The following is a 116,553-nucleotide window of genomic DNA, read 5'->3' on the forward strand; positions in this document are numbered from 1 at the left end:
TGGTATTGTAGGTGGCGACAGTCAGGCTTGTCAAGCTGGAATTTCCTGCCCCATGCTCTGTAGTCTGGTTCCAGGATACCTAAAAGATCATCCAAAGACCCCAAAGGGCAAGTTTGTTCCTCTGGCACAATAGAAGTCTCAATAATAAGAGTAAAGCTTATCTGTGCGGTAGACGGACCCTTCCCCAAGGGTGGCCCGAGACAGTGGAATGACCTCTCCCAGGAATTAAGGACCACCCCAAACCTTACCGCCCTTCATTCCACATGTAAGGTGCGTTTCTTTGACTTTGCCTTCTCCAGTATAAACACATAGGGGTATATTTATTCAATTAAAAAAAAAACAACCTACCAATACAAGACAGTCCACTGCACACACTTCTCCCTCTGGGGAGCGCATAAAAGCAAACAACACAGGACCAATGTGTACTAATGTTGCTTAACATACTACCGGAGGGTGCTCAGATACACTGCACTGATAACTCAAGTAAGACCCTATAGAGAATGGAATAGAACCTGGACCTTGCTGACGGTGAGTGCTTAGAATTGTTCGTAGACAGCTTGGGAATAAAAACCTTTCTCCATAGGACTGCTTATTAAACAACAGGAAATGCGTGTTTTCCCCAGTCAGTTCCAAGGCACCTAAAAGATTCCCTTAGATAGTGTGTGTCCATAAACATAAATGACCAGTTTTATGCTGTGAGCTTTTCAGAGCAGAGACTGCATCTTACTATATGTATGTACAGCACCTAGCGCACTGGGGTCTTGACCTTAGTGAGGGCAGTAAACACTAGTATAAAACAAATCATAGTATAGAAATACTATTAGCCAGCTCTCTATGAAGATTTTACTTCTGTCTGTACTTGAATGGTCATAGTATTAAATCGTGAACATAAAAACGGAGAACAAAATATTTGCATGTATTTCATTTTCATACAATACGGTTGTAAGTTTTCTCCTTAGCTCTCAGAGCCCACACTCCAAAATGTACTAATTGTTGGAACTTGGAACAGACTAAATTATTTAGAATAATTTTTGGAGGTGATATGTAAGCACTGCTTGTTAGTTTGGAGTCCGATATTGATCTTAGTTATAGCTGCGAAAACTCAGAGCAACTCACCTTAACTTCACTGTGAGGGTCATTAATCGCGGAAACAATTTACTTCGGGATATGATGGATTCCCTCAATGACTTATTTAAATCAAGAGTCTTTCAAAAAAAATGTGCCCTAGCTCGACTACAAGATATGGGCTTGATGCAGACATTATGGGGTGAAATCTGTGTCCTGTGTGATGCAGGAGATCAGACTAGATAACAATAAGGGCCCCTTCCAGCCTTAAAATATATGAATCTATAGATTTGTTCTAGATTTTCACAGATGTAAATGAGACTGAAAGCTGGTGCTTCGTTTAGGGTCTGTTCAAGAAGCTTGCTTGCTGTAATCCTAGCAGTTCCAAATATATGGGAAATTCATCAGGCTAAGGCTCAGCTCCTTAACCGGTGTAAATCAGCACACTCAATTGACTTCAACAGAGCGATGCTGACTGATCCCAGGTGAGGATCTGGCCCTACATTGAGAGAGTAGCTGACACAGGTTAGAACACTGGGAGTGGAATGTAGTAGTTTAAAGCGTTTTTTGTAAGGATGTTGTAGACTTGGAGACCTAAACTAGGTAAAGGGTCCTATATTCTGGAAATTCTACTGACTTCAGTGAAGTCACTCCAGATTTACAACTGTATAAATGAGAGCAGAATTTAGACTTCTCTAAATGGGGAAATTATCCAGAATAGCTCCCCCTTTTATTCCAGAATAAGAGTGGCCACATGGGGAGCTATTCTGGAGTAGCTATTGTGCTTTAAATTCACTTAATGTGCTTAATCGGAAATAACTTTCAGGTCATAGACAAGCCCTTAATTTCTCCTTTGCACACACAAACAATAGATAGACAGACACATATGCTGACTGCACACCATTTGAAAATGTCCTCTTTAAAATGTCTGAAGCTGGACACCAAAAATCGAGGTACTCAAACTCACGTGTCACTCTTGACAATCTTGGCCATGTTAAAAGAATTTTTTTTCCCATATACCAAGGCAGTAGAAGTCCCATTGACTTCAATGGCACTAGGATTTGTCTGTCTTTATTATTATTTATATTACTATAGTGCCCTGGAGCCGTAGTCATAGACCAAAACCCCGTTGTGCTAGATGCTGTACAGACACAGAACAAAAAGATATCTGCCCCAAGGACCTTACAATCCGTCTCGTAGACTGTAAGTTCTCCAGGGCAGGGATTGTGTGGATTTCTGTGCTATAAAACGCTGAACATATTGTTATTATTACAACTGAGGTTGGGGCTTCGTTGTGCTAGGGGCTGTACATACACACAGTAAGGGACAACCGGTGCCCTGAAAAGCTTGGAGCCTAAGCAGACAAGACAAACAAAGAGTGAGAAAGGAAGCATTATGGCCTCCGTTTTACAGGTGGGAAATTGAGGCCTCAAGAGATTAAGTGACTTGCCCAAGGTCACCCAGGAAGTGGCAGAGTCACAAACTGAACCCAGATCTCCAGAACATAGTCCAATGGGTAAAGACAAGACACTTCTTCCTGCCTGTTAGCTTTAAATTACATCACTTTCATAACAATAGTAATCTTTTAAGTCTTTGTTTGTCTTTTAGAGAAATACTCAAATCCCATTCCCATGACATACTTGCTTCCATTGTGTCGTAGAGTGAAATGAATTTTTAAAAGGCCACGCATCCTACAGTGCGAGGAGTTTGTCCAGCTCCCCATAGATCAGCTGAGTGACTAACATCTGGTGCCTTTTCTTGATATGATCATAAAACAGTCATCACCTTTGCAGACAGGAAGACCTGTTCGGCCAAGTCACCTCTTTCAAATTACAGAGCAGTATCGAGTCACCTTTGCTACATTTTACATGGGCACAACTGCGGCCTGAAATCAGTGGTAAACTTGGCTCAGGCTACAGTCCTGTTGTCTTTACTTGAGTCTGCAGCATACTCAGTGCAGATGGACGTCTGCAGATCACGTTTAATTTTGTCATTAAAGAAGTTACCTAGATGTTTCTGCCTTTTATCATATGCCCATATTTTGTTGCCTGGATCGTCACAGGCATTCATGAAGAGCCTAAGAATTAAAGGCCATAATTCTTCCTAGTATATAGTTCTGTGAGTGTGTCCCCTTTGGGTGAGGGGGAGGAGCCTTGTTCCCAAGCTCTGATATCCTCCTAATGTCTCCTGGTGCAATTCCTCCTCTCCTAGGGCCTGAGCCTGTGAGGTGTGAACCTACCTTGCAGGATCGGGCCTCCAGGACATAATGTAGGTGGATTATTGTAGTCACAGATCCATCAGCCTCATCTCTGGTCCATCACTTCTCTATCCCAGAACTCCTCCCAAGACTGCAGTGCCAGGAGCCCCGAGGAGCTGTAGTAACATGCAGGGGTGCAAACATTCTATATACTGTAGGGTTTGGTGAAACTTTTCCACTGACATTTTTTCCCCCGTGATGGAAAGCTGGGTTTTTGAACATTTTCATGGAAGGCATCTGCTTTCTTAGATTTTTTTTTTTTGTAAGCTGACAACTGTAAACCCAAACAGTTTTCAGTTTTCAGCCAAAAGTTGTTGGCTTTCAAGTAGACCATTAGCATTTGTTTGCGTGTCTGTTCTTTTTACAAAAAGTCTCAATTTTCTGCTGGAATAAAACACCATTTTCTGACCAGCTCTAGTGTTGCATCTGCTGGTCCTATCTTCCTAAACACAGCAGACCCACCCCAGCTCTGCGGTAAGTAGGGGTCAGACTGCTGCATGGGGAGCACCCTGATGAAATTTCTGCCATTGCCTCATTCTCTCATTAACACCATGCAACCATCCCATCTTCCCTCACATTCCATCTCAGAAAAGGCGGGTGATGTAAGGTTTCTAGGGCTTTCATTTTCTACATATTTGTACAGTGCCTAATGCCAGAAGATGCTTACCTGTTAACCGTTAGGCACTACTCCAATATAAACATTTAATAACTAGTTGGATTTGTATTAACTCTCTTCCTCGGGATTGTGGTTTTGTTCTGAATTTGTACAACACTTAGCAGAATGGGGTCACGGTCCATGTCTGGGACTCCTAGGTGCTAGGATAATACAATAAAATAATAAATAAATAAATAATTCTGCAGCCAAAACAGCTACCGACAGCCCAGCCTGGATTGACTAAATTGTTTATGTGAAGCCGATGGAAATGAATCAGGTCAACCACTTAATTATAATGTTGTATGTAATCTAATTATGTAGGAAAGAAAACAAAGATCCTGTATGTGAACAAAAGCAGTGAGCACACCCGGTGGTGTATGTATCCACATTTATATTACATCTATATCTATATATCTTCCAAAACTAGTCTCAGCCAGAGATTATGCAAAGTCTCCATTGGGGGCAGCATTAGTACAGGATGGATGTGGGTAAATTCCACCAGGTAAAAATGTGTATGAAAGATCTGCTGAACCAGGGTTCTAAGCTCCCTGGCACTAAGGCACTAAGAATCCAGCAGGATCCAGCTCATAACTTCTGCATTATCTGTTCACGTAATCTTTATTCATTTCTCCAAGTGGCAACCCCACTCCAGGGTTGAAGGATCATGCATTTTAATGCTGGAGGTAAAAATACTCAGGTTTCCAGCTGCTATCTAAATGTACTTGGAGACACATTCAGATTCAAAAACGTCTATTTAAGCCCACTAGCTAATCAGCCATGTTACTAATAATGCGTTAAAGGTGGGAATTTCAAAAGTGCCTGCATGATTTAGGAGCACAAGTCCCATTGAAAAATTTATTGAAGTTGGTTTTTCAATGTCAGTGCTGTTTGTTACCTTTTGTAGCTCCCTTATCTTGGGCAGTGACACTAGGCTAGTCTATTTCACTTTTGCTTCTGGTCAGTTTTACTGCCCAGTTCTCATGAATTAGCACAAGGCTGCACTATTCAAGTGGCAGATTCTTGCCAGGATAACTATTTGAATACAAACAAAAAGCGGTTTTCATTGACGTTTTATAAAAGACTGAAAATATTTCTGTTCATATTAGGTTTGCAATGAAAACAATCAAAATGTTAGGCCTAAAACACCATAGAGTGTCTCTTTAACAGAGTCCCACATGCAAAGCAGGGGCTCATTTTTATCAGTCATAGGACCAATTTCCCCGTATAAAAACATACTGGGGTATTTTAGTTATGGCCTCAAAATACACAAGTTGACAACAGTGTGTCCTGTAGAATTCTGTAGGATTTTAAATTGTTAGGTGTCACCTTTACGAGTACTTATTGTCCACATTGTGGTCTTATACCCGTAAACCCTTAGGCACTAATCCTGCACCATCAAGGCGGGCTGGGCAACTGCTGCACCTAGTGAAGGTAATGTGTTTCCACACAGGGGTTCTGTAGTGCACCGTGGGGGCCTTATGTTCAGGCCTAGAGCACCCTATTGCGAGAAATCCCATTGACGCTAATGGGACAATTGACAGCAGTAAGGATAGGGAGCATTTGCAGCATAATCCTCTGAGGTTGAGCCATGCAGGCCACAGCAGGGTTTAAATGCAATTGTTAGAGCATAGTTAGAGTGCGGTTTCCTTGACCAGTGCAGAGGTTGTTTTTCCCAAGAGAATCCATTGATTACATAAATGTCCCCTTTGTCTCTTATAGCTCCATGTGTTTAGTAAGGTTCCGGGGGGGGAAAAAAATCTCTTTCCATACTGGTAAAGGAAACTATACAAGGACTCCACTAGCAAGAGCCACTAAGAAAATTCTAGTCATATTATGCAATGGGCCATAAGAGGAAAGTTTTCTAGACACATTGACCCAGATTTCTCTTCTGCCTTTTTACCAGTTGTATACAGGTTACTGAAATTAATGGAGTCATATAGTTAGAAGGCACTAGAGAATCAGACCCAAAGATTTATTTGTAAATAAATATAGCTCCATTCAAGTTAATGTATGAGATCTGGACTTTTATTAATTATTATTATTATTAGAGCTGGTTTAAAATTTTCCAGTGAAACTTTTTTCCCCTGACAGAAGATGCCTTTTTGACCAAAATGAACAATTTTGCAAAAAAAAAAAAAAAAAAAAAATTCACGTTTGATTTTTTTTTTTTTTTTTGGTTAAAAAATTCCAGATGGACATTTTGGGGAAAAAATTTCATTGGAGGGGAAAAACTCTCCACTCTTTATTCCCTTTTTACTTCAATATATTTTGTTGAAAAAAAATGAAACCATTCACAGAAAAGTTTGAATGAAACCATTTTTCAATCAGCTGTAGTTATTAGAGTTTCTGGTTTTAGGATAAAAACCCCAATGAAGCAGAAAATTACAGAATAAGGTTCTACAAAATATACACAACTGAAATTTACAATGTTTGCAGGATTGAGACCTGTGTGAGAAAGCGACAGAGAAAGATACATTAATTCATTGTGGGGTACAACCCCAGAATGAAGAGCCTTTTGGGGGGCTTTTTAAAACAGCATTGAATCAAGGAAAACAATTGTTCAAACCACTAATAAAACAGTATTTTTACCAGTAAAAATGGAGCTAGTGTTTGCCTGAAAATAACCATCAGATATTAGAAAAAGAAATAGAATCAACATTGCAAACCAGAATGTCGATTTACACTTTATGAACCAGATCTTCAGCGGGTGTAGATCACTGACGTTCTGCTGACGTCATTGCAATGACGACAACTGACACCAGCTGAGGAGCTTGCTCAGGACTTTTGTTGGGATTTTGTGGTTCCCAATAACAACCAAATGAATCAGATGCCGGGCAGAATCAAGGGTCTTCAATTCGATTCGATTCAACAAGACTTTATTCAGTGTGCACAAAGGGAGAGCCCCTGGTACAAAAATCAGCCAGAGTCCCTCCAGCAGGGAGCCCCTGCCATTGCTATTTTATAGCACATGGCAGTTACATAACACAACCCGTTAACCAATCATATTTTATCTTTCTATGTATGGATTTGTTCCTCACATGCTTATACTTCTCCACTCTACATGTTGAGCTCAGCCCCGTCCCCTTGGCCTTTTCTAGAATGTTCCTCAGGTGGTGAGCAACAGCATGCTTCTTTATGCGTAAGTACCTTCTAAATCACTTTTTGTTTAAAATGAACACACGCATACCCTTCACTTTGTAACCTATTTCACGTCTCAGTTCTACTCTACAAAATGAAATATCTGCTCCTTTAAGATAGACGAGCTGTGAAATAAGCATTATTTCCCTGTTGATACTCTGTGAAATTTGTTAGATTTTCTATACTTTGGTTTTTAATGAAATTAAACAATACACACACAGGAAAATAAAATCCTCAGAATTCACACTTGAGTTCTACAAACTGTCCTCCCAGGGACAGATGGACAGAGCACAAAGAATGGTGAAAGCTATTTACATGTTAATAATTCAGCAAAAATGCTCAGCATGGAGACACACAGACACAACCTTAGGCAGGTCTTGTTGTTTGGTAGCTGATGAAGCCCCAATGGATAAATAACAGGGAAGTAAAATAAACACGAGGCGAAATCCTGGGGCAAAACTCCTGTTGGCTTCAAAGGAGCCAGAATTTCACTCATGATGCTTAAGAATGACAGCCACCCAGGGAGCAGTGGGGCGAGGATCGGAGCTGAGCAATGACCAGAGCAGTGTCTTTACAAATAAGGTGCATTTCTTTTAAGGGCGGGGGGGAAGGTAAAGAGGCTCCTGGCTCTAAACATTTAAAGAAAGCAAGAAAAGAGCTTTAGAAAAGGGGAGAACCGTTGAGTAGGGAATAAAGTACAATGACATTAACCTGGGAAGTCGACAGGGTACCAAAGCTCACATCTAGATGCAGGTCTTCGGTGAAATGAACGTGGTCACCTGGGTTCAGTTCCGGGGTTTCTGGGATGTGGGTGTGGTCAGAGACGGCACTGCAGACCCTTCTCACGGCAAGCTCTGAAATGAGCTAGGAGAAGGAGGAGTGTGATATGGAAATCCTTCCAGACTGGCTCTTGCCAGGCAAGGCAGAGCATCGCGGAGATCCACACGCATTGGACAGTGTTTGGTGCTGCTGTGGCTAAGTGGGGGATTATTCTGGTTAACACCTGGAGGGGTGTTAAATTTCACTGCTGGAGTTGAGAATCTCCTGTGGGAGGTTCAGTTACAGCCCGAGTCTCTAAACAGTCCAGCTGTGCTGGGCTCCCATAAGCAAGACCTTCCTTCTGCTGCACTTTGAAGGCACCCTCACTCCAAACTTTGCCCCAGAAGTTGGTCCATGGCTAGAAATCAGGGCTCCCTTTGTGCATGATGGAGCAGCAGCCTCAATGGAGATAAGAGGGTTGATTCCATCGGTACCAAGATCTGAAAAAAAGGAAACAGACACAAATGCACCGTTATTTTCCTTTCCCCTGAATTGGGAGCCCATCGTTATTTCATCTGTAGCCCTATGTAGCCGGCAACTGATCCTCTAAACCCAGCAGGGGGCTAAGAGCAAAACTCAGGGTGGGTTGCACTATAACCAAGCCAGTCTTCTCTGAATGACCAAGAAGCATCCACCTTGCTCAGATTTCACGTGCGCGGAGTCACAGGGGCAACGTAAGATCAGATCCTGCCTTGTCGCAGGTGTACAGCGCCGAACAAGTTCCTCCACGATGCAGGAGGCCCAGCAGCTGCTGACACACCCTCCATGCTCTGGGTTTGCTTTCTGCTAACTTGTCGCTGATGTCATGAGCAATGCTGGTTGGGAGCAGGAGCAGCAGTGGCCGGGGGGGAGGAGAGGGACACCAGCAGCAGCACTGAACTTAGCAGCGGGGCACGTGATGAGAAACAGCTAGAAGGGCTTTGCCCCAGAGCATGGGGAATCTGCTGGGGACAGAACAGACAAAGCCCCGGGGATGCTTTTCCTCTATCTGCCACCCAGCACCGCTACTGTGAGTGGACACAGTGGGTCAGTCCCTGGGAGGGCAACGGGGATGCGGAGGACGGGGAGTAGGAGCAACAGCCAACTAAATCTTCTCCTCTTCCTCTCTCCTTTCCCCCACTGTACCTACCACATACAGAAGGAAAGCATCACAGCCCCTATACCTGCTCACACGCTGAGTCTTTGCTAGCAGGACATTTCAGACAAATGTGGCCTTTTCTATAAGTTTGGAAGCAGAAACCAGTCATTCCTCATGGACCCTCAGAGCATGAAACCACCACAATGGAATGGCCTCATCTAACTTCGTTTTTCTAAAGCCCATCACTATAGTATGCAGCGAGCTCTGAATGTTCTTCTTGAGGGTCCCGTTTGCTCCCCCACACCCTGGGCATTAATGCCAGGTGCTTCCCATCGCCTTACCCAGAAGGATTGAAGTTGGACGAGTTCATTGTGGCTTTAGAGTTGCTCTGGGATGCACTGGGGCTGCTGGCATGGAGCCCTGTACTGGGGGACGAGGGCCTGCTGGTGTTCCCAGGGGAACATGACGATGTTACTGCACGAGAAGAGAGACAAGAATGAGGCTCACTTCTTCTTTCCTACTGGGGAGCAGGTGCATCTGTCCCACTGCTCTCCTTATCCCTTGGCTTGCTGCAACAGCAAATGCATGTTAACTGTGCCCTGATCTGACAAACTAGACACCCCTACACAAGAGGTCAGGGGGCATTCTCCCTGCAGCAAAGCACAGTGACTGGAGCACACGGTTCCTCCAGTGTGAGATCCGCCAGGTCTCTGTTGAAGAGATGCCAGAATCTTCCTCCAAGGACACACCCCGGGGAGCATGTTCCCAGCCGCAAACCCTCTGCCAGAACTTGAAGGCAGTGGCAAGGCAGGTGGGAGGGAGGCAGCTGCTTTTGGGGATAGAATGGAAGGAAGGAAGACAGACAGCAGAAGGAAAGGGGAGAGATTGGAAGAGAGCAGGTGGAGGAGTTTAAAAAGATAAATAAATCCCAGGCTGGGAAGTTTAGTCTTGTTCCAAAGCCCTTCACATTAGCACAGAGAGACTTGAGCCCGTTATAATCATCATCATCATACCTAGGAGCCCTAGTCATTGAACAGGACCCCACTGTGCTAGGTGCTGCACAGACGCAGAACAGACAAACAGTCCCTGCCCCCAAAGAACTGACAATCTAAGTATAAGAGGAGAAATAGATAGATCCAGAGCCAGCTCCTCTCAAAGTTCAGGAGTGTTTGGATCCAGGGTTTTGCTCTGGTCCCTTCCATCCCTAAATAGCAGCATTTGCCTGCCATCTGCGCCCGTCGCTGCTGAACTGGCCATGTCAGGCAGCTAATTACAGTCAGTCCAAGAGCCCATCTAGGATGGGCTGCAAATGTGGAAACACAAGCAGCCTTTGGATCAAATATAAGGTCTAAGTACTGATCGGCCGCAGAGCAAGAGGGAATTTGCTATCAGTGAAGGAAAGGAGAGAGGCATCAATTCTTGAGCCAGGCTTACCTGTCCCAGGCATGGTGCTGTGCATCGGATTCACTGAGAGGGGGCCCAGGGACCCTGAGGTAGAGACCTGGAAGGGAACAGAAGCCAACAGTGAATTAGTGACACACAGAACATCGATCCCGAGTGCCATTCCCTTAGTAAAAAGAAAAGGAGGACTTGTGGCACCTTAGAGACTAACCAATTTATTTGAGCATGAGCTTTCGTGAGCTACAGCTCATCCGATGAAGTGAGCTGTAGCTCACGAAAGCTCATGCTCAAATAAATTGGTTAGTCTCTAAGGTGCCACAAGTCCTCCTGTTCTTTTTGCGAATACAGACGAACACGGCCGCTACCCTGAAACCATTCCCTTAGCAGTACACACTGTCACGCACTAGCCTCCCATTCCCACAGGAATCCCTTAGTCTACTCTGTACACACCCACACAGATTTCTTATCCAGATACAGTTCAGATTCCCACACATGGTTCCATGGGTATTATGATAGAGGCGCACCGTTCCCCCTGGGCAGCAGACTGGACTGTGCATGTGTAGACGCCAATCCCTTCGTCCCAGACACAAACACACACATGCTCACTCCAGGGCCGGGGCTCTCAAGCTTTTTCCACAGTGCGGAGCAGATCTCAGACATGTCCTCTCCCATCAGCCATCCCACGGGGCGGCTCCCCACACACAGAATGTTGCAGTGGTACTAGAGTGGTTGCTTGCACGGACATGTTATGCTTGGAAAACGTTCATGTATTTTAAGCCGCCTTTCACATGATAAACATTCTCTTCTTTTGCAAAAGGCTACAAGCTCCGGGCCCGAGTCTCTGTCACTTACACTGGTGTAACACCACTGACACACCGGTGTTATTCATAGCGATGTACCTTTGGTGAAGTTGGCTTCACTGGAGTTACTCTGGAGTCACACCCGCATAAGTGAGAAGAGAATCAGGCCCACAGGCCCCTCTCCTCTTCGGTCCATCTCCCACTCCCACTGCTTCTGTTTGTCTCAGCTGGAAACCAGGCAGAGAACCAGCACCATATAACCAGGCAGCTCGCTATGGATCTCCAGCAAGTGATCCTGGGACCCTTTGCCAACCACAGGTTGGGAACCTCTAATCTAAGGGAAAGACGGGGAGAGGGCAGCCTCCTTCACCAAAGGATGACAAGAGAGCCCTATCTAAGCCGCTACGTTCTGCAGAATCTACACACTGCCACTGTACTAGGATTCCCACTCCCAGCCATAAAAAAATCAGACAAGGGAGGCATCTAGACAGTCTCCAATAGTGGCCAGCACCAGATGCATTCGAGGAAGATGCAAGAAACCCTGCAGTTATGGGATCATCTGTCCCCAGGAAAAATTTTTTCCTGATCCCTAATATTTAAAAGTTGGTTTATGCTCTGAAGCATGAGGGTGTTATAAGCTTTGGAATTGGGCTGTTTGCTTGTTTATTTTCAAACAAAAAACAATGTGCACAAGTTTTTGCAAACACTTGTGATTTTTTTGGGGGGTGGGGTGGGGGGAGGCATTCTCTGACTGGCTCCACAGCTCACTGGAGAATTTTTTCATCAAAAATATCTTCCAATGAAAAACATTTTCAGGTAAAAATTGCCAACATTTTTTCATGGTTTTTGACCAGCTTTGCTCCCCGCCTCTGACTGGCAAAGCTTGTTCCATTTTTCTGTTTGTACAAAATTCACCCCAGTGCAGAGGGGCGAGCATGATGCCTAGAAGTGCTGCTGAGGATCTCAACATGGGCCTTAAGTCTGGTCTACACTACAGTTAGGTTGACAAAAGGCAGCTTACGTCAACCTAACTATGGAAGTGTCTACACTAAAATTTTGCTCCCGCCTAAGTAACTTGCCCGCTACACAAACTTAATAACTTCACCTCCCTGGGAGGCATAGAGTCAATGTTGCTGTATTCTGACAGGTTTCAGAGTAGCAGCCGTGTTAGTTTGTATCCGCAAAGAGAACAGGAGTACTTGTGGCACCTTAGACACTAACCAATTTATTTGAGCAGAAGCTTTCGTGGGCTACAGCCCACTTCATTGGATGCATAGAATGGAACATATAGTTAGGTCAACGCAGTGTCAATATAGACACTGCATTGCTTACATTGACTGTTGCTGGCTTTCAGAAACTGACAATTCAATCGGTGCAAGCGCTCCAGGTGAAGATGCGTGCTGTTGACACAAGGAGCAAAGTGGACACACACACAAGTGATGTAATTACTGCGGCAATTGTACGCAGACATAAGTTAGAGTGACTAAATTTTGTAGACATGCCCTTATTTTCAAGTTCTGTTAAATTATTTGTGAAGAGACTTGGAGGTTTATAAACCTAGACCAAGATTTTCAAAAGCACTGAGCACAACCTTTGAAAATCAGGGCCCTTCCAAGTCTGTGAAGTTGGACACAAAATCAGAGGCATCTTTAACCACTAGTCACTTTTGAAAATCGTGGCCTCGTTCCTAATGACTTCAGTGAATTTTTTTCTTTTCAGGGGGCTGAGTTTTAATTCCTGGTCTGGGGCTAGCTGCCAATAAAGATTTTTGTGGCTGTAGTTAGCTTTGGGGGTGAAGGGGTGATCTACACCTATTGTTTTTATTTGTATAAATCTAATCAAACAAATATAACAAATTGTTTGGCATGATCAGAATAGAATATAGGGAATCCTGATTTCTAATATCACACCATCTGGAGTCATCATAGAATACCAGGGTTGGAAGGGACCTCAGGAGGTCATCTAGGCCAACCCCCTGCTCAAAGCAGGACCAAACCACTGAGCTATCCTTCCCCCCAATACCCTCTGTGGGCTGATGGTCACACCATGTGCGTGCGATGCCGGCAACCTGGGTTCGAATGTCGCCTGGTGTGCGTCTCCGGACCTTTCTGCAATAGCAAAAGGGGTGCTGCCCTCCTCCTCCTTGCCTGTTGAAGCTGTTCCACTTTAGTTAAATGTGCTTTGGGCCAGCCTCATGGCTACTCTCACTCTCTAGTCCAGTGGTTAGGATACTCGCCTGGGTTGGGGGAGAGCTGGGAGGGATAGCTCAGTGGTTTGAGCATTGGCCTGCTAAACCCAGGGTTGTGATTTCAATCTTTGAGGGGGCCCATTTAGGGATCTGGGGCAAAAACTGGGGATTGGTCCTAGTTTGAGCAGGGGGTTGGACTAGATGACCTCTTGAGGTCCCTTCCAACCCTGATATTCTATGATGAGTGAATAGCTCATGTGATCATACTTCAGCTAACAAGTTCATGGCAAATCTACTCACAAAAACTATTGCTTTGAATATTTATTGCTTGCAAGTAGCTTGTCCTGCTGTGCATGGTTTTATTTTGCTGCTTCCTGACTGGGTGACTCCCAAACCCACCGAGATTTCAAGATGAGACAATCCCTTGTGAATACATAATGACTGCCCTGCCCCCATATGAATCCCTAGCAGCCTTCAGCACTGCAAAACAGACTCCTGCCACTTGAGCTCAGCTCATTAACTGGCAGCAGTATTTGGCTGTTATCCACAACACCCACTCACCAGCAGATTACAAATACACTACTGAACGAATATTTGTGACGCTTTCTCTTTACGCAATCACCCTTTCCAACAAAAATTCACTCATGAAAACATTCAAGGACAGTGAATAAAAGCGGCCAGTGATACAGTCAAAGCAAAGTCACTGAATGAGTGTTTGCAGACACTTCTGCAGCAGGATTCACCTGGTACTGTAGCCAGGCCTATTAGACTGTCGACAAGTTCCAGACCTGCCTTAATAGGAAATCCCTGTGTGCCAAGTCAAAGTCCGCGGTTACTGAGGTGGGCGAAGAAACAGGGAGTGTCTTGTATACGCAGTGCCTCCCATACTTGAGAGCAGCTCATGCTCTGTAGCGAGGCCACAAAGGATTGTGCTACCTCCCCCTGGCACTGCCATGTACTCTGAAAAGCAGAGAGCCCTGTCTGCACGTTAAGCTGTTAGTGGTTATAACGCTGCACCGCCAGGCTTGGCGAGGGGCGAAGAAAGCTACAGCGATGCTTCCTTCTGGTCTCAGATATCCTGACTCAGCAGCGCACTTACACACGTGCTCAAGTCGCACGGAAGTGGCTGAAGCTCAGCACTTGCTTAAACGCTTGGCTGAACTGGGGCCAAAGGGGAGAAATATCACTCAAACCTGGTTCGTTATTTGTGGCTTCACTTCCTGGTTGGATGAGAACAGGTCCTGGAGCAGTTGTGTTAACTAACATGACATTAAACACGACTTAATGGGCAGTGTCATGTAGTCAGGGACGAGCTTTGTTTAACATCCTGTCAGCCGGTCATGGTTTACTCTATGTTTTCCAGCTGGGTTTACCCAGTACCAGCTGGCGCCTTGAACAGGACTTGGCTCTGTTTAAATTGACTGCAAAGTCACATTTAACATCATGTTAGTTGGCACGACTTCCTCAAGGCCGTGCTCTAACACATCCTCATTTTCTAATCCCTTGTGTCTTGCTTCTAGGGGGCCCCTTCCATTCTCCCATCCCTATAAATTCTCCAGCCACCACCACCTAATTCTACAGCAAGAGGGGAAAAGGGATAAACTGGCAGTCTTGTACTCCACCCACTGTTCCAAAGCAGTTCAGTGTTTCTTCTCAAATGTTCTGCATTGAGATGTAAACCACCATTAGTAGGCTTCAGAGTTAACAGCCCACTGAGCTGAATGAAGGCAGTTCTCACCTGTCAGAGCTATTGTTGAAAACTCAGTCTCTATAAGCATTTGAAAGCTTTTCTTTGCAACTGTAAGGACCCAGAAACATAGGGCCAGATTTTTAGCTGGTGTAAATCAGCCTATCACTTTACTGATTTACAGCAGCTGGGGGTCTGGTCCTTATTTTAAAAAAGAGACTAAATGATTACATTCTGCGGAGAGGGATGAGGCCATCAGACAAGTGCAGCCTGGCATGCTGAATACCAGCTCAATCCGTCCCCTGCACAGCAGCATCTCCATCCCTTTCCCCTGGAGGTGCTGGGGAATCAGGTGTTGTTAATTCCATTAACAGTGCTCTTCCCACTGAGTCAGTGATAACCAAACCCCAGCTAGAGGGAACTGCACTGCAGGAAGCGCAGCTGATGATTCAGTCGATAGTGCTCCTTCCACTGAGTCAGTGCTGAGCCAATGCCCGCTAGAAGCCTCCAGGGTGCTGTTGAAAGTGCCGTATTTTGTGTGCAACTTAAAACGAAAAAAGGTCAGGCCCACTTGCTCTAAGGGTATTAGCTCCAGGAGCATTTGGGTAATGGCATTCTGATTACCTAACCCTCCCGCTTTCTGTTTCATCTGTAAAGAGTTTAGGGCCAGGTACGCTTCCGTGCCATGCAAATGTACGAGATGATCTTCTGTTGCTGCCTCCTTTTCCTGCAAGCCATGTGCTTCCCTAGCACCCTGCTATGCTTGCTGCCTTATGGAAAGCAACCAGTACCCCCTGGGTCCACCAGGGCTCACCAGTCTGGAGTTGTAGATAGGTGATTTTATGGGGGATGGCACTGGACAGCTGATCCGCTTCTCCTTCTGGCGCCGGTTACAGAACCAAACCCGAACCACTTCCTTTTCCATGGAGAGCTGCTCTGCTATCATGGAGATCTCTTCCGAGCTGGGCTTGGGGTTCTGGTAAGAGAGGGCATTAAGTGAACAAAGAAAACCCCATAGAACTAATCTAAAATCATTAGTGGGCTATATGATCTCCCGCTGTTTGAGTGGCAAGAGGAGAGAAATCTGGAGTTAGCTTTTAACTGGGGAGGGGAGAAGATTTGGCTCTCTCTATGGGAAAGGGTAGAGACCTAGTGGAAGGTCCACATTTTGAGTCACACTGGTGTCTAGTTGAGTCAGTGAGGATGCACAGGTGTACGCTCTATGCATATAAAGCGCTGAGCACCCCATTCTAAGAGCCTCAGATCAGTATTGAAGGAGAAGCTACCACCTAAAGAAAAGCTAGGAAGGATAGTCTTGCGGTGAAGGCACCGAACAGGGATTCAAAAAATCTGGGTTCTCCTCTCTAGATCTCCCTCAGACTTCCTGTGTGATCTTGGGTAAGTCACTTAATCTCTCTGATCCTCATTTATACAACAGGGATAACGAAATCTCCTTCCGCCTGCCCCCTCATTTTGTGGAGGTTAAACTCTCTGGTGCAGAGATGCTCTCTATATGTTTAGACAGCACCTAGCACAAAGGGGCTCCAATCTCAATTAGGATATCTAAATAATAAAACAAGAGCTTAACACTAGGATATTGAGCAAGTTTCCCCATTCTAAAGGACACCTAGAACAGGAAACTCCATGCTGGCCAAAGTGGGCATGTTCCTGATAATTTGAAAGAGGCTGTCTATTGTTTTTTCACCAGCCCTAGAAGGATAAGTTTGATACAATCAGATTTAGGGCAGGAGGAGGGTAAAAATTGGAGCCCGTTGAAAATTTTCCATCTAAATTGTTTTTTTGGAGGAAAATGGCGTTTTTGACTGAATATGTTTGTCGGCAAGACGTGTCTGCTTTCTGTGCCAAATTATGATCTTTCTTTGAAAATCTGAATGTTCTAACCCAACCAAACCCAAACAATCTGCTGAAATTGATAGGCATTTGTGAAATATTTTGGTGTTCCCAAACCTGCCTTTTTCACGAAGAAAAGTTTCCAAGAAAAAAAAAAAAAAACAAAAGAAAAAAGCCAATGGCTCTTAGCTTAAGAACTAGCAGGACTTTCTGGGTGGGAAATAGAGCTCACAACATGTGGTAAGATTTTCCCCTCACATCTTGAAATCTCTTCTCCAGCGTGGAACGAATGTTGGTCTCAATGCTGGTGCGTTTCTTTCTCTTCCGCCCGAACATCTCGCTCACTGAAGGGTAGGAATTAGGGGTACTCACGGAGGAGTCCAAAGGAGTGGATTCTGGGGGAAAAGAAGGAACAAAGGGATTCTGGGGGAAAAGAAGGAACAAAGGACGATTTGGCAGCAGATATGTTCATGTTGAGAGGGTGTTTTCTCTGAAGCTGACCACCAGTGACAACCTGCTGTCCTTATAACTGAAAAGGTCAAGAGTTTGTCCATGCCCACGGGGCAAAAATGACCAATTAAAGGCTGTGAAAGGGCCATTCCTGAATCCAACATTTGTTGGCAGCAAATGTACTGAATGTATGCCAGATAGTCTTAAGGACCTAGCTAGAGATCACTCCGCGTGGTGCTAGGTCCCCTTGGGGTTTGCCACAATGATCATGAAGATTTACTCATGATTTATTGATTGATTGAGTTTTGCTCCTGAAAGCTGGCTTGGAACCGCTGCCCCTCCCTAAACACGTAAAAGATCCTGGTTCAGAATACTATATAGGAACCCCTCCTTCCCCAGCGGTAACACTTTTAACATTGCCCAAAATAGCCCCAAATCCCAGCTTCAATTGGGGCTGGTCAGAAAAGGTGGAGTGAACGTTTCCCCCAAATATTGTTTTCCACCTTTTTGATGATGTTTCCCACCCAGCCACATTGAGCGCCAAGTTTTCAACTGTCGCAAACTGGTGTCGCTCCAGTGACTTCAATGACACTATGCTAATTGACACCAGCTGGGGATCGGGCTGGGTGTTTCGCCTCATATTGCTGAAACAGACCCTGTTGCAATAAAATCAGCTGAATGTGTCCAGGTCACCACTGGATGGGATGTCACAGTTGCTCAAGTATATGTGGCTACAGTGCCCCTTAGTGGCTTTGCAGTCTATAAAGGATACATACCATAGGACTGCTGGGCTACAGGTAATAAGGGTGTCTCTCAATAATAAATATCTAGCTCTCATAATCATGATTCATCAGCAGATCTCAGGGCACTTTATAAAGGAGATACGTCTCAATATCCCCCATTTAGATATGTGGAAACTGAGGCAGAAAGTAGCAAAGTGACTTGCCCAAGGTTACCCAGCAGAATAGCCAGGAAAAGAACTGAAAATCTCTTGAGTCTGAAGGCTACATGCTGTCCAAAAAGCAAACTACTTTTCAAGTGGCTGAGCCATGTGTTTCTGGAATAATGGGACGCCCTGTTTGTGTAGCTTGCAACCTCATGATAACCAGCGATGGGTTCTGTGACCCTGCCCTTCTCCCTGCAAGTGTATCCCTGGTGAGTGTGTGTTACAAGTCCCCCTTGGTGCCCAATTCCCAGAGAATAGTAGCCTGTCACTGCCCCAGTCTGGGAGCTTTAACTTGAGCTGTAGCAGCTTGTGCTTTTAGCTGTGGAGGCCCCTGGTTCAATCCCCGCTTTGTTGGCCAAGAGGCAGCCTTCACACAAGCACAGCATTGTGCCCTACCTGCATCACTCAGCCACTTCTCCAGCAGGGGCTTGAGCTTGCACATGTTTTTAAAGCTCAGATTGAGAGCCTCGAAGCGGGAAATGGTGGTCTGGCTGAAATCGTTGCCGTACAGCTTACCCATGGCCAGTCCAACGTCACCCTGCCGGGGGGATCAGAATGAAAAGATTAGCTGAGAAAACCCACTTGCAGCTCCCCACCGTGTAATTCACTCCCAGGTAACTTCTACTGTAACAGCAAACCAGCTTCCTCACCCATTCTCTTCTACCACTAGGGATAGACTCCCAGAGCCTTCCTACACCCCAGTATGCACCAAAGAGGCTGCAGGTAAATCATTATGCTTGGTTTGAGGTTACAGGTAATGCATCTTCAAGAAGGGTTTGTTCATCCATTGTTCATCTGTGCTTTCAAGGTGGTGTTCCCATAAAGTGCACATCTGTACAACTCCCTGCCCCGCCCATATCTGCATCAAGCCCTCCCTTCTATACCCACATCTGCACCCAACCCTGCCCCTCTTCTCCATGCCCACATCCATACCCAATCCCCCCCACCTTGTGTATCTCACTATTAAACCACTCATCATGAGATTGCCTTTTACCCCTCACCTGGGTGAACCCTAGTTTGATTCGCCTCTGTTTGAAAGTCTTAGCAAACTTCTCCAGCTCCTCCAGGTCACTGGGTTCGTCTGATACGGCTGAAGACGGCATGTGTTTTGAAACTTGCAAGTGCTGTGGCTCTAAAGACGGCCCAGGGAGCCCTGATCGTCCCACTGCCTGTTAAAAACAAAACCAGAGTCACAACCACGGAAAAGCCACAGGATTTTCTGCACTGGCCTGCCATAACAAACGTTGCTTGGCGTGGCTGTGTGCCGTTAAACAGCTGCCACATCCCACTGCTGAGGAGTGGGTATGTCAATGGTGGGCAAAATGATCCTTCCAGAGGAGTGTGGGATGAGAAGGGTTAATAAGTTGTTTTAGGGGAGGTGGGCTCAACGTTCAGGATGTAGCTCGGGCTGCTAGAAAAAGGCTGTAACACAAAACCTAGGTCAGTAATGGGGAGCTGGCATTCATTGGGGGTAACAGCGATAAAATAACAGCAAATACGTGGAGTGAAGGGTGGGTATTTAAAAACGAATGGATGAACCGTTGACTCATCTTATCAGCCTCAAAAAATCAAGAGAGCAGCTGTTTGAGTTACTAAGAAGGGCAAAGCTGGGGGTGTCTCTGCACAGCCTTGTGGTTTGGCTTGTGAATTTCCAACTCCTGGCTGGTCTAACTTTGCGTCCCATCTGAGCCCCCCAAAGCCCGGCGTGGCATGGGGAAAAAGGAAGATAAAAAGGTTTCTACGTCAGGGTTCTGCTTGACGCATGTGGGGCGCAGGCCTGGAAAGTATTCAGTTTGCCTGATGAGCAGAGGAAGGTTTTTGGCACCCCATGCAAATTGAAATTGACACCTATGAAATTCCATTGCCTGCACAGAGAAGTGACCAACCAGAACCTGTACCTCCTCAAGAGCACTGTCTCTGCGTGATCCTACTGAAGGACGTAGGACTTGCAGGATCTGAAAGAGCAGCTGGGAGGGGCAAGTGGCTGTTTCCAAACGGTGCCAGAAACTCAGGGCACAGGTGCCAAGAGCCAACAAGCGGGAATGAACAGAGGCTGCCACAAAGGCAAACAAATCATCAAAAGCAGATGCAGATCGGAAAGGCTTCGGAGGTTACCACTATTGTTTACAAGCACTTGCATGGGGCCAGGTGCTTTACAAGGCTGTAAAAGATACTGGCCTTGCCCTGAGGGGCTTTATGATCTATGCAGGAATCAAACACATGCAGGGAAGGGAGGCAACACAATGCAGTGGGAATGGGTTATGAAGCTGCAGCTGCAATTGTGATTGGACAGGGGTGTTACAAGTGCTGTGGATTGGGTGCGGGTGGTGGGGGGGAATAGGAACTTGTTGGCTTCTTTGAAGAATGACATCTCACTGAGGCAAAGGCAAGCCAAGGGCTTCCTGGCCTAGGGAGTGGTTTGGAAGGGGTCGGAGAAGGAGATGGAAAGATGGGAAGCTTGGGTGGAACAATAAGTCCACAATCACAAACGAGCACCCACCAAGTGACACGGATCTTCCCCCTTGCAAGCAGCCTCAATCAAGGCTGGAATGAGCTATGGAGATGCAACCCCTTTCTTGCCTCTCCTCTCTCGCAGGGGGAGGCAGGTTCACAGATGAGTGTGAATCCCCGCAGCCTGGGCTGCAGTCCACTTCTTTGGCGCAAATCGGCTGCGGATCCTGGCTAGCTGTTGACGTGATGCCAAGAATCAATTTGATCCTGCTTCCAGCGGAGGTAGCCAGAAGGTAGTTTACCTGTGATGCTAGACTGGGTCCAGGCTGCGAGAGGATGAGGCTGCTCTGTTGCTGGGGAAAGGAAAGAATGTTTGGTTGCAAAGCTGAGGAGAGAGGAAGAGAGAGAGATTCGATTAGACTGGCCTCGCCTTAAATATCTAGACAACTCTATGTCACACAGCACTGCTGGGCCTTGGAGCCTACAGTGCCAAAAGAGGGGATATGCTGAACCTTCTATGGGACATGGCACACTGTCTGGCAGGCAAGACATACACTGTCTCCAGAGACAGCAAAGCACTTAAGCAGTGAAAGAATGTGCTTAAGTCCCACTGAAATCAATGGGGCTTATGCATGTGCTTGAGCATTTTAGTGAACTGGGGCCTAATTCTTTGTACTAGTGCAGACAGACATTTTCTTATTCTGATGGGCACAACAGTCCTGTGATATTTGTAGAACAACGCAACCGACCTGTTATATAGAGCTTTTAAATCCATAGATCTCCAAGGTAAACATCATCATCTCCATTTCACAGATGGGGGAACTGCATAGCATCATAGGTGTGCATAGCTTTTTGGTATCTGCGCTTAGGTACTACAGGGGTGGGAAACCTAGTACTGTTAGTTAGTTAGCAGTAGATTTCTGTGCTTTCAAACCTTGGGGTATGTGTTGGGCAGTTGTTACATGAGCACACCACAGTTGAATCATTGCTGGATCTTGGTATTTTAACCTACCAGGCCCATTTCCCTCCTGTTAATTATTCTGACTCATCACATCACATCTAAAATCTGACCGAGCTCTGTTATGGTTATTGGGCCTAAATATTTACCCTAACTGTAAGCTCAACTGTAAAAAGTTTAAAAGGTGTCGCAATAACTTATTTTTTTTTGCCCGCTTGGGAATTAACCATGGAAAGTAGGTCAAGAAAGAATGTTTTGAACAGGTGCAAGGAATCCAGACGCAGAGACCCAATTAGTCCAAACAGAAAAATGTCTACTGATAAGATTCAAGGTTGAGGTTGGACTTAAACAAGATGACGTGGGTCTGGAAATTAATGGATCAAAATTGGAGTGGCAGACACTAGGTCTAATTGGTGGACACAATAATGAGGGGATGAATTTTGCCTCCCACTTTCCGCCCTTTTCGGGGTTCTTCAAAGGAGACTTTGGACTCTCTTTTTCATCAAAGGTTGTTAATAAAAATGAGAGACACTGCCCTCTGAAGGAGAGCGACCAACACGTTTTGATTAAGTTTGTTTCACAGAATTACTTAATTTCAGTGTCAGTACAAATGCTTGTTTTGATTTTTTGTTCTTTCTTGTGTTTGGTCAGTAAACTTTCAAAAGAATCTTTTACGATGAAAGCTTTTGGGTGCTTGCCAAGAAACGGAGTAAACCAGGGCCTCTGTAGAAAATCCCCCGAACCTTTGTATCACTCTTTTAAATGTCAGACAGTGAAAGAGTTGAGGACACCTTTAACTCTTTTGACTCTTGAGATTATATAATAGCTCCTTCGGACAGAGACTTAGTCCTTTTCTTTGACCATTAAAGCACCCGGCTCATTTTGGGCTCTGCATAAATCATAATACTGTCTTGCAGAAATCAGATGATCAGGATAGCCGTACTTAGCTCTTTTACCATGCTTATCACCTCCATGGTGCTGTAACAACCTTAACTAATTCATAAAACAAAGCTCCGTGGCTTCCGGAAATTGGAGGAGACTCACTGCATTGACTGTCTTCCTGGAATTTAAATCAGGTGCTTAACATTTAGATTTATAAAATGTACACCATAGAAAGAATAATCTGATTGGCTCAGATTGTGCAAGTCTCCAGAATAATCACATGCTGGTCGAGGTTTATTCATGATTGTTGTGAAAGCAAAACACATTCCTTCCCTCCACCACCCAGAAAAATAAAAACTTGTAATGAGGAGGGAAATTGTACCAGAGATGCAGGCTTGTCAGGGAGTTAAAGTTATGGCCTTGATTCAGAAATCATTGGGTGAAATCCTCTGGCCTGTATTATGGAGGAGGTCCGAATAGATAATCATAATGGTCCCTTCTGGCCTTCAGTTGTATGAACCTATGAGTCCAACATATCAGGACCCAAGAAAGCTTCCATACTTTTCTCACATTTACACTCAGAGTGCTGCTTTCCAGCACGATGCTTTTCCTGTCGCACATGAGTGCGTTGGTACTGACAGCCAGCGGTTCAGTGATAGATGATTCTGATCCTACCCGTTCAGGATAATTAGTTTAGTAGATTATTGTACAGCAAGTCGTTTTTTGATATATTACTCAGTAGCACTTGGCAGAGATAATGGCTTAAGAGCCATTTACGCTAGACGGATTGTCCACTCAGGATCGTGTGTTTTAAAAGTATCTGTGGCCCAAATCCTGCAATCTGGTTCATACAAGGGGACCTTTAAGACCGCTGAAGTCAAAAGGTTACTCAGCATGGGTACGAGGCTCCATCTACGTAGATCAGATTGTAGCCTTGGGATCTACATTTGTCCTTTCATGACCAACTCTGGCCTAAGCCATGTGTAATGCACATGTATTTTTTAAAAGTCTACCTCCAAAAAGAATATACTGAAGTTAGAAGCTAGAGCGGGTTCCCCATAAAGACGGGGCTCCTGGGTGTTTCCATGTCATCCGACCTGAGACTAACCCAACCAGATGCAGTGCTGCATTTCAACTGAGAGAGGCATTTCTCTGAGGCACGCCTGAGATCAGTGCACACAACCCCTTGGCGGCGCTGCTGCTGCACAGAAGTACAGCTGTGGGAGCAAACCCGAGAGGGGAGAATTTGGTCACCCAGTGGTTTAGTTTAGTTTGCATTTTGGTTGGAGCAGCTGCCTGGCTTCAGGCACAACAGGCAAGAGAGCTGTCATGCAGGAGAGAGGGCAAAGGGAAAAGCTTTGGCAATACAGAAGGGCATGATCCGTAACAACGGGAGCAAGACAGTGAACCCCAGTTTCCACTCTTGGTCACCATGGCCTTGATCTGGAGTGACTCTCCTGACGTCAGTGGATCAATGCCACAGAGATCAATGCCTGGCCCTGGATATCACCAGCTCATCTACTCCAGGCTACGGGGTGGGTTGGTTCTTGAATCACTCCGCGTACCTGCCTGTGACTCCACCTGTACCAAGGGCACTGTATTAATTGTTTTAGTGAGCACTCTATGGCTATTACCTTGTTGCCCAGCCTGGGCCTGAGAGAGCAGGAACTGAGGAACTGATTGCATAGGACCGGGCACCAGTACAAGCTGCTGCAGCGTGTGAAGAGAACTCATATCCTAACGAAGAAACAATGCAGGTCAGATGCATCTGCCACGCACACAGCACCCGAACCTTTCCCCAATTCCCTCCCCTCTGTAACTAGCACTTAGACACCCCCTCCACCCTCCCTGCCTCCGCTTCCGCCTTCAACTGCAATCGACTGCAACTCGGGTAACCTTGCCCCTGCCCCCCCGAACGCTACAGAACTAGAGCTGCTCCCACATTTTTCACCCAAACCTTTTCCAGCACTGGCTTTTTGCTTAAATGGAATTTTTCCTTTTTTGTCAAAAAAGCAAACCCCCAATCTGTCCATTTCTCTCTTTTTTGTCAATTGACATTTTTCAGTTTAAAAGTGAAACATTTTGGTTTTCAGTTGCCCCCCCTCCAAAACAACAACAACAAAAACAAAAACAAAAAAAAACAATTAAAAAAATCACTGGGGGAGGAGGGCATTTCAGGGTTTTGACAATAACTCAGAAAATGTCAGAAAAAAATTAAATAAAAATAAACAAACCAAAAAATTCAATTTTGCATGGAAACCAAACCCCCATTTCCTGACTGTTGCAAGCACAACATTTCCCGATTATACCACCATGGGTCCCAGCTCTGACTCCTTGTGTGACTTTACAGCCTGGAGGCTGGACTTGGGGTGAAATTCACAAGGTCTATGCACCAGCTCAGCCCATAAGGGTCAGATAACCAAGTCCTTGGCACTCACATTGGGATCAGAATTTCAAAGGAGCTCAGCAGCCAATGTGATGAGCTCTAAAATCTGGCCCCTGTTTTGAGCATTGTGGGACCTTAAGCGGTGCCTACGCCTTGGGCAAGGGCTCTGCTCAAGAGTGAATTTCTTCCTTTCATCTTAGGTGCAAGCATAAGGGAGGAGATTTTAAAAGGCACAAACAACATTTGGGCATCTAACTCCCATTGGAATTTAATGGGAGTTAGACGCCTAACTGCTCTTTGGGCCTTTGAAAAATCTCCCCCAAGGAATACATTTCGTCTCTGATCTAACTCGGCCCAAGTCAGTTGAGTGACTCTAGGGGTGAACCTAACCTTTGCAAAGCAAATTGAATCAGGATTCACAGTTTCTGACTCTGGAAGCCTTCTCCATTGCCATTCCAGCACCTCTTTAAAGTGGCTTTCAAGCAATGAATGCTCCAGAACTGGTGCCACGAAGGACTCCTGGAGTTCTTGAGGCTGCTAAGCCACTTACCCCGGTGATTTGGCTTCCAGGCATCATTGATGATCCTTGTCCTAGGTGGCCTGATCTAGGCTGTACCGGAGATTGCAAGGAATCACCGAGGTCTTCTGTTTTAATCTGCAGGGGAGAGGAGACTAGCTGCATCATCAGGAAGCATGCACGGATTATGAGGAGCCAGAGCAAGGTGGAAGGCTCAGGAAGTTAGCAGGCTTGGCGTTTGGGGCACCTGGGGAAGATCCTCTCTATTGTACCTGTGCTCGGCATCACACCAACAGTAAAGTCTAGTAATGAGAGTCAGGACTCCTGGGTTCCATCCCCAGCTCTGCAGCAACATCTGTGAATTTGGACAAGTCACTTCCCCACTCTGCTTCAGTGTCCCCACCTGCAGAGTGGCATAAGTCTACTGACCCACTTCACCAAGGGGAGGAGGTGAGGTGTCCTTAATTAAAGGCACTCTAATTAAAGCACTTAAGTCCCGCTGACTTCAATGCTGCTTCGAGTCAAGCACGTGCTTAAGTGGTCTGCTCAATCAACGCTCTGAAACATTTTGTGGATCTTGGAAGAAAAGCAAAGTATTATAACAACAGGTAATGCATGGAAATTGGTGGGGTGGCTAAGTCACTAGTCCCCTTTCTAGGAACTGCTTCAGGTGCACTCCACTGCATTTCTGGCTACAGGGCATCTCCCTGCTCTGGCAGCGGTGGCCATGAGGGTGCGGAGAACAGAGAGGAGAAGAACAGGCGGTGGTAAGATTAAAGCACATGAAAACCAGTACCATTTATGAGTGGCTGCCAGCCTTGAAAGTTCACTTGTCCGGGCACTAAATCTACTTCACCACTTGTGATAATGGGCAAACAAATGCTATTTGACTTGCCTAGCAAAGGAAAACAAAGTTATTTGCCCAGAGCCAAGCGGGCGAGCAGCATTTTGCACACTGTATTGGAGTCAGCCCCGGAACCGCTTGCCCTACTTTGAAGTTCAGGCAAGATTCAAATCCAGATTTCTAAGACAGGAAAAATTCACCAGGGATCAGAACTGGAGCTTTGAGTTTGTCCGGTTCATTGGTCTCCCAGTTACTTTTTATTCTTTCTGCTCCGAAACAAGGCAAAACCCATTGCTTCTTGTTGCATCGGGTGTAATTTGTCACTGGGATATGGCACCCCGATGGGATGGACAATAGGATTTTGGAGAACAAAGGAATGCTCACACGTAACCATGACAGGCTGAGTGGAATCAGTGCAACACCAGGTTAGGGTCTTGCTCATCCTCAACTGGGAGGACTGTATCCTGCATCTGTAGGGAGCAGAGAGAACTTTTTGGCCTAATCGAATAGGTCTTTTCTTGAAACGGATCAAAGTGGCAAAATTCTGATCCAAAGCCAAATCTTTGAGGGTTTGGTTCTGGGTTTCTAGTTTGGGTCCTTTCAAGTGACAGTCCTGATCCAGTTCTAATTTTTCCCAGTGTCATGAAAACCCTATGCTTTGGCTCGGGGTTGTGGACTCTCTCTTAGAATCTGGGATGGCTTTTGCTACGAGGGGTAGTTAATGACAGAATCCAAGATCGCTGAAGAGACAAAACCTTTTAATTCTCCAGTGTCCTGAGATGCTAGAGCAGAGTGAGTAATATATAGCTTCCTACCAGCAGAGAGAGACAAGAAACTTAAGTTTTCCCACAAACAATGAGCAAAAAGCATGCATTTTTCAGTCAAGAGGGCTTTTGTTACAGATTGAGGAAAAACAACTAAGAAAGAACAAATATAAGAGTCTCCAAGAGAAAGAGAGAGAACACAATCTCTCTTTCTCACTCTGAACTGAAGCACAGAAAGGAAGCTGCCCCTGTGAAGATTAATTTACACATTTAAAGGTGTAGTACACAAAAACCAGAATTATGACATCTCTTTTTGGCAACATGCTGTAGCTATATACACTGCATAAGCTTACTGTGCAATATTAACCCCTTCCAAAGACGGCTGAGAATTCTAATTCTTCCCCACCTCTCAGGAGGGAGTGCTCTTCTACTTGACAGATGGTAAAACCTTTTGATTACTACCCATCTGGGCAGTGTTTGAGTTGGTGACCATTAAATGAAAGGCCCTATGGAATACATCATTTCCTCTCCTCTGAGCCCATCACTCCACTTCAACCCTTTCATCATCACCAAGTTCTTTCCCTTCTGAAGATAGATTTACCAGAAACAACCACATTTAAAAAAAAAAGTTACCCCTACTTGCAATCATTACAATTAAAGATCCAGCAAATTGCCAAGGGATTCATGTGTTTGTGGCTCACGTGACTCAGGAATCCGAATCCAAACAGCCACCAACAGAAAAGTGACCGTGCCCACACCAAGACAGAGGTGCTTTCTTCTGCCTGAACCTAATCGGAGCTGAGCATTCAAGAACCACAAGCCATTTCCAAACTGAAATCAATTTTTACAGCTGCCAAACGGAATGATTTGGAAGCGTTCCAGGAAGAAAAGGGTGTGTAGCTACATCACAACACATCAGATCCAGAGGTGGGTTTGGCCAAACAAAAAAAAAACCCACCTGGTTCCCAATTTAGAAAACAACATCTCCAACAGCTTGTCCCCCACTTCCTGGAATTTGCCAGTTTTCTCCAGAGAAGATGGGAGGAACTCTGGGTGTAATTAACCAACTCTTCTCCATTGCACCTTATTTCATTAGTGTTAGACTCAAATTTACTCCATCCCTCCCCTGCGTAACGGCTGCTTCTTATCTGTTTACTACTATATGTTTGGGATGTATCCAAGTCACAAAGTTTGGGGTGTTTATGCAGATCCTTCCATCTTTGGTTCAGCCAGAGAAAGCTTCACAGGATTTCCAATCCCAAGCATTCAACAACTACGAGTCAGGCTGCTATCATGAGATTTTTTAAAATAATATTGTTTTCCCTTCTGGTTTCTGAGTGCACCTGGGCCATGTTTTCAAGCCTTTTCACCAGACCAAGAGGGACAGAATTTTACCTTTTTAAAAAAGAAAGCAGAGATTCTCACATAATCACCTGACTCCAGAAGCTAGGACTTTCTGAAAAATCAGCAACTATAAAGGAGACCCATGATAAAAGTTAGTGTCTCAGCTCTTGTGATTTTAAGCTAGAGAGCAAAATGAAGGTCAGATTGTGCTGAGTTTCTCTGGGGTCTCTGTACGGAGGTCAAGGTAGACTGGGACAAGTGAACAGAAGGGCAGCAGGGAGACGGTAGGTTTCCTTCTCTCCTATGTTAAATTCAGGGAAATTATGCAATCTGCCTCAGTAAAAATGCAATTGCAGATTGCACAGCAAACTATTAGGAATGTACTCACTGTGCCCCAAGCCAGGGAGAGATTTCTGCAGGGGGATGAAGCAAAATGATGTGCCACAAACAACAAATACTATTGATACACAGATCATATACACCGGGAGGAGGAACTAGAACTCTAGACCTTCATCTGCAAAACCATAGGTATCTACCAACTGAGCTAAAGGGGATCTTCTAAGACTAGTAAAATAGTAGGCAAATTATCCTCTTGGTGATCCATTAGAGGGTGACATAAATACATCACATGAAGCTACTGCATTAAAGGATTACTGGGGTGCAGAAAAGGAATTGTTCCGGCAAATCTAATCTAGATGTTCTCCCTATCTTGACATAGTTTGTTTTGGGGCCTCTGACCCCAAATAAAAAGCAAATGGAGAGCAAGCTAGTTTAAAGGAAGTCCCTTCCCTCATTGACTGGTTGGTCCCTTCACTAGTTGGCTGGTGGGTCTGCTCACTCTGATAGCCAATTGATGGGTTTCTTACCCAATCCTGGTGGGAAAAAAACCCGCATAAACAAAACAAAAAACAAATTGTGGGTGATGGAAAATTATCAAAGCTATTCGGCTCACTTGCGTAATCCATTGGTGGAAGCTGTTACATAAACATTTCATAAGACAGAGAATTATGGAGAGAACATCTCCCAACCTGCCTGCAATTACTACACAAAAACTCTTCCTTACCAACAGAGAGAAGGTTAAAAAAAAGAAGAAAAAGAGAGCACATCTGTTTTGTAACAGATCTATAAACATTTGGCAAAGGCTTACCTCATGAAAACATCCTGGAGACATCCTGCAAGCTGTGAAAGTCCAGGCTCACGCAAGGCGGTTAGAAAAAAGCATGCTCGCAGCTCAGATGTTACAGTGATGAAGGCCATGTCAGTAACAGGTAGATGGCTAGATAGCTAGGCAGGCAGACTGGCCCCACATTTGGTCCTATAAACTGCAGGTTGCATTTCCATGGGGTGACCTCAACACCTACACTGTCCACCTTCTTGTAAGACACAAAGTCACCTCCTCTTCCTCAACATTTCTGATGCAACATGATTGCCCTCCCATCCCTCTCTTGGCAAGGCGGGTTTGTATTTACCAATAGTGAGGAACCCTTAAAGGGATGGGTTTGACATAGCACCCCCAAATCTGGATGCTTCTTCTAACCATCCAGACTAGAGTTTCACCCTAGACTGCATGCGTGTCGCCACCCTCACCGCATATTACATACACTACACATTAGGCAAAATGGTATGTTATGGGAGGATCCACCTCAGGGTGCTGTGAATGATCACACATTTATTATGTAGCTTGAATTTAGACTGTAAGCTCTCCGAGACACAGACCACTCCTAGTTATCTAGCTCACAATGCTGTTGCGTCTCAGCAGCTCCCAATCATTAATAAATGTATCCTCATAACACTCCAGTTGAGGTAAAGTTGCATTATTATTCCGATTTAACAGATGGTGAACTGAGGAACAAGGAGTTGAAGGGGAAGATTTTAATTCCCTCCCTCACACTGAATAGTACCTCACTCCACAGATGGTCTCACTGAAATCACTCACAGAGTAAAGTGCTACTAAACCTGAGTAAGGGTGTGACCTTGAGTTAGTTGGCTATGGTCACACAGGGAACTTGTGACAGAGATAGGAATCGAACACACAATGCCCAGGGTGCTGCTTTAACCACAAGACCACCCTTCATTTCTTGCCTGTTATGTGTTTATCTGTGAAGTACCTAGCACCCTTATGGGCACTATGAAGTAAAAATAATAATAAATAATAGCAACAATATTTATAGGTTTTCAGTTACCATTTCCCCATGTACTATCCTCAATTAACAGATGTCAAGATGTCAGGAACATAACATAAATTTAATGCAAACCCCCCACTCTAAAACTCTACATGTGGCAATATTATGTGTTGGTAGGAAGTTTAGGAGCAGGATTTGCAAAGGCTTTCAGCACAACGCGGCATTCAGAGTTAGGCCATTACTGAATGCTTTGGAAAAACCCCATCCTAAAAGGTACAGAAGTCAGGACATTTATGAGTTATAGTTTTCTTCTCAAACATAATGCACCCACATTGCACCTCTGTGTTATTTTTGTTTTATTAAGCCGGGCCTAATCTTACATTACATGATCAAACCCACGCTGTTAATAGTTATGCCTTAATATGTAGCTATTCTTATGGGGCTGTGGGAATCAAAGCTTTAAATACACAACAGTTACACCTTAAAATGTGTCACCTGTAACTTTACATTAACACATTTTTGTATGGAATTTCTTTAGTGTTGTTTTGTTTTTGAACAGGGAAAAAATAAGGAAAAGAAGTCGTCCCCTCAAAGCAATGAATTACATACATCAGAACGAACATGTGTAGAACAGGGCAATACAAATGGGGAAGAGGCAGAAGGAAGGAAAGGAAAAAAACAAAAAGGAAGGAGAAAAACAAACAAAAAAGAGCAAATGAAAAACGAACAGTTTGAATGAGTGCGTTGACTAAAGTAGCTGCTCAGGCAGATGTGTTCAGATAAATTGTAATTGTGCGCATCATTAAATTAACGGGTGTTGTGTTTATTTCAGTGTACCGTATCCCCAGACACACAGAGGCTTGTGAGTGCCTTTATCTGGAGATGTGTATTTGCCGAGCACAGATTTGGCAAAGGATGAACTGCGGTCAGCCAGGATATTCTTTCCAACTGATTCTAAGTTATTTTTTTGTCTTGGCCAATATTGCTCGGAGTTGGCCAAGCTGCTTTCTACACCAAAATCCACAGACCTGCTAAGCTAGCGGTTTATAAAATGAAGCCATTTGAGTTGAATGAGCAGCAGGAGAGATTCAGAGAGACGTGTAGAAAACCGTATGCTGAAATATTACATTTTGATTTAAACCGTGTACTCATCACAGAACCCTGGCAACGCATTCTTTCCTGGCCTTCCCCTCTCCCCATTCATCCAAAATCCAGCTGCCATGAGCCACGCTTATCTTCATTTCTTGCCCTACTGCCCTGGTCTCTTTCCACAGTGCAGCACTGCCCTCCCCCCTCCACTCCCTTTCCTCTCTCAAATTCAGGCTCTCCATCTTCAAAGCTCTCCAGAACTCCACCCCTGCCCACATCTTTGCTTTTCTCTCCTCTGCCCCCTTCCTGGGCGGTGTCCCCGACTCTCTCCTAAAGAATCCCTTGGGTCTATTTCACCCACTACAGACCTCTTCCATGCTACGCTACACACTTGAAAGGGCTCCTCTGGTTCAGTCCTGCTCCCATTGAAGTCAGTGGCAAAACTCCCTCATTGATCTCAATGGGGCCAGGCCTGGTGCTTTAACATTCCCCAAGAGAGTCCTCATTCCAGGGACCATTCTGGCTGGGATGACCCTCCTCTGTTCTGTATAATGCCTCCTGAGCCCGAGAGCTGCCAGTCAGGGCTGGGACCATCTAAAGTGCCGTCTGCTGTGCAGTACTGATGTCCCCAGACCTATCATCCAGGCCGCGGGCAAAGAGGCGCCTGCTTGGCATCTGTGTAATGAGCTGTGAGAACCAGGTTTAGCCACCCCCACGCTGCAAGGCACCTCGCGCCGTGTCCCACATTAGAAGGAAATTATCTTGGCATCAGCAAGAACTTGTGACTGCAGATGGCCTAGACCCAGTTCGACAGTGTTCCTTGATTGGCTCAGGCTAGTTTTGGCATCCCTGGGAGGAATTCTGTCCCAACGCCAGAAGGAATTGGGACACAGCAACAGCAGCCAAAGGGGCTGTGTTAAATACATACAAGCAAAATAAGTAAAGCAAGATCAGCTCTACTGTACAATGTCATTTCTCTTTCCATTTCAGGGGCAGCCTAATGCTTAGAGGAGGGGGCTTGGAGCCAGTGTTCCTGGGACCTACTTCCAAATCTGCCACTAACTTCATTTATGGCCTTGGTGAAATCACCGTGGGACAAATTTTCCATGGAAGCGTGTTGCTTTAATTGGTCTGGCTGCCTGACTGGAGCCAATCCCGGGGCCTGATTTCCAAAGGTGTCAAATACATGCAGCCCCCACTGATTTCACAGGGAGTTCCGGCTGCCTGGCACCTCTGAAATATCAGGTCTATTGTCGGGCATCCCAAATTAGAGGCCTTGTTTGAAAACTGGCACCTGCCCCCTTTGTGCCTTGACTTGCCTTCTGAAAAATGGGTGTAGCACCCCCTCCTTTCCAGGGTGCCGAGAGGCCTTTAATTAATTAAACACTTGCCGATCTGTACAGATCTTCAGATAAAAGGCCCTAGAGAAATGCAAAGTTGTGTTATTACTGGTAACGATCATGTTAAGAGCCAGCAGAGCTATTTCTGTACATTTTGGTTTATCCAACTCAGGGCTTTAGAAAGAGCCTGGCCCCTAGATAAGTGTCATCTCTGTCTCTGAGCTTAGCTTTTACTGTGCAAACAACTGGTATGTCCCTACAAACAACTTTCTAAAGCCAGGGCAGCCCACTACAAGCTTGGGAAATATTTACTCAAGGATTACAGGAGTCCACTTGGAGAAAGGAATTTGCATGCACTCTGCAAATTCACCTGCTGGTGAATGGAGAGTGATTGGACTCTTGCTTGTGTGTTTCTGTGTGTAGCAGCAGCTCCTGAAAAGCTGGGTCCTGCTCAGAGTACCTGGGACAGGAGTGGCAGTATAGAAAATACCCAGAAACTTAGTCTTCTCTGGGGCAGTCAGACTAGGTGCCACTGAATGGGTGTGGATAGAGTAAGAAGTAACTTGAAGCTTTCTGAAGGTTTAAGGGTTTGGTCAGTGGGATACTGGGTCTTCAGGTCAAAAAGGACCATATGTTGTTACCAGCTGTTTGGTGGGTCTCATTCCAGCCACAAGTGGACGATATGTCCACATCTCCCAAACCACTTCCACAGTTAATGTCCTTCTTGGCTGTCTCAGCAGAGGCACCAAGAAGAAAGAGGGGCCACCTAGACCAATGTCTAGACCACTTAGACCAGTTCTACAGTTCTGCCTCTCACACGCCAATGATGTTATAAATTAGATTCAGATTTCAAAAGAGCATTTGGCATTTGCTTTTGTGCCTCTGGTTCTGGCCAAGGGACCAATCAGAGGTGAGGAGTAGCTACCACCAGCTTCAGCAGACGGCTTGCACCCTGAAGGCAGAGACTTGGTGACTATGCTGGGAACAGCTGCAGTGAGAAAAGGCTACTCACTTGGGGATTCTAGCCTTGCTAAAAACCCTGCACCCATGACATGGATGGTCCAATTTTGAAGACTTGTTTGTGGCATGGGGAGTTTCAACAAACAACTTAAATTTTAGGGGCTGACACAGATCGTTGGAAGTTCACCATAAAGGACACCTTGAGCGCAAGAGGATCAGCACTTTGTTGCATCCTGGTGGTTGAGCTTGGGCCAGAATCACTCGTGGGCAAGGATGAGCCATGTGATGACACATGGCGCCTCTTTGTCCTGTGCTTTCTCTCCAAGCAGAACACCCACAGATGTGTATGGGAGTGGTGGCAAGAAAGAATATGGAAGGAGTGAGCAGTAGGCACTCCATGGGCAGCCAGAAGGAGCAGCAAGACCCTCTTGTCAGGGCGGTGAGGGGGGAGAAATGGGTTGAGAAAGAAGCAAAAAGGTGATTCTAGCACTTCTTCTACCAACATGAAAGACCAACAGTGGTTTGGCAAAAAGGTCCCTCTGCACACGTGACCTAGCCCAAACCCTGTCATGTATAGAAATGGAAAAGGACAATACCTAAAGCCAGATCTTTCTCTGGATCCTTTCCCCAGTGGGTTGCATTTTGTAGGAGAACCAGCAAACAGATACAGGTCAGTGCTAGATGCACAAGTGCAGGGAAAGGTGGGGGAAACTTCAAAGGGGAAGGGACAGCCTGGCGTTCAGCTCATATTCTGTCTGTTGATACAGATGTGGAGAGTACAGCTGGTTTCGAGCCAATGAGGTTCTTTTCCAAAGTGGTCCCAAGGGAGGCAAAGCAAAACTAAGACGGGGGTGATACTGCAGGACAAGGAGAGAGAAGAGAAAGTGAAATCTGAGCTGACACCTGGAGGAAAGAGGGAAGCAGGATGCAAACTGACACCAGACAGGAGGGCAAATCAGGGAGGGGGATGGAAGTCTGGAGGGCCCAGTGAAACCTGAGCTCAGCTGATACCCGCAGGAGAGCAAAGCAGGAACTGAAATGGCATGTGGGGAGCACATGGTATTGGGTGGTGGAGGGGGAGACAGATAAAGTGAAATGAAACAGGATGAGAACTGCTCCCTAAGGGAGGAAAGCACAGGTCTAACAAAATTATTAATAATAAAATGCTTAGATCTTCTGACTCAGAGCCCTGCTATCTAACCAGATGAATCTCCTTCCTCCCATAAATCTCTTTGAAGGAGCAAAGTGCTAAATTCATTTCCCAGCTTTGCCACAGACTGTCTGTATAACCTTAGGCCTGATATTCATGACTGCCACTAGTTTCAATAAAAAGAAAAGGAGGACTTGTGGCATCTTACAGACTAACAAATTTATTTGAGAATAAGCTTCCGTGGTCTACAGCCCACTTCATCGGACGCACGCAGTGGAAAATACAGTAGGAAGAGATATATACACACATAGCAAACATGAAACAATGGGTGTTGCCATACCCACTATAAGGAGAGTGATCAGTTAAGGTGAGCTATTACCAGCAGGAGAAAAAAAAAAAAAAAAGCTCACCTTAACTGATCACTCTCGTTATAGTGGTTATGGCAACACCCATTGTTTCACCTTCTCTATGTGTGTATCTATCGATCTTCCGACTGTATTTTCCACTGCGTGCGTCCAATGAAGTGAGCTGTAGCTCATGAAAGCTTATGCTCAAATAAATGTGTTAGTTTCTAAGGTGCCACAAGTACTCCTCGTTCTTTTTGCAGATACAGACTAACACAGCTGCTACTCTGAAACTAGTTTCAATGGCAGCCATAGGTGCTCAGCACCTCTGAAAAAATCAGTCTCTCTGTGCTAGCCTCTCTCTGCTCCTGCTGATGTCATGGGATGTTTTACCATGGTCTTCCATTAGGAGCAGAGTTAGGCCAATGCTGAGTGCTTTGGAAAAGGCAACCCATCATAATGGCCTCAGTCAGCGAGGCCTAGTGGACAAGAGCATGGGACTGGGATTCAGGAGACCTGGGATCTATTCTCTGCCCTACCACTGTCCTGCTCGGCGACTTTGGGCAAGTCACTTCCCTTCCCCACGCCTTAGTTTCCCCATCTGTAAAATGGGGCTGGTGACACTGACCTCCCTTTGTAAAGTGCTTTGATATCTACTAATGAAAAGTGCTAAGTATGAGATTATTATTATTATTAGGTCTTATTACCCTTTGGTCACATCTCTTTAGCTGTCAGTGGATGCTACCCTCCCAATGCCACTTCTCCAGGCTATCACCTCCCTCCAGGCTCATCCATCCTGAAATCACGAGTGTATCATCAACATTGCAGGAGAGAATGTAAACTGACAGCAGAACTCCTAGTTATTCCCAGCCCCGGGTTTTCAGTGCATTCTGGTGCCGGAATGTCTGTAACCTACACTGTAATCTCCTTGGGCAGGGATATTCTTTATATTTGTACAGCATCAAACCCATCATTAGCACTAAACATATGACATCTTATCTGCAGGAATTGCCTACTCAGATGAAAGGAAACCAACATCACACTCCCCGATACTTCTATGCCCCTGCCACACTGCTGTGTCAATAGACCTTCCAACCCTAGATCAATTCAGTCTCCTGCCACCCCATCAATAAACCCTAAACTTGCCTTGAAAGGTCCCTTGGCTCCCTCTGCTGGGAGAAGGGGGAAACCGAGTCTCCTTTCTGTTCAGGGACCTATGTGTCACCCCTCTGCCAAGCAGATATTGGGGTCCCACAGGGCAGCTTCCCAGTGAATGAGAAATCAGTGATGTGGAGTCTGGTACATTCCTCATGTAACACAATATCGACAGAGTGGGTTATATATTTATATAGCCTAACACTATATACCACATTTACACGATCCATACCAGTCCTTGAACAGAGGTGGGCCAAAATGGCAATCAGGCAATCCCCTCTTCCAGAGCTCTCAGTGTACACCCCAGTGCCCTGTTCCCAGAAAGCAATTTTGTCCCAAGAATTGACTCTGGTCAGAAAGATTAAGTCAGAGAGAAAATTCTCTTGCTGTTTGAAACAGCTCCCCCAGCAGAGTCTCCATCACAAAATTAACAATACAGCATTTATTTAAAGACTGAACATTGCCTGCACACAAAGAGCTTGCAAGACTATGTGTAAGAGCACTATCTGGGGACTCCCGCCACAACATATGCATGGAAAAACTCCCCCAAGTGTCCATGGGCTTTGGATCAGACCTTTTGCAGGTGTATCTGTTTGGCTTTGTGCTATGCATCGAATTTCACCAAGCAAATTGAGTCCAAACACAGTTAGTTTGAGAAAGAAGCAGTGTTTGCTGAATCACCCAGTTCCCTCACTGACACAGTTTGGGAAACATCCCACACCCCGGGGAGAAGGTTTATTGCTACCTGTTTCCTTGGATGTAAACCAGCGTTAGACTCAACCAAAAAGCCAAGCCAGACAGGCAAAGCAGGAGCTGCCTGTCTCTCTCTTTCTCTCCTCACCCCATATATAAACTCACATGAAAAACTACATTGGAAGGATGTGTTCAGGTTGTGACGTCAAGGGCTCAGAAGTTAGGAGATGCCAGAATTAAGGCTGCCCAAGAGAGGAGATTAGAAGCTTTAGATGGTGTGAGATTTGTCATCTCCAGAAATGATGAGCACCCAGAGCTCCAGATGAAGGCAGGAGCACAGAAGCTGTTAAAAGTTAGCCCCAACATGTGTTTAGATCCAGATTTCTTCAGCTCCAGTTCGAAATCCTGAACAATGGACTAAGAGCTTAAGTAAAAACAAAAACAAAACCAACCATCCCCTCCCTCCAAAATCCCCACTGTCTGATTTTTCTTGGATACCTGTAAGAGAGACACCATTTTAGGGGCTGACCAAATGCCCATTGAAGTCAATGGAAAGACTCCCACAGACTTCAAGGGCCACTGGATTAGTCTCTTAACATCTAGGTGGGACTGGACAAAAATGTCACATAATCTTGGCCCTCCAGTTCCAAACTGGAGTAAGTTATGGATGGAGCCTTGTGACGTTATTGACATAATCTGGGACCGTATAGATCATTGTTGCAACCAAGGTCCTGTAGTGGAACCAAATCTTGTACAAAGGGAGTAAAAGGAGGTGTCTAAGACAAGGTTATGGTTTGCTGGTTATGATTATGCTATGTGTGCATGCATCATTTTTGTATTTAAAGATGTAAGTATTGGCTCTATACTGTCTGTATTTCAAACTTATGCTCTGCTTCTGGGTGACACCCCAGACAAGTTGGTGTCAGCTCTGCCTAGCCTGCTTGATGGCCCATTAAGGACCATCAGCTGTACAACTGACCCATTGAGAGGAGGCAGACATGCCTTGGGACTCAGCAAGGTGTACAGGGACCTGCCTATGGACACAACTCTGAGGTTTTTCCAGGCCGTGGGATGGACAGCTTGTCTTTGGGACAAAGAAAGAAACACCACATGGCAAGAGACTATAAAAGGCTGATGCCTCATCTCCATCTTATCTTCAATCCTGCTTCCTACCTCTGGAGGGATTTTGCTACACAGAAGCATTGAACAAAGGACTGATAGACCCATCCCAGCTGGGGATGTTCTCCAGAGACTTGATTTGAACCTGCAGTTTATTCTATCACTGCTGCAAGCCTGAACCAAGAACTTTGCCATTACTCTATGTCATTGATTCCATTTAACCAATTCTAGCTCTCATCTGTATCTTTTTCCTTTTATGAATAAACCTTTAGATTTTAGATTCTAAAGGACTGGCATCAGTGTGATTTGTGGGTAAGATCTGATTTGTATATTGACCTGGGTCTGGGGCTTGGTCCTTTGGGATCGAGAGAACCTTTTTTCTTTTACTGTGGTATTGGTTTTCATAACCATCTGTCCCCATAACGAGTGGCACTGGTGATGATACCGGGAAACTGGAGTGTCTAAGGGAATTGCTTGTGTGACTTGTGGTTAGCCAGTGGGGTAAAACCAAAGTCTTCTCCATCTGGCTGGTTTGGTTTGCCTTGGTGTGCATAGAAACCCCAGCCTTGGGCTGTAACTGCCCTGCTTGAAGCAATTTGTCCTGAATTGGCACTCTCAGTTGGGTCCTGCCAGAACCAGCATCGTTACAAGCCTGAACAGAAAGAATCACAGAATATACAGATGAAACAACACTTGCCCTTGCTCTCATTGGGTTCGTCTGTACCAGAGAGCATTTCAACTGTATATAACAATTATGGCTAACACAAACCAGCACATCTACATGTAACAATGCTGTTGGCTGGGCTGTCACTGGGATTGAACTCAGGTTCTAAAAGCACAAGCCTCTACCTAGTGAGATAAAGGACTTACTAATTCTGCACATGCTCTATGGGGGGACAGAGAGCCACGCTTTGTTAGCATGGGTTACTCACATGTGCTATTCATATATAGATAGCTGGTTGTTACCACACTGGACTGTACCATGTTAGCAGACATGACTAATGTCAACACCTACCACAGGTGCTGGAATTAGGCATGCTACCGCACCCCCTGTCTTGAAGTGGTTTCCATCACATACAGGGTTTGCAGTTTGATTCAACGACTCTCAGCACCCCCACTATCCAAATTGTTCCAGCACCCCTGTTTGCAACGGACTTCTATTGGGGAAGGATCAAACCTATTATGCCAGACATTTTGCTGTTGTGGGCTTGTTTCCTACTGTATATTATTTTGGCAAGGGTTTGTGTTTCTCTGGGAGATGAAGTAGTCAACCAACTAACTGTTGCACAATAAAATGGGATGGAGAGATTAATGAAAGCATTGATGATGTATACCTGTCTGACAGTCTGATAAATAGAAGGCGTATACATGGAAAGTGATGACCTGATGTTTAATTCCCCCCTCTAGTCATTACGAAGAAATCCTGCCTAGATGTGTTGGCCAGCACTGGGGAGTCTATGGGGAAACAGCCCATTGCTGAGTCTGCATTTCTGGTGTAAATCACTCAACGTAGTAGGCCCCAATCCTGCTCTGGGTCTGAGCCAAAGTCTAGTGAAATCAATGGCACTCTTTCCATTGACTTCAAGTGGCTTTAGATCCAGCACAATATTGTATTTTCACTGCCTATTTCTATCTCGAGGGAAATTTCCCTTATGACTAGTTCTGAGTCACTCAGGTGATCCTTTTGGCTCATGGAAGTTCCCTGCTGTCAGTTCTGGAGTCCACAGAGTCGGAGTCACAAGGCTTTTTGTTTTTAGTGTGGTTTTCCAATGGAAGGCAACTGAGCATGTTAAGACACCATCAAAGGAGGGATTCATAGAATCATAGAATACCAGGGTTGGAAGAGACCTCAGGTGGTCATCTAGTCCAACCCCCTGCTCAAAGCAGGGCCAATCCCCAATTTTTGGCCCAGATCCCTAAATGGCCCCCTCAAGGATTGAACTCACCACCCTGAGTGTAGCAGGCCAAAGCTCAAACCATTGAGCTACCCCTCCCTCCATTGATCCACCCCAGCCCAGATGAGCCAAAGCCAACAAACAGATAATGGCCCACTCACACCTTCTCAGATGGAAACCACAAGGGCAAACCCTGAGGGGCAGAGTGTGCACCGGGAAAGGGGAAGGGGCAGAACAGCCCGTCCACCACCAAGGCAATGAATTTGCAAGTGATTATGGCCCTAAAAGCTGAAGAACATGAAACTCAGAGACAAGTGCATCACAGCTGCATGTATGCAAAATCTGCTCAGATCCCTAACGACAGCCCTGAGATAGTCACAGCCTCTTATGGCTTTCCCCTTCCCAATCCTATGGCTAGAGGCCAAAGCTAACCCATAAATCTGCCGCCTCCCACATCTGTCTCTAGACCTCCTCCTCCTTTGGACTCTGAGGATCTGATCCAGAGTCCACAGAAGTCAGTGTAGGAGTCTTTCCCATTGACTTCAGTGAGCTTTGGAAAAGGCCCTACAGCATTTTAGGAGCTGGGATCTAGGGTGTAAGAAGTACTGACTCCACCTGCTTCACCTGAGGGTTTTGACCTGGGACTCAGTTTCGGGAGGATTTCTCAATATGGTCTCCAAAAATCTCCAGACAATCAGAGGGTGCTGCAGGTCCCATGGCTGCAGATGCTAGGGCTGTCAATTAATTGCAGTTAACTCACGTGATTAACTCAAAAAAAGTAATCGCTACTAATCGCACTGTTAAACAATAGAATGCCAATTGAAACTTATTGAATATTTTTGATGTTTTTCTACATTTTCAAATATATTGATTTCTATTACAACATAGAATATAAAGTGTACAGGGCTCACTTTATCTTATTTTTATTACAAATATTTGCACTGTAAAAATGATAAACAAAAGAAATAGTATTTTTCAGTTCACTTCATATAATTACTGTAGTGCTGTCTCTTTATCGTGAAAGTATAGCTTGCAAATGTAGATATTTTTGTTACATAACTGCACTCAAAAACAAAACCATGTAAAACTTTAGAGCCTAAAGTCCACTCAGCCCTACTTCTTGTTCAGCCAATCGCTAAGACAAATAACTTTGTTTACATTTATGGGAGATACTTTTGCCTGCTTCTTATTTACAATGTCACCTGAAAGTGAGAACAGGCGTTCGCGTGGCTCTTTTGTAGCTGGCGTTGTAAGGTATTTATATGCCAGATATGTTAAACATTCGTATGCCCCTTCATGCTTTGGCCACCATTCCAGAAGACATGCTTCAATGCTAATGATACTCGTTAAAAAAGTAATGTGTTAATCATGGACGGTGGGTGAAACTTCCCCTGGGGGAGGCGAGCTCCTTGTCCTGCCTCTTCTGCCCATGGCCCCGCCCACGCTCCATCCCTTCTCCGCCCCAGGCCCTGCCCCTGCTCCCGCCCACCGCTGATTCTCCACTCACCTCTTCACCCCTCCAGTAAAGACCTCCCTCCACTCACCTCCTCCCGCACCCACCTGCTGCGAGCCTCCTCACCTCCCCGCCTGCCACAAGACCTCCACCCACCTGCCGTGCAGCTGGCTAGCCCCTTGCCTCCTCACCCTGCTGATGCCCCCACTCCCCGCTGTGAGACCCTGCCCCCTTTTCACCTTAAAGCACTAAGAACATTCTCTAAGGGAACGGAACAGACAACAGCTATAGATCAATTGCTAGATGGATTCTCCTTGGCATGGCAGGGAATTTGACCAGTGTATATTGTATAGAGAGAGACATGGCTTTTCATGCTACCTGCGCCAAACTGAAGCCTAATCTCTCCTTTTGAAAAAGTCGGTCATTGACAGCCTGCATTAGGGCAGTAGTTTAATCACCTTTCTTACACAAAAAGAAAAGGAGTACTTGTGGCACCTTAGAGACTAACCAATTTATTTGAGCATGAGCTTTCGTGAGCTACAGCTCACTTCATCGGATGCATACCGTGGAAACTGCAGCAGACTTTACATACACACAGAGAATATGAAACAATACCTCCTCCCACCCCACTGTCCTGCTGGTAATAGCTTATCTAAAGTGATCATCAAGTTGGGCCATTTCCAGCACAAATCCAGGTTTTCTCACCCTCCACCCCCCCCCCAACAAATTCACTCTCCTGCTGGTGATAGCCCATCCAAAGTGACAACTCTCTACACAATGACAGGTTTCAGAGTAACAGCCGTGTTAGTCTGTATTCGCAAAAAGAAAAGGAGTACTTGTGGCACCTTAGAGACTAACCAATTTATTTGAGCATGAGCTTTCGTGAGCTACAGCTCACTTCATCAGATACATACCGTGGAAACTGCAGCAGACTTTATATATACACAGAGAATATGAAACAATACCTCCTCCCACCCCACTGTCCTGCTGGTAATAGCTTATCTAAAGTAATCGTCAGGTTAGGCCATTTCCAGCACAAATCCAGGTTTTCTCACCCTCCACCCCCCCACACAAATTCACTCTCCTGCTGGTGATAGCCCATCCAAGGTGACAACTCTTTACACAATGTGCATGATAATGAAGTTAGGCCATTTCCTGCACAAATCCAGGTTCTCTCACTCCCTCACCCCCCTCCAGAAACCCACCCCCATACACACACAGACTCACTCTCCTGCTGGTAATAGCTCGTCCAAACTGACCACTCTCCAAGTTTAAATCCAAGTTAAACCAGAACATCTGGGGGGGGGGGGGGGGAAGGAAAAAACAAGAGGAAATAGGCTACCTTGCATAATGTGCATGATAATCAAGTTGGGCCATTTCCTGCACAAATCCAGGTTCTCTCACCCCCTCACGCCCCTCCCAAAAACCACACACACAAACTCACTATCCTGCTGGTAATAGCTCATCCAAAGTGACCACTCTCCCTACAATGTGCATGATAATCAAGGTGGGCCATTTCCAGCACAAATCCAGGTTTTCTCACCCCCCCACCCCCATACACACACAAACTCACTCTCCTGCTGGTAATAGCTCATCCAAACTGACCACTCTTTTTGCGAATACAGACTAACATGGCTGTTACTCTGAAACCTTTCTTACACAGAATTCCCGACAGACTCTTTTACTTAAGCTGGGTTTGAATAAAATGACTAGATCAAGAATTTGGAAACTGTTTTTAACCCCAAACCATACATTTTCCTACAATATAAAAGCCAGCTGAATGTGGCCAAAGGGAAAGGCTTCCTGGGAGTTGGCAAATGCCTGTTAAATGGCTTCATTACCATTTCAATGGCCCTTTAACAGTTTCAGTGATCTGCTACAAGGTCTCTGGAAGGCTTTTTCACCTGTGTAAAGTTATTCAGGGTTCACCTCCTCTCTTCCCTGCCTGCCACTCACATCCTCACACACACATCCCGCCCCCATTCGCCACGGGGAGGGGGAGTGAGGTGGAGAGACGAGGCCGGCAGCTGCGGGGACCTCTGAAAGGGAAGGGGGGTATGGTGGAGGAGGAGAGAGAGGAAGAAGAGTTGGCGGATGTGATTGCAGAGCCATTGGCCATTATCTTTGAAAATTCATGGCGATCAGGGGAGGTCCCGGATGACAGGAAAAAGGCTAATGTAGTGCCCATCTTTAAAAAAGGGAAGGAGGAGGATCCTGGGAACTACAGGCTAGTCAGCCTCACCTCAGTCCCTGGAAAAATCATGGAGCAGCTTCTCAAGGAATCAATTCTGAAGCACTTAGAGGAGAGGAAAGTGATCAGGAACAGTCAGCATGGATTCACCAAGGGCAAGTCATGCCTGACTAATCTAATGGTCTTCTACGATGAGATAACTGGCTCTGTGGATGAGGGGAAAGCGGTGGACGTGTTATTCCTTTACTTTAGCAAAGCTTTTGACACAGTCTCCCACAGTATTCTTGCCAGCAAGTTGAAGTAGTTTGGGCTGGATGAATGGACTATAAGCTGGATAGAAACCTGGCTAGATAGTCGGGCTCAAAGGGTAGTGATCAATGGCTCCATATCTAGTTGGCAGCCGGTATCAAGGGAAGTGCCCCAAGGGTCGGTCCTGGGGCCGGTTTTGTTCAATATCTTCATAAATGATCTGGAGGATGGCGTGGATTGCACCCTCAGCAAGTTTGCAAATGACACTAAACTGGGAGGAGAGGTAGATACGCGGGAGGGTAGGGATAGGATACAGAGGGACCTAGACAAATTGGAGGATTGGGCCAAAAGAAATCTGATGAGGTTCAACAAGGACAAGTGCAGAGTCCTGCACTTAGGACGGAAGAACCCCATGCACCGCTACAGACTAGGGACCGAATGGCTCGGCAGCAGTTCTGCAGAAAAGGACCCAGGAGTTACAGTGGACAAGAAGCTGGATATGAGTCAACAGTGTGCCCTCTTTGCCAAGAATGCCAATGGCATTTTGGGATGTATACGTAGGGGCATTGCCAGCAGATCGAGGGACGTGATGGTTCCCCTCTATTTGACATTGGTGAGGCCTCATCTGGAGTACTGTGTCCAGTTTTGGGCCCCACACTAGAAGAAGGATGTGGAAAAATTGGAAAGCGTCCAGCGGAGGGCAATAAAAATGATTAGGGGCCTGGAACACATGACTTATGAGGAGAGGCTGAGGGAAGTGGGATTGTTTAGTCTGCGGAAGAGAAGAATGAGGGGGGATTTGATAGCTGCTTTCAACTACCTGAAAGGGGGTTCCAAAGAGGATGGATCTAGACTGTTCTCAGTGGTAGCTGATGACAGAACAAGGAGTAATGGTCTCAAGTTGCAGTGGGGGAGGTTTAGGTTGGATATTAGGAAAAAGTTTTTCACTAGGAGGGTGGTGAAACACTGGAATGCGTTGCCGAGGGAGGTGGTGGAATCTCCTTCCTTAAGGTCAGGCTTGACAAAGCCCTGGCTGGGATGATTTAGTCGGGGATTGGTCCTGCTTTGAGCAGGGGTTTGGACTAGATGACCTCCTGAGCTCCCTTCCAACCCTGATATTCTATGGTTCTATGATAAGACTGAGAAGATAGCAGCAGCCTCTGGGAGCCTCGGGGAAGGGTCAGAGCAGGGAGGGGAAGAGGCGGGAGGGGGGTCACCACAGCCCAGGTGTTGGGCGGCAGGGATGGCTGCACTAGGAGAGGCATCGCCTCCCCTTGCTTCTTATATCCACTGCACATGGCATTAATTAAGTTTGTGACTGAACTCCTTAGGGGAGAATTGTGTGTCTCCTGTTCTGTTTTACCTGCATTCTGCCATTTATTTTATGTTATAGCAGTCTTGGGTGATGACCCAGCACATGTTGTATGTTTTAAGAACACTTGCACCGCAGGCTTGACTAAACAGAAAGAAGGCACCAATGTGAGATTTCTCAAGATAGCTACGGCACTCGACCCAAGGTTTAAGAACCTGAAGTGCCTTCCAAAATCTGAGAGGGACGAGGTGTGGCGCATGCTTTCAGAGGTCTTAAAAGAGCAACACTCCAATGTGGAAACTACAGAACCTGAACCACCAAAAAAGAAAATCAACCTTCTGCTGGTGGCATCTGACTCAGATGATGAAAATGAACATGCCTCGGTCCACTCTGCTTTGGATCGTTATTGAGCAGAACCCATCATCAGCTTGGACGCATGTCCTCTGGAATGGTGGTTGAAGCATGAAGGGACATACGAATCTTTAGTGCATCTGGCACATAAATATCTTGCGACGCCAGCTACATCAGTGCCATGAGAACACCTGTTTTCACTTTCAGGCGACATTGTGAACAAGAAGTGTGCAGCATTATCTCCTGCAAATTGTAACCAAACTTATTTGTCTAAGTGACTGGCTGAAGTAAGACTGAGTGGACTTCTACACTCTAAAGTTTGACATTGTTTTATTTTTGAATACAGTTTTTTGTGTGTACATAATTCTACATTTGTAAGTTCAATATTCATGACAGAGATTTCACTACAGTGCTCGTATTAGGTGAATTGAAAAATACTATTTCTTTTGTTTTTTACAGTGCAAATATTTGTAATAAAAATAAATATAAAGTGAGCACTGTACACTTTGTATTCTGTGTTGTAACTGAAATCTATATATTTGAAAAGGTAGAAAACATCCAAAAATATTTAAATAAATAGTATTTTATTATTGTTTAACAGCGCAATTAATCGCGCAATGAATTTTTTTAATCGCTTGACAGCCCTAGCAGATACCACAACCGGGAACCTAACTTTGAGTAGAACAGTGGCAGGGAAGAGTCCAGGGAAGGCTGCAAAGGAGATGGTTCTTGAGACCCACTCATGTTCAGATGAATTCACTTATATCTGGAAACAGATCTTTTTTAAAATGTCAGGGCAGTCTATGTTTGTCGGATGTTCCTGCCCTCGGTTATCTTGCAAAGGGAAATCTGCAGGGGAATCTGCGGCTTTTCAGCTCCCCATCCCAGGAACATAGTGTTGACCCAGGCGCTGCCAGAACTCAAACCACCCTCACCTTGCCTGTCCCTCGCACTTAGGCCCCGTGCACCCAGAGCGTATCCTCTGGATGGAGGGCGACAATGTCATACACAATAGAACGTCTGTGACACCCTGGAGTCAAGGCTGGATTCTCCCACAGTGGAACAAAAATCCCTTTCATAGTGTGATTAAAAAAAAAAGAAGTTCATATGGATTTAAACAAAATCTTAAATCAACAAATTGCCTATCGACTAGAAAGGCCAATACAGAGAAGCAGCATCAGTCATCCTGACCAACGAGGGACAGTTTCTGGGGACCCAACGAGATCAGCAAATGCAACGACCTGCCTCGCAAAAGGAGAGGAATGTTTGGTAGATCTTACCTGTCTGTTAAAGTCCAGCCCATTTCGTTCATTTCCTACAACGAGAAGAATAAGAATGAATCTTGGTGTTGCTATAGAGATTAGAGACCCCACCAGGCCTCACTGTGCTCGGCCCTGTACAAACATACATGAAGACCCGCTCCTTTCCCCGACAAGCATACAGTTCAGTGCAGGGCAAGATGCAACAAGTGAGTGTGGCAAACAAAGGCAGGGAGATGGGCGGGGGGCAGGATGGAAGCAATGAAAATAAGATCATGCAGTTACAAAGGTGGGTGTTGCGCAACTCGGTGGTTCCCGAAGGTACCAAGTCTTTACTGAAATGAATAGAACCAGTTCTCACCGGGTGATGCTCCCACTGCACTGTCACAGGGGAGCTCAACAGAGGTGGGGCTTGGGAGCAAGCAGCCTCCTTAGAGATTACCGAGGGTGTTCCCTAATCCCTGGCTATCCAGCAACTAGGAAGCAAGTGCAGAGAAGCTGTGGGAGAGGCTGGCAAACAGGTGATGAGGCTGTTCACCTGCCATTCTTGAGGGAATTTGTGGCACTGAGTAATTACAGGAGATCTAAGGGAATGGAAGGTGCTGTGGGGTTGTGCTAAAAAGGCGACTCCTTGATTCATGGGCAGGTAGGCAAAACCAAGGGGAATCAGACAGGATCCAACCCGAAGACACAGCACAGGCCCTCACTCATTTCCCTTGGATGATCAACATATTACCCGCCTCCCCTCACCTCCGGCCCCCAAATCCCTGAGTTCACTGGAATCTGGAATCCAAACCTGGACCTGAATTTTCAGCCAGTCTCTACAATGGCTTGAGGCAAACCTCCCAGATCAGAATCCCAAACTTTAGAGAGTTCAGATCCTGGATCCAAATTTTCCAACAAAGGCTCATGTCTCATAGGTGCTGCCATTCTCAGTATCACACCTTCCTCCTTCTGCTCTTTCCCGCCAAACACAGGCAGCTGGGTCTGCCTGGCCGTTACCCATCCCTTTCTGTTCTGCTCCTTCAAGGTCTTTAAGGCTCTTGGACTCAGTTATCTCACTATAAAAGACACTAGCTGGGAGGGGGTTAGTTTGTACAAAACATCTGGGCTGGGATTTTCAAAAGGAGCCTAAGGGGATTAGGTACCCAATGGGAATGTCAATTAGCATTGGGTGCCTAACTCCTTTTGGCTCCTTTGGAAACAAATCTGAGGATAGGCAAAAAAAAAAATCTTTCTTCCATTTATTTAAGCCAATGATTTCCCAAGAACTAATATAAATCAATGTTTCTATCTAGTTTCGATGTACAGAGGCTTGCATGATTGTAGTATCCTCTTTAATCTCACTAGAGGAACATGCTGCACAAGCAGTAAGGATCCTTGTTTGAAAGCTAATCTTGCCCCGCATTAGGCACCCAGAAAGAAACCACATGAACAAGTCAGATCCTCAACTGCTGTAAAACACTGCTCCATCAGCTTCAGCGGTGCTCCCCTGGTTCAGATCAGCTCAGAACCTGGCTCTTGGTGCTCTGCCAGATTCAGAAGGAACCTAAACCTCCCAAGCCTGGAGTTCTGCTCTGAAGCTGGAACCTTTCATTTCCAAGCAAGGTCTGAACTGGCAGAGTGAGTCCAGCCCTCTTTAATCACGAGGGTGTGTGGCAATCTGGGAAAGCTCCCGGTACTGAAATGAGGGGATGTCGTGCTTTGAGAACATCTCCCCCAATCCTCAGAGTACTTCCCCCAACTCCCACTTTGAGGGTGCTCAGGTTGGAAGGAATAATCATGGTCGGCTATCAATAACATTTCAGGCAAAGAGCCAACTCCTCTCCCTGGTTCACCTGGCAGCCAGCAGGTATGTGGCTGCTTTGCATAATGCTGGCACCAGCTCTGGTGCGAGTTTGCCTGGGGAGGTTTCTCTAGGGATGGGAGGGGAGAGCAGCAGCAGGGTTCCGGATGGATTTTTTGCCGGGAGTGTTTTGTTTACAACTGAAAAGGCAAACAGTTCACAACCAACGCAGCCCCTGTTCGGATCCCCGCTGTCAGAATCACAACCAGCGCAACCCCTGTTTGGATCCCCAGTGTCACCATCACAACCAGTGCAAAAATATGTAGGAATGACAGAATAGATCATGCTGGTAGGGGAGTGACACTATATGTGAAAGAAAGCGTAGAGTCAAATATAATAAAAATCGTACATGAATTAAACAGTACGATAGACTCTCTAGGGATAGAAATTTCCCACTTGAATAAGAAGAGTGTAGCAGTAGGAATATACAATGGCGATGGTGACTGTGACAAACTGAAGGAGAAGAGAGGGGCTACAAAAACAGAAAACCCAATTACAAGGGAGGATTTCAACTATGTTGTCTATGAGCATGTCACCTCAGGATGTGATAAAGAGAGAACATTTCTAGACACCAATAATGGCTGCTTCCTAGAACAGCTTTCCCTGGAATCCATAAGGGGAGAGGCAATTCTTGATTTAGTCCTAAGTGACGCACAGTGTCTGGTCCAAGAGGTGAATATAGCTGAACTGCTCGGTAATATCAACCATGATGTAATTAAATTTAACATCCTTGTAGGGGGGAAAATACCAAAGAAACCCACCACAGTAGCATTTAACTTCCTTTTAATTTACATGTTATTAGGCTCCTCACTTTTGTGTAGTTCAAAAACGGGAACAATCACAAGAGAGAAATGGCTGCAAGCTGTATGGAAACTTTTAAAAAACACGATAATACAGACTCTAACTATACGTATACCCCAAACAATAATTTTCTTTAAAAAATAAGACAAAAAATTCCATCCTGGCTAAACAACAGAGTAAAGGAAACGGAGACAAAAAGGCATCCTTTAAAAATTGGAAGTCAAAACCTGCTAAGGAAAATAGAAAGGAACTTAAACTCTGGCAAGTCAAGTGTAAAAGTATCATCAGGCAGGCCAAAAAAGAATTTGGAGAGCAACTAGCACAAGACTCAAAAACTAACAGCAATTTTGTTAAGTACATCAGAAGCAGGAAGCCTGCCAAACAATCAGTGGGGCCCCTGGACAACTGAGGCGCTAAAGGAAGACAAGGCTATTGTGGAGAAGCTAAACAAATTCTTTGCATTGGTCTCCATGGCTGAGGATGTGAGGGAGATTCCCACACCTGAGCCATTCTTTTTTGGTGGCAAATCTGAGGAACTGTCCCAGACTGAGGTATCAGTAGAGGAAGTTTTGGAACAAATTGATCAATTAAACAGAAATAAGTCACCAGGACCAGATGGTATTCACTTAAGAGTTCTGAAGGAACTCAAAGATGAAATTGCAGAACTACTAACTGTGGTATGTAACCTATTGCTTGGATCGACCTCTGCACCAGATGATTTGAGGATAGCTAATGTGACACCAATTTTTAAAAAAAGGTTCTACAGGCAACCCTGGCAATTACAGGCTGGTAAGGCTAACTTCAGTACCAGGCAAACTAGTTAAAACTATATTAAAGAACAGAATGACCAGAACACACAGATATGATGGGGAAGAGTCAGCATGGCTTTTGTAAAGGGAAACCATGCCTCACCAATCTACTAGAATTTTTTGAGGGTGTCAACAAGCATAGGACAAGGGTGAGCCATTGGATACAGTGGCACTGGCCACTATTGGAAGACAGGATACTGGGCTTCCCTTGGGGTGGCTGGGTTGCATCCCTTTGCATTTTAGCTTCTCATGTGAGGCAGTGGGCCTGTGGGGGGAAATTCTGTTGCTGTTTCCCTGTTAAAGCATAAGATCTATTACTGCTAACTCCTTGGGTTAGTTTGTCTTCTCTTCCTTTTCCCCTCATGATTAAGAAGCTGGGTCAGGCCTACGATATGGCTAGCGGGCAGGGATGTTTCATTTGCAGAATTTCTCTGTCTCTTAAACTTCCTGTTTGTGACAAATAGAGAAGTAGAGGAGGCAGGCAGCCAGCTCGGAGGCAGGCAGCCAGCTCTCGCGGCAATGGAGAGAGAAGAAATCAAGAGTCAAGAAAACACAAGCTACAGTTACCTCATGACACAACAATCGGTCTTACGACATCTTCTGAGACCATGCGCTAGTTACCTGCAGGGGGCATCAGTTTGCCAAGAAAGCAATCTATTGTCCACATACTGATTACACGATCAGGGTTGTAGACAGAATGCTTCCCCCAAAACCTAAATTAATTCACCCTACATTTTGAATGAGCTGCACAGAATGGAAGGGGATTTGGTCACTAGGAAATTTCAGATTTGGACTGCACACAGAGGGCAAGTTAAATCTTTACAAGGAGGGGCTGGGCAATTCACAGGGGGGGAAGAGATTTTCCATGTGCTGCTTTGGAGAATTACATTCTGTGCAGTTGAACAATGAAAGAGGAATAATGCCAAGGAAGGAACAATGCCAGACAGACAGTAAGTATGCTAGCTGCAATTATTTATCCAGTAAAATGGCGTGGCAGCATCACACAGGGGGCAGTGGGAAGAAAATTATTGCAGTGGGATGATTTATAAATTGGAAACAAATTGTTAGGAAATTGGCTTGCTCACATTGATTGTCTAGTGTCATGATTGTTGCTCCCATCAGCTCCATCATGTTGACTATCACATGATATTCAATGCTCACTCAGCAGTGGGGAAGGAAAAGCCCCCAGCAGCAGTCATTAGAGTTACAAATGGCATTCTAAAGGAGCAAAACCTCTTAGCTGCATTGAAATGGACTCTTATATTAAGGATCCAGTTAAAAGTAATTGAACAAATAGAACGGTACAAATGAATTTAATGATCAAAATGAAAAGAATTGGGTAGTTACATTGTTTGCTTTTGCATCTCACTCAGCTTGGACCATTCATAGAGTTTAAGGCCGGAAGCGACCATCATCTAATCTGAATGCCTGAATAGGCAGGAGATTTTACCTGGTGATTCCTGCATCCAGACCATCAACTTGTGGCTGAGCCAATACCATCACCTAGCTGCCATACGCATGTTCATCTGTAGATCTCAAAGCACTTTACAGTGGAGGAGGTCAGCAGCATTATCCCTATTTTACAGATAGGGATACTGAGGCACCAGGTGGTGACCGGATTTGCCCAAATTCAGCCAACAATCCAGTGGCAGAGCTGGGACAGACCCAGATCTGCTGCACTTCAGCCCATTATGCTATACATGAAGCCACATTGCCTCCCCTAGAGCACAGCTCTAAGTCAAGACAACGAAGTGCTGAGACAACAGTCTCCCGGGTCACTGCCTGCTGCTAGTCATTTTCCCTTTCCTGTTCTCATGCATGAGAACAAAGGGGCTATGTTTGAATTGCATACACACAAGGGAATGGCTTGTTTAAACAAACAAAAATGCATGGAAACACTTCTATACATATTCCATTTTTGTAAAAGTTCATTTATTTATAATCAACATATGGGGCCAAATTTGACCCAACCATCCCTTGAACATACGTTGTAAGCTCACTGGGGAAGAGGTGACCTATTACTATGCCTTTGTACAGAGCCTGGCACAATGGGGCTGAGGTCTTGATGTCTCTGGATGATAGCAGAATGCAAATAAGTAACCGTACTAATGGTTGGAAACGGATGTCATACAGTACAGCTATATCAGTGATAACAATGTCAATCAGGGATGTTACATTATTTTATGGTTATTTATTAGGTGTATTGTGGCAATGCCTAGGACCCTGGTCCTGGACCAGGAGCCCCTCATGCAAGGTGCTGTACAATCACAGAGCAAAAAGATGGTCCAGTTTTACTAGTCCATTGCTAAACATAAAGGGACAGATCCTCAGTTGGTGTAAATCACCTTACCTCCAGTTACTTCAATTAATAGCCCAGCTCCTCTCCTCCTGTACTACTGCTGTGCACCACTCAGGTGCTCCTAAATGGCTGAATCCGGGCCTAAATGGCCAGCAGAGAGCATCCTCAGTGTAGGGGAGAAATCAGCTGGAATCAAGTGGTATCGTTCGCTCTTACACCAACTGTCCCACACACATCATGGCGGCATGCTGGATGGAGTTTGCCTGGGCTATACAATTTACAGCTGGCATATGATCCCTTAGAGATCACACCCCGGTGGTGTAAGTTAGAACAGTGGCTAAGATGCTCTAATTTAAGATGGGGGGCAGGGCTAGAGCAAACATGTCAGGAAAAGCAGGGAGGCATAAGTTGCCACTTAACAGCCCCCTTTCAACCCCTGCCTTTGCCATCTCCGTGCAAAAGGCAACCATGTTTCGGTCTCTGTGTATATAATGTCTTCTGCAGTTTCCACGGTATGCATCCGATGAAGTGAGCTGTAGCTCACGAAAGCTCATGCTCAAATAAATTGGTTAGTCTCTAAGGTGCCACAAGTCCTCCTTTTCTTTTTGCGAATACAGACTAACACGGCTGCTACTCTGAAACCTACTACAGGGGGGCCATGCTGCACTTACATCACCACATCCCTGGTTGGAATCGCCCCCTCTTCAAGGTTAGATTTAAGCAATATTTCTGGGGGGAATCCATAGGATTCTTGAGGAAGCCGGGCAGGGCTTCAGGTGTCAATTAACAAACGATCTAATGGCCAATGCTGGAGTCTGGCTGGTCTCCATGGGAGAGATGCTACAGGTGCGAATTCCAATCGATTGATGTAACTGGTGCAAACACCCCCTCTCCCCCCAGCTTTTCCCAGTGCTGAGAGTGGCCTGTTTTGGTGGAGGTGAACCCATTTAGGTTAAAAACTGGTTTAAGTTAAACCCATGTACCTCTCCTGTGTAGACAAACGCCTTGGAGAACATTTGTCTCCACATCCCTCACCTGCCAGATAGACCCACAATTTCTACACGAGGGGAGGAGGCAGGTGGATGTGGAGGGACACAGGCGGGTTCCAGAAGGAACCCCCCCCGCCCTCCAAGCAGACTTGTTCCCATGGGCAGCGTTTCAGTTTGCAGGTGTGGGGAGAGGGGTCCGGAAGAAGAGGCAAGCAGGCCCGCCCTTCCAAAAGATCCCTGCTCTTCCGAGAGCAGAGGGCGCGCTCGCCCCCCTCTGAGAACGTCCTGATTAGAATAGGTTTCAGAGTAACAGCCGTGTTAGTCTGTATTCGCAAAAAGAAAAGGAGTACTTGTGGCACCTTAGAGACTAACCAGTTTATTTGAGCAGATTAGAATAAAATCAGCCTTTGTCCCCCATCCCCCGCTTTTGTCCTCTCCCTCCTGAGGATGTAAAACCCCCTAATCACCTTCATTTGAATTTCAAATAACCCCCCTCCTATGCCTCTCCCCACACCCCAACTGCCTCTGAGCTGGGCATATGGAAATTTCTCCTGCCTTAGACCCAGCTGCGCAATGCAAATCAGCAGCCGTATGCAAATCCCGAGCAGACACCAGCACCATAGCAACCAGCTGTTTCATGGCTGGCTGTGGCTGTCTTTCTCTATCTGGGCCCCGCCCTGGGGCTGATCCCCCAGCTGTTCAGAGTGGGAGAGGCAGGAGAACTCATTGGGGTGCTGAAGGGAGTTGCACGGGATGGTGGGATGTGAGCCCCTTTGCACTACATGGTGGACTGAGAACCCACCAACTCACTTCATGAGTCGTCGTACTGCCACGGCGGAGTAGCAGTATGAGAGGACTTGTTCCCTTGGCCTGCATTTGAACCACTGACCTAGAGGTGAAAGACTCCCTACCCCATTGAGTCTTGAGCCAATTAGCTTTAAATTGACCCTTATTATGAACAGCAGCACCTTTGGCCCCCAACAGCGATTAGTGGCCCATTACTCTAGGTGCCACACAGGTATTCAGGGGACGTCTGCACTGCGTCTGCATAGATGTACTTTCTCTACCTTTGATTGAGCCAGCCAGGTAAAAATAGCAGCGTAGCCATGGCTGGCAAGACAGCTGCCTGAGTATGTACCCAGGACCAGGGGACAGGATTGTACGTGGGCAGCTAGCAGGGGATACACTGCTATTTTTAGCACACTAGCTTGATCAAAGCTAGCCTTTGTACGTCTTCCTGAGCAGGAAATTCCACCTCCAACGGCAAAATAGGCGTTGCCACAGGGAGACACAATCCCTGCCCCAGAGAGTTTACAATCTAACTAGACAAAAGGAGGGAAAACAGTTTATTGTCCCATTTTACAGATGGGAAAACTGAGGCACTGAGATCATGTGCCTTTCCCAAGGGAATTTGTGGCAGAGCTGGGGATTGAACCAAGCTCCCCTGCCCTCTTTGCAAGACCCTAAGCACCCAGCAAAATGGATAGAGATTAATGCACTTAGGACTTCCAAAAGCAGTTGAGTGTGGACAGTAGAGAAGGGGAGAGCTTTTGGCTTGTGAAGTTTTGCCTGGTGCAGTGACTTTGGTGGCAGAGATTGCCTCCCATCTCAGAAACTGCCTCCAGTCTCTCAAGTCTCCTGCCAGTAAAGCTTGGGTGATAGCCACCCTGGCCAACAGCCTGGAGACCACCTGAGCTGAAGCTCCCTAGCTGGGGCTGTGACAACTCACATCTTCTGCAGATGGGCACAGAGGAGGACCTGGGCAGTGGGAGGATGTTGGTATGAGGCCAGGATAGGATTCAAGAGGGAGAAGATTGGTTCCCAAATCCAGGGAAACAGGCTCCTCAGGGATTATCCGAGGTATCGGGCACTTGCAATTGATTTGCCTTTGATGGGAGCTTGGCCAGATCTTTGCTTGCCCCCCCCCCCCGGGAACCCAGCATCAGCACAGTGGCACAGCGCCATCCTGTGAGCCATGGGCTGTCCAGGAGGGCCCTGCGGGGTGCACCCGACTGGCAGCACAAACAGACAAAGCTGGGCTGCAGAGAGCTGTGTCTTCCTTGTTCTAGGATGCCCACGCGCTGTGCTCGCCCTGGTCTCCTGCGCGGCTGTGCAGCTCCCCACTTGCCAGGTGGAGCGGGGTGGGGATGGAAGATGTTCCCAGTGCCTGCAGCCATTCAGCTGCTGACAGCTGTGTTTGAAGTGTTTCCCTGATGCACTTTTGTTTAAACCTTGGCTTCCCCCACCCCACAATCCCGACTGAGCTCCAGTGAAATCAAAGGTTTCAGAGTAGCAGCCGTGTTAGTCTGTATTCGCAAAGAGAAAAGGAGTACTTGTGGCACCTTAGAGACTAACCAATTTATTTGAGCATAAGCTTTCGTGAGCTACAGCTCATTTCATCGGATGCATCGGATACTGTAGCTCACGAAAGCTCATGCTCAAATAAATTGGTTAGTCTCTAAGGTGCCACAAGTCCTCCTTTTCTTTTAGTAAAATCAAAGCAGCAGCTCTGCTTGGTGCGACCTGCGGTTCTGATCAGAGCAGAGAGTGCACAGCAAAGGCCTGACATGAACAAATGGAGGAGAAGCTCATCTAGTCATTTCATTTCACCATATACTGGTGGTTTAGACAACCACAGGACGGCGCAGCCCTCTGCTTGCTGGCTTGGAGAGCAGGGGCGACGCTGATTGGTGCTGACCCCCCTCCACTCCCTCTGAAGTCAACCCAATATTTGCTGGCATGGCCTGTGTCAATTTCCCCTGTAGGACCTGGGCTCAGAGATGCACCAAGGGACAGGCAGGTAAAGGAGGCGACGAGAGAGAAAGACGCTCCACTCCCTCAGAAGCTCCACTCCCTCAGGCTGCCTTCTTTCTCCCAGAGAAAACACACACTATCTCTCAGCCCAGACCAACAGATCCAGCACACCAGAGGGGTCTGTCCCTACCCCCATATTTTCATTTGCAGCTATCTATCCCCCCCACTCATTTCAGGATGATGATGATTTAGCATTTCGGCAGCCCCACAGCGCAGAGCGGTGCCTTACAGAAAAAGACAAGGGAAGTCCCCAGCCCAGCTGCACACACTTACTCCATTAGAGGCCCCAAAGGAGAACGGGGCTCCATTATACTAGGTGCCATACAAACACGCAGAAAGAGGCAGTCCCAGGCCCGGTGAGTTGACCATGTAGCACAGCCCTCGTTAGCATAGGGCGCTCCATAGGAGTCAGAGGGATTCCTCCTGGAAGTAAGCATTGGAGGATGGTCCTAGGCGCTAGCCTAGGTCTTGGGAGACCCAGGCATAACTCTTGGCTCCATCACAGACTTCTTGAGTGACTCAGGTAAGTACACTTACACTGCAGCTAGAGGTATAATTTACAGCTCAAGGAGACATGCGTGTACTACCTTTCGTTGAGCTTGTGCACTGAGGGCAGGTCTACACTGCAATTAAAAACCCACTGCTGTCAGATGCTGAGCACACTCACCTCCCGTTAGCACTAAGGGGAGCTGAAGACGCACCCAAGTGGCTGGGGGTAACACTGAGCTGGTTGAAATTTTGTAAGACTTTTTTGTTGTTGTTGGGGCGGAGGAGGCAGGAAAGGCCTTTTTTAAAAACAATTTCTCATCCCAAACTGTCGACATTGTCAGAATGGTTCCTCTTGCGTCAAAAATGTCATGCCTTTTTACAAAATAAAAACACAAAGGGTTTTTATAGCTAAATAGTTAGCACCAGTTTTTGGAGGGGTTTTTGGTAAAGGAAACATTTCACTAACTTGTTTTTTGGGGGCGGGGAATAGAAAATATGGAGGAAATTTTGAAAAAGAAAATCGAAAAATGGGTCCATTTGGAACACTTCGAAATGAAAACAAATTCCTCAGTTAATACTTTTTTCCCCCCTCTGCGAAAATAGGTCATCATATTTCAGCCAATTCTGGTAACACAGGGAAAAGTCATGAGTTATGATTTTGTTGACAATTCCCATCAGAGCCTTTAGCTGTGTTTTTTAGAACTAGAGCCAGATCGACCGAGGTATTTGGGTGCTTGAAGAGGCAGATACGTGCCTAACCTGCTTTGGCACTTTAGAAAATACCAGATGCCGAACTCCCATTAAAAGTCAATGAAAATAAATGCAATTCCCAGTAGGTACCTATCTGCATCTCTAGGTGTTTGTAAATCTGGCCCTAGTAATTTTCCATTCTTTATAGTTACAATATTTGTAGCTTGGTAACTCTTCCTGTGAGGAGGCAAGATTCCTGGGGGGCTGTTTGGTTTGTTCCAACTTACTAGATCCTTTAAAAATGGAAGAAAACCAGCCCTCAATTAACAAGCCTTTCAAGGAGGATTTCTCCATTTGGAGCTCATAAGCAAAATAGGTTACTATTATGAATTGCAATAGTCTTCCCCTGGCAGCGTGAATCAGTGAAAATAAAATGAACTTTTTTGAGGAAGTTCAGTAAACTGTCTGGTTATTTATTAATTCACAGAATAAGAGCTAAAAACAGGTTTTAAAAAATAAAATATAGGGCCAGATTCCTACAATTGGCTTAGATCCATTGGCATCAGCGGAGAGATCGGACACACAAAACTCAGCCTGAAAGCCCGATCCTGCGCTGAGCACCCTTACATTCCATTGTGGTCTTGGGGGGAAAGGGGAGCCAAGAGCTCTTAGCAATTCACAGGATCCAGGCTTGGTGGTTTGTTGTAGCTGGGCAAAGGTCCTGGGGGCAACACTGAGAAGCTAGAATTTCACTGCAGTATCTGCTCCCATGTTGTCACAGTCTCCCCCTAGTCTGTTCACTTCTGAAGATCCTGAACATATCAGGCAGCTACAGAGGTTGCATTAAGAGAGTCTCTGAAAAATTACCAACCAATTCATTCTTCTGATGGAACAGAAGCATTTCCTCCACCACTGAATGGAAGATCTTTACAGATTTGTATTTCTCTGCATGGCTTCAAGGCCCTCAAAGCAATATTCATTCATCTCCGATTATTCATTCATGTTTTTAAATAAAGGTGCTTTACCTGCGCACTTTCACTTCCAACTCATCACTACAAGGAGGATCTATTTTCAGGTTTAAAGACACCTAGTTACTAAGCTAATTTAAAATGAACGTATTTTATCGAGTAAGCCCAATTCTGATCTCAGCTATACAAGTTTTATACCAATGGCACTCCACTGACTTCAGCAGAAATTACTCTGCAATTAACCAAGTGCAACAGATCAAAATCAAGCCCAATCACCATGTAAAGAACTGATACTAGAAAGAGAGCTTGACTCATGTAATGAGCTAAAGATCCCCGGGCTTGAAACAATTAAAAAGAGATTGTTGCTATCTTCCAGGAAATATAGGGCCAGAATTTCACAAGAGTTCAACATCCGTGTAGGCACCATAACAACAGGCCAGACTGGCGGCACATTGGGTTCAGGGCTGTTTTGAATATCTGGCCCACATTGTGAGCACAGAACACTTAAAAATCTAGCCCTGAGTTCTTCTGAAAATCTGGGGTGAAATCCTGAAATGGGACTTTTGACATTGACTTCCGTGGAGTGAAGATTCTAACCCAGCCCGTCTATACAGAAATTTGCACTAACTAAAGGAGGCGTTCCTAGATAACCCAACAGAATTTTTCCACTTCTAAATTCTAATATCTGAATAAAGGGCTAGTTCACGTCCTATTAAAATGCATTTAGGATTATTTTCTTGTTCGCATTTAAAAACTCTGTATTGGTTGTAATGCAGACAGGGATTCTTTACTGACTTCAGCTGCAAAAGAGCTCTGCACATTGGATAGGTAATGTTGTACCAAGATCTTTGGAGTATCTGGCTACATCACAACAGATGCTGCTGGGTTCTGAGAACGTTTTGAAATTTTGGTAAACATTTTGTGGAAGCGAAGCCTTTTTGAAAACCTGGCCCAAGTTGTGAGTGCCAGCCACTTTTAACTCTGACCCGGACCTCTTTGGAATCTTTGTCCCTAAGTCAAAGCACTGAAGTAAAATGACTGCCGATTAATCCCTGTTGTAACTTTACTGATTCCAGTGACATATACACCAAGGAGGAATGTGACCCTGGGAGTTTTGTCTGAGTAAAGACTCCTGAACAGGCCCTGAAATGCAATAAAGAGCTATCTGTGCAAGGTTGGGTACTTCAAGATTATATTAACATTATTAAACCTTTGACCGCCCGTCTCTTTTGGTGCTTAATCATGTTGAACATTACTGAGCTTTGAACTGGTTAACAGCTATTAAGAAAAGATCTTTCATTCCCATCTGGGTGTGAGCTCAGCTTTACCCCAGTGTGGATTCTTGACCAACACACAAGCTGGTTTGAGGAGTCGGACGCAAAGCACAGAATGCAACGTCCAACAGTGCACGCCTCCCCCTTCGAGCACCCCACGTCCTGGGATAGTCTCTTACCTGGTTCCACTTGGTCGTGTTCATTCTGCGCTTCTGTGGAGTCTGCCACATCGCCACTCATCCTGAGTGCTGAAAAGAAGGCACAACTGATTTTAATAACAGACCCAGGCAACAGGCACATGTGGCTTCCACTGAACAACGCAAATCAATGTGTAATTACAATAAGCCATCAGACTTTCAAATTCTTGCTTCCTCAGCATAGAATATTCATCAGCTCTGAGGACACCTTTTCCCTCCTGTTGCTCTCCGCATGTCCCTCATTCCTTTCCCCCTCCTCAATATACCACTGGGCTTCTCACCTTTTGTGTCGTACGTTTCCAGCATCAGAGTGGCAATCGGGGTGCAAGCTCTCCTTTCCTTATTGGCCTTTCCCCAGAGTTTATTACACTGGTTTCTTGACTGCGTTAACCAGGGAGAAAGGGCTCTACCATTGCTCCTCAGTTTGGGGCTCAATCACTGACTCTCCTGACTTCTTTCCACAACTTTCCCCCTCTCCCATCGTTTGTTTAGCAACAACGTGTCCGGTGCTGTACAAAACATACAGTAAAGATGGGCCCTAACAGAGGCTCGCACAGTGATGAGGAGATGGAGCAGGAGAGGGAATACTTTAGAGGCGAGTCTCTCTCGCTCCTGCCAGTTACCTCCCCAATTCAATTTGCCTCTCTCCATCTCGCCCTCATCTTGATCACGGCTCCCCCCACATCCTCCCCAGCCCCATGCTTGTTCTTTAATGTCCAAAAACACAGAGCATACCACTTCATGGCATAGTGACGTCCCAAAGACAATCGGAGCAATCTGCCACCTAACTCCAGCGTTTCTGCCGGAGCCCTTTTTATGTCAATAAATCAAACATTTACCCTTAAAGTGACAGCTGCCACCACGCCTGGGGTCAGAACCTTCTTCAGGGACAGCTGAAAGAAAGGGAAGGGGGAGAAATAGTCAACTTTGCCCAAACTTGCCGTTTAGGTCCTCTCCTTATTAAAGAGCCGAAGCACAGAATCAATCGAAGAAGGAAGAATACAATAGTCAAATTCACATGGACCCCCCCCCCCCACATCCAGGAGAATTTTAACTCTTTCCAACCTAGTTGGACAAATAAAAAAAAAAGATGAACTGATTAATTTGCATAGGCTTCCAGCAGCCAATCCCCATTGAGGAGATAGGCTGATTTGCATGAGGTCATAATAATACCATGTGCAAGCTACATGTGTGCACTCAAGTAGTTTGGCCTGGATAAAAGAAGCAGGTGGAAACCTTCCCCTTAAAGAGACATTGCCTGAATCAGGCAAACTTTTTTAAAAGCATAAACCAATTATTTTCATGCAGCAAGGAGAGAGAAGAAATTAATACTGTTTTCATATCCAGTCCCCATCGTTACTAACGCTAATGTTGCTTGGCAATATTCCAATGAAGCTTTTCGTTTTTCAATAGAAAATGCCTTTTTTTGACCAAATTAAAGTTTGTTTTTTTTTTTTTTTTTTATTGTGGTCAACATTTTTCATGGCCAACAAAAGGTTTCAAAATGGAAAATTAGGTTTCATTTTGGTGGAGCAGAAAAGTAACACCCCCACTTTTTAAGCTGTTTTCTACCGGAATAAAAATTAAAAAGTTGGTGGAAAGGGTTTCTTTCTTACCAAAACTCCACTGGGGCCTGGATTTTGGTTGGGGGTCTTTAGACAATAATAAGAATATAACCAATTGTACTGCCGTCCTGCCCAGAGTCCCAGGCTGAGACTGAGGTGACAGCTGATTGAGAAGTGATTTTTATTCCCATGAAACCTACTGACAAAAAAACAAAAACAGATTTTTGTTTTGTCAAAAAAAAAAAATTTTTTTTCAAAAGTTTTTGGGGTTTCAACAAAACAAAAATAAAAAAGCTCCCAAAACTAAAAACAAACAAGCAAAAAATGGTTTTTTCAACAATCTCCACCCCCACCCCCATTAATACAAAACCAACATGGAAATTTCCATTTGGATAAAAACGCCATTTAAAAAACAGTTAAAAAAACCCCAAAATGCCTAGTATTTCTTGAATATCCAGGACAGTGGTGTTCAACCTTTTTGCGGACACCTAAAAAGTTTTGAATGGAGCTGTGGACTCCTTTGGAGCTCTTAGACAGTCTGTGGACCCCAGGGGTCCGTGGACCATGGATTGAAAACCACTCATCTGGACTGTTGATTCGGATTTTGTTTGCAGCAATATAACTCCGTTGGTTTTAGGAGAGTTACTCCTTATTTACACCAGCGGGAGAGAGGATTCAGGCCCTCTGTTGTAATTTTTTGGGTGGAGATGGTTGGTCCCAGCTGCAGGGCTGCAACTCTCATGGTTTTCTTGCCAGCTTTGTGATATTTGCTGCTTCTGTTGAAGTCCCAGCTCCTGGAGTCAGGTAGTTTTCCGAGACTCAAGTAAGTACATTTCTAGCCCTTGTGGTTGAGAAGCAGAAAAAGTGACCCCCCTCCCCCCTCCCAGGCTCAAATAGCAAAAAGCAAATAAACCCCTCCCCCCCAAATTTTTTTCTTTAATCTTATGATTTTTAAGACAATCTCATAATTTTTGCGGGAAGCTGGCTCCTGCTTTTTGGAAATGATGCTGCTGCTGACATCCTTGGAGGATTCCCTTAAAGCTGGTGAGAAAAAAACCCATGTGTCGATGGCTAAGGAGATGCCAGGCTGCTCTGTGCTAAAGGAAACACCTGTTTATTTACATCTTAAGAGCCCTCCCAATAAACATGCGACATTTAGCCTGCATGATAAAACAGACACATCAATAAACTTGCAGCAAATAATCAATTCCTCTAGATAAAGTCTGCGGCTAGACTGGAAGCCAATTTAAATTCATAATCTTCCTACAGTTTCGTGTTTCCACTACAGCTTTGCTAGCTAGGACATTTCACACAGAATAAGCAGGGCAATCAAAATAAATGGGGAAAATAACGATGTGGATCTGTTTTAAAGCCCTTGCCTGCTGGGATGTCCTGAGTTAAAGGCAGTCACTGTGGTATACTCCACATGAGAAAAGGTTTGCTGACTAGATATAGGTCTCCCAGCAAATCCTCTTTGTGGAGAGGCAACTTCTCTGCATAGTGCTTTTGCCGTTATAGTTTATATCAGTTCTACAAATAAAATAAGCTATATTAGCAAACACTCCTTTTTGCCGGTATGACTGAGTCCAGTTTTACTTCTATAATGATAAGCAGCATCGTTGCAGCCGTGTTGGTCCCAGAATATTAGACACACAAGATGGGTGAGGAAATAGCTTTTATTGGACTGGTATTACCTCATCCATCTTGTCTCTTTGGTATCACAATGTCATTTTAAAAAAAACCCCAAAACCTGTCAGCTCATTTTACCAAGGGTAGATCTGGCCTTTGGCTTAAAGAGGCACTATTAAGCAAAAAGTTATATTGGCTGACATTTTCAAATGGAGCCTACGGAATTTCCCAATGCACATAAGCACCGAATTCACACAGGCACCTCACCAACAGAAGTTGGTCCAATAAAAGATATTTTGCCTTACCTGCCTTGCCTCTCTAATTCACACAGACGCCTTTGAAAATTCCATCCATTGTCAACACAAAAAGCAAATAAAAAACACCTTATACCTCCCACCCCCACCCCCTGCAAATTAAAATCCGTACAAACAAACAAGCCAAACGTTTTCCCAAATCTGATCATATATCAGGGCAATATTTTCAAACCGAGGAGCTAAAGGTAGGCTCCTACTCCCATATTTAGGCACCTAAATGATAGCAGGCTGATTTTCAAAGATGTTGTGATCCTCTGAACCACTCAATGCCAACAGGTTCACTGGGCTATAAAACGAACTCCTATCAGGCCTGACAAACTCACTGTACTTAACCCATGGCTGTCAGAGTATTTATCCGTAAAGAGTGTTAGGTAAGACCTTAAATGAAAGCGAAGCTTATGCTGGTCATTAATATCAATTACGTGATGGGCGTACGGCTTCTATTCAAGGAGTTGAGTGTAGGTACTGAAAAATATATCCAGAGAGTCTGCATCGAGGTAGGTGTCTCCAGCAGAGACAGGTTCGGTCTCAGACCAAGACTTTGTCCATCTAGCTCACTGACACGTAAATGAAGCATTGTACTACTTCACAACAGGCCTGCCAATTGCAGTTTGAACTGCATGCTAATAAAGACCAACAAGACGTGTAACTAACAGGAACAGACAGGCAAGGGGGAGAAGTGTCTTATCTGATGGTGCACTTCAAAGGTTCAGTGGGCTAGAACTGGGCGACAAGTAACACGTTTTGGGATTCAGGCATTGGGGAAACCTCTCGACGGGCCTGGGATGTTCATGAATCAAGCATCCATGAATGCTTGGATCCTGGTGTTGACTGAAAACTAGCAGCTCGGTCGAAGAATGGCTCCTTGGGAGAAAAATCTACTTTGTTATACAGGAAAGGGAATCAGTCATAAGCGTAGACCTAGGATTGCATTTTGCCTGTGCAACTATTTCTATTTCCACTTATAATCCTTACTCACTCGAACTCTTAAATCTTAACTTTTAGTAATACATTTACGATTGTTTCACTGTAAATATAGGCCAGTGCTGAGACATTAGAAAGGACCTGATCCCGAGCTGTGCCAGTCACAGTGCTCCTTCAGCACAGCTTACCTGGTAATTTCTGTGAGTGGCCAGTGACAGGGGCTGGCCGCTGCAGGGAGTGCTCCGAGCACTCATGGGATGGTGTGCACCTGAGCTACAGTGGGCAAAGATAAGACTGCTTCATGTTAGAGGCAAGTAGCAGTGAGGGGCCTTACAACTCTGGTGCCCTTGGGGAGCATGGCAGGTGCTGAGCACCCACAACTTGCCCTAAAGTCAATGGGACTTGCAAAGGTTCAGTACCACTGAGGATTGGCCCAACCTTATTTATTGAGGTGCCTACATGTGGCTTTAGAACCCTGCCTTTAGTACATACTCCACCCCCGCCCACAGAGAAAACATTGGCTGCAGATGGCAAAAAATATTTAAAAACATTGAACACCCTTCCTATCATAAACGGCAAAGACATTTCTCAGTTGGTGGAAGTCTACTGATTTCAAGGCAGTTACGCCAGCAGGGAATTTGGTTGAACAACGAAACTAGCCAAATCAGTGGAGCTGGTTGGGAATTGTCTGACAAAACGTTTTGGTGGAAAGGCTCATGTCTGATGAATTTTTCAATTACAATTTTTTTTCCCCCCCAAAGAGCTTTGAAGTTGTCAAAGCATTCTAAATGGAAAAAAATCCAGGCTTAGGGTTCTTTGCATTTTGAAATTTAAGCTAATAGTTTTAATTATTTTTTAAATGGTCAAAATCAAACCAAAACGTTTTGACATCCACGTTTCAGGTAACCGAAACCAAAACATTTCTCAATATCTGGATATTTTTGAGATTTCAGCTTTTTTGTCCAGATTCTGGAGAGGAAATTTTTTCAAAATCTAAAAAAAATGGTTGAGAGATGGGAAACCAGTTCCCTGCCCAGCTCTATTAGTCAGTTTTACTTCTGTATGTAACCACTTTTCACCAGCTGTCTTTCCTGCCCGACAGTTTGCAGAGTTTAGGCTGCAAACCATAAGAGGGAAGGTTTCCATCCGGACAAAAACAAACAGTTTTCATTGGAATTTAACAAGCCATTGAGACATTTCTATAGATCATAGATTTTTTTTTTAAAGTCTTACAAAAACCTAACTACTTGGGTTAAATGAGAGTGGCTGGGGATTTGATTTTAAAATCAAAACAATACTTTTTAAAGATCTTTAGATCACCCGCAGATTGTGGGTCAGATCCTCAACAGGTATAAAACAGTGAAGTCAATAAGTTTTGCTGATTTACACCAGCTGAGGTTCTGGCCCAGTATATTTAGCCTGAATGTCAATGCTCTTGTTATTTGGAAAAAAATCCATTTCCTCCCTCACTTATTGCTGACATATGAGACTGGATTTGGGTGTTTTAATTGCAACATTCAAATAGCTCAAGGGCCAGTGCAGCGTGTAAGGACAACGGGTCCCTGCTTTATTTCAGGTCCCTGAATCTTCATCCATTGCTCTGGAGAAAAAAAGAACCTCAAACTTTAGTTCTTGGGAGGTGAAATCTCAGAGACTGGTTCAAAGTACATTGAAATGAATGGGAGTCTTTTTAGTGACTTAAATGGGCTTTGGGGCAGTTTGCTTTTAACTTCCTCCATCAAGGTTTTTGGTCAAGCGGGGGCTGTCTGAGCAACCAGCAGCATCCACGACACCATGGCATTCCTGATTCAAAAGCAGAGAGTGATGAGCTGGAGTCAGCAGTCCCGTCCACTCCCAGGACTTAGGGAACTCCGGTGAGGTAACACGAAGCCACTCAGATTTCAGATAGTTGTCTGGGAGCCTGAGAGAACCACAGGGTCAGGTCTGTGGCCAGCCACCTCAATAAAGAATCCACCTTCTATTGTCTGCAGCCAAATCCGCCCCGCTCTCTGTGATGAGAGAAATGAGCGGGGGGGGGTCTCCTGCCACCCTCTGAAGGCTGGGAACCCTGACTGGTGCATGCAACATTTCATTGCAGTTCTGGGACAGGGTCCGTGGAATGTTCACAATGTACAGAAAAATTGTTTTTAATCATAGCACGGAGAAGGCGTGTATATGTGTGTGTGTGTAGACAAGCCACAGATTTTTGAGGGCCTTCACTTTTGTGTGCATGTGAACACCTTGGGCCTGATTTTCAAAGGCGCCACTGAGCACTGTCTGCTCCCACTGACAACATTTTGAAAATCGGGCCCATCGTGGGATCCCAAAAATCCATGGCTACCTTGTAAACATCTGGCCCCGAGGACTGGGCAGGGCGCTCAGCCTTACCCCAAAAGCATGAGAGGGTTTAGAGAGGGAGAAGCCTGCCCTGATCAAACGTATCAGGCCCAATCCAGCCTGGGTGAAAATCAAATGACTTTGATGGAGCTGCTCCCCCTTCTACCAGGACTTCTGTCCCTCCCTGGGCAGAGCCAGTTCACTGAACTCGGTTTCCCTCCTGCTCTCATAAACCCCTGTGTTTAAAATGACACCCCCAGCCCAGGTACTCTCACAGCAGTGTCACAGTGCACAGCAGTGGGCTTAGCAATCTCCTGTCACCAGTGGGGTGGGGGGGGTGGAGGGATGTGTGTGTGTGTGTTTACACCCACAGAGATACACACACTGAAGTGCCCCATGCTGATAGCTGCACAATGGACTGACCCAAAGATGCCTACGCTCGGATGCGGACACTAGCCTATGCCCGGATGCACGCAACTCTCCACACCAGCAAAGAAGTGCATCCCCAGATAATATACACCAGCACACACGTCGACACGGACTTATGCCTGCGTGTACTCCAGCAGGCATACGTCCTGCCTCTAGGGGCTTGTCTTCCCTGTAGATTTAACTTGAGCGTTGCCCCTAACTCGAGTCCTGTCCACACACAAAACCCCCTAAACTCGAATACAGTGGCGCTTCTAATGTGAGCTGGCTGGCCTGTCGGTGGGGGACAGGCTGCAGCTAAAGTGAGCACAATGCCTCAGCTGCTAACACAGCCATGCTGTGCGGCTGGAGGGTTATGTCCCAGGTCTACACTCAGAAGTTAGGCCAAGCCGGCTGTGTCTGAAAAACGCACGCTCCTGAGTGACCCACCGCACGGCCCAGACAGTGCTAGCAACAGCAGTGGAAGAATCCCTCCTGTCCCCATAGGTCACGGGTTCTCAAACTTTTGTGCTGGTGACCCCTTTCACAAAGCAAGCCTCTGAGCGCAGCCCCCCGCCCCTGATAAATTAACCACGTATATTTAGCACCATTATAAATGCTGGAGGCAAAGCGGGGTTTGGGGTGGAGGCTGACAGCTCGCGACCCCCCCCATGTAATAACTTTGTGACCCCCTGAGAGGTCCCGACCCCCAGTTTGAGAACCCCTGCCCTAGTGGGTGTCTTCACACTGAGGTGCGAGGGCAGCACTGCTGTAGCGTTTCAAGTGTAGACAACCCCTCAGAGCAGCCACCCTCTCTGACGCTAGGCTAGCTGGAGAGGAGCTCTGCAGTGGAGACATGCACGTGAGCCCCAGCACGCCCACCTCAGCCAGTCAGGCTTTTGTCTGACAGTCCCTGCTAGTTTCCTTTCCCCTCAATAACTCCCGTCATCATTTGCCCCAGCCCCATCCACCCAAACACCTCCCTCTCCCCCAGTCCCCCCCATTCCTTCTGTCGTCTCTGCCCCCTTTTCTCTCTCCAGCTCTCAGCAACCAAACCTGACCCCCGCATCCTTCAACGGCCGCCGCACCTATAACCCCTCGGAGCTGCTAACTCATGGCATGCCTATCCTCAGCACCACCACCTGCCTCAACATGGCAGGGGACCTGATTCAGTGGAATCCCAGGCCACCCCCAACCTGATTCTGAAACCTCTGCTTCCTGCTGGGTTACCCCAGAGACCATCCTCCCTCCCTCCCTCTTACCCGTGTGCACAGAATCCAGATTCACCATCCTGCTGGTGGGACAGAATCCACAGCGCGCCCAGCCTCCTGCAGCCAGCCCCACACTGGCCTGTGGGGCTGCCAGTTTGCCCCCACCTCTGAAGCCGGGCTCAAGTCAGCTCCAAAGCACCTACACCTGCATTGCCCGGCGACACACTGAGCCAGGTGAGCATGCTGTGCCTTTGTGGCCACGCCCCCCCGCCCTCCTGCTTGGCAGCATGCTGCTGCTCCGAGGTCCTGGCATGCAGCCCATGCAAAACGCCAGGATTTGCATATTAGTAACTCTGGAACTGTTGAACCCCTGCAGCACTAAACAGGGAGTGGGGTGCTCGGGAAAAGGAGGCAGCCGTCTCTATGTGCTCAGCGCCGCGTCCACATCTCGGAGCACCTGCCTCCCTTCCACTGCCAAGCCTGCAAAAGAAGGGGCTTTGCTGAGACTTCGCCATCAGAGAGCCCTAGATCCCCGTAGGAAATGAGGTGGGCTCCCGCATACCTCAGTGCAGACAAGAAAGGCCAGGACACCTGCCTGGGCTTGCTGGCTGGAAGCCATCAAAGGCCCGAGAGCCAGCATTCTGCCTATACTGCTGCTCAGCCCTTAGATAAGGTTTTTGATCTTCTAAGCCCTGAACAGACGTTGGTCCCCACTCCATTGGATCCAGGGGGCTGCAGTCCTGTACCCCATGGGGATCCGTGTGAGCATGGGGTCCTCCCAGGCGGACCCGATTGCCCGACCAGGGTAATTAAATTAACCCTGCAGAACCAGGGTAATTAACGCGTGAACCTGCATGATACCCATCTGTACAATGGCGAAAGGGGGACACAGAGAGACGAGGTGACTTTCCCAAAGAGCTGAGGTGGAGTCATGGTCAGAACTTAGGAATTCCTGTCTGCCAGACCTGTGCTCTGTCCAGTAGGCCTTGCTGCCTCTCTATGAGGCCAATACCCTTCTTCCTGCCCCCGCCTCCCCATCCACGGAGGTACTTACACCAGGAGAGCGGAAAGATAGAACCACATTAGTTGGGTGACCTCACAAGGCCCAGATCCTTCTCTTGCCGACACCAGATCCCCGCTGATGTGACACCATTGACTCAAGCGGAGTCACTCCGCATTTAAGTTGGATCACAGAGCAGAATCAGGACCCTGATGGGTGCCAGCCCACACAGAACACAATCACTCGGCAACCTGGGTGGGCCCACAACACTCATCGAGATTTCACACACTCCCCTCAGTGTCTGTTAAAGGACCACAGCAGGCTTAGAGGGTCACCCGCTCAGCTCTCAAATTTGGGATTTCAGGGAGCTGGGAGTCCCGCCATGAAGCCACCCTGAACTCCACTTCCGGGCAAGCCTATACTACAAAATTAAGTCATGTCAATGTACAGCCACCGCCATCACTGAATCGGTTTTACACGTCCACACTACGCTCCTTGTGTCGGCGGCGCATGTCCTCACCAGGAGAGCTTGCACCGATTTAACTGCCAGCGCGGGGCATCGTGGGATGGTTTCTAAAAGGCAGCAAGAGTTGATGTAAGCAACGCAGTGTCTACACGGACGCTGCGTCGACCTAACCACATTGACCTAAGTGCCATGCCTCTCGCGGAGGTGGCGTTCTTAAGTCGGTGTAAAGAGCGAGTGACATTGGCGGGAGCGACATTTTAGCATAGACCCTTACAGTTAGGCTGACAAAAAGTGCCATATGTCGATCTCACTCTGGAGTGTAGAGCGCCCTCAGAGTGATATTTGCTCCCAGAATTGTCTGTGGTCTCCTCTCCTTTCCACCCACGCTGGCACCACTCCCTAACCTAGGTCTTCTGATCTAAGTGCTCTCACTCTTTTTTGTAGCTGAATGTCTGAGCTCAGATCTGACCAGGCCTCATACCGGGAATCCATCCTGAAAAGTGTTTACGAGCTCTCAGGAGCTGCCAGGTGCAAGCTATCACACATTCATTTCTCTCTCCTAGACCACATTCTGGAGCACTCTGCTTTCCCACTCCACACTTCCTGCTCCCTGGAAATACAGGTTTCTTCTGGGGATAGGCGGGATCATTTTGCCCAACCGCCAAGCCCCCTGGGTTTGAGAGCCTGAGTCAGATTCTCCAGCTGGGAGAAACCGGGGAAAGAATGGGACGGTGCGGGAATCCCTAGCGGAGGAGAGAAACAGCCAACAGAGAGAAAAACAGGGCAGAGAGATGAAGGGTGAAAAGCAGAGGGGAAGTCAGGGTGGGGGAGGATGGAAGAATTCTATGAACCTTTTCAAAGCTGGGGGGGCTGAAGGGAGGCTTAAATCCATATTTAGGTACTCATGGGCCAATTTCAAAGGGGAGGAACCCTTCCTGCTCCCATTAGTTAGGATGGGAGCTTTGCCCACATCAGAGAGGGCAAGATCAGGCTGCTCCATTGCTATCAGGGACGCCAATACAACATATGTGACTCACCCCCACATCTCAGCCGACACCAGGGACCTCCTGAACTAAAAGCACCAGTCCCTACAGCTGGGAGTTGCTCCCGACTTGTATTCTGTGTGGATTGGGCACAGAGGGGGACACCGCACATGCTGACCAATGGGTTACACATGCAGCCTTCCCCCACTTGATACCAAGAGTTTTTGTCAGGAGCTCCCCGCTGCTGGACACCCAGCCATTAGCTCCTAAGGGGTGGGCTCAGTTCTGACGCTCTCTTCCTCGATCCTTTACTCCATATGCATGCAGCCACCTCTGGGGCTGAACGCAGCACCAGAATACAGTCTAACTCGAATGTTACCACCACATGCTTCTAGCTGGACTTACTCCAATTTCATTTTTCATTATGAAAAAACTCCATTTTCTACTAGAAAAGGATAGCTTTTCTATAGTATTTCATAGCCTTTCCACACCATTAAATTAAAAATTATATCCCTGCTATAGAATTCTACAGGATAATTACAAAAATACTCAGACTAGATGGTAATAATAGTTCCCTCTGACTTTAAAACCATATGATTCTATGAAGAAGAGCGTGGATATAATTCCTTTTCCTTATTCAGGCAGTTAGAATGATTTCTAGTTGGTTTCACCCTTAGTAAAGTCCATGGCCAACACTGTCAGAAGTAGCCAGTGATTTTTGGTGCCTCAGTTTCCCAGGGCCCAAACTTGAGATGCTGATTTTAAGAGCTGCTGAGCACTAGTAGTTCTTATTAATTTCAGGTGGAGTTGTGATGCGTAGCACTGCTGAAAGTCAAGATGCAAGCTGGGCCCTCAACTCCCTACCCAAGCGGGAGCAAGTGAGAGCAATGGCCACTTTGGAAAGTTTGGAACCTTCTTGAACTTGTCTGCATGAACATTTAGTTTGTGGCAAGCTAGGTGTGAATCTACCGCACATTGTATGGACCCTGCCACACTAAAAGGCCCCTAGTGGTTTTAACCTACTCCCATTTCAAAGTGAGATTGGATTAGTTTAAACTATTGCAACCTAACCTTTGCCATGTAATGTGCTTAATAGTTTATATTATCCGCTCGTGACCCTAATAAAAAACACTCTTTAAAAGAACATGTGTCGATTTTGGGTAAAACAGGGCAGGGGAAAGCACTGGGTGAATTACATTTGCATTAAATTAAGAGCTTTGTGAACGACCTATCCACACTCATCATTACTTGTGCTTTTTTCTCTCCACCCACCAACATCTATACCTCCTTTGGATAAACCCCCTGGGATAACACTTGGTTTACAGAGCATGGCCTTTCACACAGGACCTTAAACCCAAGCCCCCAGGTCAGATTTGCATGAACGTTAAAGATATCCTGATGCTTTTCCTGAGAGCATGGATTTATCCTATTATTCTGAGCCAAAATGTTCTTACACAGCGTGCGGTGTGCCAGCTGCCTTTCAGTAATGTTGGCTGTACAGTACTTTGTAAAGAAAATATTTGTGCCAAATGAAATTTATTCCTCTACTGGATGTATTATTCCCATTCTTATGGAAGTAGCACGAGATCTTGCAAAGATTGGTAAGTATCTTTTTAATTTGGAAAGTGAAGAGAAAAAAAGTCTTTAGTGCATGGGGTTTACTGACTGAATTCTCTTAACTGGGAAATTTATTACCAGAAACGTTCTCCCCAGCTGAAAAAGAGTCTTCCTTCAGCGGCACAAATGTTTTCCTAATTCTCAATGCACAAAGCAAAAGAAGTGTTGGGGAAATTCAGGCCAGCAGCACACTCTTGTGGAGACTTCCAAAACCACACTGCAAGCCCCTTGCTCCTCTTGTCTAACTAAACGAGACAGCAAAAGCCTTTAGGTAAACCAGCGAGTCAGCTTCCCAAGCTGGGAGGTGAACAGATTTCAGGGGAGCTATGCTAATTTACCAGAGCTGAGGATGTGGCCTCTGCTGGTTTCCACCCCCTGGAGCATAGCAGTGCAGGAAGACTTCCAAGCAGCTCTTTTGGAAGATCTAATGGTCTCTGGGTACATAGCCCGCCTCAGGGGACAGCCCAAACTTTTGTTAACAGAGGGGACGGCATAGATTCCTGAAACCCCATCGATTCCAGATCAGAACACAGGGCAGACAAATACATTGTAGAAACCAAAGTGGTTTAAAGTCAGTTTCCTTCTTCACTTACCTACCAAGCCCCAGCACTAAGGCCCACCAGAGGGTGGTGAAAGCAGCTGTGTGCCTTGCTGCAGGAATTGAGACGGTCATTGACTGTGGTACAGCAGCCTGAGGGCCTGAACGCCAGCCTCAGGCAGATAAAGGCCTTTCAGATCCTGGCAGAGTGGATGGGGTGTCCCTGTATTTGGCCAGGGAGCTGTGATCTCACACAGTTATGGGGGAAGCACTCACCCGTAAGTGCAGCCCACTGATCCCTCACACACTCAGTCAGTAGCACGGCTGGGTGCTTTGCAGCTCTGGATCATCAGTCGAAGCCTGGGCCACTGGTCTGGAGAGGGAAAGACTGAGCAGCACAGGGATCTCCAACAGGAGGGAGAATTTCTCTCCAGCAAGATCAGAGAGTGAGTCCATCATCCAGTGACGGCCAGGCAGCACACCCCCCCACCCCCACCCCCCACGGGGCATGACCCTTCAGAGCAGTGAGGGGCAAGATGGTGGAAGAGATGGCAGCAGAGGGGCCACAATGCCCACCTGGGGAAATGTGTGGTTAGATACCCTGGTGATAGGTGTTCTAGGAACACCTTAGAGAGACAACCCCCGTGCTGCAGAGTGGTCTGGTGCCCACTGATGTGAGCGTGGTGCCCATGGCTCCCCAGGAGGGGACATAACGGCAGAGACTGTCCCAGTGCTCCTGCCGCCCTGTGGGATTTAACTCTATTGCACCATGTCTGAAAATCCCCCCGGTGTCCCTGAGGGATAGAACAGCAGAACCATGTAGGTTTCCTGGCCCACCCGTGGTAGGTGAGGAACTGGCAGCCCCAGCCAAGTGCATGGCTTAAATTCCCTTCAGAATGGAGGGAGACAATCCTCGGATGACCCTGTAGAATGAAGGGCAGGACCTCAGGAAGCAGAGAATGGAAACCCAAAGGTGGAAGAGGGAAAGGTTGGCCATTCAGATGGACTGTGGCGGAAGACAAGGGATGGGGCAGACACACAGAGTGATTTGCCCTGAGGCCCCAGATTCCAGGCAGCTGAGCTACTGCCCAGCCTCTCTGAGAAGATAAAGGATTGTTCTTAGCCTGCCTTCCTCCAGAGGGAAGCAGCCGCCCAAACTTCTCCCTGCACCAGTCATGGGATTGTGGTGCTTTGAGATGGGAAAGGCCTATTAAGCCAGAGCCTTCACCCCACACTGGCCATAACAACAATAGACTGGACTCAGCTGTAATGAATATAAAGGATTCTTTATTGAGGCTGCTGGACCCAGGCAGACCCTGGGGTTCCTCTCTAGCACCCAGACAGCTGCCTAGTGTCATCATACCAGGTCTCCCTGAATCCTGGCCTGGATTCAGCAATCATGGAAGGGACTGCTGACTGTACGGATGGAAATTGGCTCTAATTCTACCTCTGATACCACTGGAGTTTCACCATAAGGAAACAGCCCTGAATCCAATGGAACCAGACAACAGGAGGAGGCTGAGAGTGGGTTGTGGAGACACTTTGATGCTAGAGACGCATCAAAAAATCCATTTATCTATCTTACAAATGATAAATAATTTGCTTTAAAAATCTTTTCAAGTTTCTTTCTCTCTCTTTTTTTTTTTTGTTGGTTTTACTTCTTGTGGCAATATTTTTTTAACCCCCCCCCCCATTCCCATTAAGAGATTGATATAAAAATAGTTCTATGAGCAAATTAAAAAGAAAAAAACCCCTCAAAATAGCTTTTTTTTTTGGTCTGAAACGCCTGGATTTTAGGCAAAAAGGCACATGGTGGAGGGTGCGGAGCAGGAGGGGTTAGGGTTAAAAATTGCAGCTGCTCTAGAGTGCGTGCGAACCCTATCAATATTTCCCCCTCATGCTCCAGCCCTAGGGAGGGCAGAATACAGTAAGAATAACTCAGGGAGCGCCTTTCAGCTGAAGATCTTCGAATACGTTACATAGGAGCCAGTCTCATCATCCTCCCCACTCTTACAGCGAGGGGAACAAAGGCAGTGCCGTGGCGTGACTCACCCCAAGCTCACACAGTGGTTTCGGCAGCAGAGGTGGGAACAGAATCCAAGAGTCTCTCCATCCCCAGAGATCAGCACCACGTCCCGTCCCCCCCCCGCAAAGTCTGGGGGCAAACCCAGCCTAGGATCTTCTCTCCCCATCACAATCACAGTCTTGCAGGGGTGGGCAGAAATGTGTGGACGTGTCTTTCTTAATAGGAAGCGAGTGGGACGCAGGACCCTAGTCCCCGGCAGGGATGGGTCATGAGAACAAGCCAAACCAGAGACTACTTAGAGCCCTTCAATTTTCAGGGGCTGAGGTGGGGTTTACAGCAACTCCTGCTACGTATGATTCCCTCCCCCAGGCAACATCCAATGTGAAACTCGGACTGACCACAGCAGGGCTCCGGATTTGTGGGCCTCGGACCACCCCTTGCTGGGGTGTGACCCCACAAACCATCTGGCCCCTTTTGGTGGCCAATACTGCTCTGGTGTCGCTGGAAGGTCGAAGAGGCAGGGAAGGGGTCGGAGCTCCACCCCCTCCGGTGGCTGGTGTGTTTTTAAGACAAAGCACCAGGGTCACATTTTGGTGGTTGAGAGGCTACAGTTAAAATGGCTCCCCGCTTGAAGAGGCTCCGTCCTGGCACCGACACCCCAGCTAGTCCGTCTCCTCCCCAGAGCTGGGCAAACTTGCTAGATCAAAACGAACCTCTTCCCACCCACGAAAGCTCCTCCCCCCTGCCCCCTTCTGGGCCCATATTGCCATAGGTGAGTGATGCCCATAGGAGCTGGGCAGGGCACTCTTAATACATGGCACGGTGAGCCAGTTTTCACAGTGTGAGGCAGCATTAGGGGGCCCAGAGGAGTGGGAAGGAAAGAGGCATACACAAATCCTTCATGGCACAAGGCACCTCCATGGCCCAACTCCCCCTCCAGGCAGCCAGCTCCACCCAGAGTGTCACAGCGGGAGGCAGAAGAGATGCCACGTGGAAAGGCCTGGCCGGGGCCCGCTAGGTCTCCTCATCCCATAGGCACAGCTGCTTCTGCGGCACGTAATAGTCAAAGCTGTAGCCCTTCTGGCAGCTGCGGATGCCGCACTTGTAGGAGGAGACCTTGCCACTGGCATCGCGGCTCTTGCAGTATTTGAGCATGCACGGGTACCACTCGATGCTCAGTGAGTAGCTGCAGATGCAGGGCTTCCAGCGGTCCAAGCACTGCTTGCAGCGCTGCAGGTCGGGCAGGTCGGCCGACTGGGGCAAGACTTCGAACATGGAGCCATCCACCCCTGGGGGAGGAAAGGGAGAGACACACACCTGGCTTAGGATGCTGCCTCCTGCTATGGTGCATCGGAGGAGAATCATTAGGAGACTGGCCCATGCAGAAGCAGGCAGGCTAGGTGGCTCGGGGGGCTGGGAATAGGCTATAGGCCTTCTCCCCTGTAAGGCACCAGTTCAGATCTGGCCCAGGTTATAGGTAGTGACTGAAAGAGACAGGCTGTTCAGTAAGCCCCTCTCTGACACGAGGTTTGTGGGGGCTCAGCCCAGTTCCCATTGGACAGGTGTCCAAATCACAGAAGCTACCCCTTTAATTAGCACTAATTGCCTTCCCTGCACTTGGCTTATGGCCTCGGCATAAATCACTGAATGTTCTTCTCGTGCCCAGGGGACAAGATCTGATAACTGTGCCCAGGCAGGTTTAGGATGTGGAACTAGGTAGGGCCGTGGGAGGAGCAGGGTCTCACACTAGGGAGATGTGGCCCCAGAAAATAACATGCTCAGCTTGGATTCATTAGAAGAGCAGCATGTGAAAAACAGATGTGTAGCAAATTAACCACTAGTCCTCCCCCAGGCAGTGTGCAAGGGATCTGTGTGCACCCAGTTATCCACTGGCATGCAAAGGATCTGTGTGCACCAAGACTCCAGCTGCATGTGAAAGGGATTGACATGAACCAGATTATCCACCAACAATGCAGAGAGGGAGATCGTAGTGGCTTGCAGACCAGGTTGCCGTTTGAGCATTAGCGGGCCCAGTGCCGAAGGAGATTCTTACCTTTCTCCAGCCAGAATTTAACGTCTTCTTCTCGGGTGTAAATAGCTTCTTTGGCCTCTGTGCAGACATTGTGAATGTGGGGGCTCAGCTGGGCCCCTTTGCTGAAGTTGACTGCTACGTCCATGTTGAGATGTTCCAGCCCACGCACCTCCTCCGCCTGCCGCACCGTCTTGGGGTTTTTCTGGCGAGGAGAAAGTTACTTCGAATCTAATTCCTGCTGCATTATGGGTAACAAGTATTGTCAGCGTCTTCTTCCCCTCCCCCCCAGATTAGCTCTTTTGGGACATCAGTATTTTATGCAAACCTAAGAAAAGGCATGCGGCTGGCCTGTCTTGTGCTGGGATTCCCAGCTGACCTCCAAGCTACGCCAGGGCTGGGCCTGCCCGGCACTTGAATGAGACTCCAGAGAAATTCCAGGGGCTGCTGGAAGTGTTGGCAATTCAGTAGGTGGCGCTCTTCTCCATGAGATGGCATTGAATAGACACCTCAGTAAGGAGCATGGGGGGTGCTGCCTATTTAGAGGGGGGGCAAACTGGAGGTCTTGGCCACTCCTGGCCCCTGTTGCTATCCTCTTCCCCGCTGATGGAATAGGGGCTGTGCTAGCCTAGGGTTAAGGGCAGCCATTGCTGGTTGCAGCACGCACTGGGAAATGGTGACCGTTGGCTGGGCCAGTGATCTGAGGTTACTAAATTGGGACCGGTACCTGAAAAGGTTAGGGGCCCTGACTGGCTTTTATCCCTACAGGAAAGCACATCGCTCCAAGAGACCAGGGATCACATGTGGGGCTGCCCCTCACCTGCCGCAGCTTTGCCATGGACTCGCTGGGGATGATCTCGTTGCGGTGAAGCCGCGTGACAAAGCAGAGTGCCTGGAACTGGCTTTGGCCCCTCTCCAACTCCCCCAGGATCAGAGCACGGAAAATCTTCACCTCCTGACAAAAAAACAAAAACAAACCACAAAAGTTTACCAGAGTCCTCTGGCCCATATCCTCAGGGACTGGCGGGGGGAGTGCAAACCTCCTTCAGGGGAGAAGGTGCCCAATGATACCTCACTGGGTCGGGGGAGATGTGCATGCCCAACCACCCCGTTCCTTTTCCTCCTTCCATTGCACATCTGTGAGAACATCCCTGGTGCTACGCGAAGGAGGAGCAGAGAGAAATGGGCTCCCCTCCCTGAACCACCCGCAGCCCATTCAGTGGGACGCTGTCCCCCTTTAGTGGTGGCGGGGCCACAGATAGGTTGACGAGTATGTGGCAACCCCAGCTAACAGAGCTGGCTCTTTTTGCAATAGAGGCTCATGCCTTTACCTCCAGAGATCACAGGTTCAATCCCCACTACCGACAACCCACCCAGTAACGCGGGGAATTGAACTGGGTTAAAAACTTTCAGCCAAGGCGGTAGCAGGTCTATCAACCGCTATCTATGGACCAGCCACCACTAGAGGCAGACAGAGCCCCCAGTTAGGTGTGTTACACATACACCTGTCTCATACTATGCCTTTTCCATACCAAGAAGTGACACTGACTCTCTAGGGATTGCCAGTTTCTCCTATGAATCAATGATCCTCAGCTTCCCCCACCAATAGGGGGTGCCCTTCCAACGAGTGCCCCATTCTTTCCTGTTTTGGTTGGGCCCAGAATGCTTGTGTTTTGGCCCTTAGATAGGGGAAGCTCTCCCTGTGGATCCATCTCCCTCCAGGAGGGGTGCTATCCTGAAGAGTACCCAACCCTACTGCTGTGTGCAGCAGCTTGGCTTTGACTCAGAGAAGCAGCAGTGGCCTGGAAGGGAAGGAGTGGGTTAAAGACAAGAAACAGCTCCCCGGGGGTAAATGCCTGCAGCTGCTTCTCCTTCCAGTGCCTGTAAAGAAAATGTCAGTGAGGTGGCAAGGGATTACAGATTCCCTTCTCCCCTCCCACCCTTCTCCATTGAGACAGTTATTGATGGTGTTAACAGCAGGTTTCATACTTCTTCCTGTTACTGACACGCAGCCGGTCCTGGCAGCAGCCAGTGAAGTGTGACCAGAAGGAAGTGAGTAAGAGACTACAGCGAAATGAAGGGAGAGTGAGAGAGAGAAAGGACAAGGAATGAAATGGAGAGACACAATGGGGATTAGATATACCCCACTGTTGTATAGGGGGCACCCCACACCTGCGCCTTTGGGGATGGGATGCTTCATTCCTCCCCATCTCTTCCAGGAACAGACACCTCACTGGTACATCCCAGACCTGCACCACATGAGAGGACACCCCATTTCCCATCCGTCACTGCTCAATGTTGCACCCCAATATCCCACAGATTATATCCCACTCCTGCACCCCCAAATTCCCCACCCATATCTACTAGGAAAGAACTCCCTCACTTCCTACTGTACATCCTCCACCTACATCCCATGTGACAGTGCACCCCACCTCAGCCATCACTCGCCGTGGTTTCCTTCCCACTGCAGGAGCATGGGACATGCCATCGCAGAAGACAGCAAGGGGAGCGGGCTGTGGGAAAACCTATGGATAGCAGTGGGGGGCGACAGAGGTTTCCTCTGGAGAGCAGTGAGCAAGTGGGCGCGGAGGGAGTTCTGAGTCACCCAGAGGAAACTGGAAAGGAGAACTGCTGGATGCACATACAGTGGAACTGATGTTGCTATGGTAGAAATAGCTCACAGGAAAGCATCCGGCTCAGTGTCCCTTGGGACGTCACCAGAGACCCATGAGAGGGATGAGTCACCTGGTCACGTCTTAGCAGCATCAGCGAAGGGGAAACATTTAAACAGATCCCATGACCCCCAGCATCCATTAGTTACAGCGCTAGACATGAACCTCTGCTGGGCATCAAAGATTAGTTGTTCCATGGATGGAGCAAAGGCAGAAGGTGGGGATGGGGCAAATCTCATTGCTAGGAAGGACCAAAGTAAAAAGTCATATTTCACTCCTGTGATGCAAATCGTGTCCCAGCCAGGGGAATGGGATTCTTAAAGCGTTACAAAAACAAAAATAAAGAAGGCAGCCAACTCAACGCCAGCGTCCAGGCCGAGAAATATTTCCAACCCCATCACTTTAAACATAATACAAAACTCAGAATTTATGACACTCATCCAATCGGATTACAGTATGCAAATAAAACAGGCTTTGCTACATGGTATCAAGTCTGTGGGTCACAAATCATCCTTGCCAGCTAAACCACACAAGATAGGGATAGAAACTGGGGTATCCGCCCCAGGCTCTCAGGCATAGAACACAAGCTGAAGGAGAATCTTCATTAGCTGGCAGTGTTCTCTATCTAGGGTTTGACAATGTGCTCATTGCCTTATTACTGCCACAGACCTTCTGCCCCTAGAGAGGGCAAATCAAAGATAGCTCCGCCGGTCTGCTACTCTGTCAGACTAGGACAGCAATGCTCACACGTTCATGGAGCTGCCAACTGATCTCTGGAGTCACCACCTCACTGTTTTGCAATGAGGGCTCCGATTGCTTTGCAGCATTGTCCACAGCCCTTCCACATTCCAAATCTGAAGAGATCTTTGCCTTGGTGTGGACCCTAGACCTGTGGAAGGGGCAGAGAGTGGGTGGACTGGGGGTGGGGGGAAGGACTTTTTGGCCACATGGTCCATCTTCTGGCCCTTGACGAATCCTTGGGGCTTTCCTTGGGAGCAGCTGCTGCTAGGGGAAGATTGATGGCAGTGTAGCTGCAGCAGAGCTGTGCTAGCGAGGAACACTGGAGAGGTGGGGAGTTTGCCACTTAGTCTCCCCGTGGCTTTTGAGCATCCAGAACCTTTACCCCTCTGGTCAGCAAAGTCAATGGAAAGATTCCTCTTCCCTCCCTCCCCCCACCGTCCATTGGCTTCAAAGAGCGACCATTCCTCGCAGGAAGGACAAACATCTGACACCGCATCCTGCCTCTTCACACTATGTACAAACTGAGAGGCGCATTTTTCCTCCAAGTTGCTATCTTTGAGCTGTAATCATAGCCCTGCGGGGGCAGCTGGTCACAGCTCCTAGCCATCAACAACTAAAAATATCATGGGCCATCATTGCAGCACAGGCCCTCACCTCATCAGCAAGCTGTTAAACAAGGTAAATCCCCCTCCCCGTCAGCTCAGTGCACAAGAAAAACTTTTGACATGCTCTTCCCAGCATGGCAAAGCCGCACTATCTACCGTGGACTCTGCTATCTTGATTCTACTCAGGCTCCTCCCCACCCACTCTCTGGCAATTGGCCTCAGGGCATGTGGGTCTACGGGCCAGCCAACAGGATGCTCATCTCTGGATCCAACGAATGGCAGAGCAGAGACGAAATTCATAGATTTTAAGGCGAGACGGGACCCATTATGACAAATCTCATCTGACCTCCTGCATAGCCCAGGCCAGAGAATTCCAGCCCATGATCCCTGCAGCTAGGGCCTGCATCTGTTTAAGAAGTCATCTATGCGTCAAAGTTCAGCTCAGGACACCGGCGCTTAGCTCCTCCACTGAGGGCTCACAACAACCTCGTTCTATATGAAAAAGCTCTCTGGGCCAGAGCCACATCTGGTGTAAGTCAGAACAGGCTCCATTGACTTTATGAAGCTATGCCAATTTATGCCATAGGAAGAGCTGGCTCTTTGCTTTGAGGGCATTCAAGTCCTTGGCAGGAGGGAGAGGTAAAGGGGACTCATTCCTTTGGAACATCACTAGTAAGAATGTATTGCACACAGAGAGAAAAAAGCCAGCTCCTGAGAAGTAGGAGGAAAGAGACAGGATACTCTCCATGAAAAAGGCTCTTTTTTCATGTTTTGGTATCACAGGGAGATTGGTAATGGGAGATGCAGGAGCATTTCACTGCTGGAGCAGCAGCATAAGTCCATGGTTGCCTGTGTGACCACAGTCCAGTCCCTAGGGGACGGATGTCTGCATCACAAAAAACAAACCAAAAAACAAACCAAAAAACCACACAGTCACATTGGAAACTAAATTAAACACCCACACTGGGCACTTCAGCAGCAAGGCCAAGGACTGAATGGATCACGGATACTGAATTCTCATCCATAGAGGAGTCTCTCCCAGGTCGAGATGGAGGTATATTAGCAGGCCAGCGTGTGGATGGGCTGGGGTGGAAAGCTTGCATTCATTATTTTCTTTGCTGTATCTGTTCTATGGATAGAGATTCTCTGTGTCCTGGCTGTTAATCTGGCACCATTCTCCAGAGCTAAATTCACTTACAGAAGGAATGATCATGTCACAGAGGCAGCATTTCCCTAGCAGAGGAGCAGAACACTGTTCACTTCCTTTGGAATCCACCAAAGAACACAGCGGTTAAGACCAACCTCCATGGGAGTGTGGGCAGAAGCCGCACTGACCAGGAAGAGGCACGCCAAGCTGCTGAGAAGACCTTTCCCGTTAGGATCTCTGGGGCATTCCCGTTACCTGGCTCACAAGGTTTGGGATGAGACCTCCTTTCATCCAGAGCAGGAATCAAAGCTCTGAGCAATGTCCTCTCTGGGGCTACCATCCGGGCCAGTTCATACATTCCTCAACTTACTCACTGTCGCCTCTCCCACGTACAGAAAACAAAAGGATGTGGAATTCAGGGCACATCTGGACAGCTGAAAGAACAGCTGCAGACAGAGATATGGCTCCCTTCCAATGGCCGTAGCAGGGATTTTGCTGGGTGTATTTATTAAATGGAAACTGAACAAGAGGAGCAGGAAATAGAGGAAATTTAAAAGAAAAAAAATCCAATTAGTCCACGGACTTGATAATTTTTTATCATTGCTTTCAGTCCTCGGGCTTGACTGGCAACCCACCATGCACAGGGGATACCCCTGAAATGACTCACAGTCGCTTTAAAGGCTCAGAGCTAGAGGCTGCTGTGGTCTTTTGGGTCTTCAAGAGCAAGATTTGAAAGTATCATTTCCAAAATAAAAAGCATAGCACGATGATCTTTCCTGAGATCTGGAATTAGAAGCCTGAGGCTATGGATGAACCAGCACAATGGGGGAGAGGGGGGCAGGGGGGAGTAGGGTAGAGGGAAACTGCCAATATTTCAAATTTTAACCCAGGAAAAAAAGAAAGGATGAAATTTGCACAAAAATGTTCGTGGGGAAAATAATTCATCCTGTTTTTCAATTACTCTAATGAGAAGGTTCTTGTCTAAACCTGGCCCCAGTGGTATGGCCCAGATTCACTGTAGAGTCTTCTAAATTTAGGCCCAGTGGTTTTGATTTGATCTCTTCCGCTTTGCCCTCCCATGACATGCAAGGCCGAGTGAGGCTCCAGCAAATAAAAATGAAAATCCCAACAGTCCCAAACAGAATGATTTCATTTTAATTTACTCGAGAAAAATGAGACCCAAGGCTGACAGCGAGACAGCCACATTATATATATTTGCCAGACAATGAAATCTGGAAGTTTAGCTGCCCATGGGCAAGGGATTAGAAAAAAATTAAATCCCCAGGTTGAAGGTAAGATTTGCAGACTGACATGGAGACGTTGCGGGGCTGCCGAATTCTTCGGGATCTACCTACCCAGAGGTACGTGTACATCAGTAAGTGGGTCTTTGTCTTTCTAACGGCTAGTCCATGAGTCTATTGCTGCATCTAACAGCTGTAAGCCGTTAGCGGAAGTGGATGAAGCTCATGATTTTAGCACTGATGATCCCAGGTTCAAACCCTGCCATGAAACCACAGCAGGAGCAGTTACACAAATGCACCTGGGAATCTGTGCACCTGGGCAAGATGGAGAATCTCTTCATAAGAGATGGAGGAGCAAGTTCAGGGTTGGTAGATGCAGGCACAAGATCACCCGACCCAGTGGTCTAGGATTGAAGTCAGTGGCAGGAGCCTGCTTACACCTCAGACGAATTTAGCCCCGATGCCCAGGAAGAGGGGAAGGAAATGTGAGATTACACTTTTAACACGTAGGGCTGGATTCTGATTCAATCTATGCCCCTGTCCGTGATGCCAGGGGTTTCAACGGGATTGCATGGGGGGGGGGGTGAATCAGTGTGGGTTTGACCCCACATGGACACAACAGGCTGGAATGCCAAGTACAGTTGCAGGAGAGTGGGGGCCACAAACTAACAAAGCCCCCGGCTCTCTCAGACCCTGTCTCATCCTGGATCATCCTCAGACACACACTCCCGGCTCCTCTCCTGCTGTTGTTTGGTCTTTTTGTGTGCATCTTCAATATATTTCCCCTCCTCTGTGAGCTCGTTCCCATTACACCAGAGTGCCTGTGACCCAGCCCTGCTGCCAAGCCAATCTAAATATTTATCTACCCAGCTGTGTGCGCTTGGTGATTTGTAGACCGTAGTCTCCATGTGGCCAGAGCCAAGGGAACCAGAGGGCCTCTTGTCTGGATTGCTGCAAGCATCTTCATTAAAGGGGCTCATAGGTGGGACAAAAGGCTAGGGATGAAGCAGAGAAAAAGAAAAGTGGGGGCAAAGAGAAAGAAAGTACAGGAGGGCCAGGGAGATCCTGCAGCAGAGAAAGGAGGGGGAAGAGGGATAGAGAAGAAGGGGGTAACAGGGCAGGGAAATGGGGCAGAGAGGGGTTGGGAGAAGGAGAGCAGTGGGAAAGGAGATCACACAAGAGGGGGAGCAGATGCAGGCAGGATATCAGAGGGGGTCTTCACGGATTAAATGCCCCTTCCATTGTATTGTCCATGAGACAACAGCAGTGCCCTCCCACCCCGCACCGACCTGCATTATTCCCCTTCCAGAGTTCTCCCTGTGAACTCTACAGGCCAGGCTTGGCGAGGGCCCTGCGCTCCTCTGCCAGCCCTTCCCTTTCCCAATACTCCATTAGCAGAATCGGAAAGGCCTTAGCCTGGTGGCCTGAGATGGATCTCAATAAACCATGTTTCACCCACCGCCCCCAGCTTCACTGCGTCAGAAACAGCAGGATGTTGGCCCTGCATGTCCTCACCTGCCACTATCCAACTCCCACCCCGGAAGTCTCAGAGTCTAGAATGAGGATCCTTGTGCCGCACTGGCGACCAATTTCCTCAGAGCCACGGCTGCCTCCTGCTGGGCTCAGGCCTCTCGCCTATAGTGGCTAAGTCTTTACAGCGAGCCAGCAGGGAGACCCGGGCAGAATCCAGGGCAGAGATGTGGTTAGAGGATTAAGGCTCCAGCGGTATTGTCTACAGTGCAGCTGGGGGTGAGCCTTCCAGCCTGCGTAGACAGACTCACGCTAGCTGGACTCAAGCTTGAGCATTAAAAATAGCAGTGTGGATGCCGTGGCTCTAGTGGAGACTCAGGGCTAGCCACCCAAACTCAGACCCAGGGGATTGGGTGGGCTGAGTTACACTGTCTGCACTGCTAGTTTTAGTCCGTCTACGTGGGCTGGGAAGCTAGACCCCAGCTGCAGTGTAGACAGACCCCATGAGAGCAGATTCTAAGTCCTAAGCCCAGCTGGGGTCACTGCCTTGGACCTTCCTTCTCAGAACAATGCCACAGACCACGTGTTCAGCCTAGCAGAGAAACCACAGCTCACCTGTGGGGTCGCACGGATGGTGACTGCGCTGGCTTCTTGCCCACGGCAGCCAGGTGAAACAGCTTCTAGGCCTCATATGGATTCTGGGCTTAATCATAGAATCATAGACTTTAAGGTCAGAAGGGACCATTATGATCGTCTAGTCTGACCTCCTGCACAACGCAGACCAAGGAATCTCACTCACCAACTCCTGTAACAAACCCCTAACTTATGTCTGAACTACTGAAGTCCTCAAATCATGGTTTAAAGACTTCAAGGCGCAGAGAATCCTCCAGCAAGTGACCCGTGCTCCACGCTGTAGAGGAAGGCGAAACCCCCCCCAGGGCCTCTGCCAATCTGCCTTGGGGGAAAATTCCTTCCCGACCCCAAATATGGCGATCAGCTAAACCCTGAGCTTCATGACTTGCTGAGCAGGGATGGGTCACACAGCGGCTGGTCCTCTAAAACCAGTAGTTGCCAGAATCCCATCACTGTTTCTCAAGGGACGCCAGTTGTTGCAATGAGACCCAACTGATAGAAGGTGCAGAGCCCTGGGTGCAAATATACCCCAGTAGAGGTTACTGAGAAACACGACTGTAAACTCTGTAGTATTACAGAAGTGCAGAGAGTGGTGACGGTAATTGCTCCTCCTACTGACTGCAACCCCAGCCCCCTCACTACTGGTCCTGCCAGAGGAGTGAGGTGACTCAGCGCTGAGTGAGTTTCTGGCCAAGTCAATGGAGGGCACAGTATAGTTACCAGCCGGGGATTTCTGTAAAACTTCCCGGCATGGGAACAAGTTCCAACAGGCCACCTGAACCTCCCCAGATACTCTCTCTCAAGGGCTCTCCACATTAACCCTTTCAGGAGGTGCTGTCAACCCCTGGCCCTGACCCGTGAGTCTGAACCTAGGTGCGGTTAGTACAGTTACTACCATTGTTTAGAATTTGGTTTCACACTGCTTGGCAGAGCTAAAGAACAGGCAGCCCTAGAGCTCCTCCTAACTGCTATGCCGTCGCCACATCCCTGCCCTGGGGGGAAGCCCTTTTGCCCCATGAGAGAGGTGCAGCAGGTCCCCCAGGCCCAGACTGCCCGTACTTGCGCCATATGGTGGGGCATGTAGCCCACCAAGGCCAAGAATGGGTTAATGTGAGCCTGCGAGGCCAGTTACACCACCTGGCTGTACCAGGAGGGACAGCCGCGCTCAGCTGATCATGAAATCCAGCAGGGCAAGAGCAGGCTGGTTCTGATAAAGAAGGAAGTTTGTCTCAGAAGGGGGCTACAGGGAGGCAGTCTGCAGTCATTCCCTGGGAGCAGAGAAGTTGGGAGGAGGAAACCCAGGGGGAGAATAAAGCCCAGGGATCCTAGCCCTGAAAGAAGGGTCAACGCAAGAAGTTGCAGGGAAGAAAGCCTGAGAAGGCTGAGTAGGAAGAAGTCCAGGGAAACTGCCGCAAGGGGTAGAAATTTGCAGTCTTTGGCTGTTGGTTACAGGATTTCTGGGCTGGAACCTAGAGCAGAGGGAGGGCCTGGGTTCCTCTACCAACCACCGGGAAGGTGGCATAAAGCCCCCTGACATAAGGAGATACAGATAATTCAGAGCCTGGATGGATGCGGTGATCATTGGGCCCAGAGTCAGGGGCTGCAGACCTGGTATAAGGTTTAGGAGTCCTTTGGTGGACTTTTGTTTTTTGAGCTTTGTTACCTTAAAATTGGTGGACGTTAATATCGTGACAAGGCTGGAGAGCCGAGTTACAGAAGAGAGACCACCCCAGTGACGGAGTGACGGTCAGCATGGGGCACCAGAGGGAAAGAGCTGCCACAGCTGGCCATGAGGAGGTGCTCCTGCAGTGACTGACCCCTATTACACTTCCCTAGAGGACATCCTGTTTAGAGGAGCCCCCTTGTCCTCCACTTATTCGTTCCTCATTCCATCTCCTTCTTCCTCAAACCTGGCCTCGTCCCTCTCCTATAGTGACTATCTTCTGGGATGAGAGGGCAATTCAGACTGGGTTTCAATGAAGTCACACAAATGAGGGTCATTCTTGTCAGTTGCCAGCTTGTGCAGATCACGGAGTGACTGGTTCACATTCTTTTCCAGGTGCAAGGCACACTCCATTGCTGTCAACCTGTCCCAACAGGGACTAAGGACCGAGGCTGGCTAGATCTGAGCGGAGCCTCTTAGTTCCACGTTGAGTGGAGCAAACCAGTCCTCAAGAAACTAAAGCTTTTAGGACAGTGATTCACATACTTGGCTCCTATTGAGCGGAAAGGGGGACTGCGTACGTCCACACAGAGGAAGGAAGTTGATTAGGGTACTATCCAGGGACTTGGGATACCTGACTTCAATTCCTTGCTCTACCCTGTTTGACCATGAACAAGTCACCTAGCCTCTCTGTGCCTCAGTTGCCCATCTGTAACACGGGGATAACAACACTGCTGTGCCTCACAGCAGGGTTAGGAGGATAAATATATCAAGGGTTGTGAGATGCTGAGATACCAGGGTAATAGGTTCCAGGTAAGTACCCAAGACAGATAGATGCAAAAGCAGAATTTGGCTAGTGTAGCGATAGTGGGTGTTATTCTTCTATCACATTCTCCAGGTAGAAATGGTCTAACTGGGTTGTGTGGGTAAAACTCAAAGCAACCAGAGTCCCTTGTTTGTAACGGAAAGTTGGACCAGTTACTGCACAGTTGTTTGAAATAAACAAACAACGCTTAGTACTTGCACAGTGCTTTAGATTTTCAGAACACTTTACAAGCATTAACTGATGGATCGTCATGAAATCCATGTGAGGTACTGTACTCTAGATAAGAACAATGCTTTACAAAGAGGGACTTTGTGGTTGAGAGGTTAAGGCCACATTTGCAAGCGTGGTAAGTAATTTCAGATGCCTCCATTTTTGGTACCCAGTAACGGGTCTGATTTGGTAAGTAGTGAGCACCTGGAACTCCAAGTGAAGTCAATGGGAGCTGTGGGTGCTCAGCACCTCTCTCTCTCTCGCTCTCTCTCTCTCAAAAAAAAATCAAGCTCTAAACATCTCATGCTCGACACCTACAAAACGAGGTGGACAGGCAGTCAATCAGTGGCAAAAGTGGAACTAGAACTCAGAAGTTGTGGCCTTCCAGTCCCGTGCTCAGCTTACCAGATCAATATACAGTATCAGATAAAAGAGACAATCATTCTTGCTGTTCAAGTGATCGGCTTGATTAAAATACAGCGTTTTCAGATGGCAACACTACGCCCCAGGATAACCACCAACTCAGAATTCTAGTAAACTGCCCCCTTCCAATACCAAATCCCTAGAAAATACATATTTTAATAATGCATAAACTCTCTAATGTTTAACGTCACAGAGGGAGACCTGTGGAGAGCTTGAATCGTGGTTTCTAGTCTGCCTGGTTACAACTCCCAAATTGCTCCATCCCTCCTATGGAGAGAGTTAAAAAGCCTCCTATTATCTCACAGTAACTTGCAGGGAATTGGTGTCATCTGTTCTTTGACAGAGTCCCAGAGCACCATTAGGAAGCCTTTGAAAAGTGCACCCTGGAACAGCACTGTTCTGCATCTTGGATTCTGCTGTTGAAAATCATGCCTCTGAAGGCTCCGACTGCAGAGATTTCTGTGAAACAATGCCTCTGAAGCGTTGAAAAAGGTTCAGCCAGAGAGCTGGAGATCACATCCCAGGACAGAGGCAATTATAGTACAGTGCAGCTAAATGGGAGAGGGTCCAGACAGTGACACTGTGCATTCTAGCAACCCAAGAGCAGGATTTATAACATTGCTACACATTCTCCCTCTCCAAATGGAAGTAGGGAGGCTCACGGTAAGGCAGTGCCCCCTGGCTTGAAGTAATAATAGCAACCAAATGCATGGCTTCCCTCATATGCAGGGTGTATGGTTTTGTTCAATGGCATTCAGAAGCCTCACTATAAAAACTGTTCCAGCACCCCTGCCTATGCCTGCTGGTCACAGTTGTACACACACAAGCAAGGGAGTGAGCGCACCCCAAATAAAACAACAGCCTCCTGCCCCAATCCTTAGCTGTCTGAACACTTTATATCCCCCAAATTCTACACCTGGCTACAGGTGACAAGTTTCCTAGGGGAATACAGGAATCGCCAGGCTGGATCAGACCCAAGGACCATCCAGGCCAGTCTCCTGCCAGTGACAGTGGCCAGCTCCAGCTGCTTCAGGGGCAGGTGCAAGATCCCTGCAGTAACAGATGTAGGATGAACTGCCCCTCCACATTAGGTCTCATCCTCATCTCTAAAGTCAGAGGCCAGCTTAAGCCCTGAAGCAAGAGGTTTAATATCCCTTCCACGATTTTATCAGCATTAATTAGGATAGTTTCCTCCATGGGGGAGGAAATTTGGGAAGAGCAGGTTTCCCAAAGTGAATGCATAAACTTTTTGGGGACAGAGGCTATCATCTACTCCATGTTTGTACAGTACCTGGCACAATGAAGCCCAGATGTGGCAGCGACCTTAAGCACAGACAACAACAGTAGATGCGATGTTCTCGTGCCTTGTGACACAAGACAATCCAGCATTTCCACTATTTGTCTAGTGCCACGTTTCTTGCTCCAGTGTAGTCTGCTTCTATGACAGCGGCATCTTTCTCAATGGGTTTTTTCTTATGTCATTTGTTGTCCCTCTCTTTTCCGTCTTCCACCACGTGGTATCAAGGCAAAGGCTTGTCTAGGAATATGGTTTTTTCCCTGACACCTATACAACATGCCCAAACCACTTCAGCCTTCTTTCTCAAACCATTGTCTCTACAGTTTGTTGGCCACTCCTTTGTAATACATCAGCATTAGTTACTTTATCCCACTAGATGACACCAAGTGTTCTCAGCAAGCACGGCTGATGGAATGTGTTAAATTTCCTGTTGTAGGCTCCTAGCACTTGCTAAGTGTCAGAAGCATATAAATACAGGTACCACTCTGGCACTGCATAATTTTTGTCTTGGTTCTTGTATGAATCTTATTTTTTCCAAATAATTACTTGTCTTGAATACAACAGCAGCAGCCTGTTGGCAACCTGAAGCTCCTAGCACTGCAAGGGTTAAAATCGACTGCCCTCTCCACATGCAGCTCCATGCACTAATTTGCCAGTAATTATAAGGACAAAGAATTATTTGCATCCTTGTGCTGACTCCAGTGTAAGCCACCCACCCCATTCCCAGGCTGCAGTGTGAAAACCCAACCACTTCTGCAGAGAAGCTGCCAAGTAGTTTAGACTCAACATTTAGGTTATTGGTTTTTTTAAATAACCAGCCATAAAACAGAAACAGAAATGTTTCATTCCTTCAAAAATGCAACCAAGTATTGTTACTTCAGCAATTCCCCTGTAGTGCTAAAAACCCAGACATCTCAGGCTCTGGTGCCTGGTAATAAATAACAATACACACTTAAAAAGAAAAGGAGTACTTCTGGCACCTTAGAGACTAACCAATTTATTTGAGCATAAGCTTTCGTGAGCTACAGCTCACTTCATCCGATGAAGTGAGCTGTAGCTCACGAAAGCTTATGCTCAAACTAAGGTACCACAAGTACTCTTTTTCTTTTTGCGAATACAGACTAATACGGCTGTTACTCTGAAACCTGTCGAAATACACACTTAGGATTTACAGCGCTTTTCACCCATCGCTCTCAAAGCAGTTGATAAAGGTGGGTAATGCATTATTGTCCCCATTTTACAGAGAGGGAAACAGAGAGGTGAAGTGACTTGCTCAAGGTCACTCCGCAGCTCAGTGGCAGAGCCGGGATCAGAATCCACATGTCTGGAGATGCAGTCTAATGCCCTTCCAACCAGAGCTCACCGCCATGGAGAACCAGAACATGAAATTAACCACACTCAGAAAGTCTGCTTTAATGCCATGTATTTACCTCCCAGATTCTGTGCTGCTCCAATGGCCAGTAAATCCCGAGCAGCCCCAGGGCTTCTCTAACTCACTGCTGCCTACAGACTGCTCCACGGGGCAGAATTGCTTGAGCACAAGAGTGTTGCAGCTACTATCCTTCCAATCCCTGACATGCCTCTCAGCAGGGGTGGGCAGTAGGGGAACACTGGGGGTGTTTCCCGGGGTGCTGCTGCGGCAAAAGTTGCAGTCGGTGGGAATCGGATCATGGGTTTCATTTGGCAGGATAAATGAAGTGCAAGAAGTAAACTGAAGTGGCGAAAGGTCAATTGGATTTATAAAATACTTTCAGTTTCAATTCTGTATTGGAGACAAATTCACCTCATGCAGAGGCCACGGGCAAGCATCGCTAAAGTCCCATGTCTGGCCTCAAGACAGGGCGTAAATGCAGGTATGTACTGCATAAGCCTCGAACCCCTCTGCATCAAGATGAACCTCATGCAATTAACACAGGTAAAGAGATTGTTGAGCAAATGGTTTTCATGTTGATAGTCATATCACAGCAGAAACCAACAGATTAGATTGTGCAATAACTTCCCCAGGGACAGTACAGGCTTGTTCCCAACAATACAATGCACAGGTCCAGTCTAGTTTTGAAAGTCCCATAGGATCAAGCTCACACTGTATCCCTAAGGAGATGATTCTAGATATGGTGCTTAGGTACTTATATGGCTTCTCATTAGCACGGTATCCGTGTGCCTTGCGATCTTTATCAGGAAATATCCCCATTTTACAGATGGGGAACTGGGGCACACAGAGTTTATGGCAGGACCAGGTCCCCCAAGTCCCAGGTTGGCACCCTAACCAGTGGGCCATCCTTCCTCTTGATTTCACAACCTACCATTTTCCATCAACAGATGGGCGGGTGGGTGGGAAGGAAAGCAGGAATCTTCCCCAGCACAAGCCAGGGAACTGGAAAAATCATTTGTGTGAATAGCCAGGATTTTGGCAGCATTGCAATCACAAAATTACACTGAGAAACCCAAATCAACAACCCTATCTGCACTTCCAGAGGGTTACAATGCAAGGGCTTCTTGCGGACAAAGGGAAGTTGTGAAACACCATGGAGTAGGACACCACTGCAGAACAGAGTTAAATATGGTAATGCCTGTCAGAGGCCAGGAGAACAGGTCTTGATGGGATCCCCAGCAGGCAGGCAGCTCTCACGGTTTCTCACGGCATTGTAAATTCTATTTCTCAGGTCATTACATCTGGCTGGGTTTTTTTCTCCCCCTCCCTCCCCATTTAACCATGTTCCAGTGAAGCCATTTAAAAAAAAAATTACATGCCAGCTCTGAGCTGATGTTAAATTAAGAACTGTCCCCTGAGTGCTTTGAGTATGGGGAGAGGTTTTCTTGCAGGTTTCAGATTTGCAGACAAGTCTCAAGTGCAAATCTTCAGGAGAGATGAAGGGGTGGGGAAGGATGCCAGCATGAACAGCAGCATCGGCACTTCACCACGTGGTATCCAGAGCTCCCATGGGGGTATCCACAGCCCCCGTAGTCTGTCTAGAGGATCTGGAAAGTGCATGGATTTTCCTTGGCAAAAAAAAAAAAAAGTGCAGTGATACACAATTTGGACTGATTATGGATTTTAACTCCCTTCTCTGAGCTTCCCAGGGCATCCCATCTTCTCTGTGTCTTTTACAGTGTAAGTTCCTTGGGGTAGGGGGTGTTTACTTCTGTGTGTTATACAGCTCCCAGCACATCACTGATACTTACATAAGTGTAACTTATCAGTGCTGAAGAAAGGTGCTGGCTTGGCAACCTGGCTGAGTGAAGATCTTTCCCCACAGCATGGACAGCAAACTTCCCTCCTACCACCATCCCCTGTCCATTTGCCTTATCCCTGACATGGAGAGACCATTATTAGAATGGGATGTGATTTCAGATTCCACGGTCCATTTAGTCCTTGCAGAGAAGAAGGTTTAACTTGTGACAACTGGGGAAGGAGGTGGGTTGAGATTCGGACATGTGCTCCAACAAGGAACTGGCTGAGATCCTCCAGCTGGGACCATTTGATAGTCTGGAAAAGAGGCTAAGCAGGGACTTGTGACCAAATGTTGTATTGTGGATGGGGGAGAGGGGTGAAAAATCTTGTACATTGCTGAGCATGGGGGTTTAGGGGGTCATGACTGCCCATACAGATAGCTGCAAGACTCTAAGGAGATCTGGGCACGATACCCATTACGTTTGAGATTTTAGCTTCCTTTCACTTGAAAAGACTAAACAGTCCTGAAATAAGGGCTGGGACAAAACAATACACTAACCACCCCAGCTGATCACTACACAAAGCAGTAAAGAGAATGCGTTTTCCGGTGCACCATTTAGTGTAATGGAAAATCCATGGCATCCACTCATGCTTAGCAAAGACTCCAGAGAAGCCCATCTAGCATAGACACTCCCTTCTGCTGCAATGAGCTATGGGCTCTCACGCTTCATCTTAGAGAGAATGGCAGCTCCCCTGCACAGACTCCCTCTTGTACCAAGATGGATGGGGTGGGGGAGGAGGGGAAAGTCACCCTTTCCTTCAACCAACATCAGAGTTTGTCTCCTCACCCTCACTGCAGCCGCAATCCCGGAGAGCACTCCTCTGCCCCCAGCTCACTGGGTCAGTCCTCCAACACATCCCAATGATTCACCCCACATGGAGATAGAAATTGCTCATCCAATTCCACAGAAGGATGGAAACACCACAAAGTGCTGTTCTACCCAGAGACAACCCAACCTATAAAGGCTACCCCACAACATATAAGGAAGGCTGTATCCTACTAAGACAGAACCGCGCCCTGCCCCGCCCCCCCCAGCTCCAAAAGATAGATGGGATCCCATCTCACCGATTTAAATGCCCCCAGCTCCTAAAGGCAGGGGGGATTCCATCACTCCCAACCACAGATAAACACACTCCCACACTCACAGAGATGGGACAGATTCAGGGAAAGATTAGGGCATTGGCCTAGGTTCCATCCCTGGCCCTGCTGCTGTCCTGCCTCAGTGTCGAGTTCCTTCCCTGCTCTGCATCTCAGTTTCCACCAGCTATAAAGTGGGGGACTGACATTCATCTGCCTTTAAAAGAACAGAGAAATGTATAAATGAGAACCACACTGGGACCTACCCTTGCACAGAACTTGTTACAGAGCGGGCAGGCCTTTCCTCACAAATACTACCCCACTCCACCTCCCCCATCTAAAGCGGACTCCTGACCTGCCAGTCTTGCCTGAGAATCTCTATAAACACAGACCCGCTCAGCCCACTTCACTGGTCTCCCATGAGATGTCATGTCCAGCATTCCCAGGCTGAAGCCCTTTGATCTGCTCCATCCCAGCAGGGAGGCCAGATAAACAAAATACACTCTGGATTATCCCATAGCTCCTCTCCATAGGGTTGGGGGACAGGGGAAGGGGGAGGGCTGTTAGCAGCATGTTCTCCCATGGTGCTGGGGAAGGAGGAAGGGTCAAGTCCATGGGTCAGATCCCCAAGAGGCAGTGGAGATGTGCCAGTACCAGAAGGGAAGAGGACAGTCTGCCAACAGTGAGACCCCTACCCATCTCCATTCCCTGCTGGGCTAGCAGAAAGGAAGGGACGCAGACTCAGCGGGGGGGATTCTCCCCAAGCCCCTGGAAGGGAACAAAAATCTGCTCCTCTCTCCCTGGTGTGGTAATGGGGGCAGGGCCAGCTCCTCAGCCCCACAGAGGGCAAAAGGTCCATGCACCCCCCCACACACTCCCATCCCTCTGCTGCAGCTACTGAGGGCTCCAAAGGTGGCCCAGCCCCATGTGGGGCTCAGCGGTCACCAAATCCCTCCCCAGCGTGACACGCCCTGGACCCTGGGAGTGGAGAGCTGAAGACCCACTCCAGCCTCCTAGACCTGATGCATCATTTTCTAGGAGCAGGGAGAGGCTGAGACCCCCCCGGTCCTGTCCCCCTCTGTACCGTCCGAGACACCCCTCCCATCCCGGGTCCTACCACCCCATGCGGGGGTCCGAGCTCCCTGCCCCACCATCCCGGGTCCTGCCCCCCTCTGTGGGGATCCGAGCCCCCCGCCCCCACCATCCTGGGTCCTGCCACCCCATGCGGGGGTCCGAGCTCCCTGACCCCGCATGTTGGGTCCTGCCCCCCGCTGTGGGGGTCCGAGGCCCCCCCATACCTGTCGGAAGTCGGCGGTGAGGGTGATGAGGGTCCCGTCCCCTTTGCGCAGCTCCAGGCTGATGCAGTCGGCGCCGCTGTCCGCCTGCAGGCTCTCCTCCGTCACCTGCCCATCGGGCAGCCGCACCCGGACCCGCAGCTCGGACAGCGCCCCGGGGCCAGCCCGGCCGGGCAGCGGCCCCGGCGCCAGCGGGAGCAGCCGCAGCAGCAGCAGGAGCGCAGGGAGCCCGCAGCCCTGAGAGCGCATCCCCGGCAGCAGGAGCCAGAGAGGGCGAAGGCTGCGCACCCCCTGCCCCAGTCCCCCGCTTCGCCCCCTCTGCTACCCCCAGACTCCGCCCACCGACACCCCCTCTAGCTGCCTGAGCTCCCCCAGCCAGGCACCCCGCTGCCCCCCACAGGAGGCTCCCGAGACAACCCTCCCCAAGAAGTTTCCAAACTTTGGCTGAAAGTTTGGCAGAGCAGAGAGAGCCCCCGGGGCTGGGAGCTCCCCTCGCTGCACCCTCTGCCCTCTCCTCCCCCTCCTCCACCCCCCGGAGCCCTCTCCTCTTACCCCTCTCCTCCTCTCTCCCTGGACTCTGGACAGCACATGGGCTGTTGCTTGCACTTTACACCTCCCAGTGCACCGGCGGGAGCCCGCACGAGGTGCCGGGGGCTGGTGCCCTGATCCTTGGCAACCACCTTTCCTCCTCCTGCCCTGCTACCCCACCATGTCCAGCCTGTCTTTTCCCTTTCCCCCAGCAGCCCTGCCCCAGCTCCCTCTGTCCCTTACTTGGGACTCTTTGATTCTGTTTTTCTCTTTTCATTCAATCCACCCCGTCACTTCCTTCACTAAACACAACCCACAGAGACCTGACTTAAAGAGACAATGCACCTCCGCCTTTAAAGGACCAGTGCAAGCCCACAGCTGCTCCCCAGCTGGGATTCCAAGCTGCTCCTGCAGCCAAACTGGGGCGGTGGGAGGGAGGTTGGAAGGGAAAGAGAATAAGGCAGCTTTGTGGAGCAGTTCTTTCCTAATTACTATCTCCTCCAAACACCCCCACTCACCCTGTCATCTGGTTTCATGCTGGTGTCATGATGATTTACACTGACTGGGAAAATTTCCCTTTGTCCTCAAATCAGGATCCATCCTGCAAGTTTCTTTTCTTTCCTGCAGCCAGAAACTGGTTCCCCCTTTAATTCTGAAAGGAATACAATTGAGAAGCTGCAGTTAAAAACAAATCTAGCAGAGAAACCGAGAAAAAAAGTTATTTCTAAATGAGCAATTATAAATTGACAAAATTACTATGATGTACTGAACACCCTAACCCTTACTGTAGAAAAGGAGCCAAATTCAGAGGTCTGTGCTGATGCAAATTTCATATATTCTGGCCCCTGCAGTGTGCATTTTACACTACTACAGATTTTCTCTAGAGTCCCTTATTTATGTTCACCCACACTTACCAGAATGTGTAACCCACAAGCCTGCACATTGCTTTTTGAATCTATCCCATGGTCTCTTGCCCTGAATTGGTTACACTGTAAGCCTCCAATTCGGCACTCGGTTACACTCAGCTTTTCAATCAATTCCAGATGGGCAGATGTTCGGGTCCATGAAGAGCCCCGTTGATTTCCAGGAGGATCTGACTGCAGGATCAGGGCCTAAACTCAGATGAACAACACTCCAAACAGAAGGCAGGGAGCTACTGCTAGAAATGGGAGAAGATTTAAATCTCAGACCAGAACAAAACTTCAGAGTAAAGATCCCGTTTTGCCTTACTGTAGCCTTCTTGCAGTGAATGAGACAAAGATAGCCCTCAGAGGATGACAGCCTACTACTGCTACCATTTACTCTGTTACTTCAAGTGGTAGATATCTGCAATGTGGCTCTAAAGGTCCAAACCTTGCTGAAAACTAAAAGTGGGGATCATTAGTGTTCCATATGACGGAATTTCTGAGAAGGTAGCATGGGATCATGTAATGAAAGGCTGTATTATGATGCATATGCATACTCAAGGGAGCTGAATTAAGGGTGCACAGGCAACCTTAATTCTGGCATTTCCTAACTTTTGAATGCTTGACTTCCCAACCTTAATGTCCTTCTAACATTAGACTTGAAAAATATATAATAAAATATATAGGCCTTAAACTGCTGTAAATGAAGAGAGATTAACATTATGGATTTTAATTATGAATGATCATTATTATTATTTGCATTCCAGGAGCACGTAGGAACCCCAATGAGGGATCATGGCCCCATTGTGCTGGGTGCTGTACAAACGCAAAAATGAAGTTTGGCTCTACCTTGAAGAGCTTAAATAGACGAGACAAACAGAAATAGAGGCACAAGAAATAAATAATTTAGCAGGACAGAGTTTGTAAATTACTGTTCCTCTCCCATTCTCAGGCTACCACAGGCAATCTTTTTCCCAGTCCATGCCCTAAATGGTGCCCTTTCTCCCCACAGAAAAACATGAGTTTCTCTGATTTACACTGGTTTATCAGATCAGAATCAGGCCTTCTCTCTCTCTCTCTCTCTCTTTTAATCTCATCTTGAAGTAAGTGATCAATCAGTATTCCAGAAACCATTGGAGTCTGATGTTTATCCCATCCATCGATGGAAGGGGTAGCAATCATTTCCCATTCACGCTCAGTAAGACACAGTGGTTTCCCACAGTGATCGTAAAACCAAAGTCTTTTCAGAGATAGAAGTAACAACAAACTAGGCAACTGTCAGAGTGAGGTTCTTTGTCATGACTGAGTTGCTTATTCCAGGAAAAGGTCCCTGTGAAGATTTCCACTCTGTGGAGACAGTCACAAGGCTATCAAAAAGCTGGGTAGTGCAGAAAAGTTTTCTGCTCCCTACTTCAGAAATCACAGCCAACTAAGGCCCACTTTGCTCCTGAGTGAGCGTGGCCAGGTGGGGATTTAATGCACTTGAATTTATATACATTAATTTCACACCTTAAATTGATTAATCTTAACTTTCCCGAGGCAAGGTAGACAAACCTGTTAACAGTCCTAGCCAGCCACTCTCATTTGCGTAACAGTCGGTATCTCTCATTATCCTAAGTGCAAGGAGGAGTTCACCGCAGCAACTCGGCGGCAGACAGGCAACTAGAAAATGGGCTGGTCCTGTGTGAACGGGCTCTAGTGCTGCAGGGGTTTGCCAGTCTCTGAAGACACATGCGGCCCCACGCCTCTCTCTTATGGCCAGGCTGTTGTCTTTCATGCACCTGCTGTCCCTTGCCTTTACTGCTGTCAGCTTATTTGCCTCCGAAATGCTGGATCGCGCCACTCAAGGTTATGAGACAATGCTACTTATGTCCAAGAAATGAATCTCCCAGCATTTTAAGTCTATCATGTCCTTCATTTAGGGGTCTGGTCCTCATTTTGGGTCTCAGACGACAGTTAAATATCCATCTCTGAATCACTTCTTTCTTTTAAGTGTCAGAGGGGTAGCCGTGTTAGCCTGGATCTGTAGAAGTGGCAAAGAGTCCTGTGGCACAGGACTCTTTGCCGTTCTTTCTTTTAGCGGCTGCATAGCTCTATGTATATTCTTTTTTCCCTATCAGTTAAACAAACAAAACACACACCACCTAGCTCTTACATAGAGCTCTTCATCAGAGATTTCAAAGCACTTTACATAGGAGATCAGCATCATTATCCTCATTTATGATGGGGAAACTGAGGCACAAAGTTACCCAGCATGTCCTTGGCAAAGCTAGGAATAAAATCCAGGTCTCCTGAGTCCCAATCCAGAGTGGTACCCACTAGTCCAGTAGCATGAGCCGTGTGGACTGGGAATTGCATGCAGCAGCAATGCAGCGAGCCAGCCTCAGGTCTATGCAACAACGCAGTCTCATTCAAAACAGAGCCTGAGCGTGCATAGTTCTCATGCTGGCCCTCTGCAGAAGGGTGAATTCCTTCCCTTACTAAGGAGGGACTAACTGTCAAAGATCACACCTGTCCCCGGCTCTGTAGTACACTTTCTCCAACTTCCAGACAGAATCTGAAAGAGTGGCTGACCTTTGGAATTGGGTGGGAACAGAGGCATCTGCCAATTCCACTGCACTTCTTTACTTCTGCTCTCAGTCACGGTCACGCCCATGCAATCACACTGAGTGCGGGGGAACCATTGACCCATGAACCGTCGCCTGGATCTCCAGGGAGGCTTCATTTTGAAGCCAGGCTTTAGGTTGTACCCAGGTTAGCAGGTTCATCACTGTCCCTAAGTGAAGTTAAAGAGCAATGAAGAGAGCCCAGTTCCACCTCACTAAACAACAACAGGGGGTGTTTTCTCTTCCGATGGTCGTTCTGGAGAGCAGGGAAACAGCACATGTCAAGGCAAGGAGGCTATAACAAGGGCACTTATGAGAGCTGCTCTCATAGGAGTCACAGGGCACAAATAATATCAGCTTTTGTTTTAGTCTTTAGATTTGATTTACTGGTCTTCACATGCTAAAATATATATCAGTAACCTAGCCTTTGCTCTGCACATGGCTGTTTACTAACATCTATCAGCCAGTCACACAGTGTACGAGGCTTAGGCCTAGATGGTCTGTAAATGAACAGGAAGACAAAGACTGGGGGAGTGGACTGCAAACGGTGGTGCTAGACTCCTTCTAAGGAGAGGAGTGGGGGAAAGAGCAGGGTCCTGATCCCACTTGCCTTCATGCTCGCTAGCTGAGCTGGGCCACCACAGAAGGGTGTGACTGCATCATACGCCCCTTCATGCACAGTGGGGGCTATTCAGGCCTGGACTTCCTCAAGGTTCTTGGTGGCATTGTGTCTGCTTCAGGTCTAATACCCTGGGAGCAGCCTCTGCTGTGCACTCCTTGCTCCTATGCCTTCCTCGTCCAATGGAGGCAGTGTCTAAAAGCCATTTAATCTCTGAGGTACAAGAGCTTGTCAGACACATGGGAGACATCCTATCATGCAGCATGCAGTCCTTGTGCCCTGCCCTGATTGCTCATCCATTTAGCTGATATTTCTAGCCACCCACTTCCTCCTCCTTTGCTGGGCACCTTGCCCTAAATTGACGAAGCACTTTCCTCTCCTGCTCTGGGATCATCAGGTTTATTTCTCCTTCATCATTTGAGGAGAGTTCAGCAAGTGTACACACAAGGACACCCAGACTTTGGGATCACTTTTTCCTCCAGCACTTTCCCTAAATAGCTGCACTAAGCTACAACAGATTTAGGACAGAAGGATGCAGATGAGGGGCAGGGGACCCAGGATTCCACTGTGCTGGAGAATCGCTGGGCCCGGTTCCTTCACCGAGCACGTGCTTTGCATTGCTGAAAGCTGCTGGCTAGACAGCCCTGGAGGCTGAAAGTCCTTGGTACATCCACAAAATGAAGGGGTGAGGCCGGAACTATCTATAGAACCCAAGTAAAGGGCCATTCTCATGGCCATATGCCTGGGAGTAGAAGGCCACCAAATTCAGTCCATATTGGTCACCAAACACTAATGACCTGGACAGGAGTTGGACCAGAGACTGGAAGGTGAAGAATTCTCTATTCCAGTAATATTGTCCTGAAGCATCTGCTCCCTCATCCCCAGTGCTTAATTTGTAATGAAAGAGGTGCTGGAGCTCAAGTAATTTTTTTACATTCATAACTGACATGGCAAGCCCAGAGGTGCTGGGGCTGTGAACTGCCAAGCCTAGAGGTTCAGCCCTGGCAAGCCCCAGCACAAATTAAGCACTGCTCATCCCTTATCATCCACTTTACAAAGCTACCTGTATGGTCGATGTAAAAAACAAAAACAAACCACCTTATTCCATCAGTGCACCTGGGGCCAGGTTCTGACCTCAGTTACACTGGTGTGAATCCAGACTTACACAAATGTGTGACTGAGATCAGAATCCAGCCCCTTCCGTATTTCTGAGTCACAGCCGCAGATTTTACTGACAAAAATATCAGTATTTTGCTATGGTTAGCAGCACTGCGGAGCCGATGGAGCAATGGGAGGGTTAGCTGGATTCTCTCGGACTCTGGGCCGCATCAAGCGAAGTCCTAGTTATTACTGGTGATGGTGGCAGAGGTGACAAGAACACAGCTTGATTTGCAGATCTGGCAATCAGTTCAAATCCTGTTTTGGAAGGAAGCAGAGTTCAAGTTACTTTTCATTAATAAAAATAAATTCACTGTTTCTTTAGAATGTTTTTTCTATGCCCCCAATTTGCTTAAACATTACCTACAAGGTTCTGAATGGTATTTTCAAAATGTTTTCCTTGCTCAAAGCAGTGCCCAGTGCTTTGCATCTCTGACCTTTTAACCAATCTACTCTGTGTACCAGGGAATCAAAAGGTGGAGAGGCATAAAAGAGCAGGAGCAATTAAATAAATGCTTTCTGGCAGCAGAGGGTTAGAAGACTAGCTGGGTGCTTACGCCTCCATAGCCAGAGATCTCAGGTACAGAGCCTCTGACAGCGATTCTGAGGCTCTGATTAAACACAGGTTCATTGAGACATTGAGCTAAGCTTGTGCAAAAGCTGTTTGTTTTCAGAAGTTGCAGTCTCACGTGTTGGACAGGACAAAAATGTTCCAGGGCATAATCCTGATCCCATTGCAGTCAGATCTGCAGCTGGAGTAAGCTGGTGTAGTGCCATTCAAGTCAATGAAGCCCTGCCAATTTACACTGGCTAAGGACCTGGGACCCCCACTGGAATTTAATTGCTACTGAGTTTGACTTCAGTGGGAGTAAAAGCAGACCCTAGACATTTGTTTAAACTCTGGACATATTTAAGGTCCAGCCCTGCAACCCTTGCTGATGTGAGAAGTTCAAATAGCTGGTTCATCCCCATCAGTGTGATCAAAATTAGGAGTCCTACTTTAGATGTGCTGTGGGGTGTGATGCTCAGAGCACGCCTTTTCTACATGGTGCAAGATTGTACAATGTACTGCCGAGAGGCCCAGAGGCCCATCTCGACTAGGGTTCCCAGTGCTACTAACACCAATGCAGCTGAACTGGGCTTAGCAATAGTGGGAAATGTTTGTAAAATTCCCCTAGGGCTATGGAGACCATTCCCATGAGTCAGGACGCCTGATGTGAGTAAGAGCTGCTTTTGAAGGGGAGCAAAGTGAATAAGCATTTGTACCTTGACCATAGCTCCTGCCTCCTCTTTGAAAGTGTTCAACCACTTCAGGCCAAACTACACTCGCCTTTTCAGTGACCTTGCACAGGTGTGTCACTGAGAAATGGATATGTCCCTTTTCCTGCACAGAACAGAAAACAAAAGCAAAGCATGTGCATTTCATCACGTCCCTTTCCCTTTGCTCACGATGAGGATTTAGTCTCTTTTCTGGTGTAACTTCCATTTTTTGGGAGGGGACTGAATGTAACTTGCCCCCAATGGGACAAATTCAGATCAGTTACACCTAGGCAACTCTACTGGCTTCAGTGGTTTTGCACTGGTTTAAACAGAAGACTCAGACTCTCTTTCTCCCCCCTCCCCCAGCCTGCTTCTGTTACACTCAGGCAACTCACTCCTCCTTTCACATCTGGATCTGACTATCAAACAACAGTCTTTCTGTAAGAGTGGAACTGCCGCCTGCCCACCTCCCCCATGGCTGCATGCTTCAAAGACCAGGTGGGGGGTGTGCAGGGGAGGGAGGGGTAAAGTGTGTGGGGAGAGGGTCAGGAGTCTAGGCAGGTGAAATCTGTGTCTTTCTCCCTCCTTAGCCCAAATGTGTGTCTGCTGGTTTGATGGCAAATACTCCCATGCTCCAAACAAACACTGAGTTACCCTGGGGAAAAATAGTCCCGTTCAAAACACACGTTCCAATGTCCTCAGAAACAGAACAATCTTCCTAAAAGATATGCCAGTCCTCTACAGCAATGGTGCGGGTGCCAAGCTGAGTAGAAACCTTAGGACTGCCTGTGATGTTGGCACTGTGAGATTGTGTGTTTAAACATCCTGCATTCTCATAACAGTATTTGCAGTTTACAGGCAATGGAAGTCTTGTTGACATTGGAGGTTTGCTTCAGTTTTAGGCTTGGTGCAGCTGAACGGGTGCAAACCCCTAATGTAAACAGGATATGCCATGAATTGTAGTGATGCAGCTTATCCCAGTTTCAAGCCAGGGCAAGAAGCCTTGGTGCGAACTGTGGCTTTTAGCATGTCTACAGCAGGGTTCTGAACAGGGGCATCTAACCCAGCAGCTGGGTGCCGACGGCCAAAATCCACCATGTACAGAAAACCTTGGAGGAAATGTAACTCCATATGATGCAGATCTCAAAGGAGCTAGAAATAAAACTGGATGTCACCAAAAAGGTCTAGGAACAGCTGTTCCAGATCAGACCAATGAGTCTCCAACAGTGACTGGCACCAGAGGCTTCAGAAGAAGATACAAGATATCCTGCAGTGAATGTATGAAACAACAGCTCTTAGGGGAAGTTTCCTACTGACCTTTGTCAGTCAGAGGTTGCCATATGCCCCGAAGCATGAGGGTTTTGTATCCCTTCTGTTTTATTTCTTTGTCTCACGTAACTGTGGAGGGACAGGATATGTAAAGCCAGGTCTTCAACTGATGTAGCTCAGGTGACTTCAGTGAAGCTATACATCTGCTATTTACGTCTACTGAGCTTCCAGCCCAAAGTGTCACTTGAGATAAAGTTTATTTTATGCACTGCCCAGCAAGTACCTTTAGATTTAGACAGAACACAAAATGGGAGCATGCGAAATGTTGGAAAGTCTCAGGAAGTCTGTCTAGTATTGCACTCATCATCATGGTATCTGAGCACCCAATGGGAGACCTTGTGCACGGAGGATCTGGTCCTATTTCTCATTTATGCTGGTGTAAATCTGGCGTGACTCTGCTGAAATCATTGGAGTAAACTCTCTGGAGATCAATGGAAAACCAGGCCTGGGTATTTGCTGAAATGAGCCAAGAAGTCTCGAATTGGAAATGACCAAAGACTAACGAAAGGGATATCAGTGTTAACTTAAGCAGTATACATTTAACAAAAATGGATATAAATCTATTCCAAGCAAGAAAAGCTTAAGAGAAGAGATATTATAAATCTAAGTGAAGCAACTCAGAGTCAGAAGGGATATAAATCTAATTACATCGCATAAATCTAACAAAAGTAAGTCTTCGTGTCTTCCTGTTCATTTACAGACCATCTAGGCCTAAACCTCGTACATCGTGTGACTGGCTGATAGATGCTAGGAAATGACATCTATCTAAGGAAAGCAATGCAAATGCAACACAAGGACCATAAATATAATGAAAGCAATATATAGATATAATGGAAGCAATCTAAAACCTAACGTGAGTGGTATAAATATAACAAAGAGCAACATAAACCTAATCACAGTGATTTATAAAATGGACATTTTGAAAGAAAGCATGGCCAACAAAGGATGTGGATGGCTGGATAGAGGGGCTGGATAAGTTTATTAGCAATAACAACATCTGCAGCTATGGAGGATGAAAGAAGTTAATCATCTGTCATACATCAGGGCATTAGCCAATTGCAGTAGAGGGCAGGAAAGACTCACACCCCACTGTACAACATTGTCTAATTCAGGCTCTATTCTGTTTGTCTAAGATGGGTAGCACAGTGGGGTGCAGAGGAGATGAACATAATGGAAAGGGATAACGAACAAACAACTCCAGTGCTTTTCCCCTGAAGCTCTGAAAAATCTCTGCAGCCACGAATAAATTTAGCCTTTCGGGGGATGCCTGATTAAATGGGTGTGTATGGGAAAGAACCCAACCCGACGTGTATGTGTGGACTTTTTTAATCCTAATACATTTATCTTGGATGGGGAGAGTTCAGTGCGTGTTTACTGCTGACTCTTGTATTGTTTGAACATGTAATTTGAATTCACTTGAGCCTTGAGTGAAAGGACAGGCACATATCTAGAAATCCAAACTAACAGACAGACACTTCTTTAGGGTAGGTATGGTGGCTGCCATCAGAAAATCAACATTGCAAACAGTGTGCCTGCAGGGGAGGCAGTCTGGTCTAGTGGTCAGGGAGTCAGGACACCTGGGTTCTATTCTTGCTCTGCTATGGCCCAGCTATATGACCTTGGGCCATAGCAAGTCAGTTCCTCTATGCCTCAGTTTCGCCATCTGCAAAGTAGGGATAATGATAAAGTACTTTACAAATGAAAGTAAGTAAGATCTACAGAAGAAAAGTGCTATGGAAGAGTTATTTATTGAGGGATAGGTGAGACCCTGCAGTTTCCTCCTGTGATACCTTCTTGCTATCCCTTACCAAATGTTGACTTTTCATGGTGATCACTACCAAGTACTTTCATCTTAGTTTTATGGATATGGAAACAAAAAAAGAGGGCCTGATTCACCACTGCCCTGGATCTTTCGGTTCGTTTACTATGCCTATGACCAAGGTATCCAAGTAGCTACATTTCAAGCCATCATTTATGCCTTTGCAAAATAAGCGTAAAAACTACCAGCACTGAACGGTCGTGGTTCACACCCCTTGTGCCCAGGTGTTCATGAGGTTATTGACTCCATGGTGAGGAGCAAGGAAGGGCAGAAAAATCAGGCCCAGAGAGATGAAGAAATTTGCCCAGGAACTCCACCTCAGAGCCACTAATAGATCCCAGACCCCCTGACTTCCCATCCAATGTTTTTAGCCCTAGACTCCTCGGAGGATTATTAGCGTGTTTTCACATCCGTCCAAATTAGCTCTAATATTTAAAGCCAACGATGTTACAGAAACGCTAACGTTGTACACCTCCTTATAGCCTGTTGCATTTGCAAGCCTAACAAAAGCAATCTAATGGGAAAGCAATACAAAGTGATCTCTCTTTTAGCACTCCCTTTCATTGAATCACCACAGTAAGCTCCAACAGGGTGTGTATTTAGATCCTTCAATCACACAGTTTGGGTTGCTGAAGGCATTTAGCTTTCAGCCTCATGCCCTATAACACACCCAAGGCATATAATTCTAGGGCAACAGCCATGTCTCATTGCTATCCAAAGCCTTCATTGCAACAGTTAGCTTGACTTCGTACACTCAAGTTACTCCACTCACGCTAGCTCGACTGAGCGTGGAATGCCGGGTTTCGTCTACACCATGGAAGTGACAGAGGCATCGCTATGTAGCATAGACATTATGCGTGAGTTACTACAGTGATGGAAAGGGTTCTTCCATCACTGGTAACTCCACCTCCCTGCGTGACAGTAGCTAGGTCGACAGAAGAATGTTTCCATTGACCTTGCTGCATCTATACCGGGGTTTAGGATGGTGGCGACACTAGGGGGTGTGGATTTTTCACAACTTGTGTCATTCATACGTCGACCTGCGTTTCACATGAGCAACAGAGTGACTGGATCAGCAGAATGATTACATTAGCTGCTGAGGAGTTGCAACTCAAGCTGCAGCATCCCCACTGCGTTACTAGTTCCAGCACCTTGAACTTCAACCCATCCTCCGCCCTGGAGTCGAGACTAAAGACCCACTTAACTCAAGCGACAGATTGCGTGTGTGGACGGGTACCAAGTTAGGGGCAAACCTTGAGTTCCAGCTTGAGTTAACACCGCAGTGACGACTCGCCCAATCAATCTTCACTAGGATTTGAATCTGAGTTACTCACACCGTGTTGTTGTTTGCAGTGAAGACCAGGTTTAAGATTGTACATTCTTTGAGGCAGGAGCTGCCTTTCTGTGCTGTGTCTGTACAGCTCTCTTAGCACAAGGGAGTCCTAGTCTAGGACTGGGGTTCTTTGGTGCTATCACAACACAAATATAATTAATAATAATAATAAATAGCTTTTCTGATTTTCATCAGAAAATTGAATTTCAGAATTTTTCAACCAGCTTTGTTTTAAACTCTTAGAAAAATGAGGTTTTCACATCTTATTTTGAATGCTCAGAAATGGTCCCAGGTGGTCGTGTTTAACTTGAAAATCTGACCCTTTCACTCCAAGAAACTGTCCTGCTGTCAAGCAAAAAAGTGCCACGTGTTTTTTGTGTCATTTCAAAAATTATTTGTGCCCGAAAAAAATCAGTGCTCACTGGAAAACCTGCAACAGTTTGAATTTAATTTTCCCCAGAGGGAAAAATGCCCAATTCATGGGAACTTTTTAAAAACAACAACAAACATCTAGATTGTGAAAGAGCCTGGAAAGAAATAATTTTCCAGCAAACTTTGGTGAAAATGTGTCGAGCACCTCCATAGAACTTTCGTATGAAATGAGGGAATCTGTTAGATTTGATAAAAGAAAAGGAGGACTTGTGGCACCTTAGAGACTAACATATTTATTTGAGCATAAGCTTTCGTGAGCTACAGCTCACTTCATCAGATTTGATGTCTCCTCAAACTCAAAGATACCTTTTAAAGACAGGGAAGCAGTAAATCTTATTCATGTCATCTTCAGACTCACACATTTCATTTTGTGTGCCTATATTCTACATGGTCTCAAAGTGCTTTATAACTATTCCTTAATGAAATTTTACTAGAGAAACCATGTGATAGTTGAAAGAACAGAAGTACTTGTGGCACCTTAGAGACTAACAAATTTATTTGAGCATAAGCTTTCGTGGGCTAAAGCTCACTTCATCGGATGCATGCAGTGGAAAATACAGTAGGTATATATTATATACACACACACACACACACACACACACACACACAGAGAACATGAAAAGAATGGGGGTTGCCATACCAACTCTTAACGAGACCAATCGATTAAGGTGTGGCTATTATCAGCAGGAGAAAAAAACCAACGTTTGCAGTGATAAGAAGGTGTGAGTAACAACGGGCCATCCTGATTATCACTACAAACGTCGTTTTTTTCTCTCTTGCTGATAATAGCCCATCTTAATCGAATGGTCTCGTTAAGAGTTGGTATGGCAACCCCCATTTTTTCGTGTTCTCTGTGTATATATATCTTCCTACTGTATTTTCCACTACATGCATCTGATGAAGTGGGCTTTAGCCCATGAAAGCTTACGCTCAACTAAATGTGTTAGTCTCTAAGGTGCCACAAGTACTCCTCGTTCTTTCTGCTGATACAGACTAACATGGCTACCACTCTGAAACATGGGATAGTTGTAACTATTGCTCCATTTTAAAGATGGGGAAATTGAGGCACACCGAGGTTTAATTAAGCAAACATTTTCAGAAGTGTCGACGCTAAGCCTCAAGTGTTGAGTGCTCATTTTTACACACCTCAGGCTTAATTATCAAAGGTGCTGAGCATTCCAAATTGCAACTGAAATCAAGGTGACCTGTGGGCATTCAGCACCTCTGAAAGTTAGGCACAGGTTGTCACCTAGTTGGGGAGCCAAGACATGAGTGAAAATATGGCTGTTACTTGACCAAAAAGTCACACAGCAAATTAGTGTTAAAACCAGGATCACACTCCAGGAGATCCAATTTCCAGCTCCCTATTCTATTCACTAGACAATGCTTCCTTCTTTTCTAGCCGATGGCTGTAGCTAACCACCCCAAGCACTCAAAAGATAGCCAAAAGTCTCAGTTGCACTCTCCTTTAGAGTGGTGTTAATCACGGAAGTCAACAGAGTTACCACGATGGACCCCAGATTCTGATATATTTACTGAACAGTATCTCATGCCACAATTAGTCCCATCAATGATATCAGAGGAATTACTCATACTAGTCGTGGTGAGCAAGACTGTCAGTATCCACCCTATGGATTTACTCGAGTGCAAATGAGAGCTGAATTTGGCCCATTGCCTTTCGCAAAGATTCGCAGCCAAAGCTATTAATAATCCAGCATTTGCTGGGGGCATTGCATGTGGAATTAAGCAGAGGTGTCGAAATAGTCATTGGGATATAATCAGCAAATTAAAACCCAGAAGCACCCAACATTATACCTTCATTAAAACTTCTTCAGTCGACTACATGAGGATTAGGGTTCTTTAATAAGGGGTCTCTAGGGACTGCACTCTCGGTTATTCCACGTGCTCAGTTATGAAGCCTTGTGCCATCTACTCACTGGCAGTTACAAAGCCCTAGCCAGTTCCACTTCCTCACTGACAGTCCCAGACCTGTGCTGGGCAGTGAAGCTCACTCTGCTCAGTTATAAACCCCTGAACTATGCAGTGACTTAAATATTTCTAATAGTTTCCTCTGGAAAAATTCTGGGAGGTCTGTGGAGGGCCCTGGAACAGAAAGAGCACATCTGTCAGCGTTGGACCCGAGCAGGGCTAAACCAAGGAGCCGGAGATGCTGAGGATCTGGAGTCTCTCACACACAGACACAAAGGCACAAAATCATATACGAACGCACACTGCAAGACGCAACCCCCACCCTCCTTGAGAGGCATGCAAGTACACAGATACACACCTTGTCTCCCACTTGCAATGCACCAAGATACACACATTGCACCAGGAGACACACAAACAGACATACTCCATGACACATCTGCTGCATCCAGAGCTATTCACGCCACCCTGAGATGTGCCCACCGATGAGACACACAAAGGGCAATATGCACACAGCCCTCTCTGTTCAGCAGCCGTTCCCTCAGCCACCGTGCCATTTGCTTTTGTATTGCCATTCGTGTTGCCAACCCCAGCCCACAGCCCAGGTCATGGCCCAGGCCCTACACCAGGGCTCCCTCTTCAAGTTCATGCACTGGTTCTCCCACCACCATATCTTCTCTCCCAGGGAGTGGTATACGCCCGCCTCCTTCCCAGAGAATCTAGGTAGTGCTGAGCACAGCTCCTCTGCAAACGCCTGGGAACAACTATCCAGCTCTACCCACTAATCTCCCAGTTGAGGCCAGCTCCCGTGACACACTGCACCTCCTCTGTGAATGCACTAGCAATTCAGACGTGTGGCAGCCCCCTTTTCCGGGCACTGAGTCATTTTTTCCAAGCTGGTGGTAACGTGAATTGATCCCGGGAGGCCTGGCTACCTGCAAAATGGCAATAGCCCAGCAGTGCCAGCAGCAGGTAAACATAAGCAGGGATTGTACCAGTGACATCTCCCCGTCCTTGAGTCCTTGCTGCCTGGATCCTATTGTGCTTAGAGGCTGGGAGTGGGAATGGTGGTGCTGGGGTATTAGTGGGTGTGGCTCAGACTTGGGAGCTTGAATCCCAGCATTGGAGGTGGTCCTGGGAGTGGAAGAAATTAGGAAACTCTGGTTGGGGAGCAGAAGGGAGGGAGACTGGGGAAATGAGGACACTGCCAAGAGGAAGGGCATGCTGGCTACACCTTAGCTTTATGTGGCTGATGTCCTGCTAGTGGGAGCCGCTGTGTGCTTGGTACAAGGACAAACTGGGCTTGGCACAAAAACGTGAGGTCTTTGGGGCAGGTTCTTGCTGTTCTGTACTTGTACAGCACCTACCATAGCGGGGTCCTGGGCCAGGACTGGTGTTTCTTGGTACTCCTGCAGGCCAAACAGAACGATCAGGGGCTGGAGAGAGAGATTTAATGAAATATGATTAAACATCTATAGCTTGGCACGGTGACTGCCAGTGAGGATGACGATCAAGGAGGGACCTGATAGGTGACCCTGAAAAGGACAACACCAAGGGTCCAATCCAGCACCTCTGCCTCACCTGAGTGCTCCCAGTGGGGACTGCTCCCATGAATGAGAGCTGAAGGATTGCACACCCAGGGGCGGGACTGCTTAGAGTGGATCCAGATAATTAGGAGGAACAGGATGGAATTGAGACAGGGAACTGTCAGAGACCAGGATGTGGGTGGTCATTCCCAGTGGTTAGAGCAGGAGTTGGTGGCCAGGAACAGAAGCCCAGGGTCAGAGTCAGAAGCCAGATGCCTAAACCATGGGTCAGAATTGGAGTCAGAGGCCAGCTGCCAGAGCCAAGGGTTGCAGCCAGAGTCCAAATTGAGGAATTGGAGCTGAGGCCCAGAGCTGGGTTACCTGGAGTAAAGCAGGGCTGGATCAGAGGCAGGAGCTATCACAGCCATGGGCAAGTGCTTCAAGTGGCTACTAAACTGCTGCTGCTGGGCTTAAAAGCTGGTCTGCTGATTCTTCCTACCAATCAGGCAGTATAGTCAATGAGGCAGCTTACTACCGGCCAGCTGTGCTAGTCAGGTTGCCTGGAGACTGGTGCTGGCTCTGATTCCTGACAGGGGCATTTCGGGCTTGGCGCCACGGGAAAATTAACCAGGAATTTTTCAACAAAACTTTTCTAGGATTCACCAAAAAAACAAACCAAAATCCACTTGTCATGGAAACACACAGATGTCAAGGACATTTTTTGTTGAGAAGATTTCTCAGATCCAAAATGGAATTTCTGGTCAAAATATATATGCGAGAAACGCTGCCCCAAGATAGCCAGGAGCCCAGTGATTAGGACACTCATGCGGGATGTGGAAGACCCAGGTCCAAATCTCTGTGCTGCTGGATTCAGGGTCCATGTCCAAGTTAGTATGCTAACCACCAGGTGTTTGGAGGTTCTCGCGTGGGTCTCCCCTTCTCTCTCCGCTGACTGAAAAAATTCAAACGCTCTAGTCTCATTTCAATGCAGAATGAAAACAACTGTCGAAACCTGGACATTTTTTGCAAACTAGAATTCTTGTTTTCCGGCCAGACCTGTGAAATGGCTACTGTGGAATAGCTGCACGTGTGGACACTATGATCTGGAATAAAAGTCAATTTGTTACAAAATAACTATAATGTGCTTTCAAGGTGGAGTAGTTACTGTGGAATAAATTCACTCTTATTTCAGAAGTTTCCACAGCGAAACACCGAAGATTGGATGTTTCTCCCCAAAAGATGGAGTGGGAGCATTTAGAACTAGCATTTAGAACCAGACAGGACAAAGCAATAGGACCTATTCTGTAAGAACAATCTAGCCCTGGGCTCAGTTTTGTGCGCATGCATGATGGGACCAAAGCTGGAAGACAATTATTTGTTGAAATGTCACCCCTCCCCCCCGCATAAAAATAGCTTCTAGAATAAATGGGAATTTTTGTGAAAACATTTCTGTTTTTGTAGAAAATTGAGGGGTCTTCATACCCCCCCCCCCAAAAAATACAAAAAAAGTCCTGTGGCCAAACCCTGAGATTATTATTTTTTTTATATTGTTTTTCAACCCCCTCCCCAAAAAACAACAAAACTTTAAAGGAAAACACTGATGAAAACAAAAACATTTCTACAAAACCAAAAACGTTTACAGGGCAAAAAACAAAACACAACAAACAATTCCTGACCTGCTCTAGATCCCATCCAGCTGTGCTTTCCCCCATGGGGTAACTGCAGGCCTGATCCTCACTTCTGCAAAAGCCCCTTCACTGCTTTAGCACAGCAAAAGGCTCTTTAAGTGGGTGAAAACAGCCTTAGGAGAATAACCCCTGTATGGTAGCCTGCCATGCCCGCACGGAGTTGGCGTAAGGGCTCTACATCAACCCAGCTCCTGCCCCAGGTGTAAGGGGCAAGTCAGGAGAGGAGAGAGGCATGGCTGCAGCACACTGCACAACAGCTCTTCTCTACTTTTCAGGGTACGTCTAGACTGCAACCACCAGTGTAACGTACCCAGAGCTAGCCATAATCTAGGTAGCTTGGGTCTGAGAGCAGTGAAGCCACGGCAGCGAAAGTTTCAGCATGAGCTAACGCTGTGAATAATTACACAGCGTTCGGGGAGGGTCCGTACAGCCAATGCTGAGGCTCGCACTGTTCTGGGACCCAAAGCTAACTCAGTGATGTCTACTTGAGCTGTAATCACACCCTGCGACTGCAGTATAGGCATCCCCTCAGAGCCCGTGCAGGGTCTTGTCACAAGGATGTAAGCTAGAGCAACCCCGAGGCTGCTCTATCTTACACTGGGGGCTGCACAGCCCCAAAATACTGGGAGCACATACATGGGATCAAGTCACCTTCACTCCACTCACCTAGCAGAGCAATGAGGATCGGGGACCATTGACTGTAGTGGAGATACAGCTGATTTACACTGGAGTCAGTGAGAGGAGAACCAGGATCCCAAGTCCTATAGAGAGAGGAGGGGAGCCCACGCTGAAATAGGTCATAGCCCAGATGCTACAGGGTTAATCAAAGGCGTGGGAAGGGCATGGCTGGGTCAGTTCCAGACCTCGGGGCTTGCTTAACTGATTGATCCCAGCTCTGGCCTAACTTTTGTTATAAACTTTCCTGGAAGCTGCCAAAAATCCAGCCAGCTGGAGACTATAGAAAGAAAACGCCTCCGGGCTGGGTCTGTGCAGTCAGTCACCCCTCTCCCTGCCCCTGTCTGTTCCAAAGACCTGCCACTCTGGCTGCAGCTCCCAAGTCCTTGAGTCCACGTGTCTCATCTCCCAGCCCATCTCTCTCTCCCTCTGAGCTCAAGGTCCCACCCCCATCCATGTGCAGAGGAAGCTGGAGACTGAACAAGAGACAGTTTGTTCCTCATTGAGGTCATCCTGCAGCTCTGAGCTTGCTGCTGATGTGGCATTTTGGAGCCGGAGCGAAAAATCCCTTCATCACCATTCAGCTGGCCTTAATGCCAGTGCTCCTGGGAGACTGAAAGTGAGAGAAGCACAAGGCCAGCAAAAGAAACCTAATGCTGCCAGGTCCCCTTCTCCCCCACCCCCCCGAACTCCCACACCATACACTGGCAACCAGCCAGCCAGGAGCTGGGCCAGAGTTTCAAAAGCATGTTTTCCTTCTCTCTAGTCACTTTCCAAGGTTCCCTTTCTTTTTCAGCATCCCCAACCCTTGTCCCCCTCCCCTCAATTATTTCAAGCTCAGGGGCTTCCCCCAAAGCTCTTATCCTGCCTCTTTGATTTGTGATCTCATGCTCCCTGTGATTCAGCAGGGCTCCCTGACTGCCACGGTGTCTCTAACAGCCCTGCTTTATTAAATGCAGCTGTTGATTGTGGGTCAGTTTCACAGATTGCAGTGAAAACTCACAGCTGGCTGAGAACTCGCTGTTGCTTTCCCCTCCCCTCCAAACCTCTATCAAGGGACAGAGGTGTAGGGAAGGAAAGACCAAGGGCCCTCTACAAACTGTGTCGCTGGTCAACACTTCAGAGCACCAAAGACAATGCTTTGCCCTCAACCTCCTCGATGCAGAGAAGAGTAGCCCAAGTTAGCTAAGCAGCAATCTTGTCCCTGATTCCAGGCGAAGGCCGTCTCTGCTAGGGCAGGAGACACCCTTCCCACACTGGGCTGAAGCCAAAGTTCAGACCTGGATTCTCCAGATCTGGATGTCAAGCACCCCACAGTTCGAAGGGGTTCAGATCAGCGAGCGGCGTGGGTTGGGGCCTACCTTTCTGGTTGGACCAACGCCTTTTACACAGAACGTGATGCATAACATGACCCTTCACGTGTCTGACCCCAGTGGATGGTGAGCGCCTGAGAAGAGCACAAAACAGGGAGGAGAGACTCAAGGAGCTACTGCTGGGAGGAAACCTCTGTCCCTGCTAGCACTCCAAGGGCGCTGGCAGAGCAGCTTACATTGCAGGCAGCCAGAGGACACTGCTGAGAGGACGCTCACAGCGCTAGAGTCCTTTCGGCTGTAGTTGGCACCTTGTTTTTTCTGTACACACGTTGTCCTGTCCTGCGCTTGTTCACCCCTGGGTGCAGCAGGTGTGGGTTGGAGGGGGGTGGGGTCAATGGCCCTGATTCTGTATTGCACAGGTAGAAATGGCCACTTGAGGGGCAGGGGTCCTGGCTGACCATTGGCTAAGGAAACGGGTACCCACAGGAGGACCAAAGTGGCTCCTCTCAGTTTGTTTAGTCACTTGGAAGAAGGAGCCAGAATGGATTCTTGTGCCCACCTAGAGCTGGGGATGCCGAGGTGGAGCCTGGACCGGATTACTCTGCCCTACAGGTGTGAACTCAGCTTGCACCCGGGGGAGGGGAATGTCAGCATAGATTCTTAGCCCAGCTGGGATGGATTTTGGACTCCAGCCCCTGGAAGCTGGATTTCTCGGCCCACTGGAAATGGGTTTTCACAACCCAGCTGAAAAGATCAAACACTACAGGCCTGATTGGTGGGGAGCTGGGCACCTGCAGCTCCATTGACTGAGTGGGTTCTCGGGGCTCAGCACTTCTGTAAATCAGGCCCTATCTGCCAAGAACAATTCTCTCTTTCTGCCACAGTGAGTCCCAGTAACTGGTCCCAGCGATCAGCCCAGGAGATTGGCCACAGCAGATCAGTGAGAGATGCAGAGACTCATGCGATGACGCTTCCAGATCATGTGCCCAGTCTGCGAAAGCCTCCTGAAAAGCAGGTGTTCTCCACCTTTTCCACAACACAATTCCCTTTTCCATACTGGGACCCTGTCCCCTTTACTGATATGAGAAAGGCGAGATGGTCACATGCCCCTGACTCCTGTTTGCGACCCTCAGGCTTAGCACCCCTGCCCTAAACTATAGCTACGATCCAGCTGTTGGGATAGCTGGATCTCTACCAATACCTGGGGGACCAATACCTGAGATCTGAAGCACCAGGATGCCATCTGGCCAGTTTATATCAATTATGGGGCCCCAAGCTGCTGGCGGGGGAGGGGGAGAGAGAGAAAGAAATGTGCACACATGGAAATCCAACCCCTGCATCCTACAGCCACAGAAGACGGGAAGGGTGGTGCCAGACTGAGTTGCTGCATCAGTGCAGGGTCCGTAAGGACGGTTCAGGATAAGCTCTGGATCCCTGAGCGCTTGGCCATAGGCTGGTGTCTAAGGCTGGCCTTTCTTGCCATGGATTCTCCCCCCAGCGCCCGTGTACATGCATGGGA

At 47.2% G+C, this 116,553-nt stretch overlaps 2 protein-coding genes across 2 annotated transcripts; both read right to left on the reverse strand.

The window, feature by feature from the left end:
• Nucleotides 1-8,334: 8,334 nt before the first annotated feature.
• POU2F3 (POU class 2 homeobox 3) lies at nt 8,335-68,804 on the reverse strand. Its single transcript, XM_077839840.1, has 14 exons — nt 68,777-68,804; nt 61,180-61,233; nt 60,323-60,391; nt 47,186-47,220; nt 25,563-25,667; nt 24,261-24,363; nt 21,089-21,171; nt 19,337-19,504; nt 18,732-18,873; nt 17,198-17,334; nt 15,903-16,064; nt 10,447-10,513; nt 9,354-9,486; nt 8,335-8,374 (listed from the first exon to the last, which is right to left on the reverse strand). The coding sequence occupies exons 1-14, from the start codon at nt 68,802-68,804 to the stop codon at nt 8,335-8,337; spliced, it is 1,326 nt and encodes a 441-aa protein (XP_077695966.1).
• A 7,565-nt stretch (nt 68,805-76,369) lies between these two features.
• OAF (out at first homolog) lies at nt 76,370-96,166 on the reverse strand. The gene is made up of 4 exons (XM_077839955.1): nt 95,921-96,166; nt 78,205-78,339; nt 77,409-77,589; nt 76,370-76,644 (listed from the first exon to the last, which is right to left on the reverse strand). The coding sequence occupies exons 1-4, from the start codon at nt 96,164-96,166 to the stop codon at nt 76,370-76,372; spliced, it is 837 nt and encodes a 278-aa protein (XP_077696081.1).
• Nucleotides 96,167-116,553: the final 20,387 nt, after the last annotated feature.

Source organism: Eretmochelys imbricata, chromosome 22, assembly GCF_965152235.1.
Source record: "Eretmochelys imbricata isolate rEreImb1 chromosome 22, rEreImb1.hap1, whole genome shotgun sequence".
Lineage (NCBI taxonomy): Eukaryota > Metazoa > Chordata > Testudines > Cheloniidae > Eretmochelys > Eretmochelys imbricata.

What these genes read in the sequence shown, in the direction of transcription:
- POU2F3 (XM_077839840.1), bottom strand. Translation starts at nt 68,804, where the DNA reads ATGGTGAATCTGGATTCTGTGCACACGG. An exon ending in GGCCCAGGCTGGGCAACAAG is followed by an intron (nt 21,172 to 24,260) that starts GTAATAGCCATA and finishes CTCTCTCCTCAG; the next exon opens with CTTTGCAACCAAACATTCTT. An exon ending in CAGCACCATGCCTGGGACAG is followed by an intron (nt 9,487 to 10,446) that starts GTAAGCCTGGCT and finishes CTTCTCGTGCAG; the next exon opens with TAACATCGTCATGTTCCCCT.
- OAF (XM_077839955.1), bottom strand. Translation starts at nt 96,166, where the DNA reads ATGCGCTCTCAGGGCTGCGGGCTCCCTGCGCTCCTGCTGCTGCTGCGG. An exon ending in CCATGGCAAAGCTGCGGCAG is followed by an intron (nt 77,590 to 78,204) that starts GTGAGGGGCAGC and finishes TCTCCTCGCCAG; the next exon opens with AAAAACCCCAAGACGGTGCG. An exon ending in TAAATTCTGGCTGGAGAAAG is followed by an intron (nt 76,645 to 77,408) that starts GTAAGAATCTCC and finishes TTCCTCCCCCAG; the next exon opens with GGGTGGATGGCTCCATGTTC.